Source organism: Psammomys obesus, unplaced genomic scaffold (assembly GCF_907164565.1).
Source record: "Psammomys obesus unplaced genomic scaffold, mPsaObe1.curated_primary_1811, whole genome shotgun sequence".
NCBI classification, from domain to species: domain Eukaryota; kingdom Metazoa; phylum Chordata; class Mammalia; order Rodentia; family Muridae; genus Psammomys; species Psammomys obesus.
In genome coordinates, this window is record NW_026587216.1 from 42,361,909 (window position 1) to 42,497,171 (window position 135,263).

At 37.5% G+C, this 135,263-nt stretch overlaps 1 protein-coding gene across 3 annotated transcripts; it reads left to right on the plus strand.

Moving 5' to 3' along the window:
• Positions 1 to 57,101: 57,101 nt before the first annotated feature.
• Positions 57,102 to 119,583, plus strand: Triqk (triple QxxK/R motif containing). 3 transcript variants are annotated; one of them, XM_055603475.1, is made up of 5 exons: positions 57,120 to 57,179; positions 68,905 to 69,057; positions 95,303 to 95,384; positions 113,611 to 113,696; positions 119,198 to 119,583. In XM_055603475.1, exons 3-5 carry the CDS (start codon positions 95,324 to 95,326, stop codon positions 119,309 to 119,311), a joined length of 261 nt encoding a protein of 86 aa, XP_055459450.1. In that variant the 5' UTR covers positions 57,120 to 57,179; positions 68,905 to 69,057; positions 95,303 to 95,323; the 3' UTR covers positions 119,312 to 119,583. The 3 variants fall into 3 exon arrangements, with proteins under 3 accessions (XP_055459451.1, XP_055459450.1, XP_055459449.1); XM_055603474.1 differs by having other exon boundaries at positions 95,306 to 95,384; XM_055603476.1 differs by lacking the exon at positions 68,905 to 69,057 and having other exon boundaries at positions 57,102 to 57,179.
• The last annotated feature ends 15,680 nt before the right edge of the window (positions 119,584 to 135,263 follow it).

Genomic DNA, 135,263 nt, shown 5'->3' on the forward strand with positions numbered 1-135,263 from the left:
ACACAATCACATCCAGAATTAAAAACTAAGATAATTTTAAGGGGAAAAAAAAATCAAGCCTCCAATATCCTTAACCATCAGGGAAATGCAAATGGACACCCTTAAGAAAACAAGCAACAGTTACAGGGAAAGATGAGCACATCCGATTTACTTTTGGAAATGTGAAGTTGGGCAGCTCCTGCCAAAAATCTCCAAAAGCTCGAAGTGGAAATAACAAGTGCCCCAGCTATCATACTCCACTGCACATACATGGAGGGTTTTTAGCCAGAATATCAGAGAGACACTTGCATATCCCAGCAGCTGGTCAACGGAAGCAGCTAACGCTCCCGATTGCTGAGTGCCCGTGAGAAGGATATCCAATCACACAAAGCCATGCTCCCAAAAGACTCCTTACTTTCCTCGTTATCTGCGTGAAGTGAGATGCTGCTATATACTTCAATTAAATAACAAATCATTAGCAGATCAAATGTAGACAACAAATATATAATATATGATACATGATGTATGATGCATGATACATAATTATATATAATATACAATATATAATACACAATCCAGTTGTTTTCAAATATAATGGAAAAGGATCATTCTCCCCTCTGGTTCTATTTGCTTGTTTGAAAAAGTATAGCGATCTCATGATACACTTATCATTACACAAAATAGTAAAAATATTAGTAAATTAGTAACCATAAATAATGTTACTTTTTAAAATTAGTAAGCAAATATTCACAAAATTAACAGCAATTATCAACAGATACAGATAATTATCAACAGATAATTCCCAGTGGCTGTAACACTGGGAAGCAATACTGTCTGTCTTATAAGAACATTTTCTTCAGAATATGAATTTGAGAATTACTGATTTCCAACTTTGAAGGAAGAAGAATATATGATAAAACACTGTTTTGACTTTCATGTTTTAAAGGTTTATATTTGTCTTATGTGTATGGCTATCCGCCCGTGGATCTGTGTAGAGTGTGTGTAGTATCTATTGAGACTAGAAGAGGACAGCTTGTCTCATGGATCTGGAGTTCCAGGTGCTGTGGGCCCCCGTATGTGTGCTGGAAACAAGCCGAGTCCTCTGTAAGAACAGCAACTGCCCCAGTCCAGATGTAGCCCATAGACTCAGTCTCCAAGAGGGGTCCCCTAGCAAGGAAAGCAGGGGCTTTCTCTGGTAGGAACTCAGTGACAGGCTCTTTGATCACCTCCCCCTGGTGTGTGTGTGGAGGGGGGGAGGAGGCATGCAGCCTTGCCAGGAGACAAAGGAAGACAATGTAACCAGTCCTGATGAGATCTGATAGGCTAGGGTCAAATAGAAGGGGAGGAGGACCTCCCCTATCAGTGGACTAGGGGGAGAAGAGGGAGGGAGGCTGGGAGGCTGGGATTGGGAGAAGAGGGAGGGGGCCACAGACAGGATACAAATGGAATAAATTGTAATAAATAATAATAATAACAATAATAATAGTAATAAAAAGAACAGCAACTGCACTTAATCACCAGCCATCTCTCTTCCAATAAAGGTAGAGCACCTAATAACACAGGCTAAAAGTTGAGTCGAGTCATTTATTATGCCATCATTTATATACCTCAAATCTGCCACTCACAATAGATTTTCCTTTTAAAACATTGTATGACTATCATCACATGCCGCTTTCAGGGAGGCTTAAGTAAGCGGTAATACTGGCTGACTGTGTCTCTGATATGAACATTACTGTTTATATTGCCGAGAGTATTACAAAGAATACCTTGCACAAATTAACCTCTGTTTATCCTAACATTTCATTCAGTTCAACATTCACGGAGTCAAACTGTGTTAAACCGAGGTTCACTTGGTGAATTACTCTTTCAAGATTGGAGAGGGATTTTCTTTCCTTCTCAAAACAACAGAAAATCTTTGGCATATACCAAAATTGTGATCTCTCCATTATTATTCATGCTTCAACATATTTTTTTATATTCACTTCTATATTCCATTGTCAGCGTAAGCAACAAACTTGTTCTCAGGCACAGAGTATAACAAAGAAACTCCTGAGAGGATAATCCATGGTCATTCATGGATGATTATAGGTGGAAATGTGCTCTTGGCTGTTGGGATAGGGAGATCAGCCTGGCTCAGAAGTGCACAGTTCTGTTATTTCTTGGCTTGACTGGAAAGCTCTAAATTCAGATTTCCCACTAGGAATGCTGTCTCAGCCTGAGCGGGGGTCACGTAAAACCTTTCTAGGATGAGAGCAGGCTCCATATGTCTAAGTGTGATGCTCAACATCTTGCCTGGAGATGCTCGCGTCATTTCCTACGTTAGCCTTTTCCACGTTGATTACAGTTTACCATTAACTCATCCACAGCAGTTTTTCAATATTCCCTCTGAGATTATGCCCCCGCTTTGTTTCCAGATGTTCTCGCGTTCCTTCAGGGTTTTCTGTTAGTTGTCATTCCTATCAACTTTCATTTGAAGAATGTATTGGGGATAACCAGAATGGCCCCAGTGTCATCCAGGAAAGGGTAGAGGACAGCTTTCAAAGTACAAAAGTAAGTTTCTTGGTTCTATGCTATTTAGATGTATTTTTCTTCATCTTTAAAATTTTATTTTAATGTGTAATGGCATTATAAATACATGTGCATGTCTTATAAGTACATATTAATATGTCGTGAATGTATAAAAATTACTCAGTTTCATTGGCATGTATAAAGAAAGTATTTTAACATGGTTGACTATATTGCCTGTGTTTTCTTTAAACCTCATCTCATGATTTTTTGCAATCTTCTCAAACCTCACTTTTAGTTTACTATACACTGGAAATCATTATTGTTATTAAATATTTTATGCAGTGATGTCAGGCATTTTGATGCTTTTTCATTTTCAAGATGGGTGATAAGCATTAATCAGCAAAGTTGGTTGAAATTGAACAGAATTTCAAAAGTCTATATTATATGTTTAATATCCACTTATAAGTGATACCATGTGTGTTTTTCTGCTTCTGAGATACCTCATTCAAGATGATCTTTTATAGTTCCCACTATTTGCCCCAAATTTTCATGATTTCCTTGTTTTTGATTGCTAAGTAGGCTTCTGTTGTGTAAGTGTATCCCAATTTCTGTATCCATTCCTCCATTGAGGGACATCTGGGTTGTCTCCAGATTCTGGCTATTACAAGTAAAGCTGTTACTATAACATGGTTGAGCAAATGTCCTTGTTGTATACTTGAGCATCATTTGGATATATGCCTAGGAGTGGTATACCTGGATCTTGAGGTAACAGTATTCCTAATTATCTGAGAAAGTGCCAGATTGATTTCCAAAGTGGTTGTACACGGTTATATTCCCACCAGCAATGGAGGAGGGTTCCCCTTTCTTCACATTCTCTCCAGCAAGTGTTGACATGTGAGTTTTTTGATCTTAGCCATTCTGATGGGTGTAAGGTGAAATCTCAGGGTCATTTTGGATAAACATACTAAAATTTGCATACCTAAAGAAGCTAAACAAGAAGGAGGACCCTGGGTAAGATGATCAATCCTCATTCGGTAAGGCATATGAGATGGACACTGGAAGAGGGAGAAAACAAGAAAAAGGACAGGAACCTACTACAGAGGGCCTCTGAAAGACTCTACCTAGCAGAGTATTAAAACAGATGCTGAGACTCATAGCCAAATTTTGGGCAGAGTGCAGGGAATCTTATGAAAGTGGGGAGAGATGAAAGACCTGGAGGGGACAGGAACTCCACAAGGACAGCAACAGAACCAAAAAATCTGGGCACAGGGGTCTTTTCTGAGACTGATACTCGAACCGAGGACCATGCATGGAGATAACCTAGAACCCCCGCACAGATGTAGCCATGGCAGCTCAGTGTCCAAGTGGGTTCCCTAGTAATGGGTACAGGGACTGTCTCTGACTGTCTCTGAACTCAGTGGCTGTCTTTTTGATCACTTCCCCCTGAGGGAGGAAGCAGCCTTACCAGGCCACAGAAGAAGACAATGGAGCCAGTTCTGATAAGAACTGATAGGCTAGGGTCAGAGGGAAAGGGAGGAAGACCTCCCCTATTAGTGGACTTGGGGAGGGGTGTGGGAGGAGATGAGAGAGGGAAGGAAGAGGTAGGGGCCTACAGTTAGGATACAAAGTGAATAAACTGTAACTTATAAAAAAAAATAAATGAATTTTAAAAAGAAAAAAAACTATTATAAAAGTAAAATATAAAAATAAATAATTTATAAAAAAATAAAACAAACAAAAAAAATAGTTTCAAAAGTCTGAAAATGATCAGAAATTTATAAACCCAGGAGTCAAGGCTTATTTAGCATCATTGTTACCACTGGTAACTTTGGTGTTATTTTTCTGTAGCACCCAATAACTTAAATCTAGCAATTTCCTAGATTTTTTTTTCTGAAACTCATCCTAAACATAAAGAACCTATCATGCACCACTACCTCTTTTCATTCTAAACATGAAGAATCATTCAAATCCAATCATATATCCAGAATGCATTTTTCTTAAGCTCTGAAAATCTATGTACCATGGGCAGAATGACTTAAAATTTGTGTTCTTCTAAAACTAACACAAATCTCCAGTACCTTTGAAAGTATGTACAGGTTTTCTAAGTATATTAGCAACTCATCATGAGCTGGCTATGACTGACTATAAATGAAATGAAAGAATAAAATGCAACCTTAAAAGAGATATGATCCAAATTCTGCTTTTTCAATGTAGGAAAGGTTAAGGAAAACATTAAAGAACTGCTGATGGTTAAAGAATGATCTCTGTATTACAGAATTGTGGGCCTATAACTTAAAACCTAGCCCTAGTTTCTCATCCACCACACGTTTGTTTAAACAGGCTGAAATCAGTATCACTTAGATAATACATCATTCAGAATTTAGTGTTTCATTCTCTGTGTCACTTAGTTATATGGTTTTCATCTCTCTTGCATGTCTACAGGTTATAAGGCATCTATTAATCTCCTATGGTAGACAAAGCTCCATAATAAAATTGTTCTGAATAGAACACAAAACACATCATAATCATGACTATTCCAAAACAGACCTAGAATTCTTAGCATATTTTTTTTGCTGCAAACAAATAGTCCTTATTACATGTAAGCTTGAAAACATTTGAGAATGCAACTCTCCCACAATTGCTGTCATTAATCTCTTTACCCGAATATGAGGTAGAATGAAGAAAAAACCCAGGTGTGTGGAGGTGTTTGTGTTTTGGCCAAATGTTGCTTGTGGAAATCCTATATCATATCTTCTATGGTTTATTCTCCAATACCAGGACAGAAATTATAATAAGCAATATTAATAATCTTGCTGTTTGTGAATACAATTGTCCTTAATGGATTCTTATCATTTTTTAAATAAAGTTATTGGAAATTCAACTTATAGTAAATGCAGTTTCATCATATTTATGATTTTACAAATTATAAAGGTATGCCCCTGAGTTTATATTTTGCAACCTTTAAATGAGTCCTTATATCAAATTTATTGCTATCTGAATGTTTCAGCAATTTGATTTTCAGTATATAAACCAGAACCTTTTTTTATGCATAGAATCCTGTAGCTAAACATCCAAATGCATTGCCCACCCATGCATGATGATTAATTTTTTATTGAACAAAGCCTTAAAATATAAAGCATTAGTTGATTATGTGTAACCAAATGATGTTAGATGTCCATGGGCAATTATCATAAAATATTAATGCAATTTTATCTCACGAAAAAGATAAAAATATACAGCCACATACTTTTTGATTCAGTTCCTTCATTTTTTGCACATTAAAAATGTATACCAGAGCGTCCAACTCAATTGCTTCAAATATGAAGTTACTTTATTTTTAGAAACTCTAAGTTTGCTCGAGAGCATTTGAGATAGTAGGAGTCACACAAAGTTCCTATGGTTAAGCTTCCTGTAAGCTAAGGCCAACTCACACTCCTTTCTTTAATAATACATTTAGAACCCTTATTAGAAAATGTGCTACAGTGTAGCACTCAGAGATAAACTATGTAGCAATAGTCCCTTGAAAAGAAGAGAGAAAGAAGTTGCTTAATAAAGTCTAAATCATTCCTTAGGTTAGCTAATAGAAGCACCCGTGGTTATAAAATTAATCAGTCCCTGCTATTACAGCAAATTGGTGGAGATTGTATTGACACATCTTCATCTACATGTCTCCTCAGAGGTGTCCATGCCATTTAGCTATGAAACCCCGGAGGCTTCCTCTGCACAGAATCTTATAACACTTCAATTAAGGGACACCAAGCTGCCAGGCAGACAGCAGCACATTTATTTCTTGATGACTCCTTAAGTTGTGCCACAGGCCTATCATTAAGAGAATATTTTTCACAGCAGGTTGCAAAGATCCTCGTGCCATTAAAAGGAATTGAAAAAGCATCAATTTGTTGTTTCCACCTAACACAGATATTTTTCATTGCTGGAACTGCCATTAAAAACAATCTGTTTTATTGCATTCTGAAAAGATCACATGAAGTACACACAATGATTTATTTTAAGGATGACATTAGGATTAAAACCACTGTGAAAATGTAGTCTTTGAAATAAATATTTAGGAAAACAAAGTTTAAAATATGCTTCTCTTTTTTTAACACCAAATTATTAGTAGACAACTATTGATACCTGGAATGAGTTTGAAAATGCTGTGAAAGAATGGCTTTTTGAAAAGGACGAGGGACATGTCTCTCAAAGCATGTCTCAGAAGAATGAGTGCCATGAAACTGCAAATGGAAATTCTTTGAAAATTATTAAAGTAGAACTGAGCATTCTGGGACCCAATGGATCAAGTGCTTCTTTGGGACAACAGTGCGGGGATCTTTTGGAGGGAGGAGTTCAATGCCATTAATACACTGTAAAATTGTGACTTAAGAACCAATTTTCAGGCAGTACTGTGGCAGAAAGCACTCAGCTCTAGTCATGTGGTTATACTAAGGCAGCTAGTGACAGTGGTACCTATCCAACACTGTGGGAGAATTTCCAATTTCTTTTCTTCATTTTTTTTTTTTTTGAGACAGGGTTTCCTGTGTAGCCTTGGCTTTCCTGGAATCTGTAGACCAGCCTGGCCTCAAACACACAGTGATCCACCTACCTCTGCCTCACTGAGTGCTGGGATTAAAGGTGTGTGCCACCTTGCCCAGCTCCAATTTCTTTTGAAGGTTTTCTCACTACCATAGTTAGTCACTATTGGACAAAACAAACGAACAAGCAAAAAAAGAATTATGGTGATTTCTTTCTCTCATCGTTTATGAAACTTTAGAAGCCTTTACAAAGTCTTTAAGAAAAAAAAAAAAAGAATAGTCATTTTCCTGTGTATGGAAGCATACACTGAGTCCTATAGCCACACTTTGGGCAGAGTGCTGGAGGTCTTATGGAAGAAGGGGGAGATAGAAAGACCTGGAGGGAACAGAAGCTCCACAAGGAGAGCAACAGAGAAAAAAGAATTCTGAGCCCAGGGGGCTGCAGAGACTGGTGAATCAACCAAGGACCATGCATGGAGATGACTTAGACACCCTGCACAGATGTAGCCCATGGCAGTCTCCATGTGGGTTACATAGTAAAGGGAGCAGGGCTTGTCTCTGGCATGAACTCCATTGCCTGCTCTTTTCTCACTTCTCCCTGGTGAGGTGGCCTTATTAGGCCACTAAGAAAGAAGATCCAGACAGTCCTGATGAGACCTGATAGGCTAGGGTCGGATAGTAGGGAAAGAAGACCTCCCCATATCACTGGACTAGGAGAGGGGCATAGGCAAGGAATAGGGAGGAAGGTGGGCCCAGGAGGAGATGAGGGAGAGGACTACAGCTGGGATACAAAATGAATAAATTGTTAATAATAATAATAACAAATATTTCAAAATTCTGGTCAGGGTGAGACAGAATTGTCAGGTTATTTCCTAAACATAGTAGAAACTATTTCATAAAAATGCATTCTATTCTGTCTTTGTGTTTTAAAATGTTGACAGTCCTCAGGTTGTATCAAATAGATTCCCCTATTGGTCTGAGATTTGCCAGATCCTGGAGGTGATAGGAGGGAGAACATGGAGAGCAGAGTTCTGTGAATCCCATGGTGTCCTGCTGATGCACTTCAAGCTGAGTCATTCCTCCTTGGGTCGGTGGGCCAGCGGCTGGCAGTGCTCTGCTGAGCTCCCATGTGAAGGCTGTCTTTAGCAGGAGCTATTCCTTATGACCCAGTTCACTCTCTTCTAGAAACAGCCACATTCAGAGACTGGTCCATGCGAAAGGCTTGACACTAGCCCTATTCCATTACTGCAGGAGGAGAACTCTGAAAGCCCATCTCAGTTCTGGCTAAGCCCCCTCATATGATGAATGCCACACAGGCCATTTCATCAGACTTCTCTCACAGAACTATAATGTTGACCTATTAAACACAGGTCACACCATACCACACCACAATAAACTTCCTACCTGTAAATCTCCACGTCAAGTCCAGTCCCAAAGAACAGGTTGAAGATTTGATTTGTTATTCCTGAAAGCTTATACATAGGAGTAAAATAGAGAATTATGCTGCTGTGTAAGTACTTGTATAAAAGAGATAGGTAAATCCATGAAAAATCCTTTGTAGAAAGTATGTTCACATCATAAATAGAATCCTCCTTGGCTTCCTGAATGTGTCTGTACTACGGTTGGGTGAGAGCCTGGGATTTGAAATGAAACATCTTGAAGGCTGGGAGGAGTATGCAAGGAGATTGGCTTTTGCATAGAACTTTTCACCATAGTTCCAATTGATGTCACAGGCAGACTCAGAAGATATGACTCAGGGCAGGGAAGCATTGCAACAGGGAGTGGCTTAAATAAGGGTCTGGAATTATTGGACTTGAGACAGTGATGGATTTAACCAGGGACTCTGATTTCAAGTGTACTGTGCAGCTAAACATGTAATAAAACATATTTGTGGCATGGTTCTATTCTTTGCATAGAGGTTTTCCATCCTCCCCGCTCTCTACCTTATTGTCTTATTAACTCTTTTAGGAATACTGGGACTTTATCAACTTGGCAATTTAAACCCTCTGATCCTCAATTTTTTTCTCATGGGTAAGGAGAGGATAAGAATTTATTTTACAGGATCATTTTCTATCATTTCCATTAATTCGTTCACCCATTAAACAAATATCTTTTGATCCTTCTCTGTCTGTGGACCTTCTACGTTGGTCACTACAGTACTAAAATTTAATGGAGAGTAAAAAAAAAAATTGAAAAGCTGAAGCTAATAAAGATGAATTGTAAACCTTTTATATAATAGATCGGTGAAGGACAGCCATTAAATGAATAATGGTGCAAATAAATGCGAAACAAAATGTTTGCCCAGTGTCAGAGAGGAGAAAGACTGTGTCTGCTCTGCACAGAGATGTGTGAGAGGACTAGTGTGTCTCTAAGTCCTGCAAGGACTGCTAATCTGAGGAGGAAATAGCAGTGGGCCAAATAAGGGTTTGGAGTGGTGAGAAGACCGTCATGCAATAAAAAACACACCTGAGGCCAAGGCAGGAGAATTGCAAGTCAAGGCCAATTTGGACAACTTAGTAAGGTCTTGTTTCAAAATACAAAAAGGGAGTGTGGGAGGCTGGAAGATAGCTTGGTGATACAGCCATTATCTATCCCTGGTTCAATCTCTAAGTCCCTACCACTGTGAGAAAAGAAAGATGGACAGGAGGAGGAAGGAGGAGAAGGAAAGGCATAATGTATTCTTAATGAAAGAAAGAATGGGTATAAATAATGATGATGAAGTGAAGTCAGTGAAAGGAAAAAAGGGTCTAGAACATATTGGTGCACTTGGACATTGAACATCATTATAGATAAGAAACAAAAGAAATCCTCCAACAGATTTTAAGCTGAAAAGGTAAGGGATCTGATATCCAGTCACTCATATTTGATTGGATGAAACTGAATTTCTGGAACAGTAAACGGGGTCATAATTTTGTGGAAATTCATTGACATAAAAATAGCTCATAGGCTATTCATTATGAATATAATATATATGAATAATATGAATAATAATATAATAATAGTAATAATATGAATAATATTATTCATGAGCTTATTCATTATCTGCATAGAGCTGGTAAAATTTGCCTCTGGTTCCCTTGGCTTCTTATCTCTTGTGTAGCTTCCTTCTCTTTTTAGTCTTCCTATTTCCATCAATCATAATAAGTGTTAGAATGTCTTAAGGAAAACATTAAGGGACAAAAGTCACAGCATTTGTAAGCAAGAAACCATGAAACACAGCCTTTTATGCTCCTATGAAAATTTGTGCTGTCTGGAAAGACAAAAGGAAGTTTCCAAGCTGTTCTGCTGTAATTGCTGGGACAACAGAAAGGAATCTTTATATTCATGGTGTTGTTGAAGGAAAAGGAGGTGAGGTTAGGAGTCACTTGACAAATGAAATTATACCTAAGGAGAGGTCAAGGGTTTTGAGTAAACCAGAAGAGGTGAATTAGAGGTAGGAATGACAACGACTTATGAAAGGAATTTTTGAATACCAGGGCATCAGGCTAGGAAGTGAACATATCCAGTTTTTTTTGTTTTTGTTTTTGTTTTTATTTTATTTTTCTTTTTAGTTACATTTTGTTAACTCTGTGTCCCAGCTGTATCCCGCTCCCTCATTCCCTCCCCAACCCCACACTCCCTCCCTGGTCTCCTCCCTGCCCCTTTCCAAGTCCACTGATAGGGGAGGACCTCCTCCCCTTTCATCTGACCCTGTTTTATCAGGTATCTTCAGGGCTGGCTGCAAAGTCCTCCTCTGTGGCCTAACAGACTGCTCCTCCCCTGGGGGGGGGGGGTCAAACAGCCTGCCCTTGAGATCCTGTTAGAAATAGTCCGTGTTCCCCTTACTTTGGAAAACTACTTGGTTACTGAGCTACCACAGGCCACATCCGAGCAGAAGTTCTAGGTTATATCCATAGATGGTCCTTGGTTGAGTGTCAGTCTCAGAAAAGACCCTGTGCCCAGATATATTTGGTCCTTGTAGAGCTCCTATCCTTTCCATATCATACTAACTTCCCTTCTTTCATATGATTCCCTGCACTCTGCCGAGGGTTTGGTTATGAGTCTTAGTGTCTGCTTTGAAACACTGCTAGGTAGAGTCTTTCAGATGCCTTTTGTGGTAGACTCCTGTCATAAGTTCAATGCACATCCCATTTGTCTTTCTAAATGAGGATTAATCACCTTCGCCTGTGTCCACTTTCTTGATTATCTTCTTTAGGTGTGTAGATTTCATTATGTTTATCATATCTTGTAGGTCTATATACGCGAGTATATACCAAGTTTGTCTTTCTCCTTCTGGGATACTTCACTCAGAATGATCTTTTCTAGATCCCACCACTTGCCTGCAAATTTCATGATTTCCTCCTTTTTGATTGCTGAGTAGTATTCCATTGTGTAAAAATACCACAATTTCTGTATCCATTCCTCCGTTGATGGACATCTGGGTTGTTTCCAAGTTCTGGCTATTACAAATAAAGCTTCTACGAACATGGTTGAACAAATGTCCTTGTTGTGTACTTGAGCAAATTTTGGGTATATACCTAGGAGTGGTATAGCTGGGTCTTGAGGTAGCACTACTCCTAGTTGTCTGAAAAAGCGCCAGATTGACTTCCAGAGTGGTTGAACCAGTTTACATTCCCACCAGCAATGGAGGAGGGTTCCCTTTTCTTCACAACCTCTCCAGCATGTGCTATCACTTGAGTTTTTCATCTTGGCCATTCTGATGGATGTAAGGTGACAAAGAAGCCAAATCCATTCAATGGAAAAAAGACAGCATCTTCAACAAATGGTGCTGGACCAACTGGATGTCTACATGCAGAAAAATGAAAATAGATCCATATTTATCACCCTGCACAAAACTAAAGTCCAAGTGGATCAAGGACCTCAACATAAAACCAGATACGCTAAATCAGTTGGAAAAAAAAGTGGGAAACAGCCTAGAACTCATTGGCACAGGAGACAACTTCCTGAACAGAACACCAACAGCACAGGCTCTAAGAGCAACAATCAATAAATGGGACCTCATGAAACTGAAAAGCTTCTGTAAAGCAAAAGACACTGTCATCAAAACAAATAGACAGCCTACAGATTGGGAAAGAATCTTCACCAACCCTTTATCTGACAGAGGGCTAATATCCAGTATATATAAAGAACTAAAGAAACAGAAAAGCAACAAACCAAGTAATCCACTTAAAAAATGGGGAACAGAGCTAAACAGAGAATTCTCGAAAGAGGAACATCGAATGGCAGAGAAACACTTAAAGAAATGCTCAACCTCATTAGCCATTAGGGAAATGCAAATCATATCCAGTTTTGAAGAGGTATAATAGAGTCCTTTCTTGATCGAAACAGAAAAACACAGAAAAATAAACATTATAACTGTGATAATACTAGTGCACTAAATACCTACATATGTATGTATGTACAGCAAACTTCAATTAGCATAGGGTTATTACAACAAACCAAAAATATTGTAGAAATATTTTTGAAATGTTTCTAAGTAAAATATTAATAAAGTTATATTTGAGAAGGAAGAAAACAGAATTAAGAAAATTCTTGGATATAGTGTATAGAAGCATCACAATCCAGATTTTTCATGAAAGCAGCAAAGAACATTCTCACTCTGGGTTATTATATCTGTGTTTATTAAAATTTATCTCACTACCTTCTGTTTCTTTCAGCTTCACTGAGTTATATTAATTAGCAAATGTGTTAAGTGTGTATTCTGGTCACTTTGATGTATGTTCCTCAAGCCATCACCATACTCTGAGAAACACACAATCCTCTTTTAAGTATGTCCCTGGTGCTCCTTTTGCAGTTGGCTTCTCTCCACATTCCCATCCACAGGGAAACACTGAATGGCTTTCTTTGGCTATGCATTAGTTTCAATTTTCTAGAACTTTCCTATGAATAGAATAATAGCACGAAATCCTTGCTTCTTTTACTCAAAGTAATTGTAATTACAGTATGAATCATAACTTCTTTTCACGTATTGTTACATAGTTTTATGTTTTGTTGAACAGTATTATATGATATGGGTACATCAGAAATTGTTCCATTCACCTGTTAATAGACACTGGGGTCATTTCCACAGTATATCTATTACCAACAAGGCTTCTATGAGTACCGAAGTGCAGGCTGAATATGAATATATGCTTTAATTTCTCTGGTAAACACTTAGGCAGGAAATGACCAGATGGTAAAGCAAGTTTGTATTTATCATTAAATGAATTTCCAAAAATGTTTCCCCAAATGATTTTGCCATGGTACATTTCACCAGTTGTTTTAGATAGACATTCCTTGTTGTTTCATACAGAGCAGCCTTGTCAAAGTTAAAACCTACCTGCAATTAGACTTTCCTTGTTACATGGAAGGAAACCAAATTTTGGGGATTTCAACTAAAGTTCTGTGTCTGAGAAACAAGTAGAAGAGCTCGAGCCCACATGTGCGTCTTGTAGAACGCAAGGACCTTTCTGAACATCCAGGGAATGCTCTCAAGAGTGCATGATTGTGCCAGGTTTCTCTCTGAATATAAATGAGTCGTGTCCATAGATTTACTGGCTCTTGCTTGAGTTGGATAAATGAATAGAATGGGAAATTATTTTAGTTCAGGAGATGGCTCATTGGCTGTACAAGGTCAAGGCAAAGCTTTCTATGGCTGACGGGAATTCAAACTGTGATCTGTCATTGATTGGTGAAGAGATATACAAGGCCCAGGGATGAACTAACAATCTCCTTAATTTAAGTGAGTAGCTCTAATTCAGATGAAGTGCTACTTAAATTTGTAACCATATCCCTGATTTCATCAGTTTAATGGTCGGTTTTTTTTTTTTTTTCTTTCGTTGTTGATTTTGTTTCAAGGAACAGATAAAGATTCAAGGACGGGCAGGGGAAAACAGCTGGAGAAGAAAGAGGATAAGGCACCTGGAAGACGATAATGGATGAAAGTGCTCTCTCTTTGTTTCCATTTTTAATAAGACAGACACATTATGTAAAATTTAAGATGTGAGAACTGGACATAGATGTAGGGAAAGCAGCCTCCAAGAGGCACTTGTGGTTTTTGATGCTGCTGCTGGCAACGTCTCCTCTAACTACTGACCAGCTCTTATAATGATCATTCCCAAATGCTTGCAGTAGCCTAAGAGAGGGCAGAGACAATGCTGAAATTATTGCACCTGCCTTAGCATTTCAGTACTAAAGCTAAAGCAAACCAAATACCGTTTGCTCATCATGGAAGAGCTGAAAGGCAATGAAGACACGGTTGCGGTGTTTGCAGTCACCACCACGAGGCTACAAGACTAAGCCAATTTTTCTTTCTTATTTCTCATTCTTTTCCTTGCCAGCAACTGCCATAACTCCCGAACAAGTTCACAAATGAAAATATGACCAACAGTTAAGAAAAATAATAGTGTAAGACCAGGCCATACAGTATTTGATAAACAGCTGTAATAAATTATTTCCCATCACTTATTCTAAAGTCAAATTTGATTGTGCATTTTATATTTTTACTTGGCAATGTTCTTACCAATGTTCTCTTCCTCTTCCCCTCTGACATCCCCCATTGCCAATGTGGTAGCAAATTGTTATATCAAAGCTTACAGAAGTAGGACACTGCATTTAAAAGGAGCCGCTAGAGATGGGCAAACTCCAGTGAGTACTTTCAAATAAAGTCACACTATCCTCTCTTTACAGAAGCAGAGCACCACTATGTAGAGTGAAGATTGCAACCAATGCCCAAAAAGAGTCATGTTGGGGCAACTATCTTTTTGAGAAAAACATTGAAGTCATTTGAAATGACAACACGCAACATAATAAATAATCGAATAGTTCACGACTAACGTTCTTGCCGTCTTTCTTTATTTTAGCTGCTGTAAGGGTATTATATTAGTCCTAACACTACACAGCACAGTAACCAGTGATGCAGTAGTAATAATTTTTATTAAATATTCATTACTTATAAATAAACCAAGTAGAAGATATGCAGCCTGTCTATTATTTTAAAATGTGAATGGCTAAATACATATTTTGAGGCTTTAAAAGTTTTATTTCTTTTGAAGGTTTTTTTTTTTTTTTGGTTTGGTTCATTCTTGATGGGCACATAAGTGAACTATTTATACCATTTATACAGGGTTATAATTCAGTACACGCCTAAAAAGTGTTATGGTCAAGATAGGAGAATTAGCAATTCTCTCATCTTAATCATTTATCATATCTTTGTGTTGGGGAGCTTCCAAAGATTTAATGTTTCCTTCAGAGTTGTTTCCAAGTCAATACAAACTACAATAATATTTCAATTTTCCAATCATATATATGAAAAAGTTTGAAAAATTCTTTCAAAGTTAATATGAAAAAAGTCAATGTAAATATAAATATATTCAACTAAAGGAGAATAAAGTAGAGGGATTTCCACTCTATAAACTATATATGATAGGACACATAGATTTAAATATGCCATTTTCCCCAAATCCATCTTTAATGTGGTGAGGATCACGTAGAATTGAAAGAAATCTATAGATGCATGTGCAAATAACGTTGTAAATATAATAAAAAGCTCACACACTAAGATCAATGTATTTTTCCTGTTTTATTCAACTATATTTACACTTCCTTTTGAAACGCCACCATTCACTATTACTGTAACTCACCCACTTAGTGTACAAAGGTCCATATATTTCATAAATGCAAAGATAGTTTTTGGCACAGGGGTCTTTTGTGAGACTGATACTCCAAACAAGGACCATTCATGGATGTAACCTAGAACCCATGCTCAGATGTAGCCCATGGCAGCTCAGTGTCCAAGTGGGTTCCCTAGTAATGGGAACAGGGGCTGTCTCCAACATGAACTCAGTGGCTGGCTCTTTGATCACCTCCCCCTGAGAGGGGAGCAGCCTTACCAGGCCACAGAGGAAGACAATGCAGCCATTCCTGATGAGACCTTACAGACTAGGATCAGAAGGAAGGGGAGGAGGAGGAGGACCTCCCCTGTCAGTGGACTTGGGGAGGGGCATGGGAGGAGTTGAGGGAGGGGTTGGGATTTGGAGGGGATGGGGAAGGGGCTATAGAGGGGATATAAAGTGAATAAACTGTAATTTATAAAAATATAAATAAATTTTCAAAAAGTGAGAAAAAATTCAAATAAGGTTCATATACTTTAATTGGTAGAAAATCCATTTTTTTCTACCAACCATATTTATTTATTGAAGAAACTAAGTTGCATCTCCAATAGCATTTCTCACAGCTTGCAATATGCTAATTGCATGTTGTATCATTTCTCATCTCTCTCTCTGCCTTTTGGTTTTCTTATAAACTGCTAATTTAAATGAATGCTGCTAGGACTAAAGCAAACTTTCTTTATTTCTCAAGCAAGGCTGTTTTCCAGACTCTTCCACTTAGAAGCATGTAATGTCCCATTACATCTCTCTTTGATCCACTATTAGCCATGAGTAGAACAGTCTATAGTCACACACAGATTAGATGGCACAATAGTGATAGTTCTAATAGTGTAATAGTACTTCACCATTAGTGGAATACTACTTCATCTTCTGTTTAATCATCCATAGTACAGTTTGTCTAGAAGAGGCATCACGAATGCTTCATTACCTTAGCTAACATAAATATGATAAGTAGAAAGCTCATCCTCCTGGATATGAAGACTTATTTTGAAAATTAGTAACTAACAGTTTAATATTGATGTAAACACATGTGGACAAAGCGATGAAATGAAAGAAGGGTCCTCAAAGTAAATGCCTATTAAGCTTAAATTCTAATAGCATATGGTGAAGAGGGTAATTATTAACAATAAAGAGACATCTTCTGTTCCATGATATTTCCATGCTTACTACATTTGGCGTATCCTCTTTAAGATTTGGATTTTTAATTTCAATATTACATTTACAAAATCAGTGTTTTTATATCATTTCCATACTTTTCATTCATTTCATTCCATATTACATCTGTGTAAAAGTCCAACATGCTAAGTGCATTTCCAAGCACTGATGAGAAAACAGATATCAGAGAGGACAAGTTCTGTGTCTATGGAGAGCATCTTCTAGTGAATACAGCATATGAAGCTATCCATACATAGGGACACCCCAGAGATGTCCATGCTACCAGACTATGAAACTAAATGGGTGCTGATGATTATTGGAACAAATTTTAAAAAGTGGAATTTTGCCTTATGGCAAAAAAAAAGAAAGAAAGAAAAAAAGATCTGGCCTTAATTTCCACAACTGTCTGAAGTTCCAGTCTTAGGGAGTCCAATGCTATCTTCTGTCCTCTGTGGACACCAGGCACATATGTGGCACACAGATACACTTGGCAAAACACAAATACATGTAAAAATAAAATAAAATAAAATGTAGAAGCTACTTGCTAAGACTGATTTGAACAAACCAATGTGTGATGCCTAAAATATTTCTCCTTAATGAAAACGTGGTCCTCAAACTTAATATGTTACTTGCTTTAAAAACAAGATCCTTTGTGATTGACACTGTTCTCTAAATATTCAGTTTTTTTTAACTGAGTGCCCATGGCATGCCAAACATTGTTATAGGCCATGAAAATATTAAATTTTCATGGCACTCATAAGAGCAATAGAAAGTATACAATTACATAAAGAGTAATGTGCCTGGTTTTTCTGAGATTATATCTTTGAAAGGATCTGTTGTAGAGTGGTGGAGAGGTGCTATTTTAGGAAGACTGTCAAAGGAAGACCTCTGGGCATGAACAAAGCTTGAGTAGAGATGTGAGGGAAGGGAAGACTCAATGCATATCAAAAGAGAATTCTCTGTATTTGTTATTAATATATTCAACATAGGTCAACACTTTGTCAGTTTAAACACTAAAATAAAGGGCAACATGCAAGTACTGAAAAAAAAAACACAGAAGTTTTAAAAATTCACCTTCTGCCAAGAGCATTTTTTCTCTACAGAAGAAAAATAAAAGCTAGATATAGGCTTTACTAATTCTGCACAGTCTTCACCACTTCTGCTTTGCCAACTCTTTAAGCCTTGAGTCAGAGCAAAGTTGAGATTCCTTACAGATATACTCAATTTTCAGTCCTATAGTATCCTTTTCTTTTTCAAGAGTACATTTTGCTTAGTGTTGGAGTTACCCTTAAAAACAAACAAACAAACAAACAAACAAACAAACAAAAACAACTAGAGTCTTTATTCGTATGCAGAACATTGTAACTCTTTTTATGAACATCTTTCCCATGAAATCTCTTTCTTTTCTATACAAAATCATAATATTAGGTCTAGATGAGTATTAGCAGAAAGCATGTGGATTCTATTTTAAAAACCTTTTAAAGAGCTAGAGTAAATGTATTTGAACATTTATGAGAGCACTTAAGTTATAATGAGTGATTTATGAACTGGCTTCTATACTTTTCCAGGCATCCCAAACTCTGTCTCTAACCACTCTGCCTGCCTGTGTTCTAGCATCATAACTGCTACACAAGCTCCCTGCATGCTCCCTGCAATCCTACCTACATACACGTTATTTTGAGTCACTCCGTGTTTCTGAGCTTATAAAGGGCACTAGTTGCACTAAAACTCAGCGTCTCCTATCCAACCGTGTATTTTTTGGTAGGTCATGTGGGCACATCAGACAGAGGGCTAATATCCAAAATATACAAAGAACCTAAAATAATTAAACATCAAAATTTCAAGTCATCCAATTTAAAAATGGGGTACAGAGCTAAACAGAGAATTCGCAAAAGAGGATTATCAAATGGCTGAGAGGCACTTAGAGAAATGTTCAATGTCTTAGGCATCAGAGAAATGAAAATCAAAAAGACTCTAAGATTCCATCTTACACCAGATCAAAAACTCAGTGACAACACATGCTGGAAAGGATGTGGAGAAAGGGGAACACTCCTTCATTGCTGGTAGGAGTGAAACTTGTACAACCTCTCTGGAATTCAATTTGGTGCTTTCTCAGAAACCTGGGAATAGGGCTTCCTCAAGATCCAGCTATACCACTTCTAGGAATACGTCCAAAATATGCTCAAGTATACAACAAGGACATTTGCTCAACTACATTCATAGTGGCTTTATCCATAATAGCCAGAAACTGGAAACAACCTAGCTGTCTCTTAGCCGAAGAATGGATACAGAAATTGTGGTACATTTACACAATAGAATATTAATCATCTATTAAAAACAAAGAAATCATGAAATCTGCGGACATATGGATGGAACTGGAAAATATCATCCTGAGTGAGGTAACTCAGACCCAGAAATACGCACATGGTATGTATGCACTTATAAGTGGATATTAGACCTATCATGCTATAGATAATCATTCTACAATCCACAGACCCAAAGAAGCTAAGTAAAAAGGAGGGCCCAAGGGAGGGTGCCAGAATGCCATTCAGAAGGGGAAATAGAATAGAGTGTATGAAAAGAAGAAACTGGGAAGCCGATGGAAGAGGGAGGGAAACAAGTGTGGGGATCATATTTGGGGAGAACTGGGGTGGGAGGTGAGGGGGCTGGGAACAAGGAGGGAAACTGAGTGGGGACATCTTTTTGTCAAGCTGGAGGCCTTCTTTAAGGTAGGATCCTGTGAGGATATGGGCGTGATTGTAGCTGAGACTCCTAATGGGGGGTGGGGGGTGAAGAGGTGGGGGACTGGGGTGGGCAACATGAAAACTGAAGTGACCACCTTCTAGCCAGGCAAAACTAAGTGGAAGGTAGGGAACAACAACCTACAACCAAAACCTTTGGTCAAAAAATTACCCTGCCAACAAGAAGTGCAGGGATAAAGAGGGAACAGAGATTGAGGGATTGTCCAACCAATCATTGGCCTAACCTGAGACCCCATGGTAGATAGCCAGCCCTTGACACTATTAATGATGCTCTGCTATGCTTGCAGACTGGAGCCTAACATTACTGTCCTCTGGGAGGCTTCAGCCAGCAGCTGAATGAGACAGATGCTGCGACTTAAAGCCAAGCATGGGGCAGAGCTCGGGGAATCCTGTGGAAGTGTTAAGGAGAAGATGGAAGGATCAGGAGGGGACAGGAACACCACAAAAAGACCAGCAGAGACAACTAACCTAGTCCAATGGGGTCTTCCAGAGACTGAGACGAACGTACATGGTCTGGACCTGGGTCCCCCGCACATATGTGGCTTACGGGCAGCGTGGTCTTCATATGGCGTGCCTGGCAAGTGGAGGCTTGGGTACCCAGGGGAGAGGGGGTTTCTAACGTGGGCTCTGTTGCCTGCCTTTGGATCACTTCTCCCTGGCAGCACTGTCTTCCTGGCCTCAGGGGATGAAGATATGCTCAGTCCTGATGTGACTTGATGTGCTGGGGAGGGTTGATATGGGGGTAGGGAGGCTTTCCTTTTCTGGGGGAACGGGAGAAGGGAAAGGGAAAAGGAAAGGAGGGGAAGGGAAGGAAACTGGATGAAGAGGAGGAGCACACCCATGGGATGTAAAGTAACTAAAATGAAATAAAAAAAAAGACAACCAAGTTCTGATTTATAAAAATATGTCAAATATGCTAAAGAAAAGGTATAGAATGAATATTTAAGACATTTTGATTGCAACCTGTACAAAAATCATGAGGAATCAATGGGCTATTTGCCATTTTCCATCTGGATATTTATTCACTTTTTAGTTTATTAAGCCATTCCCTACCCAATAAGGACTTGTTAAGCATCTGATGTTATGATGAGCGCTTATCAAAGACATTTTCAAAACATAAACATCGGTAGATAATGTAGATCCCTAAGCTGCTGTGGTATATATAATTTCATGAGTACACTGTTAATAGTGCAGGCTCTTGGCTTCAGAAATGGGTGAGAACGTGCTAAAACTTATTCTAAATTGAGCAAGGGAGAGCATCAGCAAAAGCATCCTGAAATCATTTTCCTTTGGCTTTCTGTACTTCTAGTGTTGCTAAATTAGGTCTCTAATCCCAGAATAGTAATTCTCCATGAGCATCACATAGATGATCATGCCTTTTCTTTAATTCTGTCATTAATTATAGCAAAACAATTGGAGTCATCACCTCCTCTGACCATTCCCAGAAATGCTCACCTCCTCCCCTCTATTAGCCAGTGGTTTTTCCAGGAATAAGCAATGACATAATCTCTACTGCATAACAATAGTGTCAAACAAAGCGTTGGGCCATTCCTGGAACTACAGAATTCAGAGATTTGTTCAGAACATGAACGGGGCAAAGATTCCGCTTTACATGTGCTTGAAAAGCCTCAAATTATCTTTCAAAGCAGAGACATAGTCTCTGTAGAGGATGCTCTGACTTCCACAGAGAAGAAGTAGTCAACTAGTTTATAAGATGCTGTTGATTTCTGCTGCAATTTCCTTCAAAGGAGTAGATGAGCATCAATAAAAGCTCATTCATGCTGAACTTTTGGTAATCGACTCACAAGCAACTTTAATGTAATTTGTTTTTACATAAGGCAGGGTCATAAAACGCATCATTTTTCTTAGCCAGTTCATACTTGGAAGATTTATCATTAAGAGCTTTTATTCAAGGCCAGACACTTAAAAATAAAAATCTGAGCATTTCTTTCTCACTCTAGCAGAATCTTCCTGGTAAAGAACTGAAGTGCTTCAAACACCCTAGTAAATTGCATTTTCTCATTTGGAACATTGTAATAGATTTCTCTACAGAGTGATTTATCATACAACAATTAGGAACCCACGGGAATTAGATGACCATTTTAAATTTTATCAGCTTGTTTCAATAAACTGTTAATGTGACCCTAATGTTTGGGAAGCACTTTGATATAATCAGATTTTGGTTGTTCAATCTACTGACATTAATGGCTACCTCATTAATCATGGCATTCTCCCTGAGACCTTGGAAGCTGAGCTAAATTCAGTGGACCAATTCTTAAAATAATAAAAACAGGCAATTTTTGGCAGGGAAATATTCTGACTTTAACTACAAAATGTATTTTGTTATTCAGTAGGCACTAGCAGAGGTAACTTAAACCTCGATAAAACTCACACAACAACGGTTAAGCGCTTAGAAACAATTCCCAAATTAGTCAGTTAAGCCCATATCTGCTTCAATAATTATCCAATTGTGATTTTTATTATTTTAAAGTATAGATCTATGTGACAAGATTTAAAATCAGCCAGATGATGAATACATAATAAATGTCTGTCTCCCAAGCAATGGTAGGATCTGATAGTTTGTGCAAATCCTGCAGAGACAAAATGTGCCCTCTTGAAGGAAGCAGAGTTACTGTGATTTACAAGTTTATGTAAAATCATGTGTAAATGTAGAGGTTGGTTTTTTTTCTTCTGGTTTGTTTTTTCATTTTGATGACAGATATCCTCCAAATCTTTTAAATGTCAACAGAACTGAGAGAAACAGTAAATACTGTTTTTTACAGAAATTTCACTGAATTACTGGCAAGGGATGACTGTGAAATATATGTCATGGTGGTTTATAAAGTTATGGTTTTATTTTATTAATGTTGCTTGTTAAATTTAATAGAATAGGTACCTAATGGAAGCAGTTTATTAAGCCTAGTGTGGTTAGCTGGAAAAAAAAAATCAAAAGTCCGCAAATCAACCTGAGATGTTCTTTGCTTTAAAAAGATTATTTCCAGTAGCAAGGATATCTCATCATTCAACGTGTGGCTTGTTTGGGGGATATATATTATTTTCAAAGATTAAACTATAGTAAGGATAGTCATAACATGGAGTGTAAAATACACAAACATAGGAACAAGACTTTCTTCCCCAAAAGAATATTTTAAAAATGTAACATGCCTTAATCACCAGTCAGATGTTTGGTTTACTCTTTATTTATAATATATTATCTGAGTACACATTCTAAGCAGAGAATGTTAATAGAACTCTGAGTCCGTTGCGAATATTCCAGGGCAAAGAACTTCTGTTGACATGGAATTCATTGCATATAATGGTACAGATTCATCCATCCATTCATTAATACTTGTTGATTTAGTTTCTGCTTATGAATGTTATATAGTCTAGAATTTGTATTATAAGAAGAACTTGATAAGCTAATTTAATTAATAAACCTTATGGTTGGAAATAAATTATATGTGTTTCACTTCATGTTTGGTACTCTAGGACTGTTTTTAAAATTAAATGTGTTCATAGGCTAACAAATCCTACAGAATATGAAAATATAGGCAATTATAGTCTTCAATTGAAGACTCTGTTGTTTTAAGATAAATTATTTGTAGAGAAATATGTTTAGATGGAAACAGAATGAAGTTTAGTTGTTTTACAAACTGATGAAGAAGCCGCATTCATTGTGTGTCAGGTTACAGCTGTTCACTACTCTCCAAAATGCTCCTCTTCCTATTTGAAAAATACGGTGATCACGGGAAAACACTGGGTAGGCCTCCGCGGGGAGGAGCACAGTGGACTGACAGGTCCAGCGTTGTCCCTGACAATATATAGCCGCTGCTTGTCCAGGGCCACACTTTCCCCAGGTGGCTTCTAGTGCAGGTATAGTCAGGAATTACGGGAGTCTGGACTCCTCTGGAGGACAACTGGGCTGCACACGGAATCCTCCAGAACTCCCTTAGGTTAAAGCTACAGGATAACACAATACTCTCTGCCCGAGGACCTTCCTCCCTCTTCTCCTCCCCAAGTTTCCTTCCAGCAAATTTCAGCTGTAGACTTTACATCTTAGAGGACCACAACACACAAAACTTTGTTCACTGATCCTCACAAACTCATATGTGTGTGTGTGTCTGTGCTATACATACATATATTATGCATATACATTTACCAATATATATGTAGCACTATATATTATATTAGTAAATATAACTTACTAATGTGTATATATATACATATATACTAACATACATATATATGTATGTATATATATATACATATATATATATATATTAGTAAATAGGCCCCTATTTAAAAGATAATTCAATGTTCTCCAAATGATGTAATTCTAATTGTGAATTCCTCTGCAAATAGGTAGAGTAAGCACCTTCAATTTCTTCCTTGTTTGGGTTCTGCAAGCATGAGCTATTTTCAGTGGATGCAACTTACAACTATGATCAACCAGGGCTGACATTTATTACAATGCTTTAATTATGTTGTTTGGCTTCAGGTTAGATTGGTGACATGCAGGTATGCTGTACAACTATGTGCAATACTCAGCTGATAGCCTGGGATTCTACCTTAGAGTATAGAATGTAAACAGTACAGATGAAGGCTTGTCATCACAGACCTTTACCTTCTATTCTGCTAATTGCTATTAGATCACTCTCTCTGATTATTCCTTTTGTTTAATTAGTCCAGTGATTTTCAAATCTTTTCTTTGATCATGCATTCTCCCATGCATAACATAATATCTACAAACAAAAAATAATATTTAACGATATAGATATTCAACCGTTCAACCTCTCTTTCCTACTGTGGCTCCCAGAATTCAAACTTAAAGTTCGAAAGCTGCCATTCAGATTGCTGCGTTCTTTTGGATCTTTTAGACTTATTTCCCCACATGCTGTAAGAAGGCTTTTATGGACCTTAGTCCATATGGTGTCTTTTTTCAACTATGACAGAACCTTCTATGAATGACAGTAGAAATTACATATCTGAAGCTGCCACCAAAGTTCTTCAGGGAGACAATTGTCTTTGTTTAGCCAAATCCTTCGGTAAGTCTTTTATGGAGCAGCATCTGCGGCTCTCAAGTCATGGGATTCGACATCACTTCTGAAAGTGACAAGTAAACTGCTCTGCCAAAGAAGCGCATGAAAACCAGAGAGTTTGACAAGTATGAAGGAGAAAGATTGGGAGAAGGGAGAGACAGACAAGAGTCAAGGAACAGAGAGGGGTAGAAGCCTGAATTATTTTTTAGAAGCCAAAATCCATGATATTTACCAGCATAATTTCAGCCACTTGGTTGAAAATCACACAGGGCTCCCGTTTCAGAGCATCGTGTGTATGCTACAGATATATACATGAACACATTCTTGTCAACTTTGTAGTCCCCTAGTATCAGATATGTTCTTACTTTACCAATGAAGCAAGCAATATTATGGAACCCATTTCAATAGTTATACCTTAAAACACTTATTAATTGACATGGTTCCAGTTAATAGATGCTAGAATGTCTGTAGGTGAAGGGAGGAGTCATTCCAGCTTCAGGAATTATATTATCTGCTTTGTGCTTGTGCAAAAATTTGAATATATATGCACATATATGTTTCAGAAGGAAATAAGTTCTAAAAAGCCCAACTCTCTGAACAAGGCCACTGCTGAAGAAGACAGGAATGCTGGCTTTTCTGCTTCTCTGTGGCTTATAATAGACTCAGTGTGGGCGGGTAACCTACGAGAACTGTACACCTTACAGTGGGTTATGGATCACTCCGGGCACCTCTCATAGCTACTCACAGCACTTCGAACAGTGTTTTGAATTTCAAATGTCTTCTTCTGTGTTTGATGTGCCTAATTATGTCAGCACCAGCTGGAAGAAGATATTGACAAGACAGTACAACACGGCTATGTTGCCCATAATTCAAATTCAGTGGCAGGCTTCCACCTCCATCTACCCCTTCCACCTCCATCAGCATCGAGTCGAGCAAACATAGTTCTCCATATTAAATGCACACACACAAAAGAAGGGCACGCAGGCAAGCCTTGCTATGTTTTCCATGCCTCAGCATCAAAAGTCTCTAGTATCAAAAGTATCATGCAAAGTTAAGGTCTGTAATAGCCACAGGAAGTGCATGGTATGGGAGATTTCAAATGATGTTTTAATCACCTATTAGCTTTGACTTCTGATGACAAATTTTGATTGCTTTCTTCCTCCTTCCTGTAATGAAACTTATTTGTCCTATCTGCTGTTGTCATTTTTGGAGCATAAAGGCCTTCCAAGTCCAACAGTGGCTTAAAAAAATTGGATTTATTTTGGAAGCATTCAGTTGTTATCTTAGAAAATCAGTTTTAGTCCTTTAAACCATGGTTGTATATACCTTGTGTATGTTTTTCCAGTGTGGCTTAACATGTATTTGTAGGCTGTCCATTAGTCTCCTGATCGTGGGAATGCAAGACACAGGAGACACAAATTGATTCCTATAGAACACAAGCTCCTGAAGGACACTGACAAGCACATCAATAGGTTGAGAGCTATGACAACAAAAAGAGAGACAGCAATTTATGTAATGCAATGGAATCACCTGGGAGAGCAATCTATTCTTATACTTGGTGTTCAGTTTTTTCTTTTAATTTTTTATTTGAAAATAAAATTTTATGAACACACACACAGAGACACACACGTAACATCATATCTATATGTCAAACCAAAGCATCACTACATAGTCCACAAATTTTATAGATCTATATTTATCTACAGTATATATCTATATAGTATATAAATTATATAATTAGAGTAACTAATAAAAAATTAAAGGGAATGAGCGAACTCTCCAGCTGAAACTGCTGGAAACAATTTGTCCGTGATCTATATTTAAGAGCTGAGGCAGCCTCTTTTGGGTATATGCCTAGCAGTGGTATAGCTTGATCTTGAGGAAGCAATATTCCTAGTTGTCTGAGAAAGTGCCAGATTGATTTCCAGAGTGGTTGTACAAGTTTACATTTCCACCAGCAGTGGAGGAGGATTCCTCTTTCTCCACAACCTCTCCAGCATGTGTTGTCACTTGAGTTTCTGATCTTTGCCATTCTGATGATATAAGGTGAAATCTTAGGGTTGTTTTGATTTGCATTTTCCCTATGACTAAGGATGTTGAACATTTCTTTAAGTGTTTCTCTGCCATTTGATATTCCTCTATTGAGAATTCTCTGTTTAGCTCTGTACTCCATTTTTTAATTGGATTACTTGATTTGTTGCTATTTAACTTCTTGAGTTCTTTATATATACTGGAAATTAGTCCTCTGTCAGATATAGTGTGGGTGAAGATCCTTTCCAATCTGTAGGCAGTCGTTTTGTTCTGTGTCCTTGGCTTTACAGAAGCTTTTCAGATTCATGAGGTCCCATTTATACCACTCGAGGTCCCATTTATACCACTCCTAGGCACATACCCAAAAGAGGCTCAAGTACACAATAAGGATATTTGCTCAACCATGTTTGTAGCAGCTTTAATTGTAATAGCCAGAAGCTGAAAACAGCCCAGATGCCCCTCAGTGGAAGAATAGATACAGAAATTGTGGTACATCTACACAATGGAATGTTACTCAGCAATAAAAAACAAGAAAATCATGAAATTTGCAGGTAAATGGTGGGATCTGGAAAAGATCATCCTGAGTGAGCTTTCACAGAAGCAGAAAGACGCACACAGTATATACTCATTCATATAGACATATAATATAGGATAAACCTACTAAAATCTGTACACCTAAGGAAACTAATTAGGAGGGAGGACTCTTGCTAAAATGCTCAATCCCTATCCAGAAAGGCAAAGAGGATGGATATCAGAAGAAGGAGAAAAGAGAGAACAAGTCAGGAGCCTGACACAGAGGACCTCTGAAAGGTTCTCCCCTGCAGACTATCAAAGCAGATGCTGAGACTTATGGCCAACCTTTGGGCAGAGTGTAGGGAACCTTATGAAAGAAGTGGGAAACAGTAAGATCTGGAGAGGACAGGAACTCCACAAGGAGAACAACAGAACCAAAAAATCTGAGCACAGGGGTCTTTCCTGAGACTGATACTCCAACCAAGGACAATACATGGAGATAACCTAGAACCCCTGCACAGATGTAGCCCATGGCAGTTTAGTGTCCAAGTGGGTTCCATTGCAATAGGAACAGGGACTGTCTCTGACATGAACTGATTGGCCTGCTCTTTAATTACCTCCCCCTGAGGGGGAAGCAGCATTACCAGGCCACAGAAGAAGACAATGCAGCCATTCCTGATGAGACCTAATTGACTAGGATCAGAAGGAAGGAACAGAAGACCTCCCCTATCAGTGGACTTGGGGAGGGGCATGCATGCAGAAGGGGTGGAAGGGAGGGATTGGGGTGGGAGGAGAGAGGGAACCACAGGGGGGATACAAAGTGAATAATGTGTAATAAAGAATTAAAAAAAAAATTAAAAAAGAGCTGAGGCGATAAGTTTCTTATCTATAAATCTATGTCAAACCTCATTGAGTTCTTTTTAAGAAATTATAGCCTTAGATTTCCATATGTAAAAAAAAACAAAACAAAATTTGCGTATGCTTTTAAGATAGGTCTATTATAAGGAGAACAGTATGAATCAGAATAAAATGACCAATGGTTTACATCCCCATGCAAATCCTTAAAATACAGACTGTTTCTAAAAATATGCTCAGTTTTGTTCAAAGATTATATGCAGGAAACAACAAAAAAGAGGTCTCATGTAGAATATGAAGAATTTCCTAGTACTATTGCACTAGTATTGTTTTTCATCACTGAACCTACAGTAATACAATACTTACATGTGGTCCATATAATAAGCCTCAAACGTAAACAGCTCTGTTATTTTTTGATTAAAGATTCATCAAAGTCATTGGAGAAATGAACTATTTCCAACAAGAATAGGGATGAGTGAGCTGCCGAGCCCTGCGGTTACTGAAATGCAGACCTCGCCTGTTCACGCACTGCCTGGTGACGTCACTGCTTCTCAGCTGCCATTGGACCGTCTCTTCTGAGACGCCATGTCTGCCTGGCTGGCTTTCTTTATATGTTTCCCTTCTGTTCCCAGGCAGGACTGACAGGGCAGACCTTGATTAGTTCATGATTTCATTGTTGCCAGAGGCAAGACTTTCCTATCATGCTTCCCCGGAAGCCCCCAGTTCCCCTCAAGTGAAGTGCCCCCCACCTTTGATTAAATTCCAGGCATAAAAATAGCAGGGTCTGTATAGAACGTCACTATCCATGGCGGAAACGCAGCTGTTTGGTATCCTTTTTGCAGGAGACTTATTGGATGACTAATGTTTGCTTCTACTACTTGTCCAGTGTATGACAAGATACTTGTCATTTTTTGAACCGGTACTCTTTGTTCAGGAAAAAAGGTAGATTGTCCGCAAAATGCTTTTATTTTTCTAAGCAGCAGGTGAGCAAATTTGAAATTGAAAGCAAATACATTATCTTCTGTACCAACTCAAGTAAAAAATACTAAATACTCACCAATATATCATATTATTTATGAACTAAAAACAGGGCTTAAGGCAGTAGGGATTTTCATCATGAGGCATTGTCAATGTGTCATGAAACAATGATTGTCTCAGAGGAACAAGTAACTGCTTCTTTGACTTAATGAAATGAAGTTAAACGGTATGTGCTCAAATCAATTGGTTAGTTTTCCTTTTGTTAATTGTTACCAATGGGTTTGACCTTAACATACTCACCGCTTTGACTGGACAAGGCGTAAATATAGAACATCATGGCTTATTATTAATAATTTAAAATAAAATAACCCATTTGCTTACACTTGCCTAATTACCATGTGTGAGATAGTCTCCTAAGTTGGCTAATGTATTTTTATTTACTTAGTGAGGCTGTGGGACACAAAGTTAGGGCCTCCAAGCATGCTAGGAAACTGTTCTACCAGTGAGCCACACCATCACCATCGCATTAACTTACCCAGTGTCCTAAACAGGTAAGTAGCGCCTCTTAATTGGTTTCTTTCATAAATGAAGAAACTATGCTCTAGGAAGGTTAAAATACTCAGATCTCCATATATTTATCAAGTGTTGAGGCCACGATGTTGAATTCAGAGCCTCTCTGCATCACAAGGTCATGCTGTATCTAAGAAAGCAATGCTTACAGCGACAGGTCACTGTGACTTTGAGGGGCCTTTTACTTATCTGTGTAATCTTACTAAGGAGTAAATTTTTCTTTTTAGCTCTTCACTATCTCAATGATAGTGTTCAGCGATAGTTCAGCAAGTAGGAAAGAAGCTAATTAAAAGCGAAAACACTTAGAGAAGTTAATCCTGCGGACTGATTTAGAGAAAGATTGGGTTGTTCTGTCAGTGTGATTCTTAACTTTGCTATTTCTGAGTAGCCACTGTCTTTGTTTTTAGAAACGTCTTCTCTTATGCAAAGCAACATACTATCCCATCTGGTCTTAGTACTGTTGAACTCTGTGTTCCACAGATTACTAAAAACAGTTGACATTGTGTTATGTTTTTTTTTTTAAATAATACACACTGTAGAATAATCAATTCTATCTTTGTAACTTCACATATTTACTTCTTGTAGGGAGGAGCTTAAATTCCTCACAGTTTTGAAATTTATTATTATTATCATTATGCAGTTTATGCATGTATGTGTCCCACCCATTTTCAGAGGTGCTAGAAGGTCTGACCTCCAGTTTTATTTTTGCATGGTAAGTGCTTTGTCCACTGAGCTAGCTCTACAGTTCTGAGATAGATACTATTGACTCTGTTATGCTCTGTGGTAGATTTCAAAACCTTAGTCCTGCCCAGATAAACGATGGTGCTTTCTGGACATTCCTTCATTTCTTACTCCTCCATCCCACTGCCAGTACCCTGGTAGACAGATGATAGATAGATAGATAGATAGATAGATAGATAGATAGATAGATAGATAGATGATAGCATGCTTTATCATTTTGTATCTGTCTTCTTTTAGCAAAAGGTCCTTCAAAGCCATCCATGTTGGTAGAAGTGATAGTTTCTTGTTAAAATGCTGAATAGTATTACAGTGTGTATGTAAACCGCACTTGCTGTACTCATAAGAAGTAAGATCTTGATGTAATGATATATGTTTGAGTACACACTGTGCGTCAGCCGCTCTTCTTGGCACTGGGAAATCTACTCGTGAGCAAGACACACCCAGTCTTTGTTCTTGGCAAGGCTGCATTCTTTGGAAAGTCTTTTCAACCTTTTAGAGGAGAAATAATGACTCCCCACCCCTGCCGTTTCCTCCTGATGGAAGTGAGTTCCATTAGCACAGCAAGGCAGTGCATCTAGCTGCTTCCCCTTCTTTTGAGAGGAAATAGTTCTTATTGGGTGGTTTGAGGAGAAGCAGCTCTGATATTCAGTCCCCGCTTCCTCCTAGTGTTCAGAATGCTATGCTCTGGGAATGCAGGCATTGCTCCCCGACAACACAGTACTGAGTGAGTGGAAAGCAGCACTGCGCCCTGCACAGCTGGCCTAGGTGAGCCCAGAGCTGTGGGGACCTTTCAATAGACAGAAGCCTGTTTTGCTGCACTCCTGCCATACCCTTCAGCTGAGATCTGGTTGGACTCCTGGCCAGACTTTGATATCCTGCCCTGTAGGTTTAACTTGTTTGCTTGTTAGGCTGAAGTCTGGAGTCCCCATTGCATCTTGTCATACACCTCAAATCCTGTTTCTGTTCCGTTCTCACAAGAGAAAGTTTCCTGGTCTGTGGACTTTTCACATTTTTGATTAGCCATAAAACAGCATTCTATAATGTATTATTTAAATTTTATACAAATGTACCACATTTTATTTTTCTACAGCCTATCTTCCACTGAATTTTTTATTAAATCGTGTCCACACTAGTTTGTAAAAAGCAAGTTTGTCTTATTATTATTATTATTTACAATTTATTCATTTTGTCTCCCAGTGGTAGGCCCTTCCCTCAACCCCTCCTGGCCCTACTCTCCCTCCCTCTTCCTCCCCTATCCTTCTCCTCTAGTCCACTGATAGGGGAAGTCCTCCTCCACTGTCTGACCCTAGCCTATGAGGTTCCATCAGGACTGCCTGGATCCTCTTTCTCTGTGGGGTGACTAGGTTGCCCCACCAGAGAGAAGGGATCAAGGAACAGGCAACCAAGTTCATGTCAGAGGCGGTTTCTTCTCCTCTTACTAGGGAACCCACATGGAGACTGAGCTGCCTACATCTGAGCTGGGGGTCTAGGTCCTCTCTATGTACTCTATGTATGCTCTTTGGTGCAAGTTTATCTTTAATTATTGTATATTAGCCATAGAAATACATGGTAAAGCCTTTACCATTCCCCTTGCGGTTAAAGTTTTGCCAATCTTAATCTTTTTTTGCTTGGCCTCTTACTCTCCTGGTATCCCCATGCCCAGTTCTGGGCTTTTACACCATTTACTTCCTCCAAACACACTCCCTCTAGTAACCTTATCTATGCTCTACCCATACTTCCTGCGTCCATAGCCAGGCCGCTTCCAGTATTTAAGCTTCAGCCTAGACATTCTTTCTTTGTGCCTTCTTCTCCGGTGGTCATTATGGTGTGCCTTTCTCACTTGGTTAAGAAGATTCACAGTCCCAAAATAAGACCAAAAGGTGAAAGCACCTGACCTGAGTCCTATACAGAAGCAAAGTGCCTGAAGCATCTAACTGGTAAAGCCTTTGCACTGGGTTTTAACATAATTAAAATTCAAAGCAGACATTTGGTTGGTAGATCAGTTCTGTGTATCTAATATTCCCTTTCCTGTATGTTACTGTGAATAATGTCTGATTAGAATAGTAAGTGGATACTATTTCCTTTCATTTATCTTATTCCTTGTAAAAGCAATACCAGAGGGCATGTATCTCTATTTTGAATTAGCATTCTTTTTAAATTCAGAAGCATTGTTTTGCAAAATGTACTTTGTTTATTGTAATAACTACTCCAGCTTAAAATATTTATAAGGAACTTTTCTGCTATATTTCATAATTTCACAGTAGAGTCTGTACTGTGTCTCTTGCCTAGTAAATCTTTGCTCACAAGTAGTTAAGATCATCAGTTATCTGTGAGGATTTTCAAAATTAGCAGAAGAATGTATAAACAGAAGCACACATCACACATGCTAAGCTCAATCCCGAAAAATACAAGTGTCTATTATAGCCCCAATTATTTTTGCTTTATGTATTATTTTACATTGAGAAAAAGGTGAGGGAATGTTGTTCCTAATACACAAGGTGTTTTTTGGGTAACAGTCACTAGGGTTACTGGGACTAAGATGCAAAAATGTCTCCTGCTTTGTGAACTGTCCAGGCCACATAATGTTTCCAGTAGGGACACTCTGAAACCTTCATAAAACATTCATATCACTTGGATAGGAAAAGAAAACGTGAAGAAAAACCTTCTTTAATAAAACATTTGCCCCTATTACACTCTACTGCTTTAGAATTTTATTTATTCAAGCATCACATGCAGTAAATTTGAATGAAATGTCCATTTTATACAGAATAAATGCATTCCAGTATTCTCATTTTGTAAAGAAAGACCTTCCCACACAATGAAGGTGAGCGCTTTAGTGGAAGCTTGCCTGAACCTCCTCTATTCTGAATGCATTTGTATGCTCTTCCTAGTTTAGACTTAAGTTACCTTTTAAAGTTAATATGTTAAAGAAGCAGAAGAGTATGTTTATTGTAGCTTTCTAAATGAGGGGCTTTTACTATTAAAAATATGGAATAAAGAAAATGATGACTTCTTAAAATAGATTCTTGCTGCAATGCCATAAACAAAACCAACCTGATAATATTTACTTTGATTATACTAACACAGAACTTGATTAGAATTGAAAGACACATTGGAATTATAAAGGAGTTTTAATATGTTAAGAATGTTTTGAAAGTCTCTAAATTAAATATAATGTTTTAAGTCATAAAAGGATAAACATACGTATGTGCATAGGTGTGCCTATTCTCACAAATTCCAACAAAATATTATTTCTGACCAGTTTTTATAAAAGAATGCTGACATTCTGATAGTCTTAAAAGGTATAGCAGTATGCATTTAATGCTTACATATCTTGAGTAAAATATGCCACACTTTAAAAGGAAACGTTAAAATGTTGAACATCTATGTTCTCTACAAGTAAATAACACATTATATGGCTACATTATGACCAGATTATATCTATTAGTTACTGCTGTGCCCCATGTAAATCTCTAGATTCCCCTGGGAAATGAGAAAATCATTTCAGACCTCAATAACTAACAATCAGTTATTGCTCTGGGCAATAATAAAGCTGAATGCAATTACCTAAAGTGAAGTTAGCAGTGTAACAAATGAAATACAGAGGGGTTTTTCTCTCTCTCTCTCTTAAAATAAATGTAGCATCTCCACATCCCGTGTTACTGTGTATTGTAATAGAGTCTTTCTAACAGCTCATTGTCTGAATAGCCTATTTGAGGTTTGAAATATATGTGATTACAATTTATAAAGTTACTTTTAATAGTATCATTGACTTGGTTAGTATTAAGAATCATCAACAATAACAAACAGTAACTACAGTAAATAAAATGTTATAATAATACTCACAACGTATAATACCATGCATTTACTTAATGAAGTTGTGTTTTTAAAAATATTAATCTCTTAATGAATATGATAATATTTTTGCTAGTGTTTATTCATATAGCAGAAATGCCAGCACACATACACACAAAATCACTCTTCTAAATTAGTTAGGCTAGGCTTACATATGGTCCTTATTTTTTATTGTTAAAGTATTTGCTGAAATGAATAGTGAAGAGAAGGAAGTAGTGGAAGAAGGGATAACTTACAAGCTTTACTCTTCGAGTTCTTTTTTCTGTGACATTATTTACTTACTCAAAACTCATTTTTAATTCATTATTTGCATATATTTTCTATTTGTCACAACAGAATACAATTATCCTGAAATGGATTTTCCAGTAGAAAGTTTCCAGTCGAAAGTCCTGCTGTTTCCCATTTCTTAACCACTTTTTCAACTTATAAATGTAGGCGTGTGTCGGCATTACTGCTCCCTCAAGAGGGGCCTTTCTGGCAGTTTGGCTGTTAGGGTCCACTTGATGGTGAAAATGTCCTTTCCTTAGCTCTGTAGTCAAATAGCTCTGCCAAAGGTTTTTTTTTTGTTTTGTTTTGTTTTGTTTTGTTTTGTTTTTTCATGTTCCTTACTCATTTCTGTTTATAATAAATCCTTGGACGTTTGAAGCTAACATCTGCTTTCTGAAGTCATCCTCTTCTTTCCTCTGCAGAGGCGCATCCTGACTTATTACTGTCCAGTTGTTTATAGAGTTAGGCTGCTAGCAATTATTACTGTTTAAGAGAATGGATTGTTTCATAGGGGAAAGCGCGTAGGAAAACTGAACGAATAATATCACTGAAGGTTATGTAGAATCGGCATCTACAAACATCGAGAGCATCTGCTTCCTGCAGATTTATATTCTGTGGTGGGTTTTTTTTAAATTATTATATGAGTGGCTGGAGGGTTGTTGCTTCTTCATGGACCACACTGTTGGGAAATAAAATTCATGTGCCAGAGTAAGATCGTTATTCGCTTTTATTGCTTGCTTGTATTTTAATTTATTCATCTCATTCTAATCGGTCTTCTTTTCTACCTTCCTTCCTGCCCTTCTTTCAGTTGGTGGTTATTGACAGCATACTATGTCCTGGCCCGTGAATCATAACTTCTCCTTGCTAGAATGAGCAAAGGAGACACATGAGCTAACGACGATGATTTCATTTGTTGTTGCTTTGTTCATGGTGCTGGCATTAAACTCGGGACCTTATGCATACTGCCATTGTTCTACTACTGACTACAATCCCAGACCAGATTTTTTTTTTTACATTGCATGAGAGAGTCAAACCAAAACCAAATATTTAGAAGCCATTCCTCATTAAAGTTTCACTGGACGTTTTTCAATTTATTAGCATTTTTTTGAGGATGGACTATTATGGAGATTCTATATTATTCTTCCTTTCTTTTACCTCCACTGAAAGATCAAACTCATTTACTAATTAAGCCTGAGAACTCTATGTGGGAGAACTCTGCAAAGGTTTAGCAAAGCTAGTTTGGTTGCTCACTCTTGTGTAAGACATCACACTTCTTACATTCTCACTTCTCACTACCCACTGTATACACACACACACACACACACACACACACACAGAGAGAGAGAGAGAGAGAGAGAGAGAGAAAGAGAGAGAGAGCACATTGTGTGGCTTTCAGATTCAACATGCATCTGAATCGTTCAGAGTGTCTACAAAGGCACTGAATACTGAGTTCACATGTGCGTAAGCTTATGGGAAGCGTGTGACAAGTGCATCTTAAACATGTTCTCAAATGTGCCGCCTCGGGATTGAAGACCTGCACGGTAAGAACGGCAGCACTCAGGAGTGTGTTCTGTCCTTTCCTTCAGGGGGTGGGGCTGATAAATCAAGTCTACTAGCATCGGCCATTAACATCAGGCTCAAGGTGAAGCTAATTCATCTGTGTTGCGTGGTGACACATCGCTGCTGCCTCTGTTCCTGTCCTCCTCTCAGTCTCCCAATGTTAGCAAGATCTGTAATCTATCTGAAGGTTGGATTACAGTTGAATATTTGAATGATAAGACAGAGTGAAGAGCCAAGCACCATTTTTGTCATTTGTCTAGTTCAATTTTTTTTTTTTCTTTTTTGGCCGTCACAGTGTAACCTGCTATGGCACAGGATATTCATAACTATATAGAGATCTCACCATGTTAAAACCACTGTATCTTTCTATGATGGCACCTAACTTTGTTCTCTCCAGTTGATATACTAATGAGACCAGTACACATACAAAATTTTGGACACCTGAGCTTTAACACAGATAAGTTCTACGCATTTTGTTGTGTTTAAGGTATTGTCTAGTACAAGGAAAAGACAGAAAGATAATTATATTTAATATGAAAAGCCCATTAAATAAGGCTTCACATTCAAGACTTACAAATGGATAAGTGATTCCTTCAATTTATTTCATTTTATCTTTATATATATTTATTATTTTTATAATTTATTCCCTTTGTATCCTGACTGTAGCCTCTTCCCTCATCTTCTCCTGGTCTCACACTTCCCCCTATTTCCTGCCTATCCTCCTCCCCTGGTGCACTAAAAAGGCTGAGTCCTCTTCCCCTACTATCTGAGTAGGCAAACCTAATGCATGTCAGAGACAGCCCCTGCTCTCCTTATTAGGGGCCCACTTGGAGACTGAGCTGTCTATGGGCTCTAGGTTCTCTCCATGCACGGTCCTTGGTTGATGGATCAGTCTCTGCAGGCCCTCTTGAGAGCAGATTTTTTGGCTTTGTTGGTCTCCTTGTGGAGCTTCTGTCCTATCCTCCCTGCCCCGCTACTTCCATAAGACGCACTGCACACTGCACAAAGTTTGTCCTTGAGTCTCTGCATCTGCCTCAATCACCTGCTAGGTGGAGTCTTTCACAGGGCATCAGTGGTAGGCTCCTGTCCTGTTCCCTTTCTTCAACTGCTTCTGGTGTCTATCCTATCTGTCCTTCTGAATAAGATTTAAGCATCCTCCACAGGGTCCTCCTTGTTAGGTCTGTAGATCTTAGTAGGTTTATCCTATATTATATGGCAAATACCCAATTATAAGTGAGTCAAAACTATGCAGGTCGTTTTGGTTCTGGGTTAATTCACTCTCAATCTTTTCTAATTCCATTCATTTACCTGCAAATTTCATGACTTCCTTGGATTTAATAGCTAAGTAGTATTCCATTGTGTAAATGAACCACAATTTCTATATCCATTCTTCATGTTGAAGGACATCTGGGTTGTTTCCAGATTCTTGCTATTACAAATAAAGCTGCTATGAACATAGTTGGGCAAAGATACTTCTATTATGGGGCATTTTTCAGATATATGTCCAGGAGTAGTATAGTTGGGTCTTGAAGTAAACTAATCCAAGTTTTCTGAGAAAGCATCAGATCGATTTCCAAAGTAGTTGTACAAATTGGCATTCCCACCAACAATGGAGGTGTGTCCTCCTTTCTCCACATCCCTCCAGCATGTGCTGTCATTTGAGTTTTTGATCTTAGCCATTCTGATGGGTGGAAAATGGAATCTCAGAGTAGTTTTAATTTACATTTCTCTAATGACTAAGGAAGTTGAGCATTTCTTTAAGTGTTTCTCCACTCTTTGATATTTCTCTGTTGAGAATTCTCTGTTTAGCTCTATACCCCATTTTTAAATTGGATTATTATTATTATGTTGGTATTTAATTTCTTGAGTTCTTTGTATATTCTGGACATTAGCCCTCTCTCAGATAAAGAGTTGGTGAAGATCTTTTCCATGTCTTTAGGCTGTCATTTTGTCTTGTTGACAGTGTCCTTTGTATTACAGAAGCCTTTCAGTTTCATGAGGTCCCATTTATTAATTGTTGATCTTAAAACCTGAGCTGTTGTTATGTTCAGAAGCTTTCTCTTGTGCCAATGAGATCAAGGCTTTCCCCCAATTTTTCTTTTAACAGATTTAGTGTGTATGGTTTTATGTTGAGGTCTTCGATCCACTTAAACTTTAATATAGTGTAGGGTGATAAATAGTGATCTATTTGTATTTTTCTACATGTGGATATCCAGTTAGACTAGCACAATTTGTTGAAGATACTATCTTTTTTTCCATTGTATGGTTTTGGCTCATTTGTCAAAAGTCAATTGTCCCTAGATGTATGGATTTATTTCTTGGTCTTTGGTTCAATTCCATGGATCCACTGTCTGTTTCTATGCCAGTACCATGCAGTTTTTATTGCTATTGGCCTATAGTATACTTTGAGATCAGGGATGGAGATAACTTCAGAATATCTTTTATTCTACAGAATTGTCTAAGCTATTATGGGTTTTTTATTTTTCATATAAAGTTGAGAATTATTCTTTCAACATCTATAAAAAATTGTGTTGGTATTTTGATGGAAATTGCATTGAATCTGTAGATTGCTTTTGGTAGGATGGACATTTTTGTTATGTTAATCCTACTGATTCATGAGTATGGGAAATATTTCCATAATCTGATATCTTTGTCAATTTCTTTTTCAGAGACTTGAAGTTTTTTTTTCATACAAGTCTTTCACTTGCTTTGTTAGAGTTACCCCAAGACACTTTATATTTTTGTATTGTTTTGTTTTGTGGCTATTTAAAGGGTGTTGTTCTCCTAATCTTTTTTCTCAGCCCATTTGTCTTTTGTGTACAACAGGGCTACTGATTTTTATTTATTTAGTTAATTTTGTATCCAGCCACTTTGCTGAAGGTGTTTATCAGCTGTAGGAGTTCCCTGATAGATATTTTGGGGTCACTCCTGTATATGATCATATCATCTGTGAATAGTGATACTTTGACTTCTTTTTTGATCTGAATCCCCATGATCTCCTTTAGTTGTCTTATTGTTCTAGTTAGGACTTCAAGTACTATGTTGAAGAGATACAGAGAGAGTGGGCAGCCTTGCCTTGTTTCAGATTTCAGTGGAAATGATTTTAATTTCTCTGTTTTATTTAATGCTGGCTATAGGCTTGCTGTATATTGCCTTTACTATGTTTAGGTGTGTGCCTTTTATCTCTGATCCTCTCCTAGACTTTCAACATGAATGTGTCCGATTTTGTCAAATGCTTTTTCAGCATCTGAAAAGTTGATCATGTTTTTTTTTTTTTTCTTTCAATTTGTTTATATGGTGGATTATATTGATGACTTTCCACATATTGAACCACCCCTGTATGCCTGGGATGAAGCCTGCTTTGGTCATGCTGGATGATATATTTGATGTATTTTTGGATTTGGTTTGTGAATATTTTATTGAGTATTTTTGTGTCAATGTTCATAAAAGAAATTGGCCTGAAATTCTTTCTTTGTTGGGTCTTTGTGTGGTTTAGGTATCAAAGTAACTGTAGTCTCATATAATGAGCTTGGTAATGTTTCTTGTGTCACTATTTTGTGGAATAATTTGAAGAGAATTGGAATTAGCTCTTCTTTGAAGGTCTGGTAGAAGTCTGCTGAAACCATCTGGTCTGGGCTTTTTTTTTTTTCCTTATGATTTCTTCTATTTCCTTGGGGGATATAGGACTACTTAATCTATTCACCTGACCTTGATTTAATTTTGGTAATTAGAATCTATCAAGAAATTTGTCCATTTCATTTAGATTTTAAAATTTTGTGACATATAGGTTTTTGAAGTAAGCCCTAGTGATTCTTTAGATTTCTTCAGTGTCTATCATTATGTCCCCCTTTTCAGTTCTGGTTTTGTTGATTTGGATAGTGTCTCTCTATCTTTTAGTTAGTTTGATTTGAGGTTTTTCTATCTTGTAGATTTTCTCAAAGAACTAGCTCTTTGAAACTTTGATATTCTGCCTTTGTTTTTAATTTATTGATTTCAGCCCTGAGTTTATTTCCAGCTGTCTACTCCTGTTGGGTGTGTCTGCTTCTTCCCCCCACCCCCACAGCTTTTATGTGTGCCTTTAAGTTGCCTGTATGAGATGTCTCAAATTTCTTTATGAAGGCACGAAAGCACTTAGCGCTATGAACTTTCCTCTTAGCCCTGCTTTCATTGTGTCCCTTTAGTTTGGGTATGTGGTGCAGTCATTTTCACTGAATTCTAGGAAGCCTTTAGCTTCTTTCTTTATATCTTCCCTGATGCAGTTGGCTTTGAGTAGAGAGTTGTTCAGTTTCTACGTGTGTATAGGCTTTTTGCTATTTCTGTTATTGTTGAGGTCCAGCTTTAGACCATGGTGGTCTGGTAGGATACAAGGGATAATTGCAATCTTCTTGTATCTGTTGAGGCTTGCTTTAAGACTGATTATAAGGTCAGTTTGGGAGAAGGTTCGGAGAATGCTGAGAAGAAGGTATATTCTTTTGTGTTTATCTGAAAAGTTCTGTAAACATCTATCAGGTCCATTGATTCATGACCTCTATAAGCTTCATTATTTCACTAGTTAGCTCCTGTCTCAATGATCTGCCAATTGGTGAGAATGGAGTGTTGACGTCTCCCACTATTAATGTGTTGGGATTGATGTGTCATTTAAGCTTTAATAATGTTTCTTTTATGAATGCAGTTGCCCCTTTATTTGGGGCATATGTGTTCAGGATAGTGATGTCCTCATGGTGTATTTTTCCTTTGATAAGAATGAAGTGTCCTTCCCCATGTCTTTTGATAAACTTTGGTTGAAATCTATTTTATTAGATACTAGGATGGCTGCTCCAGCTTGCTTCTGTGGTCTGTTTGTTTGGAAAACCCTTTTACAGCTCTTTACTCTGAGGTAATACCTATCTTTGCTGCTGAGGTGTGTTTCTTGAATGCAGCAGAATGTTGGATCCTGTTTCCACAATCATTCTGTTAGTGTGTGTCTTTTTATTGGAGAGTTGAGTCCATAGATATTAGTGATCAATAAAATTCATTCAAATTATAGACCTAAATTCCTCCTTATTACCTTACTACTAATTTCTGTGTCATCAGCTTTTGTTATTACTCTTTTTCTTTTCCTGCCTTCACTGTCCAGTACTAGATATTCTTCATGGCCTCTCTAACTACTTTGCCCATTTTATGAATAGTCCCATCTTTTTCCCATTCTTGATCATCCACCGTTGTCGCTGCCCTATCAGTACTTGCATTCATGTTGGCTTTGATAGAAAAAGGCAAGTGAATAAGGGCAGAACTTTGATTTTAGGCAAGGTTTGAATCCCATCCCCGCTCATTAGTTGCATTGCTTGAATCACAATTTCCAGCTCCTTTATCCTTCAGTTCCTTCATCTGTAAAACAAGGCCTCTTCTCACTCTACTGCCATGTGATGACAGTTGTGTTGTGAGATGATTGTGAACTGATATGCAGTGTTTTGGCACGCAATGCTTATCCGGTTATGTCTTCTTCCTTTCCAACATACTTTAATGTTTTAAATGTATGTGTGTCTGTGTATATGTGTGCACTTCTGTGTGTGGGAACTCTCATTCCATGTCATGTGTGAGGAAGGTCAGAGAACAGCTTGTGAGAGTCAGTTCTCTCTTTTCACTATGTGGATTCTGGAGATCAAACACAGGTCCTCAGAAATTAGGGACTAAATTAAGGTCATCTGTGTTTACTGGAAGCACCTTTACTTACAAAACCATCACCAGCCTGATGTCACTATAAGCTATATCCTCAAAAGTCGTGTATTTCTAGGGCATCACTTTCTCGCTCTTTACACCATGCCTTCATCATCAAGTGGGATCTGAAATGCTGATGGTATTTTCTTTAAAATGAATAACTCTCGTTACATCACATCCAGAGAGAAATCAACAAATGCTTGCTCATCTGCTAGTTTGCACTCAGCCACCCCTTGCATAATAATTCAGTTCAGGACACCTGGCCATGGTGGCCTGCATCTGTTAACAGTCAAGACCCTTCCTCAGCATGCCTGCATACCCACCTGGTCTAGAAAATTCCTCCTTGAGTTTCTCTTCCAGGGTGATTGCACTTTGTGTCAGGTTGACAGGCAATAACCAACTCTAGTTGAACAAAGTACACATTTGACAAGAGGCAAACCATGCCTGGTGCTGGAAACCTAACTAACTACCTGAGGCTAATGAAGTCATGCAGCTGGGAGGAAAACTTGTAACTGCCACCTTATTAAACCAGCATAATGCCTACCTTTATCTTTTTTCTCCTTTTATTAAAAATAGATTTTCTTCTCATGTAATATAACCTAGTTATGGTTTCTTCTCCCTGTATTCCTCCCACCTTCCCTCCTATCTGGGTCCACTCTCTTTCTTTCTTCCATTAGAAAGCAATGAGACTTCTAAGGGATAATAATGAAATAAAATAAACAAAAATTAACACATTGGAGTAGATCCAAACAAACAAACAAAAAGAAAAGAAAAGGCATAAAAACCAGATAAGGACAGGTACCTACTCATTATCAATTCAGGAATCCCATAAAAAAGCTGAACTAGGAGCCTATACACACACACACACACACACACACACACACACACACACATGTGTACTAAAGGACCTATAGAGTATAAAGATAGATAAAATAATATATATTTTAAATAAAATGAAAAATTTAAACTGACATTTTTAAAAAGGTTCTGACTTGACAATATGAGATAGGAAAATCCAAAGTCAAGTTGGATTTCTGCTGGCCAGCTATTGCTGGGCATGCAGCCTACCCTTAAAAGTGGTTTGTTTCCTCACTCAGATTTCATTACAAAAATCTACATTTTCATTTGCAAGTGGTTATCAATTAGAGAGTGCTGGAGTTAGGGATGAGGCATGTCAATTTCTGTGGTTTCATAGGAATCCCTCACAATATAGCTTCAATTTACTTCTCTTTCACTTTTTTGTTTTTGTTTGTTTGTTTGTTTGTTTGTTTGTTTTGAGACAGGGATTCTCTGTGTAGCCTCGGCTGTCCTAAAACTCCATAGAGCAGATCTCTTTCACTTTCTATTGTAATATACCTAATGATTAGTGGAGACAAAATGAGGATAAAACGTGTCGTTATTAAAAGGCTAAGTATCTAATATTTGATTATATAATATAATCATTAATTATTCATTAATTTATCCTACATTCATTTACTGAGGGAATCCTGAGGACCAGCCACTGTACTAGGAGATTTTTATAGGGTTAAAATACATATCAATTAAAGTGACTACTAAAGAAAATCTTAGCACAGGATCTTAGAGTTGGAACCAAGTAGACATTTATGACTTCTTGTATTTGCTTCTCATATTGCTCATTCTAAAGAAATAACTTTTTCTTTTTGTTTTTTGAGACAGGGTTTTTCTGTGTGGCCTTTGCTATCCTGGGCTCACTTTGTAAACCAGGCTGGCCTCAAACTCACAGAGATCAGCCTGTCTCTGCCTCCCCGAGTGCTGGGATTACAGGCATGTACTACCACACCTGGTTGAGAAATAACTTTGAAGATATGACATGGATATTTATAGTCTACACAGCACATAGCCATTCACTGAAGAAAATTGTAAAAAGGAAATAAATTGTAATACAGATTTACACTCGAGTAGAAGACAAGCAAGGCAATCATAGTGAGCAATAAACCTTTGCATAAAAATCCCTTGGGAAAAGCTGGAAGAAGGAATTTTTAAACCATTCTTCACAAGGAAATGTTGAATGTCTCAGGAGCTACCAATCACCAGCAGGAGTTAAAGATACAGTGCCTACATGTAGCAAACTATTATATGGTATGACATTGATATATACAGTTATGTTTTTATATGGTGTTTTTGAAAAATAGCATGTTTACATTTATCATGATGGCTCATTAGTAACGTGCACAGTAAACCTGGGTTTTTGGAAGAGGTGCTAGGACAGCCAACAGTCCTGAGAGAAGCTGTAAACTATGTTTGCAGCCTGAGAAGTTGGGAAGGGAGGGTAACGGAACCAAGCACATCCTCAGAAATTCACATTCATGGGCTCGACACAGGAAAACAGAGAGTATAGCACTGCACAAGAGAGTCAGATATTGTATTTGTTTTGATGAAATACTATAAAATGCATTTTGAACACCAAGAAAGAAAGGATAAAGAATACTAAGTTAACATAACTAAAGGGGGGAAATAAATAATTCAACGAAGATTAGAAAAAGAAACAACAAAGTAAAAAAATGTAAACTTAAAATGGAAAGAACAAATAAATCCATTGTTTCTCTACCTAGGGATGGACTGAACTTTTACTAAAGCGGTATTTGTCCTCATCAGATATTCTTCTGATTTTCTGTTAGAGGAAGCAAAGAATAGCAGACATCTGAGGTCACGGGGTCTTTTCTCTTGCCAAGCTGGAGGTATAGGAAATGATTAGTGTTGTCATTTTGGGCTTTGTTAATGCTCCCATCACCTTCAGTTTGTCAGAGCATCATTTCTTCCATAAATGGGATGGATTTCTGTTGCTTAGTGAGGGATCTAAGCTATCAGCATTTCTTCTATCTACTCTGTGGCCTAGCAAGGCTGCTCCTTGTGAGTGATGAGAAGTTTTAATGGCCACTCTTCAATGACAAAGGGCTTTGCTTCTGCCTTTGTCTCTGAGCAGCTGATCTCCTTGAGGGGAGGTGATGAGAGTGCCTCCTTCTCCAAAAACAACTTTCTCTCCTTCTCTGCTCCAATAACATCCTGGTTCATCCCCAGGGGAGGATGGCTTGTGCTTTGTGGAAGTGATGGAAGGCTTTGAGACATCACTCTAATAGTTGAGGCTTGTGGAACAAAGGCAACAGTGAACACAAAGTCCTTTTGTATATAAGGCTGCTTATGGCTTCAGGAGAGATTATAAACTATCAAAATAAATCACATTTTAATTTAAGAGAATTCATAAAAATGTTAGCACTTTGTTTAACTTTACTCTCACATTTATGAAAATCACCACACCACTTGTGCTCTGCTCTGCCAATCACGATTTAGTATGTTCATGTTCCTCCCCTTCTATTTGACACTAGCCTGTAAGGTCTCATCAGGATTGGTCGCATTGTCTTCCTCTGTGGCCTGGCAAGGCTGCACTCCCTGCCAGGGAAGGGGCAGTGATCAGAGAGCTTGCCACTGAGTTCATGCCAGAGAAAGTCCCTGCTCCTCTAACTAGGGACCCCAGTTGGGGACTAACTCCATGGGCTACATCTGAGCTGGGGTTTTAGGTCCTCTCCACACATTGTCCTTGGTTGGGTAACATTCTCTTCAGGGCCCCCAGGGCTCAGTTTTTTTTTTTAATTATTTTACTTTTATTAATTACAGTTTATTCACTTTGTATCCCAGATGTAGTCCCCTATCCCATCCCCTCCCAATCCCACCCTCCCTCTTTCTTCTTCTCCTATGCCCCTCCCCAAGTCCTCCTCCCCCTCCATCTGACCCTAGTCTATCAGATCTCATCAGGACTGGCTTCTTTGTCTTCCTCTGTGGAATGGTAAGGCTGCTCCCCTCTCAGGTGGAGGTGATCAAAGAGCCAGCCCATGAGTTCATGTCAGAGATGGTCCCTGTTCCCATTATTGGGGAACCCTCATGGACACTGAGCTGCCATGGGCTACTTCTGTGCAGGGGTTCTAAGATAAATGGTGGGATCTAGAAAAGATCATTTTGAGTGAGGTATCCCAGAAGCAGAAAGACACACATACTCACTTATAAGTGGATATTAGTCATATAATATAGGATAATCATACCAGAATCTGTATACCTAAGGAAGCTAATCAAGAAGGAGGACCCTGGGTAAGAGGATCAATCCTCACTCAATCCTCACTCAGAAAAGCAAATGAGATGTTCAGGGCTCAGTTTTATGGCTTTGTGGTATCCTTTTGGAGCTCTTGTCCTCCTCCAGGTCTATCTCCCCTTCTTTCCTAAGATTACCTGCACTCTGCCCAAAGTGTGGCTCTGAGTCTCAGCCCCTGCTTCAATACCTCAAGCCGCAGAGTCTTTCAGAGGCCCCCTGTGGTAGGCTCCTGCCTGTTCCCTGTCTTCTGTTTTCTTCTTAGAAAATTGGGACTAGTGCTACAAGATCCAGCTATTTCACTCCTAGACATATATCCAAAATATATGTCAATATATACAACAAGGTCTTTTGTTCAACCGTGTTCATAGCATCTCTATTTCTAATAGCCAGAATCTGGAAACAACCTAGATGTCCCTCAGTGGAAGAATAGATACAGACCTTGTGGTACATTTACACAATGGAGTACTACTCAGCTATTAAAAACAGGGAAATCATGAAATTTGCAGGCAAATGGTGGGAACTAGAAAAGATCATCCTGAGTAAGGTAACTCAGAAATGGAAAGACACACATGGTATATACTCACTCATAAGTGGATATTAGCCATATAATATAGGATAAACCCATTAAAATTTATATTTCTAAAGAAGCTAAACAACAAGGAAGACTCTAGGGAAAATGTCAATCCTCATTCAGAAGGACAACCATAATAAACAACTTGTCATTTCTCAAACTTGACTGTGCATGGCCTTGGCTTTGTGATGGGGCTTAGGGAAAGTCAAGACATTGGATATTCTTAATCTTTTCTCCTTTATATAGGGGGGAACCGTTTTCATAAGTTTAGTGAAAGCAAAATTGGCTTGTTTAAGAAAAGGAGGAAGCCCATCAAACTCGACTTTGAGGCCTGAACTTATCATTTAACGTTTGCTAATGTGACTAATCAGACAAAATTAACAAATCTAATTATTTAATTTAATTAACAAATTAACCAGAGAAAACTAACAAAATTCGGAATGTCATTGATAAGACTATTGGCTGGACTTTGGTTTCTTTGTGAAATGGATCCAAGGATGATGTTGAGAAATTTATGAAATAATTTCCAAAAATATGACTTATAAACTAGTAGGAAATTTTACAATTCAAGTACCTTCAATCATGTTAGTTAAAGATGGAGGTCTTCAAGCTCCGTAAAGCTGGATATAGACAGAGAAGACATGAACAAACTATGATGACAGAGTTTTTAAGTCCCTGGGCTGCCTTTTAGTATTGGAATGAGAGGACTTAGGTTTTAGAATGTGTTTCTGTTAAGGACCTCTATCATAGCTGTGGTGCACAGCTGAAAAAACTGACTCAGAGAAATGTGTCTGCCCCTCAGATCTTGAGACTGAGGAGAATTTCCTCCCATGGCTCAATAAGACAGTCTTCATCTTAGGCACCAAAGAAACAGGTTATTTCCTGGGGATGAAGAGGATCAAAGGAAGGGAAAGGAAAAAAGGGTCCCTTTATGAGAGCTGGGATGTGCTAGCAACACCCAATAGAGTGTTTTGCTCTGTGTTCTGTGGCATTTTAGAACTAAATATATTGCTACACGGCCAACAATAAGAGTTTAAGAACTTCAGGAGAATTTCACAGTTCACTGCAGCAAGGCCATGAAGGAAGAGGATACTGATGAAGCTGCAAACAATGACAAAACTAAGTCGGGCCTGTGGTACTAGTGTATGAGGTGATGCTGTTCTGTCTCAGTTCCCCCCATGAGACTCACCAGACTCAGGAGTGGTTACATTAGGGGAGATGATGGAAATAAAACTATTCTTTCTGATAAAGCATGCTCTCAGGAATAATGAAATAGTATCCTGGCATCCCAGCATCCCTCAGTGGGCTCACTCTTACCATCTTCCTTCTGGTAACATCTTCATAGTTCTTTCATGGCTTCTCTGTCTAGATTTAGCTTTAAGGAGCTTGAAGACTTGCATCCTTAACTAACATGATTGAAGGTATTTAAATTGTAAAATTTCCTCTGTTTTCTTTAAAATTAATATATGAACAATAGAGTGCAATTCTATGAAAAATGGCAAAGAAACAATTCCTGCACATATAAATATATAATGAAAATTGTGAAATATTTGTAAAACTTTCTATTTATTCTTAACATTCTTGGTAAATATAGAAGAAAACTTGAACAATTTTAAAGATATAATATGCTATAGAATATATAAGTCCAGAGTAATATAATAATGAAAAAATACTTTTACACTAACTATAATTCCTCATTATTCATTATAATTAGTAGTTAAATATTTATGAAATTAAAACTATAATTACAATATAACAGGCAAAATACCACATTGCACCAATACCCTAAAAACAAAACAAAACAACCCAAAAAACAAAACAAAACAAAAAACTGAAAGTTCTGCTAAGAGGAAATATTATAGACTTAAAACCTTTTTATATTGATAATATAAAAAAGTAACACTAATCTGAATTTAAATAAAAATTAAATAACATAGGGAATTTAATACTATAGGATGTAATAATTAATTCTAAATTTACATGTATTCTTGGGAGAGAAAAAGTAGCTACATTCCCTCATGAAAGTAAAAATACTTGTGATTTGAATATGGGCATGAAAGTAATCACAGATATGAAAATTTGTAATTAAAAAGTTATCTCTTGATATGAAACCGAAAATTAACAGAAGTAGATGGCATTCTAAGAAAATATATGGTATTAGATCACTCCAAGAAGTAGAAAACATTAATAGATCATAAGAGAATTTTGAAATCATAATATCAAACACTGAGAGACCAGTGTCAAATAGATTGAGATGTGGTGTGTGATTTACCTGTGATTCTATTACAATGTGGGTAATGGCTTTTACCTGAGTTACTTTGATGATTTTCTATATCAACACCTAAACTCACAGAACTGTGTACTATGTTAAGTTATTGTATCAATCCTTGGTAATGTTGCTATTGAGAAGGTCTAATCCTAATGCTATCTAAAGAACTGGCAAAGAAAGAATAAAACACTATTAATAAACAATTATATTCAAGGTAAAAACTGGATTACATGCACTGACTTTACTTACAAAAAGAAACTAATGAAATATAAGTTAGGTTGATTTCAAAGAGACATCGGTCATTTTAAAGGCTGAGACTCAAAATTTTGAACTTAGCAACAAAACAAAAACTCATTCAATTACCTTTATTTTTTCAGCTCACTTACAACAATGGCCATGATTTTCCACATTTTATTTTTATTATTCACATTTAAAATACAAACCATCCTGTGTATTTTCTTTCCTTCTTTCTTTCCTTTCTTCCTTCTTTTTTTAATTTTCATTTATTTATTTATTTTTATTTTTTTACTATTAGTTACATTTTATTAACTCTGTATCCCAGCTGTATCCCACTCCCTCATTCCCTCCCCAAATCTCCCTTCCTCATCTCCTCCCTGCCCCTCTCCAAGTCCACTGGTTGGGGAGGACCTCCTCCCCTTTCATCTGATCCTGTTTTATCAGGTATCTTCAGGACTGGCTGCAAACTCCTCCTTTGTGGTCTAGCAGGGCTGCTCCTCCCTTGGGGGGTGGGAAGGTCAAAGAGCCTGCCATTGAGTTCCTGTCAGAAATAGTCCCTGTTCCCCTTACTATGGGAAAACAATTGGTTACTGAGCTACCACGGGCTTCATCTGAGCAGAGGTTCTAGCAGCTTTATTTGTAATAGCCAGAACCTGGATGCAACCCAGATGTCCCTCAATGGAGGAATGGATACAGAAATTGTGGGGTTTTTTTTTTACCTTCCTTCCTTCTTTGTGTTTCTTCTTGCCATCATATTTTTCCAAATGTAAATTTTATGAAGACAGAGAGTTTTCTGTTTTGTTCTTTGCAATGTAACTCTAGGCTTTGTCTAGATTCTGAAAAAAGATCTACCTGAGCAGAATACTTTGATAAGTTAAGTAATTTATCCCATGTTACTTTTGAAGTAATAGTAAATGCAATTTGAGGAAATAGGGTTGGAAGAGACAAAGTTACCTCATTATTATTACATGTATCAAGGAAGTCTAGAGTTTTAACTCAACATAAACAAAACTACTCAAATTAATGAATATTTGCTAAAGAGTTGAACTCTGTCTCCCAGGATTTTGAGTCCAAAGGGATACAATGTTTCTACAGCTCTGGCGGCAACTGGAGTTGAAGTGCTGTTAATAGATCTATAAATTTGTTCATGGGCCCTTGCTCCCAAGATTCTCGGAGCTCCTCTCTGTCCTATTTTGCTTTCTCTAGCTGTGATAAAACACTGACCAAAAGCACCATGTGAGGAAGAAAACATTTATTTGACTTACAGCTTACAGACTTTCAATGGACAGCAGCTAAGGCACTAATTTAAGACAATAGTCTGAAAGGAGGGACCAAAGCAGATACAATCGAGAGCCTTTTACTGGCTTGTTGTTCAGAGATTGCTGGGATTACTTTCTTATATGACCCAGCCTCACCTGCCTAGAGGTAGCACGACCCACAACAGTCTGGGCTCTCCAACATCAAAGATTTATCAAGAAAATTCCCTAAACCTACTCATAGGCCGCCCAAAAGGAGGTAATCCTTCAGTTGAGTTTCCCTCTTACCAAGTGTCTATATTTTTGTCCAGTTGACAAAAAGTAACCAGGTAACCCTCTTTTATGTTTTTCTAATTCTGAGAATTCACCAATTAAAAAAAAATATATGTGTATGTATATATGTATGTACACACACATTTTGCTTTGAAACAAAATTGATTTTTTTTTGTCACGTGTTATCAACAGATCCTACTTGGTACAAGGAACATATATAAAAATATATATTTTACATATAAACTTAAACACCAATGGTACAAACTCATCTGGGCAAGTCTTATCATACAAAACAGTGCAGAAACAAACACAAAACATAGGGAATGAAAAAAGAGCATCGTTGCAAAAAATAGCATCCATATTAATACATAACTGACTGAATTCTAAGAGCAACAGATGTTCTGGTTAATTTACTCTTTTTATAAATTGACAAACCAGAGAGGAAGCTCCCTACATTTAAGAAAAATCTTTATGAACTGCCTTACTTCAATTTATTGTGTCAGAGGACAGTGAGCACACTGCACTGTTTCATTGATGATTCCAGGCTTCTATCTCCATCTTACCTCATTCTGACCAGAGAATAGCAGCTGTAGTTAGGACAATTAGCACAATTAAGGAGAAACCTCCTGCTTTGAACTAGACAAGTCTCCATCCATGACAGCCTCTAGCTCATTAAAATGCAAATCCATAGAAACAGGCTGGTGGATCAATGGAAATGAATAGAAGATCCAGAAATAAACCCACACACCTATGGACACCTGATTTTTGACAAAGAAGCCAAAACCATTTGTTGGAAAAAAGATAGCATCTTCAACAAATGGTGCTGGTCCAACTGGATCTCTACATGCAGAAAAAATGAAAATAGATCCATACTTATCACCCTGCACAAAACTAAAGTCCAAGTGGATCAAAGACCTCAACATAAAACCAGATACACTAAGTCTGTTAGAAGAAAAAAGTGGGGAAGAGCCTTGAACTCATTGGCACAGGAGACAACTTTCTGAACAGAACACCAACAGCACAGGCTCTAAAAGCAACAATCAATAAATGGGACCTCATGAAACTGAAAAATCTTCCGTAAAGCAAAGGACACTGTCATCAGAACAAAATGACAGCCTACAGACTGGGAAAGGATCTTCACCAATCCTATATCTGACAGAGGGCTGATAACCAGAATATATAGAGAACTCAAGAAGTTAAACAGCAACAAATCAAGTAATCCAATTAAAAAATGGGGTGCAGAGCTAAACAGAAAATTCTGAATAGAGGAACATTGAATGGCAGAGAAACACTTAAAGAAATGCTCAACATCCTTAGTCATCAGGGAAATGCAAATAAAAGGACCCTGATATTTCACCTTACACCCATCAGAATGGCTAAGATCAAAAACTCAATTGAAAATAAATGCTGGAGAGGGGGTGGAGAAAGGGGAATCCTCTTCCATTGCTGGTGGGAATATAAACTTGTAGAACCACTTTGGAAATCAATCAGGCACTTTCTCAGACAATTAGGAATAGTGCTACCTCAAGATCCAGCTATACTACTCCTAGACATAAACCCCAAAGATGCTCAAGTATACAACAAGGATATTTGCTCAACCATGTTGTAGCAGCTTTATTCTGTAATAGCCAGAATCTGGATACAACCCAGATGTCCCTCAATAGAGGAATAGATACAGAAATTGTGGTATATTTATACAATGGAATACTACACAGTAATTAAAAACATAGAAATAATGAAATTTTCAGGGAAATGGTGGGAACTAGAAAAGATCATCTAGAGTGAGTTATCACAGAAGCAGAAAGACACACATGGTATATACTCACTTATAAGTGGATATTAGACATATAATATAGGATAAAAATACTAAAACCTGTATACCTAAGGAAGCTAATCAAGGAGGACCCTGGGTAAGATGCTCGATCCTCATTCAGAAAGGCAAATGGGATAGAAATGAGAAGAAGGTGAAAACAAGGCACAAGACAGGAGCCTACCCTAGAGGGTCTCTGAAAGACTCTACCCAGCATGAGTAGATGCTGAGATTCATAGAGACACTTTGGGCAGAGTGCAGGGAATCTTATGAAAGATTAGGGAGACAGAAAGACCCAGGGACTGGAGCTCCACAAGGAGAGCAACAGAACCGAAAATTCTGGGCACGGGGGTCTTTTCTGAGACTGATACTCCAACCCAGGACCATGCATGGAGATAACCTAGAACCCCTGCACAGATGTAGCCCATGGCAGCTCACTGTCCAAGTGGGCTTCCTAGTAAGGGGAACAGGGGCTCTCTTTGACATGAACTCAGTGGCTGACTCTTTGTTCACCTCCCCCCTGAGGTGTGTGGGGGTGGGGTGGGGCATTACCAGGCCACAGAGGAAGACAATGCAGCCACTCCTGATGAGACCTGATAGGCTAGGGTCAGATGGAAAGGGAGGAGGACCTCCCCTATCAGTGGACTGGGGAAGGGACATGTGAGGAGAAGAGGGAGGGAGTGCAGAATTGGGAGGGGATGAGGGAGGAGCCTATAGCTAGGATACAAAGTGATTAAATTGTAATGAATAAAAAAATTACAAATTCATATCTGCAAAGAGACTGACCAGAGAATAGAACTTTGGGGTTCTTTGCACAAAACCTACCTCAGCAGGTAGTGGTTTTCTAAGCTCATCCATGTATGAGCAAGGCACAGAGGCTACGGTAAAAGGTGAGAGGTGTTGACGGACATCTCCAGCTGGCTGAAGAATTGGACACCATCCTGCACATTGCAAGAATACAGGTTACCTGAAGACAGAAAGTCACCAAGGCCTGGGAACACATGGCCTTTGAGGCCTTTGTTTGGGGGTTAGGGGATTACAGTTTAAAGTGATGTGCTTTGGGTCAACCTCACAAAGTAATGTTTAATCTTGATTGTCCACTTGATGGAGTTTATCATCACCTGGAGGACACACCTCTGGGCATATCTCTGGCATTATTTCCAAAGCAGTCTAACTGAGGAGGGAACATTTATCTTGGATGTCGCTACACCATCCCTGTGTGTCGCCCCTGAAGTACACAGAAGGGGAAACACGAGGAGCATTGGTGTGCATCTCTCCCTGTTTTCTAACTGCCTGTGAAACATATAGCTAGCTGTGTCATGACCCCGCCGCTGCAGCTCCCCCCCAAGATGCACAACTTCTCTTTTTTTTTTTTTTTTTTTTTTTTTTTTTTTTTTTTTTTTTTTTTAATCTTTTATTTATTTTTTATTAATTACACTTTATTCATTTTGTATCCCCCCATAAGCCCCTCCCTCCTCCCCTGCCAATCCCACCCTCCCTCCCCTTTCTGCATGCATGCCACTCCCCAAGTCCACTGATAGGGGAGGTCCTCCTCTCCTTCTTTCTGATCTTAGTCTATCAGTTCTCATCAAAAGTGGCTGCATTGTCCTCTACTGTGGCCTGGTAAGGCTGCTCCCCCCCCAGGGGGAAGTGATCAAAGAGCAGGCCAATCAGATTATATCAGAGGCAGTCCCTCTTCCCATTACTATGTAACCCACTTGGACATTGAACTGCCATGGGCTACACCTGTGCAGGGGTTCCAGGTCATCTCCACAAATAGTCCTTGGTTGGAGTAGGAGTCTCTGGGAAGTTCCCTGTGTTCAAATTATCTTGTTCTGTTGCTCTGCTTGTGGAGTTCCCGTTCCCTCTAGCTCTTACTATTTCCCACTTCTTACATAAAATTCCATTCACAACTTCTCTTTTATTTGCTGTTCTGTGCTGTGAAGAGGCACCTTGACCACGGCCATGTAGAGAAGAATGCATTTGATGTGGGGGCTTACTTTGGTTCAGAGGATTAGTCCATGACCATCATGGCAGTGAGCATAGCAGCAGGCAAGCAGGCACAGTTCTGAAACAGCAGCTGAAAGGTTTCATCTGATTCACAGCATGAGACACACAGAGAGAGGCTGGAGAGGGTATGGGGTTTGAAACCTCAAAGCCCACCCCCACCTCTCCTCCAGACCTTAACTCCTAATCCTTTACAAAACAGTTCTACCAATATGGGACCAAACATTCAAATACATGAACCTGTGCGAGCCATTCTCATTCAAACCATCACAATGTCCCTTCAAACAGTGAATCACTGAAATAAGCATTTGATAGGATATGAAGCTCTCAGTTACTTCTCCAGCGCCATGCCTTCCCGAATGCTGCTGTGTTCCCAGCCATGACGATAATGGGTCAAACCTCTGACCCTGTAAGTTGCTTGTCTCTAAAATATATGTATAATTTGGCACTTAGTCAGTTATATTACATCTCATACATATAAATTCTTCCAAAATACCTTGTGTCTGTGCAGGAATTGCAACTGTTGGAGGAGAAAAATCAAATGCTTCTACTCAAAATGTAGGAAGTATTAAGTTAGTTGGAGACAACTATGTTAGCATAGTTACTTTTAAAGACTGTTGTGAAGCTACTTTGTGGTAGAGTTATCTGCTGTACAGTGGCCAATACCAGCTCCAACAGGAGTAAGTGCTGATCCTGTAAGGAGCTGAACCAAGCCTATCTCATGAGCGTATTCACAGTAGGGAATTCAGTGGCAGAGCCGCATTATTTCCCGCTCTTTGCATATGGAGCACAATGTTTTCTGCTGGATGTGTGACTAAATAAAAAGGTGCAGAGCTCCAGCAATCAGAATGAATGCCTCAAACATCTGCAGCGATCCATATGTGGCACATACAGCTGTGTTTATTCCAAAGATAACACATTTACATGCTTACAGTACATTCACTTAAATGTATATTTTATGCACGTGAAAAATTCAAACAAAGGCATTCTCTCTATTTGAATATGCATTTGAAAAATGGCTCAAAGAAGTTCTACGCATTTATTTAAAGCTAACAGTATTTATTTACAACAATGTGCTTATTATTACACAATCATAACTCTTTCAGACTCAAATATTTTTAAAAGATTAAAGAAGCTTAAATGGGAGCATAAGTCACACACATCAAAAAAGTTTTGGATAGAGTTATTCATAGTTGCAAGCTCTCAGAAGATTTTGGAAGTTCAGCAAGTTAAAAAAATCATTTGCAATTGGAATGTTTCCTTTTTCCAATAATTTTGTCACAACATGGTGGTCATTTTATTTGAACAAGTGTATATTTTGAGGGATTTATTTTTCTTTCTACTATTCTATCTGACAAGATACTCATTTCCTGTTTTTTTTTTTTATTTAATAAAGGATAGCTTAAAAGGGCTTCATTGTCGTCCCCCCCCCAACACACATCACACACACACACAAGCCTGGTTAAGAACATTAATATAATCTTATTCAGTTGTCTTTGTTTAAGTGTAAAGATACTGGATACCAGAAAATGATTTAGAAGTACAGAAAATAAAATTATATTTTCGGTTTCATTTCTCAGGATAATATCGTAGAAGATTTCAAAGAAACCTATTTAGATGTGTCTCCAACCTTTTTGTATGGTATTTTGCCTCTTACAAGTGACGTGATAGGCTAGCTAGAGGAGGGTAGCACACCAGGAAAATTACACTTGGAAGTATTTTCTTTATTATTTTTAATATTTTTCTTTTTTATTGAAATACAATACGTCCCAGCCACAGTTTCCTCTCCCTCCACTTCTCCTAGGCACACCATCCCTCTTAGATCTTTTTCTTTTTCAGGAAAAAGCAGTCCTCCAAAAGACAACAGCCATAGTAGACAGAAGAAGACACAGTAAGACAAAGCGAAATACCTCATATTGTGGCTTGGCAAGGCACAGAGTGTCAAGAGCAGGTAAAAGAGTGAGAGACACATGCACTCCCACTGTTAGGCGTCTCCCAAGAATACCAAGGTAACAGCTATAACACGATCACAGACGACCTGGTTCAGGCCCATGCACACCCTGTGATTTCCATTTAGTCTTCGTAAGCCCATGAGAGCCATTGCTGATTCGGTTGGTTTGGCGGGCCACGTTTTCCTGATGTCTTCCATCCCCTCTGACTCTTACAGTCAGAATCTAAAATTTAGTCTACATCACTATAAAAAGAATCACTGTCTGACCCTTAGATTTGCTCAGTGAGTAAAATAAACTTAACTGCTTCTACTCTATGCGTCGTACACCGTGGATATTACTATTTCTCAGGAGGTTTTGTCAGGATTGTAAAAAGCATAATTTAGAAAGCAGTCAGTTCTCAAATACATTCCAAATGGTATTTGTTCTTGTTTTACAGGTTCAAAAAGTAAGTTCCTGAACCATCTGCAATCACAGTCATGTTTCAGGAATTACTTTTCCTAAATTGACTCTCATATTAAAAGATAAAAGTAAAAACAACAACAAAAAAAGAGCCCCCCCTCCCCCCCCCCCCATTCATTTTCTTTTATTTTGTCCCCCCACACCCCTTGCTCCTTGAATGTTCTCAGGACATTGGAAATTCACCTGACTGGATGTGGCTCTGTTTGCGCGTAAAAGCTGGGAGTCGGTCACTCATTAAAATAACTTTTGGTTATTGTTTTACGTTTGTGGAAGCTGCCAGGCTCCTGTCTGTTAACTTCAGCACCCTCAGGAGTACTCAGAGCTCCAGGGTACATAAAGGATGGGCCTAAGGGCGCGCGCAGACTGAAGCCTCTCCGGGGAGGGCTAGCCAATCAGAGTGCAGACTGGGCGCTGGCCCCGCCCCTCCCGTCGGCTCAATCCCGAGTTAGGGGCGTGCGGCTCCTCGTCCCGCCCCTGCCTCTGAGTGACAGCAGCGTGGACAGCTGCCCACCCGGCCGGACCCGCAGTTGGGCCGCCCTCTCTGGGCTATGCTGAGGTGTGTTTCCGACGAGGGCGGGGGGTTTGGGGTCGCCGCGCTCTGGACGCGGGCCCGGGGCTGGAAGCGCGCTTTGCCAGGGTCCCCCAGCCCCGTGGAGAGACTGGAGCTCCGGCCCTGGGGACGGCCCCAGGCGCTGGGCCTGGGCATCGAGAGGCCCCTCCGGGGGAGCTGGGCTCGGAGTCCAGCAGGCCTCGTTTTCTCACCACTCTGCTTCTGGGGCCCAGAGAGAAGGACTGGGCTGGGGTGGGGTGGGCGTGGCCTCCTCGGTTGCCCAGCAACGCGGGGCGCACCCTGCCAGCGTGTCCTGTTATCCTGAAACTCTCAGTCCCGCCCACTCCCCAGGACTTACCCTAGGCTGGCGATTAGCCTTCACTGCTGTCCTTTAACTTGCTTAGCTGCTGTAACTCCAGTTTCCACTAATCCTGCTCAGGCCTCCCTCTCCTGTGTTTTAACGCCCATATACTCTTTCCTGTTTTCCTTTTAATAGGAAGTCTCTGAAAGCCAAAATATTTGTAGAGAATAGGTCCTTTATTGGTTAGTGGTGCATTTTCCTGATGCTTGTTGAATCCCTGAACCCAAAGATATTGCTTTATATGTGTAAGACTAGGAAAAGGGGCTTTGCGACATACTGCCTTCCACTGGATCTTAAAGAACTTCTCTGGAAGCTGCAACACATTACAGGAAAGGCTTTCAGATATGATTCTCCTAGTAGGCTATCGCCATTGTGCGGTCTACTTAAATACGACATAACTCAAACAACAGGTCAATGCAGGTGACAAAAAATTGGTATAATCAAGACACTACTGATTAATCAGGGCCCCAGAACAGACTCTGGAGCTGAATGGGACATTGTACAGCATAGTTAAGGGATGAAACCATAAAATGAGGGGGAGCAGGGTGGTCTGTCGTGTTTATTGTCCGATCATATTTTGCCATAAGGGACTGAGCAAGGGGCTTTCCATCTGTCAGGATAGGAGTAGGTTCCTGGGTCTGGGAACATGAACTTAGTTGACTCTGTCAGCAAGATGGAGAGGTTGTCCTTGAGATGTCTGGACTCAGACAACTATTTCCTTACAAGTTGTCCCTAAGATGGCTGGACTGAGACAACTGTTTCCTTACAAACAGAAGCTGTGCAACTCTTGGGAAGTCCCCGGCTCTCCTAGGGCCTGGGACCTTGAACTTACTTTCTCCCTATGATTAAATGGAGTCTGGAAAAGAAATGGTGATGCTTAGAATAAGTTTCTGTTGCTTCTTTCCAACACTGAAGCATGTTAAATCTCTCTAAACACCTACTGTAGAGTCCATGTTTAATGATAACACAGGTAACTACTGCAAGTCGCGTCTTCCCTCAGAGCTTCTGGGCCCACGTGATTCAGCAGAACAAACATTCTGTGGGAAAACAAAGAAGGCTTTTCCTTCTCTGTGCCAGGCTTCCCGCATAACTCCTCAGGAGGCATGCTTCCCTTGTTCTGCTGTTAACAATGCCTGCCAGGAAGGAAGCTGGCAAGGTTAGTTTTCCTCAGTGAGGATCCTCAACCGCTTCTCACTTGTAAAGTTTCCAATCTAGTATCTACCCTAGCAGGATTGATTTTAAAGTAAAAATTATTGTGATCTTCACAAATGCAAAGTGTTATTGATTACAATTTACATTTGTTTAGCTTAGAGTACTTTAAATGCACTTGAATTATTTTCTTATTTCTTTGGTTTGTTGAGCAATGAGAATTAAGCCCATTTTTCTCTCCTCCATTGGTTCAGTGTTGGTACTGCTTAGGTAGAACAGGAAGTACTCTTCCATGACAGTTTTTGTGCCCTCAACAGTTCCCCACCCCTTAAGACTGCACAGAGAAGGGAGTGTGGCCATGTGGGGGCTCTTGGAAAGGCTGGGAAATGTTTGTATTAAATCTAATAATTTCAACCTTTTTGATGTCACCATTTTGAGAAGCCAAGGAAAGCTATTGAGTGATCAGTCCTCTAGATTGGGCAAAATTTAAAGCGTAAGTGGAGGCTATACTGAAACCACCTATTTTTCTTTAAGGACAGATAATTACTTTCTCCCATGTCTTACTAAGGAAGGCTTGGAGCAGAGATATTTTTTTAAAGACTTTCTTTCAAAGAGTCTCTTATCCCATTTAACTATCCAAATAGGTACATCACAAGCCATTTCATTTTTATTAGAAATCAAACCAAAACATGGAATGCTGAGTAACTTGTTGCTTTTTTTTTTTTTTTATGTAAGCTGTGGTTCATTGCAGATCTCACTGATTATGTCTATGAAAGCATAGTCAGATACTTAAGCAAGTGAAGAAAATTAATGTTATAGGACAATGTTAAATTGTATTTTGAGATAAATGTTAGATGTGTAAAATTTCTCTTGCATCAGTGTTCATTTTGGACAAAGAGAGGCTGTTTATGCTTAATTCATACAACTGTAAAGTCATTACCTGATTCTCTTTTTAGAGTTCATGTGAAAGATTTTTTTATGTTTTAATTTAATTTAATAGGCTAAAGAATAGCATGATTGTCTTCACTGGTAACTGTTTTCCTGATTTGATTTTCAAATAGAAGACTTTAGAGTTTGCTATTTTCCTTGCTCAAATAACCCTCAAAAAGTGGGTACCAGTTTTAGACATGCTACGATTGAATAGAGAAAGCATTAGAGTAGGAAGTATTCTATTTCTTTCATCATAAATGTTGAGTGTACAAAATGACCTGGTATTTCTTAAAACTATTCATATGAACTCTCCCCTCCTTTACTGAACTCTCAATTTTTAGGAGAGAAACTGATGGACTAGATATATCATCCCAATGAGTTAAACCTTTTAAGACTCAATAATATACTTTTGTGTCTTGTTTTGAGTTTGTAAACAGTGCTCAAACATTGGTTTTGCTTTTAACAGACTTTTAGTTAGTGCTTTTGATCAGATACCAAAAATGACTACTAGTTCCTCCTAGCTACTCTAACCCTCTATTCTCTTCCCCAGAGGCCAGACTTTAATCACCTTGTGGGAAATTTTGCATCATCCATGTTAGCTCCATCATTGGAGAGATGTAGACTGGTGAATCCAGTCACTGATTAGATATTCCCTTGTATTAGTTACTTTCCTGGTTGCTGACAAAATACCCAACTACAGCAACTTAAGGATGGATCGGTTTATTCTGGATTGATGTACTAAAAGTAGTCCAAGATGGTGGGAAGGCATGGAGGCAGGAGAATGGAGCTGTTAGGAATATTTGATCAACAGTCAGGAAGAAGTGAACTATAAATGCTTGTGCTCAGCTGACTTTCTTTTTAATGCAACCCAAGATCCCGCCCAAGCAATGGCACCACCCACTTTTCCACTGGGTGTTTCTGCCTCAAAGGATTGTCTCCTAGATGACTGTAGGTCCAGTCAAGTTGACAATTGATACTACCTATCATATTTTCTTATTTAGAGTGACTAGGATTGTAGGCCAAGACTGTACCTAGCACTCTGGTTTCTTTTTTTTTCTTTTTCTTTTCTTTTTTAATTTATTTTTAAATGAATTACAATTTATTCACTTTGTATCGCAGCTATAGTCCCCTCCTCGCCTCCCAATCTCACTCTTCTTCCCTCCTCCTCCCTTGTCCCTCCCCCAGTCCACTGATAGGGGAGGTTTTACTCCCCTTCCATCTGATCCTAGCATATTAGGTCTCATCAGGACTGGCTGCATTATCTTCCTCTGTGGCCTGGTAAGGCTGTTCTTTCCTCAAGGGGAGGTGAGCAAAGAGTCAGCCACTGAGTTCATGTCAGGGACAGTCCCTGTTCCCATTACTAGGGAACCCACTTGGAGACTGAACTGCCCTGGGCTACATCTGTGCAGGGGTCTTAGGTTATCTCCATGCATGGTCCTTGGTTGAAGTATCAGTCTCAAAAAAGACCCCTGTGTCCAGATTTTTAGGTTCTGTTGCTCTCCTTGTGGAGCTCCTGTCCCCTCCAGGTCTTTTATCTCCCCCTTCTTTCATAAGATTCCCTGCACTCTGCCCAAATTTTCTCTATGAGTCTCAGCATCTGCTTCGATACCACTGAGTTCTAGTTCTTGGTCATTGGAAGTGTGTAATAGCATTTTTATCATCATGATGACGTTAAAGCAGCTTCTGTTGACTTTTGAGACCCAGTGTTTGGGTCTCTAGGGAATCTGTCCACTTGAGGGAAAATGCATGTCCTTACTGTGCCTCTTAGAGCCCTATCAGAAAGCACTCTTCTCTGAATATTTCTACCAGACTTTTTGCATATATCCATGTTTTAATATCAATAGTTTGGCTTTATGAATGTTTTAAGCATACTTTTTAGAATATAGTATTTTTGTTTTTTCTCAGGACAGCCAAAATGAAGCTAATAGAAAATAGTGATACATACTTACTCATTTCACTTTCTCAAGAAATTTCTTAATGAAACAAATAAGAATCATTTATTCCTAGAATTAATTCATACCTCTTAAATATACTTAATCTTTTTATGGTGGAAATTCTAGATGTCTTTGAAATAATAGAGTAGTTAGTATATGCATTTTAGTGAAAAAGCCATGTTTTACCTCATAAATTTGAATAATAAAGAGGTAAACATTCTGTACTCAGTGATATAACAAGCCATTATGCTGAGTCACAAGGGAGGAGAATTTCGAAAACTGAAGGTTCTTGTCAACACCATGTCATTTAAGTCATGGAGACTGAAGCAAGAATAAAGTATCTGGCTTCTTTTAAAATTTCACATGGTTACATAGTTGCAGAAATAGCAGTCCAGTTAAACTGTAAAACTTAAAATTTCAACTATGATGAAACAAAGATGACTCAGTCCAGAGAACACTTTGTTTTACATATATATGCCTTTGTATGATTTAGAATAATAAATTATATGGCTACCCATGACCAGATCCTAATTAAAGTTATAGTTTATACCCTGATTCCAGTGGGCAGTACGCTGGACAGGAAGCTTTATTCGACTCTGGCGGCAGACATATTGCTCACTTGGGTTAAAACACTCCTAGTCAGCAGGTTCATTCTGTGTAGGAAAGGCTGGGTATTTGCGGTTTTCTTTTCTTTTTCAATGACACACTGGAGCACTGGAATGCATTTTTTTGTAGTAACTCAGTGTAGAACTCAGTGTAGACTCCCTGGGCTGGAACAGGTTAGTTACTTTCCGATTCTGTCCCTTCTCTGCTTCTAGGATTTCCATTTTCTACTTTCTTTCTTTTCCTCAAGTCTGTTTCCTCAAAACATGTGGGAAACACTGGACTGTGCAGAAATGCCCGATACAGGTTTTTATGCACTAACGTGTTCTGGAAAATATAGCATTTGACAGTGAAATGAAGTGGCAGAAAACGTCCCACCAAACAAGGAAATTAACAAACAACCCAGATGCATGCCTTAAGTCAAAGAAGACCAACTCAAGAATATTTTGATGCTGGTGCATTCATAATACATGGCCTCTATGTTTAGAACACCATCCAAAAGAGAGCGACAGTGATAAAATGATAGCAGAGAGATAGTAGCAAAGATAGAAAGATGTCAAGAAAAATATGGAAAACATATTGTCTTTACTTTTGTTCTAACCAACACTAGTTGAGGGGCTAAGAAACAAAGCAGTTTTTTTCTCTTAGACTCCTGTAGTTTGGTTTTGGCACGTGTCTCATTGAATGGAATTGACAGTGTTATCAGGACTGTATTCTTTTGTAACCTCCAGTAGACAGTCTTGTGTTCTTTGCCTTCCCCAGGTCTTATGGCCACCCACATTTCTAGATTTATGGCCCTCTTCTTTCTGAATGGTCCTTTGTAGCCCATCTCCTAATGATAGTGAGGATCCCTTAGTAACTCATCCCAGGTTCTGGGATTAGAAGCTGCACATATTTGGGCCAGGGTATATAATATCATCTCTGGCATAGGTAAGTGAGAAGTTCACAATGTCTTATTCCTATTCAAATATATATTTGTACTATTGGATTAATTTGTTTCTTTTACATATGCTGTCAAATTTAAATTAGATTTAATCATAGTATTTGGAGAAATATCTCCATCAGCTTCAGTAGCATACACATAGACTTTTTATGTTCATGGCACTCATCTTATAACTACTACCTTTTCAGGCTGATTTTCCTCCTAAAGCAAATAAAGTAGCTAGGCTCTCTGATATATATAGTAGCATATTCTGTTGCTCAAACCCCAGAAATACAAAACACATAGGAATATATTTTAAATTTCTAAACCATTGTTCCACTGGTCTTATAGAATTAGACAATGCATTGAACAGACATGAAAACAGGAACTTCCCCTTCCTGAAGATACATTCTGTAATTTTCACATGAAATAGTTCTTTTTTTATGTTTATAATTTGAAATTATTGTTTCTTAGAGTGGTCATATGTTACATAAAAAGATGCCTGTTGCATTTCTGGGCCTTTTTTAGCTTGTAAAATGCGGTCTTCTCTTGGCCTGAATTATTAATCTTAACATACAAGACTAAATGTTCCTTTTCCATCCAGGAGGTCCAGATTTGCTCCCAATGTCTGTCAATGTTGTTATTGCCTCAGCATTTATTTTTTTGATCTTCAGTGAACTGTGCCAACACCAGAAAAATATACTTTTATTTACATTTAATAATCATGATCTATAGAGATAGATCAACATTTATATAGAGATCTTAGACTTTGTTTTTGAAAGGCAAAATTAAGTTACTATCCATATATTGTAAATATTTGATCACTAAACCGAGTGACTATAAAGGTAAAGTGTTTCAATAAGTGAATTGCATATCAACCATATAATCAAAGACGTATCTGGGAAACGTAGGTGAATTACACAGATCAATTGTAAAATTAAATGAGGTTTTAAGAGCTGCTGTCACTCTGAGGTTGATAAGTCTAGGAAAAAGCTTGTGTTGAGGTACAGGGAACAGAGCTGTGGAGCTGTGGAGCTGTTGACTCTATAAAAGCAGGGGTAGCATTTGGTTAGAACATAGCAAGGAGTTCAGTGGCTAGGAGAGACTATTCCTAACATTCCTGAGGCTGGGGCCACAGGGACCCAGTGGCCAAGTGAAGAAGGCTGATATACACTATGTAAAATAATTTGCACCATGTAGCAGGGGACCTACTGGAGGTTTTAAAAGAGTCCAACAGTTGATCAGATCAGCCTGTTAAGATATTAGTTCTCAAACCTTGCAAACACAGCATTCCCTGAAGTTCTTTATTTGTTATCACATAACGAAATTTTGTCCTCTTTGTTGTTTTTAACACCCTCCTTTAAGGACTGTAAACAGTTTCTTAACTGCCTTAGGAACACAGGTAGTATATGATTTTGTTGTGTATAAACATATGTGCTAAAAAAGTCAAAATCATTCAAAGTTTAGAAGATTAAGTTACCTATAAGGCACAAAATATAATGTTTTCTGGTCTTCCTAGGCATATCAATTTAGACAAAACAATCTATAATCATATATGTTTGCTTTCTATGATACCTTTAAATATGGTCTATAAAAAATTCATGAAAGCTTAAGTTGATAATTTAGTTAGCGGCTACTTGAACATATTTAGATTTATAGTTTAGATGTGGATAATGCAATCTCAAAATTTAATGCATAGACAATTTTTTTGTTGTGAAAGCAAACATTTCAGTGCCTGCAGAAAATATGACTATCTGTGCTCCACTTTTAACATTGGTTTAGTTGATAATGAAATAATTTTCTGGATAATAATATTTATATATACTTTGGTATTCATATCTCATCCTACAAATATTCTTTTTCCTCATTTTTTTTTCAAATGGAATGTCAGCCCATAGCTCAGAACACATAGATTTCTGTAAAGAGTAAACTCCGTGGGTGGATTTTAATGCAGATTTCTGTCCTGTTCCTTCTCAAGGTAGCATGCTCAAGTAGGTCACTCACTGCATCCCAGGGGAACCATTTCTTCAGTTACAGCTAATCGTGCTTTATTCCCAAGGGATGTGAAAACAAGTTCCGACCGTACAGCTGATTACACAATCTCGGTGCTTGCCATGCTAACTGCCATTTTAAGAATGCCAACGGCTCAATATTATCAGTAATTGCATCATCATTTATAAGGGGCCAGTATCCATTATTCACACTGTAAAAAATTCAGTATTCTGTTCAATTACTGTTTCTGGAGTTTTTGCATGAACTGTGATTGAGGTGACAGCCAGGGCTGAACTGCCCTTGGAGTGCTTGTGCCCTCAGTGGCCATGGAATCTCTTCACTGTTCATCCTCGATTCACTTCAGGAGTCTCACACTTATGAGAGATGGACATGATACCTTTACATAAGCTAACAGATGCCGGGGAGCACTTGCCCCTCCAATTTTAGAAAAGAACTTTAGAATGGATTGTGTGACGCTTTTATTTAACCTGTATGTTGAGCTATACTGTTCACAAGCATAAGATTTAGCATTTTAAAAATGATCTGGAATGTTTGTAGAACTGTACAACCATCAACACTGTCTAATTTTGAAATATTTTTTATTTCAGCAAGGAATCTTTTCTTCATTAGAAATCACACTTTATCGCTTGTACCTCTACAGCCCCCCTCAATCTTTTTACGGTCACCATTGATTTCTCCCTTTCTGAATATTTCATGTAAAGAGAACAACACATTCAGTGAGCTCTTCTGCCTGCCCTTTTTCACTTAGCTTTTTTCTTTTTTTTTTTTTTTTTTTCTAGGATCATCCATGTTTTAATGTGCATCAACATTTGATTTGCCTTTTTGGATAATATCCCGCTATGTGGCTGTGCCTTGACTTTTCAGTCTGTTCATTGTGGATAGGTTCCTCTTTGAAGCTGTTTGAATGATTCCATTCTAAAGACACACATGCAAGATTTATATAGCGATACTTTCAGTTCTTTTGAATGTACATCTAAGAGCAGAAGGATTACTCATATGTGATTCTGTGTTTGTGTTTTTCAACGCAGTTGCTGACTGCTCTCCAAAGCAGTACACTCTTTGACTTTCCTTCCCAATGTCTGAGGGTTCTAATCTCTCCACCATCTCCCTCCACTGTCAATGTTTTTCTTTTGGTGTAGCCAACCGTGCGCAGGTGAAAGTGATGTGTCTCTGTTCTCATTTTCTATAATAAATAATGTATGAGCTTATTAGAAATTTGAAAAGTCTTTGGAGAACTATTATTTCAAAAGCTTTGATTACTGGCAAATTGGAAATATTTTTTAATTGCTAAAAAGTAAAAGTCCTTCATATAACCTAAGTACAAAACTTTTATCTAATAACTGATTGTAAATGTTACTCCCACTGTGTGGGTCATCTTTGTAGTTTTTGTTCTTTGAAACTTACAATACTCTGCTTCTCTAAGGAGCTTATGTATGTAGAGGAATTTCAATTCAGCAACTTAGCTGCTTTGGCAAGAGATCACATCTAAAGACCTCCGAGGCCTATGTGATGCAGATAGAATGCAGACACATCCTGGATTACAGTAGGAGCTGGCTGGAATACAGAAATACCCTTAGTATGCACCTTTAATCCCAAGGAATGAAGGTAGAGTCAGTTTATAGAAGGAAGCAGGCTTGTTTGAAAGTTAATGGCCTAATTGAGAGACAAAGTGACTAATCAGAGAAAGATTTGGCAGAATGAGGCAGAGATAGGGTACACACAACTCTCACAGGAACAAGATAGGGAAGTGAGTTCAGTGCAGTTCACTGAATGCAGTTGAATTCAGTTGTGTAGTCAGTGTAGTTCAGTTTGTGGAGTTCAGAGTTAGTTTTTCTAAGTAGAGCAACACAGTCAGAAGTTGAGAGAAGCCAATTTGAATCAGTCAGCTTGGAGAGGAGTTTGAGCCAGAACAGCTGAGTTGGACCAGAAATAACTAGAAAGGGTAGGTTTATTCAGCAGTAAGTCTCAGAGGCTGAAAACACCCTAAGCCTAGGTTAGTAGATGAAGGCTTGAAGCTGAAGCCTTCAGGGTCTGGCCTTACACCAGACTAGATTGTATTTAGGTTAGAAGCTTCCAGGCCTAGGCCTGGGAATACCTAGAACAGAGAAAGGAATACTCTGGGCTCAACCTAAGTCATGAATTCATACAGATTGGGTACATCTGTAATCTCATCCCCTCCTCTGAAGAAATAAAAGCAACATTTACATATATAGCTCAAAATTATGAAGCTTAACTCAGACATTTTTTGCAAATATATTATAATGCTAGCCCTTGCATTTAGGACTGTGATTTATTTTTGTCATCTTTAGTCTGTAGTATGAGATAAGCATCAAACTTTATACTGTAAGAGCAGTATTTGCTTAAAAGCCATTATTTCATGTTAGGACTCTTGATTTGAATTTTTATCTGTACTTTCAAATGACCGTGAGGCTGGAGAGATGGTTCAGCAGTTAACAGTGTTTCTGCTTTTGCACAATAGCAAAGATCAGTTCTTAGCACGCAGACTGGGTGGCTTACCGTAAGCTGCACTGCTTCAGGGGATCTGGAGCCCCCTTTTGGCTTTCATAGACACCCTCGCTCACATAAATTCATGTGTGTGCATGAATTCATAAGTTTTTAGTTGTTAGAAAGCAGTTTGGAGTCATGTAAGTTTGATTCTCATCTGTACAGAGTAATTTCAGTGTTAACTAGAGGAAAGCTCGGGGTTTGATACATAATATGTGTATAATATATATGACTCGTAATGTTCGGTAAATGCATGTGTACACACTGAACAAAAATGAATAAATTATATATACATGGTTATTTTCTATTATGACTGTTAAGTGCTTTGGAAGTAACGTGCACTTTAAAATGTGTGATTAAGTATCGTTGCTTTGTGAGTTGATGATATACAAGCTGAAATAACTAAAAGATATCTGAAACTTGTTTTTGTACACTCATGTATGATTCTCAAACAGTGGTTCTCAGTGTGTGGACCTTTGGTGACTGCTTATCAGATATTCTGCATATCAGATATTTGCATTGTGATCCATGAAAGTAGCAAGATCACAGTTATGAAGTAGCAACAAAATAATTTTATGGTTGGGGGTCACCACAGCATGAGGAACTGTTTCAAACCGTCGCAGCTTTAGGAGGGTTGAGAACCACTGCTCTAGAACATACTCGAGCCCCCCCCCCCCCCCACTCAGATGACCTTTGCACATTTATTTGGTTAAGGAAATTTCTGTAGTGGTTTCCTATAAGGGACCTTCTCCTAGCCATTATTATGGGATTGTGCCTAATGAAGATGCATTATTTTCCAAATGAACTTTGGCAGTTAAATCTGTTTTGGGTTGAATAGGTAACTGTTAGAAAACCAGGAATCAAAGAATAAAACAAAAAGAAATTATATGAAACTCTAAATTGTGCTTGTTTTTTGTTTGCTTGTTTCATTTTAATTTTTAAAATATTTTTTGCTTGTGTTTGTATGTTCTGATTTATGGTTGTATGTACTGTGCCTGTATCTGGAGGTCCAGGGCTGACATCAGGAGTCCTCCTCAATTATCTCTACATAATATATTGAGCTTACTGACTTGGCTAGTCCAGTTAGCCAGCTTGCTTCAGGGACGCTCTGTCTGCTTCCCAAACACTAAGAATTTTGGTGGCCCCTTCATTTTAATACATTCTGGACCTTGAACTCTAGTCCTTAGATTTGCACAGCAAGCTCTTAAACAACTGATCTTTCTCCAGCCCCTTCAGTGTGTCTTGTTCTTAGACAATTAGGTAACTGGAAATCATTCATTTAATTTGTCCATATATTCTCATTTTAAATTACAGTAAGAAAAATTGACCAAGAGTGTAATTTTTGGAGACTGGAATTGAATTTGCCAGAGATGCAGCACAGCTTCTGAGACCTTGCTTCAGGAAGCAGCTCTCTTTTTGGCCGCTTTCCAGAGCTTAGACTTGGCAGCCTCAAGGACACGGTGTAAGGTGTGTTTTCTTGATTGAACACTTGGAAAAGGGGGTTTTGATTTGTGGTTTGTTTCCTTTTACTTTGTTTTTCTTGGTTTGAATTGTTTGCTTCTGGCAATAAACTTGGGTTCTGAACATGGCTTTTTGTTACAGAGGGCACTATTATAATGAGAAAATGTTCTGCATGTTTTTATTTTGTGTAATTTAGACATGTCAAAGTAAACCAAGCAAGATTCCTAGGCTGTGGGTTTTGATCTGACTTGTTTGTTAAATGTACTGTACCGTTGTGTACTGACCTGTCGCCACACTTGACGTGCAGTCTCCTGACACTCAGAGCATTATTATGCTTTACTACATTATAATGTTTTGATAATTACTTATTGGTTTTAGTCAATATTGCGATGTGTTAATTAGTGAGCATAAACTTGGCTATACAGCATTACATTTACTGTTTCTTAATTTATTGGCACACGGCTTCAAAGGAGTTCCAGGAAGGAAATACGGCTAGAGGATCAGCCTCTTGCTCTGTTGACCTCATTTGTCCTTTCTCTGTCATGATCCACAAGCCTTGAAGGGTTCTCTAGACATTCAAGCTGAAAGAGGAGGCTGTGAAGTCAGCCAGGATTTCTATACAAAACCTGCCCCTCCGTCTCTGCTCTTCTACCCATTCATTTGTTCCAGGCTTAGAACTCACTCATTTGTACATTCCAGGCTTTCCCCTTATCAGCAAACTTATGCTTTGTTGTTCTACTCTGTCTAATTCCTTTTGCACTATTAAAATATCACTACCTATATGTATTAAGAGCTCACTTTTCAGTTAGAAGGTCTGCTGTCAACACTATGTATTGCTCTCTATCCTGTAGTATTCATCAATATCTAATAAGCCACATATTTTATACTTATTTATTATGATTACCACTAGCAAGTATACAATATACAATTATGGTTTTATTGTGAAATGTGCCACACAGCCTTGTGTATTTGAGCACTCAGTGCTTTGAGGAGAGAATCTAGAAGCTTTGGGAGTGGAAGGTAGTGGAGGAAGTGACTCTGTGCTTCAGACTGTGCTGGTCCACGGGGATGTAAGTACACAGCCCTGTGCTCCTGCTGTGGGACTGCGATCTGACCTTCTGCTATGCATCAGGCCTACAGTGAACTGTGGAGTTAATGGGGAGCCGAGATAAATTCTTCCTACTCTTCTTTGTTTCTTTCGTGGTTATTTGATTGCAGCAAAAGGAGTAAATAACGCAGTATTGTGATGGCTCTGTTTTCATTCAGTCTTCACTAGCTAGAATAATCTTTGGGTATTAATAAGCGAGGGCTGGGTAAATTCATGATTGTTTATAAAGTACCTAAAAAGAAATAAATGCTGCTTGGCCATGATGCTACTAAATGTTGTACACAGTTCTTGCCTTGAGGAATAGAGTTTAATAAAGAAAACATAATTAAAACAGCTATTTCAGTGCAATGCTGTGTTATGAAAACGTGCAACAAAATGTTGTAATGATCTAAATCAGAGGATGGAAATGCTTCATGATTAACAGTTAAAATGGCGTTGGCTATGGTGTATTTACTTATTCATGTAAGCAAGCCCATATCTCAATATCTTGAAACCATAAAAGTTTATCTTTTTTACATAAGTGGTATGCCCAAAATGCATTAAGTGAAAAACTTAAGTGCCCCAGACACAAAAGGCTTCACCTGAACACACTCCTATGACCTCAGCAGCTCCTCTGGCTTTCACTTTAGAGTTTCATTGGTCAAAACAAATAGCTTACTTCCAGATTCAAGAGTGATGAGAACCAGCATTGCCTTCTACTAGGTGGAAGGATGCAGAAGAGTTGGGTCTTGTTCACACCTGCCATACCTTTCTGCCAGTGTGTGGTATGTGTGTGTTGGCAGTTACAAAGGTAGAAATATTGGTAAGAACAGAAAAGCCAGACTACAGTAGAGTAAGAACTGTACTTAAGGAAAAAGGAAAACTGAACTATAAGCCCCATGGAGGTTTTCAACTAAATTTAAGTTTCAGGAGCTTATTCCAGAAGTGCTGTGGAGATGGATTTGAGGGAGAACTGGAGGTAGGGAGGTCAGTGAGGATATGAATTTAATGAGCAGATGAGGTTTCAGGTTTGGCCATCAGCACTGAAGATAGAAAGGAGGAGGACAGCAGGTAGAAAGGCTGAGACTGGGGAGCATCTGAGCACAGAAGAGGCCTTGGCAGAGAGCAGGGTCCTCCGTGCTGTGAGATCAAGACAGAGGCACCATTGCAGACAGACTCTCTCCGAGGATGTGTGTGTGTCTGTCTGTTAATGTGTTGGGGAAGAGAGGAGTTATGGCAAGCTTGCAGAGTGAGTGATTGTTACTTGGTGTCCTATGTTTATTTGTTTGACCTGGGAAACAAGCCTATGTGTCCAGACTAAAATGAAGTGGCTGGAGGATTTGAGAGGGATGGGAATGGGGATAACCGTGGAGCCAAATGGGCGGCATCGGATGAGAGGTACCGAATTGCAGTGCGGCGTTAGGCGTTCACTAAACTTGGTCACACAGTTTACTGCAAAAATTATTGAGAAGCTCAGTGATATTTGCACCGTTACAAATTCAGAAACTATTGAAAAACATATCCCTTAAAGTAATTCTGTGTTTTTATGAGAATGACTTGTGATACACAATCTAGCTATGTACTAAAATATTGAAGAATGTGATGAAAATTTTAATAGAAAAAAAATTTTGAAACTTAAGTAATTATCTAGTACTTTCTAGAAGCATCTTGTGAGAATATTTTATTATAAAGCTGCTTTGTGATCAGTTTTAGGGTACCAGCAAGGTAGAAAGAAGGATGCAGTGATTTCCCATGTCAATCCTGTCCTAAAACACAGGTGGCCTCACCTGTGATCCACATGCCCCAGCACAGAGGTGTGTGGGCTAGTCTAAGCAGGGCACAGCCGTGTGCCCTCACTCCAAGCTAACAGGCCTCACTCTTGGCACCGTTAACTCTGTGGGTTTGAACCTATGCATAAGGACATGTGTCCCCCAGAATAGACTCACTGCTCTGGGAGTTTCCTGCATCCTCTTCATCTCTCCTAGGGCTTACAAATCCTGGACATAATTTTTAAAATTATCTCCATAATTTGTCTTTCCCCTGAATCATTTATAGTTAGAGTAATAGAAAGTGTGGAACACTTTTAAAAAATCTGTATTGGATTTTGTGTTTCTACTTTGAGTACTATCCATTCTGTTCATTAGCTCAATTATTGGCAGACAGATTGTTTTGGGTTTTTAGTTTTTGCAGTTCTTCATGTATTCTTTATTTAACCCCTCACTGAAATATAGCTGGAAGAGATTTCCATTCATTCTATATGCTGTCTATTCACTCTGCTGATGGTTTCTTTGCTGTATAGTTTTTAAATTTCACGTAAGCCTTAGGGTTATTTTCTGTTTAATTGGAGTCTGTCTAAAGAAAGTCCATCCTACCTTTATATCTTGAAATGTTTTCCTCCAGCAGTTTCAGGGCTTAAGGTCCTATATTGAGGTCTTTGATCCACTGAGAGTTGATTTTTTGTGCAGGATTAAAGCTAAGTATCTAATGTCTTCTGCATCTGGATGTGCCCAGCTTTCTTAGCTTTATTTATAGACAAAGCTGTATTTTGTCCTCATGTATATTTTTTACATGTTTGACAAGAATTAATTGCTTACCTATCAGGAAAATGCAAAGTAAAATTGCTTTGGGAATCCATTTTACTCCTTTCAGAATGGCTACCGTCACTACAGCACCGCCTGCTAGTAAGGATGTGGAGGGTGGGTGGAACTGGGAGGAGATGAGGGGGGCCTACAACCAGGATACAAAGTGAATAAATCGTAATAAATAATAATAAATAAAATTTAAAATACCAAATAAAATGAAAAAATTTGGGAGGTAACTTTTGGGGGGTTATTTATGTAATTTTTTCATGGAATAAAAATTACTTTCTTGAAATCCTTTGTGTGTGTGTGTGCGCACGCGCTACAATAGGCAAGTATAAAAACTATGGCTGAGAATAATCCACAGGGTTTTTACTGCATTCATTTTTAAATGATTTATATGAAAGGAATGTCCTGGTGTATGATTTTCATGGTTTTCCCTGTTTAGAAAGAGGCAGATGGTATGAAAACCGGACTCCCTTATTTAAAAGAAATGTTGGTATTTATAACCAAGCTTATCTCCAGCAAGATTTTTTTTTTTTTTTTTTTTTTTTTTTGCAGCTGTTCCAGGTTGGAAAAAATATTATATTAAAGTCCTGGCTTGCTGTTCTTTCCACATTTAGGGGGGAAATTTTCAAAATGTGAAAAAGTGCTGTTTAATTTTAAACATGAATGTGATGTAAACTGTGAGATTTCTGTCTAAATGTGAATTTTCTGTTTGTGTGCTGTGATATTACTCTTTTTGTTTTACTGGTCTACTTCCTCGATACATCACACTTGAGAAATAATTTACTCATCATTTTGTACATATCATCAAAGCCTTCTAGGAAATGCAGTAGACATTTTTAGGAGATAGATTATATCATTAAACAAAACATCTTTTTCACTGAGAAGTTAACTTTGCTTCTCGTTATAATTATTTAAGTTAAACATATTTCTTTTTATCTTTTGCTATTTGCTTTTATTTTTAATTATAAGTTCTACTGTTTTGTCTTTGGACAAACTTTATATTTCTTTGTTTATAATTTGGTTGAGAATTAATTGCACTTTACACTCAAAGCAGTACATGGAGCTGTCCCAATGGGCACATGTTGTCATTAAAGACTGAATTTCCATGCCCACATAAGCATATTATTTGAGAATATAGGTACATATGTGCATACCAATACATACATAATAGCATATAAAGAGTGGCTTTGTAATTTATATAATGTGAATAAATATGTTGACTATTGATGATGTGGCAATATGCTTTTCAAATGCAAGTAGAGCCTACCATTTTGTTTTGTTTTTTGACACAGAGTTTCTCTGTGTAGCCTTGGCTATCCTGGACTCACTTTGTAGACCAGGTGGGCCTTGAACTCACAGAGAATCGGCCTGCCTCTGCCTCCCTGAGTGCTGGGATCACAGGCATGTGCCACTGCACCCAAGTTAGACCTCACTATTTATGTAGGGATTATTTTCCAGAATATGCAAAAGTATACAAATTTTGATGATGACTCTAATTCATTTTTCCTTTTTAATTCTCAAACCAGAGATTTTACTTAAAATTATCCATTCTTTCTCTGGCATCAGTCAGTTTTAGTGTTCATTTGGAAATCATGCAAATCAGATAACTAAAGGACCTTCTATGTACCCGCATTATATTGCTTAAATCTTCAAAACTGACAGTTACTAGGAACTACAGCTTTATTATCTTCAGAGTCGTTTCTTGCCGTTTGATGAATAAAGACTGTAAACATCAATCTTCAGGTCAGAAAGTAAAGAACCATTCCTTATCTTTTTAGTCAGAGCACTTGAGCATTTTTAGTTTATCAGTTCAGGCCATTCTATGTCTTATATTATCCATTCTTTATTCTAAAATACGATCATGGTTTCAAGTAGAAAGAGAAGAACACAAGTCCCCAGGAGTGAGCTATCTTTTGTGGAATGCCTTTACTCTAGTATGATACTGCATTACACAGATAGTATTCTCGACTTGTATAAGTATTTATTTTGTGAGATTAGAAAAACTTCAATGAAATTTTCAAAATGGTGAAAACATAACCATTTTAACATGGTGAAAACATGTTAGTTGAAGCATCTAATATTCTATTACTGTTTACTGACCATGTAGTGAAGCATATAATTCTGTAAAGAGGTACATGGCTTTGTAAATAAAAATGTTCCAAATCTTTTATTTCTGGTTTTGCTGTTGCTGAAGCATGTGTATTGACTAGTATGTGTATGAGTATACAAAGACCACGTGCTATGTAGTTGTTTGTGTTCGTTTTCTTATTCATATAGGGAATCCAAAGTATATAGTTTTCGATTTCCTTTTTTTTAAAAAAATAAAAATAAAAAAGCATGGAAGAGTGTTCCAATCAGTGTCCAGAACATAAGGCACTTTTAAAAAGTTTTTCTGATTTTTTTCTTTTATTGAAAATAGAGTTTTTCCTCATACATAATATCCTGATTGTACTTTCCTTTCCCTCCACTCCTACTTCCTCCTCACTTTGACTCCTCTCCAGATCTGATCTTTTTCTGTCTCTGATTATAAAAGAACAAACATCTAAGAGCTAACAATCAAACACTACAAAATAAAATATAATAAGGTGAAACAAAAACTGTCATGTTGAAGTTGGCCATGGCAATTCAACAGGAGGAAAAGTGTCCTAAGCTCAAGCATAGGAGTCAGAGACCCACTTGTTCTTACAGTCAGGAGTCCCATAAAAATCCCAAGTTAATAGCTGCAATATATGCAGAGACGTAGACTCATGTAGGCCTGTGCTTGCTGCTTTAGTGTCCGTGAGTTCATATGAGCCTTGATTCTGACAGCCTTGTCCTCCATCCCCTCTAAGCCTTACAGTCTTTCCACCTCTTCTTCTGTGGGATTCCCGAGTTCTGAGTGGAAGAATTTGGTGGAAAACTTCAAATTAGTCTTTTTCTCCAGAAATGTCTAGCTGTGGGGTCTCTGCATCTATTCCCACTGGCTGCCAAAGGAGCCTTTCTGCTGATGGCTGAACAAGGCACTGATCTATGAGTTTAGCAGAAAAATCATTAGGAATCATTTCATTGAGGGTTTATTTTATTTTAATTTTTTTAAATCAGTTGTGTTTGGCTTTATCCCAGGTCTCTGTGCTGTCTAGTCTCTTTATCTATCTAGTTCTTGGTTCCCCAGACAGTGTCAAATGTGGGTCCCTTCTCACAGAGTGGGCCTAAGTCAAGTCAGACATTGGTTGGGTACTCCCACAAGTCCTGTGCCATCACGGTCCTCTCGTATTTTGGAGACAGATTGTAGGCCTATAGTTTTGTGGCTCGCTTGGTATCCACGTTTTTCTTTTGGTGGCCTGCAGAGTTCCAGCATCGAAAAGACTAAAATGTAGGGGTAAGAGCTTTATGTAGGTACTATTGTAACTGCTGCATATTCAATGAGCTGGGTGGGTGTTGTCCTTGAGAATGGAGCGCCTGTGGTCAGTTTGTGAGAGCAACTCTTTGTCTTACCAACAGCCTGGTTTGTTTGGGATTTCTATGGGACCCCCTTGGCCAGTAACTCAGTTGGCTGCATCCCAGTCCCACCACTGGTACCCTTGCCCGGCTCTAAGAGATGGCCAGTTGAGACTCCTAATACCCCATTACAGAGAGTCCTCATTAGGATCTTTATTGTATATTCCAGGAAGTTTTCACTTCACTAAGTTTCCGCACCACCCCTCAAATGTCCCACAATTCCATGTGTCGTCCCGCACTCTCCCCCCAAATGCCCCCACACCCACCCCTCCTGTCCCCACTCACATCTGTCAACCTGTAAAACTATTCTACTTCCCCTTTCAGGGAGCTCCTGCATCTCCCTGACCGTCTTCTCCACTCAGCTTCTCTGGGTCTATGGAAGGTAGCTTGGCTGTCGTTTACTCAAGGGCTCATATCATATCCACGTATAAGGGAATATATACCACATTTCTCTTTCTGGGTCTGGATTACTCCACTCAGAAGAAGTTTTTCTAGTTCCATCCATTCGCTTCCAAAGTTCATGATGTCAATTTTTACAGTTAAGTAATACTGCATTCTGTAAAACACATTTTTTTTTAATTAAATGACAAGGCTGAACAGATACAATATCTCATGATATTAAGTATCAGTATAAATAAAATATATTTATAAACTATATAAATATAATTGGATTTGTGAGGAGAGAGCCTGTATTACATTAGAACATTTAATTTATGTTTATTATGTAATATTATAATGTAATTTTATCCTATTAAAAGTATTTTATAAATATCATTTTTGTACTTGTAAATACATAAATTACTCTTTCTTTTTGTAATTGTATTATTCAATTCAGAAAACATTTTGAATTCCTGTGCTTGTGGCTTCTCATTTTTGAACATTAGTGATTGTTATTCTGTTAGTTTACTGAGGCAAATAGCAAACTACTGATAATCTCTTTAGCAAATATCCCATAGAGCCTATCGCAGATGTTAGACATTTGCCTTCCTGGTGGATTGGCTCATCACTGGCCTGGCTAGCGATGTGGAATTTTGCATATTTACTTGGAATTTTAAACTTCTCTAACAGACTCTTAGACCAAAATTTAATATGTCGATGGGACTGGATCTGTCCCACTAGGATAATCTCCGTCTTTTAAAATAATCTGATATGGGAACTTTATTGTAGCTTGATATCCCTTGTGCTATTTGCACATAGCATAACCACAGAATTTCCTCTAGATATGGGATTTACCCATGTGCAAAGTAAGGATGAGAAGGCAATTAAACTACAAATGATACAGTCAACTCATAGCAGTGACTTTTTAAGAAAAGAATTAACTTAAGGTTTTAATTTTTTTCAATTTTTATTTATTTTTCTTCACAATTTATCCATTATATATCCCAATTGAAGCCCCCTCCCTGAACTCCCCCAGTCCCACCTTCCCTCCCTCTTCCCCTCATTCCCTTCCCTTAGTCCACTGAAAGGAGGAGTTCTCCACTATTGCCATCTGCCCATAGCTTGTTAAGTCTCACCAGGACTGCCTGGATCCTCTTACACCATGGCCTGGCAAGGCCGCATCACCACAGGCAAGTGATCAGAGAGCAGGCAACTGAGTTCGTGACAGAGGCAGCCCCTGCTCCCCTCCCTCAGAGATCCGCATGGTCCTCTGTTGGTGCATCAGTCTCTGCAGGAGCCCCTCGGCTCAGATGTTTTAGTTTTTTGGTCTCCTTGTGAGGCTCCTGTCCCCTCCATGTCCCTCTAATCCCACCCCTCTCTTCCCCCATAAGACTCCCTGCACTCTGCCCAAAGTTAGGCCCTGAGTCTCAGTATCTACTTTGACCCCCTGTTGAGTGGAGCTTTTCAGAGGACCCTCTATAGTAGGCTCCCATCCTGTTTCCTCTCTTCCACTGCTCCTGGTGTCTATCCTGTTTGCCATTCTGAATGAAATTTAAGCATCCTCCTCAACGGAGGAATGGAAACAGAAGTTGTGGTACATCTACACAATGGAATACTTTTCAGCAATTAAAAACAAGGTAATATATATTTATATATGGCATCTATTAAGTATTTAGTGCTGTTCATATATACATATGTTTAGGGATAACCATTTGGGACTGGATAATCTATCAGGGTGCTGATCCCTAGATTCTTTCTCAACGACCATTCATTACCTATAGCTCTTCTATTATGGGTGTGGTCTTGTTTAGTCAGACTTTCATCGACATTTCATGGTTCTAGCTTTCTTGTCATATCTAGATGATGCCAGCTTGTATCAGACTGTAGGTGCTCTGACTTTTACAGTCTTTCTGTCCCCTGTTCTGTGATATTATGTGAGCCTTAGATGTTGGGGTAATGCTACAGATGTATAAATTGGAGTCAGGCATCCTATTGTCAGCTGTTCTCCGCACCTTGACCAGTTGTCGATTTCTCTAGTTGTCTCTGTTTGCTTCAGAAGGAAACTTTTCTGATGACAGGTGAGAACTATGCTTATGTGTGGGTCTAAGGATACACATTTAAAATGCAATTAGGGATTATACTAGTTTAGGCAAGTGGTAGTCGTTTGCTTATCTCTGGACTCCAGGACCTCTCCAGCTATGTTGGAGAGTAAAGTTGGCTGACTTTACAGTACCAGACATGAATTCTCTCTGATTTAACTACCTTCAAGTTCAAATAGATGCCTGTTGGTTGCCTTCAAAATAACCAAATCACTATTTCAGCACTAGAAACATTTTTCTGGGATGGTCATTGCCGTGCTTCGTAGACTTTGTAGCGCTAAGATTAGTGAGTGTCTCACCCTAGGCAGCTTGTGTAGCGTGTTTGGATACTGTTGGGCATAGTTTCCAGGTCAGCTCCAGGACAGTTCTTCCAAGGTCTGTGTCTGAAGTGTGGTGCTTCAGCAATAAAGTCTTACTTTAATTCTGGGGCCAGCTGACCAAGGACAACAACAGCAGCAGACATTGTTTTGAGAGTCTCTAGGACAACCCTGAACAAATACCAGATTTTTTTTTAATTTTTAGTTTTATTTTTTCACATTTTTTGTTATAGATCCTGATTGAAGCCTCGTCCCTCAACTACCCCAGTCTCATCCTCCCTCCCCCTTCCCCTATCCCCTTCCCTAGTCCACTGAAAGGGGGAGTTCTCCTCTTTTGTCATCTGACCATAGTTTATCAAGTCTCACCAGGACTGCCTGGATCCTCTTCCTCTGTGGCCAGTGAGTTCCCTAACAATGGGAAGAGGGACTCTCTATACCCCCCTTCTTTCATAAGATTCCCTGCACTCTGCCCAAAGTTTGGTTATGAGCCACAGCATCTGCTTTGATACCCTGCTGGATAGAGTCTTCTAGAGGCCCTCTATGGTAGGCTCCTGTCCTCTTTCCTGTTTTCTCCCTCTTCCGATTTCTGTCCTCTTTGCTTTTCTGAGTGAGGATTGATCATCTTACCCAGGGAACTCCTTCTTGCTTAGCTTCTTTAGGTGTACAGATTTTAAAATGTTTATCCTATATTTTACATCTAATATCCACTTCTAAGTGAGTATATGTCATGTATGTCTTTTTGCTTCTGGGATACCTCACTCAGAATGATCTTTTCTAGATCTTATCATGTGTCTGCAAATTTCATGATTTCCTTGTTTTTAATTGCTGAGTAGTATTCCATTGTGTAAGTGTACCCCAATTTCTGTATCCGTTCCTCTTTTGAGGGACATCTGGGTTGTTTCCAGACTCTGGCTATTATGAATAAAGCTGCTATGAACATGGTTGAGCAAATGTCCTTGTTGTATAGTTGAACACATTTTGGACATATGCCTAGGAGTGGTATAGCTGGATCTTGAGGTAGTTCTATTCCTAATTGTCTGAGAAAGCACTAGATTGATTTCCAAAGTGGTTTTACAAGTTTACATTCCTACCAGCAGTGGAGGAGGGTTCTCCTTTCTCCACATCCTCTTCAGCATGTGTTGTCACTTGAGTTTTTGATCTTAGCCATTCTGATGGGTGTAAGGTAAAATCTCAGTGTCGTTTTGATTTGCATTTTCCCTGATGACTAAGGAATTTGAGCATTTCTTTAAGTGTTTCTCTGCCATTTGATAATCCTCTATTGAGAATTCTGTTTAACTCTGTATCCCATTTTTAATTGGATTACTTGATTTGTTGCTTTTTTATTTTTTATTAATTACACTTTATTCATTTTGTATCCCCCCATAAGCCCCTCCCTCCTCCCCTCTCGATCCCACCCTCCCTCCTCTTTCTGCATGCATGCCCCTCCCCAAGTCCACTGATAGGGGAGGTTCTCCTCTCCTTTCTGATCTTAGTCTATCAAATCTTAGTTGTCAAAACTTCTGCACATAGAAAACAAAACAGGAAGACTAACTGGTCTTACGGGTAAGTTCTATTAAACATTCATGTGAAGATAATCACTATAAAAATCTGTTAGTCATGAAATGATACATGGTTTTGAAGCACACAGTCAAGAACAAAACTTCAAACATATTTCTTGGGGCTCACATAAGTTTGCTGTAATATCAAGATGACCACATTACAAGAATAAATACAATCTAGTTGCCAGTGTTTTCAAAGATTTTTTTTGTCTGTGTTGATCATCTCGTAAAATCTTGTTTTCTAACCTTTTTACTGCTTTTTAAATTCCTGTTTTATTTCCTGTAATTTGAGATTTCATACTTCTAGCATGTTCATTATAGTTCATTTTAAGTGTTTGAGTTGCCTAATATTTTTCTTATAATTTTAGCTACATTCTTTTTAAAATGCCATTTCACGACATAAAATATATATAGTAGCATGTCTGCAGCATTATAGTGTATATGGTATAGTTTTATAAATTGAACATTCATATACAATCCTCATTGTTTTAGCCATAGTTTTTAGCCATATTTTAGGTTAGCATCTGTTGCTCTCAGGATGGCTGAAATTTGGACTCATTTTACTTTTGGATAAGATGTTTCAAATCTATATTTACCATATTTTCATTTCCTAGAACTGTATTATTTCCTTTGATAAGACTGAATGCTTCAAAAAGGTTCAGGATCACTAACAATCAATTCTTTGACATCTCCTTAAATTAAAGGGTTCTGTACCTTTGAAGAAATAGAAAGGTTCAACAAGAGACGGAGGCTAGAAACAGATGGCAAAGTAGATTTTCAAATGTTCTTGCTCGTATATTTTTAAAAATCTAATAAGTCATTTTCTCTATGATATACTTTAGCAATAATTTAATTAGACTTTTAGTATTCTTGTTCTTATTTATACTGTAATTATTATTGATACCCCAGTGCTTTTCCTTATTAACCTTTTCCATATTTTTTCCAGTGTTCTAAATTCAGTACTCATTATGGCATTTTTCTAGTATAATTTGGTAGCTTTTAAATGTGTAATTTGCGTCATGATTTGTAAATATAAAATTTAATATTACAATTTGTTTGAAAACTACTACTCTGAGAAATTCTTACATTAGTGAAGCGGTAATAATGATACCGCATGGGACTTTCATATAATGAACACTTTTAATTTAACTTTTGTCCAATCGAATATATGCTAGTTATATACTTTTGACATCTACTCACTAACAACGCCATTTTAAATGAGAAATGCTGAATTACTGAGTTACCAGGAGCTAGGTAACCACAAAGAAATCCTTATGGTTCACGTGAGCTATTTGGTTCCACCTCAGCATTTAGATAATATTTACCTCATATCTTTCTTTTGTTTTAGAAGATATATATTAAAATATCCTGTATTAGTATTATTAGACTTTTCCTAATATGCAAAATATGTTTCTAGGCATGAAGATAATTATTTTCATTCTAGTACATAGGTGCATGCATGCTAGGTTTTAAAATTGTATAAAAGAAGTTAGGAATTTTTTATACAAACGAGTATTTATTATTATTATTATTATTATTATTATTATTATTATTATTATTTCACTTTAGAGCAGTCTCTGACATGAACTTGGTTGCCTGCTCTTTTATCACCTTTCCCTGGAGGGTGGCCTTACTAGAAATTTTTTATATTAAATTTATCTTTGTTTTTTTTATAATTTATTCACTTTATTTCTCGATTGTAGCCCCCCCATCTCCTTCATGTCCCACCATCCCTCACTCTTCTCCCTTGTTACCACAGAAAGAGGGAGCTCTCCTCCCTTACCATCTGATTCTAGTCTTGCATCCTCTTCTTCTGTGGCTTGGCAAGGCTACCCTAACAGGGGGAGGTGATCAAAGAGCAAGCAACAGAGTGCATGTCAGAGACAGCCCCTGTACCTCATACTAGGGATTCTATATGGAGAATGAGCTGCCTATGGGCTGCATCTGAGCAGGGATTCTAGTTCCTCTCCAAGTATGGTCCTTGGTTGGTACATCAGCCTCTGTAGGCTCCTCTGGGCCCAGAATTTTTTGGTGTTGTTGGTCTCCTTGTATAGCTCCTGTCCCCTCTGGGTTCTTCTAGTCCCCCACTTTTCCATAAGACTCCTCAGACTTTGCCCAAAGTTTGGCTGTGAGTCTCAGCATCTGCTTTGATTGCTGTGTGGAATCTTTCAGAGAACGTCTATAGTAGGCTCCTGTGGTGTTCTCTCTCTTCAACTGCTTCAGGTGTCTATTCTATTTGCACTTCTGTATGAGAATTAAGCATCCTTTCTAGGGTCCTCCTTGCTATTTAGCTTCTTTTGGTTATGGATTTTAGTATGTTTATCCTGTATTATATGGCTAGCATCCATTTATAAGTGAGTTTATACCATGTGTGCCTTTCTGGGTCTATGTTACCTCACTCAGGATGATCTTTTCTAGTTCCCACCATTTGCCCCCAAATTTTATAATTTCCTTGTTTTTAATAGCTAAGTAGTATTCCATTGTGTAAATGTACCACAGTTTGTTTCTTTATCCATTCTTTGGTTGAGGACATCTAAGTTGGTTCCATATTCTGGCAATTAGGAGTAAAGCTTCTTTCGCTCTGTTCTCACTGCTGAGCTGTTGTTCAGATACCAGGTGGGCTCAGCACCACCATCTTGGATCCTCGAATTTAGGAGTATTTCATGAAGAAAATTTGGCTAATCTAGTTTTTTATTAAAAAGAAATGGCTAAACTAAGGTCTTATACCTTTCTAATCTATATGTTTATATATTTTTCTGTATTTGTCAAGGAACAAACAATGTCTTCTAAATGCTATTTATGAACATGACTCTAAGTTTCTGTTTAAGATGATTATATCCCTGAAATATATATATATGCATTCAGAGAGTTAGGAGAGAGATATATCTGCATTTTCTATATCCTCAGTGTGACTCTGCCTGATTTCTTCTAGAATAGTTTACTAACATTTGGACTCCTGGTTATAAGTAAATGATTCAGGTTGAAATGACTAGCAATGAACATAAGTTACTTCTGTCACTAAAAATAAATCTGAGAAGCTCAGTGTACAAAGACACATCTGTATTTTTTTTCTAGGCAAGAGTATGGAAGTCATGTTTTAAATATCTTAGATTTGATAGAATATATTCATAATTTCACAATAAATATCTTGAATCTTAGAAATTTGATATATGTAATTATTTTCTAATTCATACATATGTACATACTAGATAATTATTAAACTCATAATTTTATTGAAAATAAATGTTTTTATACAATATATTTTGATTATAATTCCTCCAACTCCTCTCAGTTTCTCACCACAAACCCAAATCCATATCATTTCTTGCTCTCTTTCATTACAAAATAATTAAATTAAAACAATAAGATAAAATAAAAACAAACAAACAAACCTGAATAGGACAGAACAAACAAACAGAAAAAAAAAAAGCTTAAGGAAAATTACAAATAACATATGTAGATATAGAGACATGCACATTGGCACTCATAGAAATTCCCTAAAACATAAAATTAAAATCATAATATATAAACAAAATCCCGGTAGGGTACAAAAAGAAAAGAAAAAAATCTGAGACAAAGCATTATGATTCAAAACCAAATAAAACAACAGCAAGCCTTCCAGAATTGCCATTGAGTCTGTTTTGTGTTGAACTTCTTAGCTGCTAGGCATGGAGCCTGGCCTTAAGGCTTGTTTGTATTCAAAGTAAGACTCTGTTAGAGAAAACCAGTTTTTTATTTACTAGGGATAATCAATTTGGAAATAGCTTCTGGGTTTGGGATGTGGATTTGTGTCCAGTTCCACTCTCAGCACTGAGACCCCATCAGGCCCAGACCTGTGCAGGCCCTGTGCATGATGCCACTGTCTCTGTGAATTCATGTGTACATTGGTCCATCTGTGTTCATAAGGCCTTGTTTCCCTGGTGTCCTCCAACCAATCTGGCTCCTACAACCTTTCTATCTCCTGTTCTGCAGGGTTACCTGAGCCTTGAGGGGCGGGATTTGATGAAGACATCCCACTTAGGACTGAGTGTTCCAAATTTTCTCATTCTCTGCACATCATCTAGATGTGTAATTGTATTTATTCCTATGTACTCTAGGAGGAAGCTTGTCTGATGATAGCTGATCTATGAGTATAGCAGAATGTCATTAGAAGTCATTTTGTTCCCACATTCCTTTAGATTAACAGTAGGACTTGGTTTTCTTCTAAGTCTCTTGCCTACACAGTCTCAAGTTGCTGGCCACCTGAACAATGTTGGGAATTAGTTCCATCTCTGTGAGATAGAACTTAAATAAGATATTGGTAGGTTAGTCCCACAGCCTTTGTGCCATTATTGCTCTACCACATCTTGTAGATAAGTGATCATTGTAGATCAAAGGATTTGTAGCTGGGTTGGTGTTTACCTTGCTCCTTTAGTAGCATGCAGAGTACTTTCTAGTACATGAATACTAGTCAGTAGGGATGAAGGCTCTAGGTAGGCACAAGCTTGAATTTTCCATGTTCAATGATTTGTGTAGGTTTTGTCTTTAGCAATAAGCCCTTACCAGTTTGTGGAGAGCAACCAATATCATTTGCAATACTTTGGGTTGTATGTGGATTCCTTTGGGGCCTGTTTGGCCAACAACTCAATTAAATGTAACCCATTCCTAGAACTTGAAGTGTCATTTGGTAACAAGAGATGTTAAGATGTCTGTCTCCCCTATTATTTGGCAATTCCATTCAGATCACCAGTCTGCTTACTCAAGGACTATGGAAAAAGAGAAAATGCCATCTAAGATGGCCACATCTATGACTTATTGATTTCCTTTCTCTGTTGTGGGTTATTAATATTTACTATTGATTTATCTTTTAGTTAAGCAACAGTTATTCCAAAACCAGTTGTGTATCCAAATCACCACACAGAGACTAGGACTTATTTAATTAACTTATAGCACAATGCTGGACAATAGCTACTCCATCCTAAACTTCCAAGTCCACATAGTTTCCTCCCATTCTGCTTTCACTCATTATACTTGCTTTTGTCATATCTTAGGTCCAGTTCATCCCTCCTCGTGGTTCCAAGTCCCCTCCTGCTGATCCCTCCCTCCTCCTCCCATTCTCTTCCTTTCTCTCCTCTAGACCAGGTTGTCCCACCCTATTCTCTCCATTGCACAACACTGGCTGGTTGTTTGATTGACAACATAGAAAACAAATGGTGGCATGTTTACACAAACTTGAGACAGATGATGCTTAGAATAAGCATCACAATGCAATGTCCAGATTAAAACCAGATAGTGGGGTAGAAAAATCAGCATTTGAATGAATAAGGGTAAATTGTATATATTCCACAAGATTATTATACCAATATTTTCTAAGATAGCCACATCTATGACTTATTGATTTCCTTTCTCCTTTGGAACTGTACTTGGTACAAGCTGAATAAAGTGAGGACCTTATTATCTATATAATAATCCAGACAAGCTTGGGTTTCTTACACATCTTTCATATGGGGAACTCAAGGCTTGGAGTTGTGGATGTAGCTCTAGCTTCAATTACTCTTTGTCTTGCTATGGAAAACAATTTTTACTATGTTGCTTAGTGGTCTGGGTTGACATTACCTTGCTTGGTTTTAGTTACTTTTCTATTGATGTGAAAAGACATTACGAGCAAGGGAACTTATGTAAGAAAGCATTTAATTTGGGGGTTCATACTTCCAGAGGATAAGAGTCAATGACCATTATCGCAGGAGCATGTCAACAAGCAGGCAGTAAAGGCTCTGGAGTAATAGCTGACTGAGAGCATACATCCTGATCCTGATCCACAAGCATGAGGCAGAGAGAGATAATTGGGAAGGGTATGGGCTTTTTGCAACCTCAGAGCCTCTGCCCAGTAACACACCTCCTCCAATAAGGCCATGCTTCCTAATCACGCTCAAGCGGTTCCAGCAACTGGGGGCCAGGTATTCAAATAAATGAACCTGAGAGGGCCACTCACATTCAAACCACATTATACAGCCTTACTCTTCATTCTACTTGCCTCTTTAAGCATTTATATGCAGTAGTCGTCTACCTCATTGATTTTATAAGAGAATTGTATATGTTTGTTTATTTTACATTTTTTGTGATTTTGACTGGGATGGCTGGCTAGTATCTCCTGGGATCCTCCTGTTTCTGCCTCCCATTCTTAGGATTACAGGCTTGTGTGGCTATGCTGGTTTTTTATGTTTGGCTAGAGATTGGAACCCAGGACCTCTTGCTTTTTCTTTTTCTTTTCTTTTTTTATTTTTTTATTATTAGTTACATTTTATTAACTCTGTATCCCAGCTGTATCCCGTTGCTTCATTCCCTCCCAATCCCTTCCTCCCTCCCTCCCTCATCTCTTCCCTGCCCCTTTCCAAGTCCACTGATTGGAGAGGGCCTCCTCCCTTTTCATCTGATCCTGTTTTATCAGGTGTCTTCAGGACTGGCTGCAAAGTCCTTCTCTGTGGCCTAGCAGGACTGCTCCTCCCTTGGGGGGTGGGGAGGTCAAAGAGCCAGCCATTGAGTTCCTGTCAGAAACAGTCCCTGTTCCCCTTACTATGGGAAACCAATAGGTTACTGAGCTACCACGGGTTTCATCCTCTTGCTTTTTCAAGCACTGTTACTCACTGAACACTCTCCCCAGGCCAATTAATGACTTTCATTTGATGACCACAAATTCATATTGGTAACCTAGACAATTTGCATCTTCTTTGGAAATATAGCACTAGAAGTTAATTGAAGTTCATTTCTTGCTTTCTCTAGTAAAACTTTACTGACTTGCAATAGTTGCTTTCATGTTTGGGAAAATAGTCAACTAGAGATGCTTTGCCTTATACAGCATTTCAGATTAGTAGTACCTACTCCTCTTATGTTTGTGCAAAGTTTAGAATTATAAAAATTATTACATGGGTCCCAGCTAATGTCACATCAACCTCCTCAATGAAGAATGTTATTAACAGCACACACAAAGGCAGCTTTCTGTCTATTCTGGGCAGTATAAATTTAATGTGTTGTTTTCAAGTACGTCATGTGTCCAGATGCCACAACAGTCTGTGCATGAAAGGCATCAAAAGAAAAGTAAGCAAAATACTTGTGGATCTCTTTTGGTGGGTGCTGAGGGATGTTTTTTGATACAATTATATTTGAAACAACCAGTTTCGTTAGATTTGAGGAAAACCAACTGTATTGTTTTCCTGTAGTGTTTATAAACATTTTCTCAGGTGGGTATGTGACACTCTGCCCTGTCACCACCTTGGTATCCTCCTGTGTTACTTATTTCTGTTAGAGCTGTTTCTATGTATCCAGCACAGTATTTTGCAAAGTATGGTCCATGACCACTTACGTTTGGAAATTCTGCCAAGTAGTAGGTATTTGTTGAATACACGTAGCCCGCCCTCCAGCCCTGCTGGGTATTCTTTAAGGAGTGGGTGAGGCCTTGGACTCTGTATTTTAATGAACTATGCTTACAGTTGGGGAAACATTGCTAATATAAGTTTTTCTGCTTCATGGACCCATTAAAACTGTTTACCAATTCTAAACTGTCAATTCACAAGTATCACTTTATGTCTATGAGCTGTTTGCATGGTGGATTGCATCTGGAATTACCTTGGTTGTATTCTACCTCTCCAGTTTATTAATTATATTCTAACTTTCCAGTCTATGTAATAGTAATAAAATACATTGAATTTGGTTTTCTTACTGCACAAAACCTGTTGACGAGTTCCTATTGCATTCAGAAAGCCTATCAAAATTAAAAGCCTCAACAGCACAAGCAGGCTGTCATTCACCAAGAAAGCGAAAGGATGTCACAATAATCTGTCAAGCCTCATACTTTCATCCAATAGCTTTGAAATGATCACATGTAGAATAATTCCCATGAGCTTGCTAAAGAAGGAGCAAAATGGTAGTCAGCAGATTTGATGTTTACGGCAATTATTCGGGAAGTTTTAAAGTAAAACATCATCAAATCTCTGTGACTCTTAGTTGCTGAGATTCTCCAGCTGGGCTGAAGAAGGACCTGGCAACTTGCCTCTGCATAGCTAGCCTTTGCTAAGATTGGATTTTCCCATTTTACCCAGGTCCCAGATAAGTAATGAAAGGCACCAGAAGTCTGTGTAGTCTTAAGATAAAGCTGGTTCAGCATGGGACACAATCCTCTTTTCTTTGCTCACTTTCCAATATGAAACATTTGGTCATATGTCCTTCTGTGAGCACTCATGTCCCATAAACACTTCCAATATTTCATTGGCTCCCTATGTATTTTCATTTTCTTGAAATCTTTCCATCCGTAAGCATGTCATTTTTTTCCATTTAAGCAGATTCTCACAATAGACACCATTTTCACAGTCTTCTGCTTGTTTGTTTGTTTGTTTAGTATTTGGTTTTTGACATTATATTTGTTGACTAGCTAGGCCTCAAGGATGACCTTGGATTTCTGATACTTCTACCTCTACCGCTTGAGTTCTGTAATTAAAGGCCATTATCCACTAAGCTCACCTATGAATTAATACATGGGTAATCATCTTATTTCTATATTTCTACTCCTATGTCACCAACGTTTAAATATAAATTAAAACAAGCAAGAAAAGTCAAAGAAAACCTTCAGTTCATTTGTTTATTATACTTGACTGCAATGACTTCAAACATTTTCTTTATTATCTATGGACATCTCCATCCTTCCATAGTCTTCTCAGTTCAAAGTCTCTGTGTCCAAGCTTGCATGTAGCTATATCAGGTCCTGTCACTATTTGCATTCACAATGAAACTTTATCCTGTTTCTTAATTCCTGCATTTATTTGTAATAATTTTGTCTACCACTTTGGCTATCTTGAACCAAAGTTGGCTCTATCTCAATAATCAGTCACCGTTGATTTTTCATTAAAGATTCCCAGTTCTTCCTTAATAAAAAGGACATTTTGTTCAAATGTTTGATTACTTTTAACTCCAGAGTTTGGTCATTTCATCTCAACAGATCTTTAGAGTCTATAGGTTAGGCTGCTCATACATTCTGATTAACTCTTCACTCTGTCAGCTCTTCTTTCCATTGTGGCTTTAAGCCCTGGAGTGTGACACTTAGCTCCTCTTTATAAGGACCTCTGCTCTCCTTGATCTCTTTCTGTTGTGCCCCTCCTGGAAGCTCTGAACTCTACTGTATCACACTGTCTTTCTCTGTGCCAGCATTAAGCAGTTGGGAAAGCCAGAAGAAATGTACTATCTGTCATAATGTATCCCTGTGGCTCATGGTCACTGGATCCATGTCTCTTTAGGTACTGCTCCCAAAGATTTTCTTCTCAAAACTCTACTGTTCCCCAAAGCATCAATTACAGTCTCTGAGTCTCCAATCTTCTGACTTCTCATCTTCCTTTTCATGGGTAGAATATAACATTGCCTCACATTTTACCACCACAACAAAAATGGAGCTGCCAAATCCTCTGTGGTATTTGCTGTCAGACCTCACTGCATGTGTTGAGTATGTGATAACTTTTTAACTAATATAGTGAAAGGGGTAGCCTATGATGATTTACACCAAGTGTGTATCTTTCACTTCTTTAATTTTTGACTATTATGGTTTATACTGTTTCTAATCTCTTTAAGAATCATTGCTTCCACAGGTCATAAATAGAATCTACTTTTGCCTAGTACATGTTTTGGTTTGGCCGTTTCATTGAGGTCTGTAATTGTCTTCAATTGAGTGTGATGTGAGAAGTCACATAACTTTTGCTCTCTGTTTTGTCTTGTTTCCCATAAGAAAGCACATTAGTTCTAATACTTTTCATAGGTGCTGTATTTATTTTAGTTTTATACTTCGGTTGAAGAGTTTCACAACTAAGATATTTTTTCCAGAACATGAATTCTTGGGTTTATAGAAATAACTATTCTGGAGTTACTTCTATTTTTTAAGTTAATTCACGAAAATGTGAATATGCTTGTTACGATCACAGAACTCAAAGCAAACATGAGCCGGACTTGCTCTTGTGTGGCTGTAGTCTTAGCATGTGTAGTAGAAATATAAGGATCAAAAGTTCAAGGACAGCTTTGAACTGGTGAGTTTTCACACCCACCTGGGGTTTATGAATCACTGTTCCTCTCTTGTTTTGTTTGTTTAAATAAAATGGAGTTTGATAGCACAGTGGAACACAAACAAATGACAGGAAAAAAAAAGAGCATCTGTCATCATTTAGAAGACTCAGTTATATTAACTTAGTCAGTATTTGAATACTTTGGAAACAGTGACTGTGTCAAAATCAGAAAGAAATATCACCCATGATCATTATTACCTCCTATATGATGCTCTATTTTTTTGGCTGTTTTTGAAATTTTACTTGAGATATGTCAAGTGTCAGGTTTGGCCAGGTAGTGGTTCACTGCCTCACTCCCTGCTCTATTTTTGTTCTGTACATCTTGTAGGTGGGGTAAATTTTGGGTGAAAGTTTAATTATAACTTGATATCTAATAAAGAATTTTCATAAGTTAGTGTCTTTCTGATAGGAATAAATGCTAAGGTGAATATATATATATTCCATAGTCAGAGGTAAAATCTTTTAGTAATTTATATTTTGATATGAATTTGAATTTCAAAATCTGCGTTTAATTCTTCTCCTGGAAGTAGAGACATATATGACAGGTTTCCTACTTTTAAACTCCCCCCCCCCCCGGACTTTATTAAAAGGTTTGAACACTGTGGACATGACTAAATTTCTTCAGACCTTACCTAAATAGCGCCATCTATGATCTAGGTTTTCAGAGACAATGTATATAGTTTAAGAAAACCAACGTGGTTTAAATGAGACTGAGCATGTGAGTACTTTGTCTTTAAAGATGAATTTTGTGGGGTGGAGGTAAAAGGTAGATAGGTGAATGCACATGGAGACCAGAAGCATCTTCTGTCCCTGCAGCTGGTGGTACAGACAGCTGTGACTGTGCCACAGGAATGCTGCACAAAACTGCCAGAGACTGTGGCAGTTGAACTACTGATCTGTGTCTGCAGTCCCTGTAAATGACACAAGATATGTCAGAACATGCTTATGGCAGGAATTGCTGTTTAATTCAGGTTAAGAAGCATATCTAAACAGTAATGGTGTCTTCAGTCTTCAAAGATCTGGAGTATAAAGTTTTAAATAACTAAGATTTTAATTATGAATTATTTTAATATGTAGTCTAAGTTTTGAATAACATTGGTGTTTTTTTTTTTGTTCCTTAAATATGTTCTCAAGTTCCAAGAATGATAAAAAATTCTCTGATGAAAGAATCTGAAATCAGTCCTACAGCAAAATTCATAAATAATAAATAGAGATTTATTAATCCATATTTTAGTTGAGTTGGGTATCAGAGCAAGTTACCTCCTCAGGGAATGTAGTGATCTTTATAAAAGAAGGTGATGAGACATAGTCTCCAAGGAATTAGATTATGAATACAATCTTGGTATTGTACACGCTAATATAAATATGTTATTCCCTTTCCACATCTATCACCACACATTTTGAGTTGTGGCTGATCTCATATGCAAATAACCGTCTTATTTGAAATCGTGGCTGTATGTGCTAATGTCTCCCTGGATTTCTTGAGTGTTTGCTATCATGTCATCAAAGCAATAAAAATGAATGATGATTACTGCAAGGCTTTGAAGAACAAAAAGAAAGTCAGAGCATTTTAGAAGTTTTAGATGTCTGAAACACTGGCAGTCAGTGGCACACAGATGAACAGGTGTATCTTTAGATCATTTTAAATAAAATCAGTGCATTTATGAGTAAAGTACTTTCCACAATTTTCTGCTTGTTTCGAGAACAAAATGTAGTTATGATTATAGTTCAGGTTAGGTTTTATTTTGTTTTTTTGTTGATAATTCAGTTAAAGAATAGAATATTATTTTTCCAAACACAAGAATAAAGTTGAATTTTTGAGATTGTGATCCAGTATTATTATCAATCACTAAAATAATTGAAAGGAGTAATTATACGCTACTTTTCTGTCTTTTGTATAGATCTTCAAAATTACTAAAGTTTTATATACAATAATATCTATCAATCTATTTATATAATATATATAATATAATATAGAGGGAGACTATACATATAGTCTGTTTACAGCCTACAGATTCTTATGACTATTTAGATTTGTTAATATTTTTGTTATAGTATTATGAAAATGAATAAAGTTCCATTTCCTTTAGTCAAAAGGTACTGGCTCTTATCACTCCAAGTAATGAATCAATACAATACTAGTCTCTTAAGTGTTACTTTTGTTAAAAGACTAGAATACAAGGGTAGTGTAATGACCAGGAAGAGAAGGGTAGTGTCATGAACAGCCATTTTGCACACAGACTTAGCAATTTTCTTTGTTTTGTGTGTTTATCTTAAGCACATTCCATGAAGGAAAAAAAGCTATATTGAAGAAAGTATATTATCTTGTGTTTTATTCATGCAAACTAACTTCTCTCCTGAAATGGATATGTCTTCAAGCTCGACACAATTAAGATTAAAATAATGACTCCACTTTACTATTAATAAATGCAAACACTATGCAAAATAAAACTGCTATATGAATACATTATATCTATTGACATTATTTATGGCTTGTCTTGACAGAACTATTTTTAATGTTTTGATTTATAACAAGTAAGACTGTATAGGCTTAGATGATATCTTAGTTTCATTTAGAAAACTTTAAGTATGTGTCTTCTTAGATGTAATAGCACCATGGTTTATTAGACTTAATTTATTTGACTTTCTGTTATCAGTAGATATTTTACATTTCTAGGTATTGTTATACAATCAGTCTGAAGATTATTATCATAAGAAAAGCTTTTAGATGGGCTTACAATTTCCTTACAGGTGGGTGGAAGTTCTTCCTCTGGTGATGCCTTTTTGCTGTGTTGGATGACATCATTGTTGGCTATTTCTGTGGGCATATATAAAGAATGTAGTTTTAACTACAGACTTCAGATGTACTTGGTATATGAAAACCCTAATAAAGCTCATTAGGAAAATTCTATCAGTTCATTTGGAGCCTGAAAGAGTGTCGCCTTTATTAATCCAGTCAAACCTGAGAGACTAGAACAGAGTGTCCTGGCTCAAATTCTTATCTGAGCTCTTGAGGACTCTAGACTGTGAAACTCAGAGCCCATCCCTGCCTTTCCTAGCATAACCCATGGGAAGTCTTTGTTTCTGAGCGAATCATGTTCATTTAGAGAAACTTCTGTGTGCTCCTCTCTGTGATGCCCTCCTCTGTGTGTCCCTTCCTTCAGGGTGAAGGCAACAGCACACTGCACACCTGCCCCCCATGGCAGGCAAGACGTGGAGCTCCCCCAGAGCATGAGGGCCCACGAGTGTTTTCATTCACTGAATCCTGTGCTAAAAGTTTCTGCCTCCTTAGTTTTTGCTAATCTTCTTACCACTTACAGGGAGTTGCGCCTGTAATTTTGCTTTTTATAAGTTAGCCTTTCCAGCCTCTTTAACCCCAGTGACTTTATGTATTTCCATTTCTCAGTTTTTAATTAAAATATAATTATATAACTTCTCTCCTTCCTTTCCTGTCTCCCCTAGACAAAGAACTACTGGCAGCTAATGACTGCTGAGGGAGGGAGAATTAGCTGCTCCCAGGGACAGGGCCCCTAACTGGTATCCAGGGTGCACTCAAGTCACACTAGGCAAGCAAGGTGGATTGTCTTTATATACACATATATATGTAACAATAGGAATCAGAGAAAAAGCGGCCTTCATAGTTTTAATCCTAAACTGACTTCTTGCTTGACCATGCCACGTTCACCTAGAACTATGCTAAAATGAGCAAGGAGCAACTTCCAAGCACTAACGCTTGCATCGCATTAGTGAATGTTGGTAATGTGTAATATTACAATGTAGTAAATATGGCCCACAAATATCTAGCAGCTCATGAAATAATTTAAATATTTTCTTAGGGATGACAAATTACTAAAAATACTCCTTCAACTCCTTGGATGACTCCTTGGACAGTTTCTAGAAATGGGTCCTTCTCATTTTGTCTGAGACTCATTTGTATTCCAGTGCTTTAGGTGAGGGAGAAATAATCCCTGGTCATGCCTGAGAGTTCTTCATACTTACATTTGAAAATGATACATTCAAACTCCTATAATAAAAACTTAATTACTATTTTAATTAAAGTTCGGCAATATAGTCTAACTGTGAAAATAAGTAAAAGTGATAGTAGATTTGGTGAGAAAAGGATAGTTTCTGATGCAATAAATTTAATAAAAATAGAATTTGAAAGTTGATTTGAGGATTAACTAAGGCAGCACAGACTGCAAAGGTGAGAATAATAACACGCAGTAATACTTTCTGCTGCCGCGTTACAGGGACAGAGCAGAGCCTAAACCCATCCACCTTGGATACATTTGTGAGGCATTTTAAAACAAAATTCACACTCACTTTAATCACAGCTGACATACTTTAATCTTTTCATTTTAAGGTAACACAGGGTGTAACTGCAAAGAAAATTGCCATTTACAGACACTATCCTCTAATATCCTTGTTTAATTGGTCTTAGTTCTTGATGAAATTAATGTGATCTACAATCAATGAATAATGGTTTTATCACCAGTGATCATATAGCTGAAGATTTATTTGAGGAGTGTTGCTTTCTTTGTAAATATCTAGTTGAATTTAAGTCAGCAGCATATCAACCCACTTCTTTAAAAATCATTTTAAGGACCTCTTTGAGAGTTTTCAGATATATGTTTTAAATGTTTCATTGTAATTGTTTTCTTTCTTTTTAGCAGGCGTTTTGAAGATCAAAGATGGGTAGAAAAGACTCTTCCACTACGAAACTTCCTGTTGATCAGTACAGAAAACAAATTGGTAAGGAATGAGCTTCTAAAAATGGAAATAAAGAAAAGGACTGTTATGTATTTTGATTGGGAATACATTTTCTGTAATATATATATACACAACTTTCAGAAAAATATGAATAAATAAATAAGTGCCTTAAAGGATTTCAGAAGCAAAAGCATATCTAACCATACTTGCTGGCAAAGAACATACTTCATATATTTGCTTTTACTAGTGCTTTTGTGATTTTATCTATTGTATAAAAATGAAATATTATTATTTTTAGGAATAGTTGCTGTTTTACAACATTTTATGTACTATCATGTAATAAGTTATTTTTTTAATCTAAAATTTTAATTTTATTGCCTCATGATGGCAGTGATTTATATTTTCAGAATACTTTATTAAAATATGCTGAATAAAATACAAATTCCATTTCACATCTCGAACTAAACTTAGAAAGAAGAAAAGAAATTTTCCAGGAGTCCTTGTTAAGTGGAGACTTAACAGGGGACAGGATTTGGGGATTAAGATCCCATGCATATCCTCAGATACTAGAATAGAGCCCCTTGGAAAGATGGCCATCTAGAGAGAGAATAGCACCAACAGAACAGGAAGCAGCCTGCTCCAAATGCAGGCAGGCTTCCTGTCTAAATGGACATGAATTGTTTGCCTATAGAATACTCATGCACTATGTAAAACAGAAGGAAAACCCTGAGATTTTTTTAGAAATTGTAGCCTGGGGACATATTTTTTTTTTAGCCAACTATTTTTTTTATTCTTTATTAATTACACTTTATTCACTTTGTATCCCTCCTGTGGTTCCCTCTCTCCTCCCATCCCAATCCCTCCCTTCCTCCACCCTCTGCATGCATGCTCCTCCCCAAGTCTACTGATAGGGGAGGTCTTCTTTTCCTTCCTTCTGATCCTAGTCAATTAGGTCTCATCAGGAGTGGCTGCATTGTCTTCTTCAGTGGCCTGGTAATGATGCTTCCCCCTCAGGGGGAGGTAATTAAAGAGAAGGCCAATCAATTCATGTCAGATCTGGAGAGGACAGGAACTCCACAAGGAGAGCAACAGAACCAAAAAATCTGAGCAGAGGGGTCTTTCCTGAGATTGATACTCCAACTAAGGACTATGCATGGAGATAACCTAAGACCCCTGCACAGAGCTAGCCCACGGAATAGGGACACATTTTTTTAAAAAGAGTAATAAAGTAGACATCAGAAGCTAAACAACAACTTCCCCTTCTCAACATACCACTGTCTTCCACTTTTCTCTACCTTTACCCATGATTTCTTAAACAAAAAATAATTAATTAATAAAATCTTATTTGTAATTGAAGAATAAAAAATTTCAATTGAATTCAGATAAATAAGTAAAATAACTGTTACAAGATAATATACATTTATTTTATAATATTCCCAAAGTATGCAATCTAAAAATTAAAAATACAAAAAAATAATAAGCTAAAAAAAAAACAAAAATAAGAATTCATAGGCCAGCCAACATCAAACTAAATAGAGAGAAACGTAAATTTATCCCACTGAAATCAGGGACAAGGCAAGGCTGCCAACTCTCTCCATGTCTTTTCTACATAGTACTTGAAGTCCTAGCTAGAGCAATTAAAAAAACTAAAGGATTGGGGAGGACCTCCTCCCCTTTCATCTGACCCTGTTTTATCAGGTATCTCCAGGTCCTCCCCAATCAGTGGACTTGGAAAGGGGCAGGGAGGAGATAAGATAAGGGAAGGAGGGAGGAGCGGGATACACCTGGGATACAGAATTAATAAAAAAATTAAATTAAATTAAAAAAAAACTAACGGAGATTAAGGGAGTACACATTTGGAAGGAAGAAGTCAAAGTATCACTATTCGCAGATGATGTGATAGTATACGTGAGTGACCCCAAAAATTCTACCAGAAAACTCCTTCAGCTGATAAATTTTGTATTCAGCAAAGTGGCTGGATACAAAATGAATTCAAAACAACAGTAACAACAACAACCCAGTAGTCCTCCTGTATACAAAAGACAAAAGGACTGAGAAAGAAATTAGAGAAATAATACTCTTTACAATAGCCACTAATAACATAAGTGTGACTCTAACCAAGCACATGAAAGACCTGTATGAAAAAAACTTCAAGCCTCTCCAAGGTTTTCCATATATCCCCCCTTGCTCTATTTAAAATTCCTGGCATCTTTTTCCCCATTATTGTTATATATGTATTACTTCTTAATTTGGTTGACTCAAGTTATCAGATCAGGCTGTAGACAGACCAAGTTAACTTCTTTGACAGAAAGCAAATTGATAGCCTCTATCTTATTTCAGGTAGATTATTTGTTGGTGAACTTCATGGTTTGGGCCTCCACTTTTCACATTTCCCTCCCATTCTGGTCTTCTGAGCCATCCCCCAAGAATTGTCAGTTAAGCTCTACTACCATAGTGGCTTAACAGATCTGCTCACTGCAGATCCAAAGTCTTTCACTTCCTTTCCACAAAGTGGTTCCAAAGGACCCCAAAACAAATGATGAGGTGCCTCATAGGCATAACCCCTCTCCTGGTACCAATTTTCTGTTAGCTCCTCTCATCATCATAGTGACAAAGTACCTGACAAAAGCAGCTTAAGGAACGAAGGATTTATTTCGAGTCACCATTAAAAGGGCATAGTCCCCCACATAGGGAAGGCATTTTGGTAGGCTGTGGAGTAGCTGGTCACATTACACCCATAGTCAGGAAACAGAGAGAAATGAATATTGTTTAATTCAGCCACAGACGCCAGCCAGTGGCACTTGGCCACACAGTTCATTGTAGGTATCTTCTCTTCAGTTAAACCTTGTGGAAACATCTTCACAGACACACCCAGATGAATGTTTTCATAGTAATTTCAAATTTAGATAAATTGACAATTTAAATTAACCACAACAGCTGGAATTAATACAGTTTGGCCAATGTAAATGGTATTTTGAATGTAGTATCAAATTTAGCCTTCTACTCATTTGCAGATTATTTTAGAAACTCTGATAAATATGAGGTAATTTTCATTTTGTGACATCTTTTGTTCAGCTTTGGAATATAAGTTAAACTGGCTTAACATGAAACGTTCTGTCTACTATATTCTTTTCTAAGTGTCTGGTAGAATTCATCTCTACAGGCATCTGGTACTGGGATGCTTATAGTCAGAAAATTTCTGATTACTGATTCAGTATCTTTATTTGTTATTTGTCTCTTTAGGTTTTCTATTTATATTTGATTCCTTCTTGGTACTACAAGTTAAAAATGTTTCTAGGAATATATCCATGTTTATATAAATATTACCATTTCTTCTAGTTATTCAGTTTGTTGGCATATAATTATCCATAATAGCCTGTTATGTTCATGTTTGAATTTATTTTCTTGAATTTCTCCTCCCTCTTCTCTTCATTTTGGTTTTTGTTTACTCTCCTTAGTTTGAAAAATCCCTGCTTACTTTTGTTGATCTTTTTCCTATTGCAATTTAGTTTATATTTTATGAGCTTAATATCTAGTATTTATTATTTCATTCTCTCTATTAATATTGCACTTAATTTATTGTTTTTATAGTTCCTGAGCTATTTTGTGTTGCTTAGTTGTGATGATACTTTTGATGCAGGTAGTTTTTTTTTTTTTAGTTTTTATTTATTTATTTAATTTCCAGTAGTTATTACTTTAAACTTCATTCCATACTATGTCATCCATTTTCTGCTGCTTTATCAAAACTAAAATAAACCCAGTAGTGTTTAGAAAATAAAGGTTCAGGAGGCTATGAGCTGGCTGACATGTTGCGTGTGCCTCCTTTTCTGTTTCTTTATATACTATCAGATATTACATGGAAACAGAAAAACCCTAAGTCTCCCCACCCTATGTTTCTTTCCTTACAGTCACCAGATCCACATGAATGTCCCATCCTGATGATCCCATATATCCCTAATTACCTCCAAATAAATATAAGCAACATTCGGGTTGTGAATTATATTTCAGCATGAATTTTGAAAAGGATATTCAAACTGTGGCACCTACTTGTGCTGCATGCAATTAATTTGTCCATTTTCATGTCATAAAATATTTTTTCAGCAGTGATTGGTGGAGAGTTAGTTATTTGCTTTCACATCATATATGTAAATTTTTCCATTTGATTTATGTTATTGATGTGTAATTTCCATTGAATAAAGAAGATATTTTGAGTGACTAGTTTTCTTTCTTAAGTTTGTAAAAATTTGTTTTGTGTTCTAGTATGTTATACATCCTGGACAATGTTAGCATGCCCTCAAAAAATGTGTAATCTGTCACCACAGGATTGAATACTCTACGTTAATCTATGGGTGTAGTATATAAATCTGCTATTGCCATCTTGGTGATCTGTCTATAAAAGAAGCTTCACACTATCAGTATATTATTTTCTTTCATAATCTATTTTTCTATCCTCTGTTTATCAAACTATCTAGCTGTTTAGCTACTTATCATCTACCAAACTATTTTTATCTATATATCTAGCTCACAATACATATATATGCCTATATGTGTATATGTTTATGTATTTTATGTATATACTTTAAATTTAATACATACAAAATGTGCTTCATAAACCATGGGTTCCGAAGTAGATGGAATCATCTAAACTCAGAATAAAAAAGGCTCTGACCTTAACATGACTGCTGTTTGTTTGTCCTCATTCTTTTTCTAAACAATAAAGTTTATGTAGGCGTTGTACTGTATTAGAGACTGTAAGAAACGTAGAGATATTTTGAGGTTTACAGGGTAGGTCTGTACTAACAGCATGTGTAGACACCATCTGAGTCTTCCTGGTTGTGAGCAGCTACCAGTTCTTTCTGGAACCATCCCCTGATCATAGTTTTTATAAAGTTTATTTTTGTCCAGTTTGAACCTGGTCATTCCTGTGCTTGCTCTCTGGCTGGCTCTAGTGCTCTCTCTCTCCAGCTACTGCTGTGTCGGTCTCTGTTTCTGTCTGTCTGTCTGTCTCCCCCTCCTTCCTTCTCTCTGTCCCTACTTTTCCTTCTTCAATATCTTTTGTTTCTGGAATGACACAGTCAATGTATCATTAAATCTAAAATGACTCTCATCTTGAAGGAATTTAATTGTGTCTTTTAAAATTCCGCTCAGCTATTTGTTTCTTTATTGGAGCATTTAATCCATTTACATTTAAAATAATTGTCAATAGAACAGGAATTACTTTTGCCATTTTGTCGTTTTCTATTTTTTTTGTTTTTCCTTCCTTGCTGCTGCTTTGCAATTTGATGATTTTTAATGCTATAAAGTCGTTATCTTTTCTGTATCTACTATTGATGTTTGTTTCTCATTGCCCAGAAGGTTACATGAAACATAATAGTGTTGCTAACGCTGGTAACAACTTAAATTGCACACAAAAGCTGTGAAGAGCGTTTGCTATGCTATCAGGTTTTGATAGACACTTTCTTCTGTGTAGTCAGTCTTGCTAACATCGTCTCTGGCATTAAAAGAATAACTACTACCTCATATGTAGATATAACACTACTTACGCTAATTATGATTTTTCAGATCTATTTTGTATGTTATATATATAGTGAAATGTGACTGTTCAAAAAAAAAGTAAGATGTCCTAAAATGGTGATGTTTCCTATCTTCATAATTTTGTTCCTTAACATTCGAAAGCTAATGTTTATTTTATTATTTCTTTCTTTTATAATGAGTTAGAAAAGTATTTGAAAGGGTTTTTGGTTTGTTTGTATTCTGAGCCATTTTTAAGCAGTATTATTTTAAAGTAGTATTGTTAATTCCCTTTCTAGCTTTTATTTAATTCTAAAGTACAGTTTTCATTATTACCTGAAACTTTAAGATTTTGATTTTTTGTATATGTATTCCTCAAAAGCTTTATTTTTGGACAAACAAATTTAAATTATAACATTAAGGTAAATGAAAGTTCTTTATTTCTCAAGCTTCATTTTATATTTATTTAAATTTAATTTTCTTTACTAGTTTGCATGCTTTTCTACATCTCTGAAATATTTGGACTGCATTCTTTGATTCATAAGTATTTAAAAACTAAAATTTCTTTCTTTCTTTTCTCATTTTTTTAAAATTTATTGTTTTTATTTATTACACTTTATTCACTTTGTATCTCAGGTGTAGCCCACTCCCTCATCCCCTCCCAATCACATCCTCCCTCTTTTCATCCCACACCCCTCCCCTAGTCCACTAATATGAGAGGTCTTCCTCCCCTTGCCTCTCACCCTAGACTATCAGGTCTCATCAGGACTGGCTTCATTTTCTTCCTCTGTGGCCTGGTAAGGCTGCCACCCCTCAGGAGGTGGTGATCAAAGAGCCAGTCACTGAGTTCATGTCAGAGACAGTCCCTGTTCCCCTTACTAGGGTACCCACTTGGATACTGAGCTGCCATGGGCTACATGTGAGCAGGGGTTCTAGATTATCTCCCCCTTGGTTAGAGAATCAGTCTCAAAAGACACATCAAGGTCAAGAATTTTTGGTTCTGTTGCTCTAGGGCAGCTCCTGTCCACTCCAGGTCTTTCTATCTCCCTCTTCTCTCATAAGATTCTCTGCACTCTGCCCAAAGTTTGGTTCTGAACCTCAGCATCAGCTTTGATACCCTGCTGCATAGAGTCTTTCTTTTGGGGGAGTTTTCTTCATTGCCTGCTTTTTCTGTCATATTGAATTAACTAAAATATAATGATTATCAACTTTTTATTATATTGAGTATTCTATTTCTCAATTGTAGTAATTATTTGTTGTAATGGAAGTTTTGGATTTCATAAAAGCTCGGTTATATAAATGTGCCACATTCTTTGTATGCATTCCTCCATGAGGGACAGCTAGGTTGTTTTTAGATTCTGGCTATTACAAATAAAGCTGCTATGAGCATATTTGAGCAAATGTCCTCATTGAATAGTGTGGTATCTTTTGGGTATATGCCTAGGAGTGGTATACCTGGATCTTGAGGTAGTGATAATCCCAACTTTCTGAGAAAGCTTGATTTCCAAAGTGGTTGTACATGTTTGCACACCTACCAGCAATGGAGGAGGATTCACCTTTATCCACATCCTCTCCAGTGTTGTGACTTGAACTTTTTATCTTAGCCATTCTGATGGATGTAAGATGGAATCTCAGAATCGTTTGGATTTGCATTTTCCTGATGACTAAAGGTGTTGAACATTTCTTTTTTTTAATATTTTTTTACTTTAATTTTTATTAATTACACTTTATTCACTTTGCATCCCCCCGTAGCCCCTTCCCTCCTCCCCTCCCAATCATACCCGCCCTCCCATTTCTCCACACATGCCCCTCTCCAAGTCCACTGATAGGTGAGGACTTCCTCTCCTTTCTTCTGATCCTAGTCTATCAGGTCTCATCAGGAGTGGCTGTATTGTCATCTTCTGTGGCCTGGTAAGGCTGCTCCTCCCTTAGGGGGAAGTGATCAAAGAGCAGGCCAATCAGTTCATGTCAGAGACAGTCCCTGCTCTCATTATTAGGGAATCTGCTTGAACACTGAGCTGTCATGGGTTACATCTATGCAGGGGTCTTAGGTTATTTGCATGCATGGTCCTTGGTTGGAGTATCAGTCTCTGGAATGACCCCTGGAAACCTCAGGAAGAGGTTTCCCACTTCTTTCATAAGATTCCCTGCACTCTGCCCAAAGGTTGGCCATAAGTCTCAGCATCTGCATTGATATCCTGCAGGGTAGAGTCTGTCAGAGGCCCTCTGTGGCAGCCTCCTGTCCTGTTCCCTGTTTTCTCCTTCTTCTGATGTCCATCCTCTTTGTCTTTCTGAATGGGGATTGAGCATCTTAGCCAGAGTCCTCCTTCTTGATTAGTTTCTTTAGGTGTACAGATTTTATTATGTTTATCCTATATTATGTGTCTAATATCCACTTATGAGTGAGTATATACTGTGTATGTATTTCTGCCCCTGGGATACCTCACTCAGGATGATCTTTTCCGTTTCCCACCATTTACCTGCAAATTTTATGATGTCCTTGTTTTTTATTGTTGAGTAATATTCCATTGTGTAGATGTACCTTTACTTCTGTATCCATTCCTCAGCTGAGGGGCATCTGGGTTGCTTCCAGCTTGCCAGGCCACATCACTAGGGGTGAGTACTCAAAGAGCAATCACCTGAGTTCATGATAGAGGCAGCCCTTGCTCCCCTTACTCAAAGATGATCCACGTGGAGACTGAGCTGCCAATCAGTGAGCAGGGGGTCGAGGTCCTCTCCATGCATGGTCCTTTGTTTGTGCATCAGTCTCTGCAGGAGCCCCTGGGATAAGATCCTTTAGTTTTGTTGGTCTCCTTGTGAGGTTCCAGTACTCTCCATCTATTCCCACCCCTCTCTTTTTCCATATGACTCCCTGTGCTCTGCCCAAAGTTTGGCCCTGAGTCTCAGTTTCTGCTTTGATCCTCTGTTTGGTGGTGTGTTTCAGAGGACCCTCTATAGTAGACTTTCATCCTGTTTCCTCTCTTCCACTGCTTTTGGTGTCTATCCTATTTGCCATTCTGAATGAGATTTAAGCATCTTCCCTAGGGTCCTCCTTAGTGCTTACCTCCTTTAGGTCTGTAGATGGCAATCCTATATTATACAACCAATATTTGCATATAAGTGATTGTATATCATGTGTTTCTTTCTGTTTCTAGGTTACTTCACTCAGGATTATCTCTTCTAGCTCTATCCATTTGCCTGCATATTTCACAATTTCCTTGTTTTTAATTTGCTGTAGTATTTCATTGTGTAGATGTACAACTATTTCTGTATCCATTCCTCCATTGAGGGACATCTAGGTTGTTTCCAGATTCTGGCTGTTACAAATAAAGCTTCTATGGACATACTTGAGCAAATGTCCTTATTTTAAGTGTTTCTTTGCCATTTGATATTCCTGTGTTGAGAATTCTCTGCTTAGCTCTGTATCCTGTTTTTAAAATGAATTATTTTATTTGTTTGTGTTTAATTTCTTGATTCATTATATATATTAGGCAGTAGCCCTCTGTCAGATCTAGGGTTAGTGAAGATCTTTTCCCAGTCTATAAGCTGTCATTTTGTTCTATTGACAGTGTCCTTTGCTCACAGAAGATTTTCAGTTTCATGAGGTCCCATTTATTGAATGTTGATCTTAGAGCCTGTGCTGTTGGTGTTCTGTTCAGGAAGTTGTCTCCTGTGCCAATGAGTTCAAGGCTCTTCCCCACTTTTTCTTCTAGATTTAATGTGTCTAATTTTATGTTGATGTTTTTGATCGATGTGGACTTTAATTTTGTTTAGGGTGATAAATATGAACCTATTTGCATTTTTCATCATGTAGACATCCAGTTGGAGCAGCACCACTTGTTGAAGATGCTATCTTTTTTCCATTTAATGGTTTTGGTTCCTTTGCCAAAAATTAAGTGTCCATAGGTGTGTGTGTGTGTTTATTTCTGGCTCTTTAATTCAATTCCATTTTATCCACCAATCTGTTTCTATGCCAGTAACATGCAGGGTTTTTGTTTTGTTTTGTTTTGTTTTTGTTTGTTTGTTTGTTTGTTTGTTTTTTATTACTGTTGCTCTATAAGACAGCTTGAGATGATAGATTGAGATACCTACAGAATATCTATTATTGTACAGGATTATTCTAGCTATTCTATTTTTTGTTTCATATGAAATTGAGAATTGTTCTTTCAAGGTATGTAAAAAATTGTGTTGGTATTTTGATGGGAGTCGCATTTAATTATAGATTGCTTTTGGTAGGATGGCCATTTTTACTTTGTCAATCCTACCAATCCATGAGCATGGTGGACCTTTCCATCTTCTGATATCTTTTTCAGTTTCTTTCTTCAGAGACTTGAAGTTTTTTCATAGAAGTTTTTCACTTCCTTGGCTAGAATCACACCAAGATACTTTATGTTTTTGTAGCTATTGTGAAGGGTGTGGTTTTCCTAACTTTTTTCTCAGCTCACTTTTCTTTTGTATACAAGAGGACTACTAATCTTTTAGGGGGGTTAATATTGTATTCAGCTACTTTGCTGAAGGTGTTTATCAGCTGTATGAGTTTCCTGTTAGAATTTTTTTGGGTAGTAAGGAGTTCTACTTACTTGTAGATGTTGAAGAGATGTGGAGGGAGTGGACAGCCTTGCCTTGTCCCTGATTTCAGTGAAATTGATTTAAGTTTCTCTCTGTTTAGTTTGATGTTGGCTATAGGCTTGCTGTATATTGCTTTACTCTGTCTACATACATGCTTTGTATCCTTTATGTCTCCAAGTCTTTAAACGTGAATGGGTATTGGATTTTGTCAAATGTTTTTTCAGCATCTAAGAAGGTGATCATGTGGTGTTTTCTTTTTTTTCTTACAATTTGCTTATATGGTGGATTACGTTGATGGATTTCCATATATTGAACCACCTCTGGATACCTGGGCTGAAGCTTACTTGGTCATGGTGGATGATAGTTTTGAAGTGTTCTTGGATTCGGTTTATGAATATTTTATTGAGTATTTTTCCATCAATGTTCATAAGGAAAAATGTTCTGAAGATTTCTTTTTTGTTGGGTCTTTTTGTGGTGTAAGTATCAAGGTGACTGTGGCCTCATAAAATGAGTTTGGTGATGTTTTTCTGAGAATTGGTATTAGCTCTTCTTTGAAAGTCTGGTAGAATTCTCCACTGAAACCATCTGGCCCTGAGCTTTTCTGGATGGGAGACTTTTAATGAATGCTTCTATTTCCTGTGGGGACATACGAGTATTAAATGTGTTTACCTGATCTTGATTCAACTTTGGTAAGTGGAATCTATCAAGAAAATTGTTCATTTTATTTAGCTTTTCAAATTTTGTGATGTATAGACTTTTGAAGTAAGACCTAATGATTCTTTGGATTTCCTTAGTGTCTGCGGTTATGTCTCCCTTTACATTTCTGATTTTGTTGATTTGGATTGTGTCTCTCTGCCTTTTATTTAGTTTAGCTAAGGGTTTGTCTATCTTGTTGATTTTCTCAAAGATCTAGCTCTTGGTTTCATTGGTGTTTTGAATTGTTTTTTTTTTCCCCCTCATTTATTGATTTCAGTCCTGAGTTTGATTATTTCTAGCTGTCTACCCCTCTTGGGTGTGTCTGCTTCGTTTTGTTCTTTAGGGCTTTCAGGTGTGTTGTTAAGTTGATTATATAAGATGTCTTCAATTTCTTTGTGAAAGCACTTAGTGCTATGATATTTCCTCCTACCACTGCTTTCAATATATCCTGTTATATGCACCTATGTATATGTATATGTGTATATATTTTTAAGTATAACCTGCTCAGTCTGTGTAATGTTACTTGTTTGTATCTTCTCAGAGATGAGCATTGGCTTTGGACAACCAATTGGTGTTTTCTTTTCCTGGAGAAGATTATTTTTCTTTTTCTCAGCACTTCTCAGTTGCCTGCAGTTCTTTGTGAAGGGTTGAGGTCTCCTGGACTTTTCTCTTTCACTTTTGAAAATATCTTGATCTTGTCTTAAATATTTTTAACCTTTGAAACTTGCTAAATGATATAGTTTTGTAACTCTTGTGAAATTTTTGTTTTTGGCCATGCTTAGCCATCTTTTTGTTTTGTTTTGTTTTCTCTTAGTGCTTGCTCATTTATATGGTGTTAGATAATGATACGGTCTTTGAGGTCTATGATTAATATCAATATGTCCCGTCTACCACTGAAAATTATTAGAATCATGTCTATAATGTTATTACACTGAAAACTGGCTTGAGATATCCATGTTTAGGGATTAGTTTACCAGGTTGCTTGGAATAATATAGATGTCTATATAATTTTGAAAAAAAATTGTTTTTCAAATTTTACTATTATAAGAATATTACTTTTATCTTTTAGGAAACATGTGATATCATTTTATTTGACTGACAACAGCTAAAGCTGTATATGCTCACAGATCAATGTTTCTAATTGTTTCTTTTTATGTAGTAATTTCGCCAACTTTGTTCTTTTATTTTTTTACTTTATTTTTCTTTATTAATTACACTTTACTCACTTTGTATCCCCCCCCCCCCGTGGTTCCCTCCCTCCTCCAGTCCCAATCCCTCCCTTCCTCCACCCTCTGCATGCATGCCCCCCCCTCCGCAAGTCCACTGATAGGGGAGGACTTCTTTTCCTTCCTTCTGATCCTAGTCAATTAGGTCTCATCAGGAGTGGCTGCCTTGTCCTCTTCTGTGGCCTGGTAATGCTGCTTCCCCCTCAGGGGGAGGTAATTAAAGAGCAGGCCAATTAGTTCATGTCAGAGACAGTCCCTGTTCCTATCACAATGGAACCCACTTGGATACTGAACTGCCATGGGCTACATCTGTGCAGGGGTCTTAGGTTATCTCCATGCATAGTCCTTGGTTGGAATAGCAGTCTCAGGAAAGCCCCTGTGCTCAGATTTTTTGGTTCTGTTGCTCTCCTTATGGAGTTCCTGTCCTCTCCAGATCATACTGTTTCCCACTTCTTTCCTAAGATTCCCTGCACTCTGCCCAAAGGTTGCCCTAAGTCTCAGTATCTACATTGATAGTCTGCAGGGCAGAACTTTTCAGAGGTCCTCTGTGTCAGGCTTCTGACTTGTTCCCTCTTTTAAACAGCAAAAAATCAAGTAATCTAATTAAAAAATGGGGTACAGAGCTAAACAGAGAATTCTCTGCAGAGGAATATCGAATGGCAGAGAAACACTTAAAGAAATGCTCAACCTCATTAACCATCAGGGAAATGCAAATCAAAACAACCCTAAGATTTCACCTTACACCCAACAGAATGGCTAAGATCAAAAACTCAAGAGACAAGACATGCTGGAGAGGTTGTGGAGAAAGGGGAACCCTCCTCCACTGCTGGTGGGAATGTAAACTTGTACAACCACTCTGGAAAGCAATCTGGCACTTTCTCAGACAACTAGGAATAGCGCTTCCTCAAGATCCAGCTATACCACTCCTAGGCATATATCCAAAAGATTCTCAAGTACACAATAAGGACATTTGCTCAACCATGTTTGTAGCAGCCTTATTTGTAATAGCCAGAAACTGGAAACAGCCCAGATGCCCCTCAGTGGAGGAATGGATGCACAAATATCTACACAATGGAATAATACTCAGCAATAAGAAACAAGAAAATCATGAAATTTGCAGGTAAATGGTGGGATCTGGAAACGATCATCCTGAGTGAGCTATCCCAGCAGCAGAGGGATGCACACGGTATATACTCACTCATATAGACATATAATATAGGATAAACCTACTAAAATCGGTACACCTAAAGAAACTAATCAAGAGGGAGGACTCTTGCTAAAATGCTCAATTCCTACCCAGAAAGGCAAAGAGGCTGACATCAGAAGAAGGAGAAAAGAGCCAACTTTGTTTTTTAAGTATATATTTTCTAATGAATATTTGTAATTTTGTTTACCTTTAAGATATTAAAATGCAAATTGTTTACTGACATAGCCAATAGAATTTCCTATAGATACCCTGAGAAAGACTATTGAGTTTTGGTTTTGTAGTGAAATAAATCTCTTCAGTTACATGGAATATGTAATACAATAAAAATTATTATATGGCAGGTCATATGTCAGTTTGGAAATTCTGTAACAGATTTTTTTACTCTTATATTTACTTCTGGTAGTATGAAAAAAGATAACAAAATATCTTTGACTTTTGAATAAGGGAGGGATTTGAATCAATTGAAAATTAGTCTAAAATGTTGAAGGTTTGGCATGCTGCAAATAACTCATCTACCAATAATTCATCTGAGTAATTAAATTTAGATTGCAAATTTTTCTTTTCAAATATTTTGACTGTTATCTCTCTTCTTTTGTATTGTATCTTAATTGGTGTGGTCTGTATAAATGGACAATAAATTATATATCTTTGTTATAAAGATCAGACAGTGAATAGAACTTGGTATTCATCCCAGACAGAATTATGATTGAATGTATTTGAAAGATTAAAGCACCGAATTTACTTTTTTTCTAATTAAAGGCAATTAAAGATTTGCAGACACAAATAAAAGACAATAAATGGAGGAATAAGTGTAGGAGCAAGTCCATTTGCAGGTGAAAGGATGTGCCTGTGAAGCAGAACCAGCTGTATTTTCATCGCAAGAATAACAGTTTAGGAAGCTTTTCTGCATGTGCTTGTTTGATAGCATAATGTAGTCCTAAGCAGCTTATGCAGTATTCAGAAAAGACAGAGCATTAATGTGTAAAGCAGTGAAAGCAGAGGGAGAGCTGTGCTGCCACATGATGATAGTGAATAGGGCCACGTGAAGTCGAGAGAAAACCAGTAGCTGTGAAAAGATGACCACTTACAAAACAGTAACCAGATATTCACATGATAATGAGCCCGCGCTCCAGCCCCAACACAAATACAGCCTTTTCCTGGCCAAGGGTAAAGAAATGAATAGGGCAGATGCAAAGACAGTTTTTGCTTGTTTTGACTGAACTAGTGAAAATTCCTGCCTAAAGCCATGTAATATTAAAAGCATATACTACTTGAAATATGAAGTAATTGTTTACACATAGAGTTTATATTGATTTAGAACATATATAAATTACTGTATCCTTTTTTAGAAAAAAGTGATATGAGGAATTATCATAGATAACTAGTATAGCATTAAAATGAATAATTTTTACTAAAAATATTTTATGTCTGTTTTCAGTACGTGTGTTGTATTTATTTAGATATTTGTTTCTTTTATGGGAATGTTTTTGTTTTTAAACCTATTTTAATGTTACTAAGTATATGAAATGAATTTTCAATAATAATTTATTTTTTTTATAATTTCATACTATTTGTTTTGATATTTACCCTAAATTCTCTCAGATCCTCACTTTCTACCTAACCAAATTCCAGTCTTCTTCTGTATCCATTATTTCTTCTTCTCTGTACATTGACCAGTAGAGAATATTTATGTTAATTTCCATCTACTGCAAATAGAAGCCTCTCTGATGAGGCTTGATGTATGGATCAACTGATGTATGGGTATAACAATAAGCCATTGAGAATTGTTTTAATTTTATGTCCATTTAGCAGAATAATAGTATTGGCTTTGCCCCGCATACTTATCACTTATTTAACCAGGTTCTTGGCTCCATTAGCAGTGGCAGATATGGTTTCTATTTACTGTAGCTGGTATTAGCTCCTTTCAGAAAGTTACTGGTGACTCCCATAGTATTTATGCCACTGTTGCATCACGGGCAGGTTTTTAAACATAAATAACAAAATTATGTCATTTGTGTAAAAAAGAATGGAGCTGAAGATTATTTTTTTAAACAAAATAAGTATGAATTAGACAAAGATCATGTTTTCTCCTACGTACAGAATCTAGATTAATCGAAGTACACACATAACATACATGTACACACACACACATATATGTACAGTCACATGTTTGTTTGTTTTTAAAGAGTATCATAGGAGCACACAAGATAGCTCAGCGAGAAAGACTGCCTAACAATCTATCATAAGAAAGATTGCCCAACAAGCCTAGCAACTTCAGTTTGATTCCCAGGGATCAACATAGAATAAGAAAACTGAGTCCAGAAAACTATCCTTTGACTACCACCCATGGGCTGTCACAATCAATAAAGAAAGGAAAGCTTTTTAAAGATTATCAGGATTATATTGGAGGAATGAAGTATAAAACACTTGATAAGAAATAGGATTGAGAAGAAAATTATTATAGAATTATTATTGAATATATAGAAATAATGCAGACAGTATGCTAAAATGCTTGTCTTATGTTGAAAAAATTGACAAAGGATCTTTGGAAGGAAGAATTTATTTTTCCTCATGGTTTCAAATGTTGTAGTCTATAGTCTTCTTATTCAAAGCCTATGACAACAGGAGCATGCAGTAGAGGCTCACTCATCTGCTAGCTGACAGAAATCAGACAAAAGACAAGCTCTAGGGACCAAGTCTAACTTTGGAAAGCTTGCCTCCAGTGACCTGCCTTCTCCGGGTATATGCAACTTCTTCGTATTCATCACCTCCCACAATAACACAATCAGCTGAGACCTGAGCCTTCAGTATGATTACTATTCACACTAGAACAGAGCAGATGACTGAAGTGCCAGATAGGCTTTTTCCACAAATATGATAAATATGTTTGTTATATATTTATTTATGCATTATATATGTATATATATATATATATATATATATATATATATATATATATATATATATATATTAGGAAAACTGGTGCTAAAACAGTATTATCATTTTATTGTTTCCTATATACAATTTAAGCAACTGTCTGGGACATACTCTGGACATTTATTTATTGTTACAGGTGCTTGGAGATTGACTCCAGGGCCTTGTGCATGCTGAACACATATGTGCATGTTAAATCACTCTGCCGCATTATCCACCCCTATTGCATTAGTGACAGATTCAAAATCTAATGCAAATTTAAAACTTTACATATAAAAGTCTAGATTATCAGATAGACATTGGAAGAGCATGAAAACATGGAACAAGACAGGAGCCTACCCACAGAGGTCCTCTGAAAGATTCTACCCATTAAGGTATCAAAGCAGATGCTGAGACCTATAGCCAAACTATGGTCAGAGTACAGGGAATCTTATGAAAGAAGGGGGAGATAGAAATACCTGGAGGGGACAGGTTCTCTTACTCCACAAGGTGAGTAAGAGAACCAAAAAATCTGGGCCCAGGGGTGTTTTCTGAGACTGATGTTCCAACCAAAGACCATGCATGGAGATAACTTAGAACCCCTGCACAGACGTTGCCCATGGCAGCTCAGTGTCCAAGTGGGTTCCCTAGTAAAGGTAAGAGTGTCCGGTCTGTGAAATGAACTCTGTGGCTGGCTCTTTGATCACCTTCCTCTGAGTGGGGAGCAGCCTTTCCAGGCCACAGAGGAAGACAATGCCAATAGTCCTGATGAGACCTGATAGGCTAGGGTCAGATGGAAGCATCATTAAACTTCATCAACAAATATTCCTTATTAAATTTCTACTGTAAGATGACAGTTACTTGCTGCAGCAGTGTGAAACCACACAGTGTTGCTTTAAGAGCCAACACACAGCTCTGTAGCCAGAGAAACGCTTGTACTTGGGTAATGAACTCCACTGTGGCACTTCTCCGTCATTACTGCCCATTTACCTCACTTCCCTGCCACTTCTACTTCTAAAAATCTATATGGAAGTTTAAAGGTACTTTTGAATCATTAGCAGACACATTAAGAAGCAGATTTATTTCACATTAAATTTTTATGATATACTTTAGTTTAGATCAAATGCTTTCAGATTTATTTCAGTGTGAGGAAGATGTGGAAATTGAAAGTGAGACATTGTATCATTTAGATAAGGGAAATGTGTGGATAAGCTCTGGAAACTGACTTCGGAGAGGACAGGGATGAGGCGAGAATAAGAAGGTAGAGTGAAGATGTGACATACTCTGTATTGTTACGTTACCTTTTGCTCAGAATAATGGGTTATAGTTTTGTAGTTAGGACCACTCCCACTTCTTTCCTTTAAGAGTATTTTTTAAAACATGTATTTCTTTTCTTGACAACCCTTTTGTTGTGAAATCTACTTTTTTTTTTTTTTTTTTGAGACTGAGCAATGCTTCTTATGTAGCTTGTCAGTGGGGTCACCAGATGGTATCCCAAAAACCAAAAATTTTATGACACTAACTCAATGTTGCTTGTTTCTTGGCTGTGAAATGTGGTAAAGAAGATTGAGTGTCATATCTAAATGTCAGTATTCTCTGCATTACTTAGTCATGTCTGTTCTGTCCTCTGGTGAAAGGAATGAAAGTTATTTTGTTTTAATGAATTTAGGGAACTGAAAGTCAATTGTTTATAGATTCCTCTTTTAGTCTCAGAGAAAAACGAAGAAATATTTATTAATTTAATGTAGCCACAGTATGTTAAATTTGTCAGAAGATATTTTTTAATTGCTAAATCAAAGTTAGCTTTACAAAATATGATAGTATAATTGCATATATTAATTTATTAGTGGCTCTATTTCAAAAGATACACTTACTATGAATATCTTATTCTCTAAAAAAAAGAAGGTATTATTTTGTTTTGACATTCTTTGCACATGAAATTAAGATTTCTGTCAGAATCTTCTTCCAAAAAGAGTTAAAAAGACATATTGATTTGAAGTGATGTTTATGCTAATCTCAACTGGGAATGGCCACGTAGTTCTGTCTATGTTTTACTTTATGTGTACATTTTTGACATTTCATAGATGACTGTGAATTTTGAATTATATATAAATATAACTCATTTTCTGAAACTGTTTCTTTCTAGGTAAACAGGATTATAAAAAAACCAAACCTATTTTAAGAGCAACCAAATTAAAGGCAGAAGCAAAGAAAACAGCAATAGGCATAAAGGTATACTTCAATTTGATAAATTATAATTTGCTGTGTGTATGCCAGTTCATTTTACACAACTGAATCATATTAGTATTGAATTCTGAACATCTTAATCTGGATAGATATCAATAAAAGAACAAAAGTGAAGGTTTTTGTAAATTATTTATTGGAAAACATGCTTACTATCTTGAAAATTTGAGGACTCTTAAAAAGAATATATAATTAAAGTATGTAGTATATATAGGACATAGAAAATGTTATTCCTAAGGTTATTGCTCTAGCTGTTATAACTATTACTCAAACATTTCAGTCATTTATGTGGGATTAGTTAGATTCTTGGACTTTCAGTAAATTTCACTACCTAGTTGTTTACATTATTATTGTAAAATTACTGTCTTTTTATTGTCTCTAGTACTCTGTGTAATGAAATGCTAATGACATTTTCAAACTTGTCCTTTTGGCTAACCACTGTTTATCTGCTTATATGAGATAAGTGCAACTGAGAACGATGTCAACAGATTATTCGTTCACTGTGCTAGCACACTAATAAAAAACAAAATGATTTCATCACTGTTCTCATTAAATGTTTACCAAGAATTGAGAATGAAGTAAACGAGCTAGAAAAATCCTTTTGGAACATATAGTACCAAATGTGTAAAGTAAAAATGACCAATACAAATATTTTGTTTAAATATTAAATTGTTAAAAGAAGATTTGGGTTTTCATCTGGCAGATAAAAAAATCAATTTTTCTAAGTTATAGCTTATAACAAATGCCAAGGTATTACCAGCAAGCTGTAACAGCTGTTCAACTGCCAGATGATATATTTGGTTATCTTCCAGAACTTGCTATTATGATCATGAAACACTGCCTTCCTTTTGCTTCTGATTGCTGATAAGCTCTACTGTGTGATGTGCTGTTTTCACAACACAGTCTTCTCAGTTGGTGTTGTGTGGTAGGGTTAATGTAAAAAAAATTTTTTTTTTATAAAAGAGGTATTTGTTTTTCCTTTTTTCAAATACACATGAAATTGCATTTGTGTGTAAACGACCTTCTATTGTACGAGCTTTTAAAATGCCATGCTTAACATTTATTTTCTGTTTTGTCTCATGGTGATTGACTCTTAGAGTAGGAACAATTTCAACATTGTCCCCCAAGGAAACAGTTAGTATTTGGTTTTATGTTTCATAACATACTAGATTTTTTTAAGGAAATATCAGTGTAACAAAATATATTGCTACCATAGTTTAATGATTAGTTGTATATTAAGATTTGTGAAATAATGCAGCCATTTATATATTTATACACTACATTTTTATGCACACCCCTTATTTAATTTGCTGTTACACTTTTGTTTTGGTTTGCTTAGAGGAAATACCTGTGCTCGGATTATGTTAAAGTCTAATGCACAATGCTGTTAGCTAATATCTGCTTTAAAAACTATGATGAATTACTTTTTCTTAGCTTTGTTTGTCCATACATAAACTATGTACTGAAAAGTATCTAGTATAGATCTACTTTAATAACCTAACCTATCATTCTGAGTGGTAAGCCTGGAGACTCAGACTTTAACCATTATTTTCTTCGCATATAAATGTGTGTGCAGAGGCCATTACTGTATGAAACTTTAAAAATCAGAGCCATGAAGTTGTCGTGTGTTTCGGACCTAGAATGCTAATTAGCCTGTCCTGTCAGACTTTGACTGCCTTGTCATTTTGGCATAGGATTTTAAATAACAGAGTTTCTTTCAGCAATTGTCTTTTAATGCTTTTTAATTTCCCTAGTGAGTGATTTTATCCATATTGATAATGTCAGAGAAGCAACTGAGGACTAATGAACACCAAGTATGCTCGACTCTTCTCTAGTTGATACAGGGTGACCATAATGTCATATTATGTCACTACTGCTTAGAGTGAGTCATAGTTAGATTCTTCAAATAACATAAATTAATAGAAAATGGGAACAGGCACACAGATGAGAAAAAACAACAGTGACATCAAAATGGAGCTTGCATCGAAAGGCCTGAGCTCAATTCCCTTTTGGCTCTCACTGTTAGCATGAGGGATCTGAGTAAATCTACGGATCTCTATTTGTATTTGGAAATTGTGTCTTTCACCTCAGAGGTGTCAGCAGAAAAGGAACATGAAGGATATAGCATTGAACTTAACACATCAAGTGCACCTGTGACTATTAAGTAGGTAGGGAAAACCCAAAATTAGCTGTGTCCAGTCTGTGTAAATAGGATTTTCTGTGAATATTTGTCAGGGCTATCCTTACTTCAACTGTCCTTGTATCTTGTAGCCATTATGGTACAAAGTGCTCTTGAATTTGCTGTGGCGTTAGTATTCTGGATATTTGTGAAATTCTTGAAGCCATAACAAACGTTTAATATGCTAACTATCAAAGCATATAGGTATAACTTGATGCAGTATGTTTTAGAGATCACTGTAGCTATTACAAGCACAGTGAGCTTTGAGATGGGAAGCATTGGAAAGTAGGGCATTTACCCTGCAAGCCTTCTGGTGTCTTGCTGTAAATGTACAACTAAGTGATAGAAAATGTTTTGGAGGAATTATGGTTTCAGCTTAATATGTGAATATATCATCTTAAGTAGAATGAATTTCTAATTTAGAAGCCACTCTTATTTCTTATGTTTTCTAAGTATGAATCAGAATTATAATTTAAGACATAAAAAGGTTGTGAGTGGCACTGACAGGTATTTCCTCATCTAGCTTTTATATTTGTTGCTTTTCAAATAGAATATTAATTTTCCATAATTAAAATTTGTTATTAATTTTCTTTTATAAACATAAAGATTTATACACTATATTCTGATTATGGTTTCCCTCCCTCAATTACTCTGAGATCCTCCCCCTTTCCTCTCTCACCTAAATCTACATCCTTTCACTAGAAACCAAACGGGCATCTAAAGAATAATAATAAAATAAAATAATGCAAAACCAAACAAACTGGAACAGGACAAAACAAACAAGCAGAAGGAAAAGAGCCAAGAATAAAGCACAAGAAACACATATAGACAGACACACATTTGTATATTTTCACCATTCTTATAGAATGCCAGTGCCTGTGTTTCCCAACTTGTAAAAGGAAACAAATCTTCATTTGCTCATTTTAAAGGTTTATTAGAAAAACATAGTCATCACAAAGGAATAAGGAGAGAACATTTAGCTTCTTTGCATAAATAAAATATTCAGTTTCACACAGATCCAGCCAGCACCCCTTTGGGATGAGCAGCTTGAAACATTGTTTGTTCTTTTTGGTTTAAATCTGAACAGTGGCCAAATCTTGGAAAGGAAGTCATGCCTACAGGTGTCTAAGGTTCCGGTCACAGCCTTCCACATCCTGCAAGGCATGAAACTCACTCTCCATAGTGTTTGCCTCAACCGAAGTGCCTTTTGAAGAAAACTGTTTATGACGTCACCCACAATGCTTTTTAAGTCATCTGCTCTGCATGTTATATACTGACTAGACAACACTGAAGTATCGGATGCTCTATGCATAAGCTAAAATACACTACCGCTTTTCAATTTTGTATCATACCCCTTACCTGGTATTGTTTCAGGGAAAAGCAATTCATTTACATTTGTATGAATATATTTAACATTTCATATGAATGTATGATATTTGATCCTAGCAAATATTTGTTCTTGGTACTTTCTCCTTTAAACATTCTTCTTAATATCTCTGAATACTGTGAACTCATTTAGTAAAGGAACGGTCACTGTCTTCAGGACAGTGAATGGGAAAGAAGCGCTTGAGGTTGATTGCCAGTAAGATGAGAAGTGGGGCCTTGACTGGAGAGTAAATACTTCACTCTTTCGCTGAGCTGACATAAGTGATGGCTACTGTTGATGGCTGTGCTGCGCATTCTACACAGCAGCTGAGCTGGTGGTTGTCTCACTTGTTTATTATACCCTCTTAAAATTAGTAGCCATTTAACCAGATGGGCCAGGGAGCACAGCTGTGGATATGAGAAAATAAATGAAACCTGTCTGATGCTGCCATGCCCTTTTGAGATGCCGAAGTGTCTTAGCTATAACAAAGAAAATTTCACTTTCACTTTACATTGCACTGGTATATATTTTATTTTTATGTATTATTATCATTAATTACAATTTATTCAGTTTTTATCCTGGCTGTGTGACATATTTTAAAAATAAAGTCCTACAGAAAATTTGTTGACACAGGTTTCTACCCTTACTTTCTATTAATGTTGATTTTCATAGTTTGGATATTTAAATGAATGTAACCAAGGAACTGAAAATCTATACATAATGTCTGTTTGTGTTTTCAACATTCACCTGAAAATTCATTATACAGCAAATTCATTTTAATGTTTTTTTTTAAGTTTATTAGGTCGCACATATTGAATTATTCATTTTACATTCATACAAACTGTAAAGTAAATTCGTATAAATGTAAATGAATTGCTACCCATGAAACAATGCCAGGTAAGGGCTGTGATACAAAAGTGAAAATCACTATGGTATTTGATAGCCATTTGGATCATGAACTGGACTCAGTTTTTTTTTCTGTGCAGTAAAATAACACGTTAATATTGAGAAAGTTACTTAACAGAACACACACTGATATTTTTGAAGGAAAATGTAGTTTTATTGTATATTAAATTTAATATTATTTAATACAAATGATTAATATAATCTTCATCAAAATGCCAAAGGTAGTATAGTAAGTTAAAGAGTTTAGCGTTCTAAAAAGTAGAATGTGTAATCAGGTACGCTGACACAAACCTGCAATCCCAGAACCCCACTGGAGTCTAAAGTGGGGAGAGCAGGATCCAGAGGCCTAGCCATTTAACAAGTTAGAGGCCAACTTGTCTCAGATAGTAATAATACTACTAGTAGAGGAGTTCGGATGGGAGAAAACAGAAAACAGAAACAAAGCTTAATAACAATTAGTAAAATAGAAGAAAAAGCCATGAATTTGAAGAAGAGCAGGGAGGGGTATTTGGAAGGATGGAAGTAGGAAAGTGAAGAGAGACATCTTAAAATTCTAATGTAATCTCAAAAAAATTAGTGTGAGTTGTTATGTTTGTATAGAATCTGTTTTTTGGAATCAGTTACCATGGACATTTCTTATCATAGAAAACAGAATGATAATTTTTAAAATATATTCTGGTAAATTCCAAAACTGTTAAATAATATAATTCTTTAAAAAACAGTTACATGTACACAAAGAGACCAAATAGAATATATAAACACAAATTACATTGACTGCACATAAAATTTTGATAACAAAATAAAAATATATATTAAAGCAATACATTTAAATTTACATTTTAATTTTAACACCAGAAAAATCTTAATAGAAATTTCTCACAACTTGTGTATTTGCTGTTGTGCTACATATTGTTTATTAAAAATATATTACTCATTAATAATTATTGCGTTGACATTATTTGTCCTACATAGTGTTTTTGTATCTGGTGAAGCAAGCCTGTCTTCATAAGCTCAAACCTCCCGTTTTCTCTTTTTCAGGAGGTTGCCCTGGTGCTTGCAGCTCTCCTGGCCCTCCTCCTCGCCTTCTATGCTTTCTTTTATCTACGACTATCCACGAACATTGACTCTTATCTGGACCCAAATGAAGATTAGCTGAGCAGTAATCAACAAAGGAAGAGAAAGAATTCTGATGAGAACATCTTTAGGGACAAAACTTTGCCAATTTCCAAAACTAGAACATGTTGAATATTTTCTTCTTGGTACAGTCAGTTTGCAGCAATATCTTTGTGTCTAGTGGCATAGGGTATCAGAAAAAGACCTTCCCCAAAAATCTAGACTCATGTATGCTGCTTGATACTGGATAAATCTTCCTGCTCTGGCACATACCCCATTCGTGGCACAGTTACTAACACATTTTTCACAAGTCTTCCCAATTGACATGGATAACTCCATCGGTTACAAATCACTAAACCTATTTTATCCTAAGTATATTATGAGAAGAACTATATATCGTCATTTGCAGAAGAATACTCAAAATCAGAACTAGAACCGAGAAAGAACAGAAAAGTCATGGGAAATTTTCATTTTCCCGAGAGGTGTGCTTCTGTTCCAGACATATTGCATGTCATTAGGGAGACTGCACATACACCGCAGTAGTCTTTTCCTTCCCTGCCAACTGTCACTGCTCATGTGCTGCTTCACAGACAGCACCTGGATGGCAGAAGCTCAAAGAGTCACATATGTCCCTAAAGTAGAGTTCCTTCTCTCTTGGGCTGCCCAAACTGGTGTAAGTAGAAAGTTCAGTTGATCTTGGCTTTAATTAACTTATTACTCCATTAATAGAAAGTTGGAATCCTATATTAATTATGTTGTTCTGCTTGCCTGCAGTACCAACTTGCCCCTCTTGTTAGGGAGCTGGGTAACAATCTGCTTCTTCTTTTTTTTTTTTTTTTTTTTTTTTTTTACTAAATATTTTATTTATATAGTGTGGGACTGATTTTTTTTCTTATTCTTTTTTTTTTTATTAATTACACTTTATTCATTTTGTATCCCCCCATAAGCCCCTCCCTCCTCCCCTCCCGATCCCACCCTCCCTCCCCTTTCTGCATGCATGCCACTCCCCAAGTCCACTGATAGGGGAGGTTCTCCTCTTCTTTCTGATCTTAGTCTATCAGTTCTCATCAAAAGTGGCTGCATTGTCCTCTACTGTGGCATGGTAAGGCTGCTCCCCCCTCAGGGGTAAGTGATCAACAAGCAGGCCAATCAGATTATGTCAGAGGCAGTCCCTCTTCCCATTACTATGTAACCCACTTGGACACTGAACTGCCATGGGCTACACCTGTGCAGGGGTTCCAGGTCATCTCCACGAATAGTCCTTGGTTGGGGTATGGGTCTCTGGGAAGTTCCCTGTGCTCAAATTATCTTGTTCTGTTGCTCTCCTTGTGGAGTTCCCGTCCCCTCCAGCTCTTACTATTTTCCACTTCTTACATAGAATTCCATTCACTCTGCCCATCAGTTGGCCATCAGGCTCAGCATCTGCTTTGACGGTCTATACTGCAGAAGCTTTCAGAGGCCCTCTGTGGCAGGTTTCAAGGTTGTTTCCTGTTTTCTTCTGGCTTTCAGAGGCCCTTTGTAGCAGGTTCCGAGGAACAATCTACTTCTTAATTGTGAAGTGTTTTTACCCTGCAGAATTAGCAGGAGTGTTCGTACACAGAATGATTTTATTGGGTTGTCTCTTGAATCTGAGCATTACAAAGGCTTTTTAAAATTACAGTTTGTTTCTTTAATTAATTACTACTCTGTAGAGAAAAATAAAAATAGAAAATATGTCACCTGTTACTTTTATATGTACCTTTCTGTAATTTTTTTCTATGTCTTTATGTTGTAGTGTAATGACTATTCAATATTTTATTGGCAATTGGAATTTTAACAAAATAGTAGAGTACATGAACACATAAAGCTTAAAAGTTTTATATATATATATATATATATATATATATATATATATATATATATATTTCCAAAGAATAGCTCCTATGTAATATAAAGATGCATAGAAAATTGCTATTTCAAGATATGTACGGAGTTTTAGGGTGTACATTCACTTCATGAAAAATAAATACAATTCTTAGGTCATTTCCACAGTAGCCAAGAGAGAGACGCTCTAATAAAGACTCTAGGAGTAGATCTCGTATAGCTTATAGCATGGTTTCTATAAGAACAGATATTTTTTGGTACTTCTGCAAAAAAAATTTCAGGATGTCAGTGTAGCATTTGTTCTGTAGAATTTTTTTAAGTAGCATAATTTATATCATCAGTGTGAAACAGCCAAAGGTTCCAATAGCCTCACAGATTATTTATGCCAAACATCTAAGGGCAAAATTTAGCCAGTGTTGTTGCTGGATTCTTCCTTTTGAACTCACAGTCTCAAGAGACAGAGCAAGAGTTCTCGTATACTCACCACAGAGGACCCATCCAAGTGGCATTTTTAGGAAAGGTTGCAGCATTTTATGCCATGTGGTATGTCTGTTCGCGAAGTGGGAGGCAAGGGAATATCCAAGCTGGCATTTTGGATTTGATGGGCCTTTTACTTTCATGAGTGACATGCCACATGTCAAGAAATACTGCTTTCTTCCAGTCTCATCACATTTACGTGAGCAATTCTCATTTACTTATTTCCCTCCCATATGGTGTTAAAAAACAGTCACATCCAATAAAGCTTATTTCTGGTTTCAGTGGTAGCTGAAGTGAGAGGATATGTAATAACTGTTTACCAGATACCTATCCAGGTTAGACGGTAGCACCGTTCTCAGTATTCAAAATACGTGTGTGCCTTCTGGAAATGTTTGACAAGTGGCTGAAAGAAAGACTTCACCATCCTGTTCTCCTCATGAGAAGCACTTTGGGGAGAAAATGTTGTTTCTATAATTAAAAAGTATTAGTTGAACTGTACCATAATAATAAGCAAGTTTCACTAGCTGGCTTTATCCATGTCCTCGGTCCATTTGGGTAGCTGGCTGATTTGTGACATTCCCAGAGGGGGGAAAAAAAGAACAACAAAACATCCAGGCTAAATGCTTTGATTTCAGTAAATAGCAGTAAAGTGAGACAATGATATTTTTAGATAATACTGTTTTCATAAATACAAATCTCAAGAACACAGATTACCTGGAAACAGCCATCCTCCTGAACACAAACACCAGGCTGAAAGTCTCCTTTGAATGTCTTAAGACAGAAAGAGGGTGGTAACTCCATGTTGTTTCAGGAGACCACATTTTTGTTAGCGGGTAGCTTTTGTTTTAAGTTTGGGATTAGAATCAGGTATATTTAGACATAGCTATTTCCACATGGCACTCTGTTCACAGTGATGGAGACAAAAATTAGACTTTTAAATGACTTTTAAATAACACTGGAACCTCTTAACATGCAAGGTAGTATAAATTTCCAGGTAAGGGCAGAGAGCTGTGTTTGTGTATGAATAAGGTACAAAGGTTATGATCGCACATGCAAGCTTAGATAAAATCATTTAAATTTATTTGAGGAGAAATAATGTAAAAATATAACATCATCTAATATTTCTTTCTAAACAAACAAAAACCCATTTTGGTGCAAATTCAGCTGGTCATTTTGCAGTGTAAAATATATGGTTTCTCTTTCGATTTCTTCATAAAAACTGATGGCATACTCTAACACCAACTAATGATTATGACATCCTGAGAATTTGGATCTTCTTATTTGTGCCATTCCAGTGTGTGGTCATCTGCCCATGAATTTAAATGCATGGAAGAATGTGGTTTAATGTATGTTAGTTGCCTCAGAGTGATTTTTCATATATAAATGCTAAAAATTGTTTGAATTTAATAAATAAATCTAAACACAATATTAATCAACACAGAATTTAGCATTTATGGTTGCCTGGTACATTGGAAGAATATATATGTATAAACTACACATATATGTCCTTAATTTCTTATAGATCTGGTAAATCAATGCATCTTTATTTAAAAAAATTAGTATTTCACTTCAATTAACCATACATATTTACTTCAAAAGAAAATGAAATTAAATTTTATTATGTTTACATGAATACTAAAGCACCAAATTTTCTAGACTCTAAAAGTATATAGTCAGTAATAATTCATTGGAGTTAATTGTGCATTAGATAAGCTTCAGAAATAAACGCTTAGAAATTAAACATGTTTCTATTTTAATGTACTACATCTGTAACAAACTTCCGAGCCAGAGACTACCAATGCTCCTCCTTTCTCTAGCAATGGTGAGACTTCTTGACACTTATCTGAGCTTTCCCTGGGTGGGGAGGAGCCTCCTCCCTCTCACCTAGCAGCAACCCCTTTTCTTTATTAGCACTGTCCCAGTACAGCTTGGATAGAAAGGCTAGTTAGGTGGTGTTGTACTGACATGGTATGAAGGATCGCCAGAACCTCCAGTAAAAACAAACCTGTGGCACATGAATCCAGTAATTACAGACACATTGTCACCATTTTCATCAGGCGTAATTGCATAGGGAAGGGCAAAGGATAGTTGCAGAGACGTCGGAAAACATGAACCACTGTGGACCAGCCATAGTGGATCTGAGAACCATTCAAAACAATCGAACTGCAGCCCCCTTCTGCATAGTAATGCCTTGTTACACAATTTTTGTATCCTTAGCAACTGATACGGGATGCTTTTTCAAGGAAAAAATAAGTTACTTTACATGCCAGAAGATTTTTGATGACAGTACCCCCTCCGATTTTTTCGTTTTTTAAAACAACAACCAAATTGGTGGGGAGGCAGCCAAATTTTGAGGTACCAGTGTTTCTCGAACAGATGTCGCACCATTATTTTTCAGCTCGTTTGGATGAATAAACATGTGAAGCTGTGAAGTATTACATTTTAGATTTTTTCATTAAAAAAAGAGACAATCTGTTTACTGTCCTAATTGAGACAACAATCCTCATGGTTGCCAGTTTTGGCAGTCATAACAATGAACTATAAATATTTGGACCAATCAAGTAAATGGTGAGTATAAAGGCTATAGCATGTAAAGTTCTGTTTTCATGGGCACCCATCTTTGTATGACTTTTTTTTTTAACTTCATCGAATAAAATTGTTTTTGTGGAGCTAAAGTTTCATGGTAAAACTAAAAGAGGTGGATTCTGAAATCTAGTTTCTTCCTAGGTGGTAACCCTTTCAATGGAAGCTGCCCATCTCTGCTAACAGCACGCATCTGCACTTGCTTTGCCAGAGGAGAGCAGGTTCACTGTGGTCTCTCCTGTGGGATGTGCCTGATGCTAACACAAGACTCAAAAGTGCTGTTTGTTTTTAACTTTTCTCATATTTATAAAATTACATCTTACCCCGGGTCTTCTTTCTTGGTTATCTTTAGGTGTACAGATTTCAGTATGTTTATCCTATCTTATAGGTCTATATGAGTGAGTATATACCATGTGTGTCTTTCTGCTCCTGGGATACCTTACTCAGGATGATCTTTTCCAGATCCCACCCTTTAACCGCAAATTTCATGATTTCCCTGTTTTTAATTGCTGAGTAGTATTCCATTGTATAAAAGTACCAAAATTTCTGTATCCATTCCTCCGTTGATGGACATCTGGATTGTTTCCAGGTTCTGGCTATTACGAATAAAACTGCTACAAACATGGTTGAGCAAATGTCCTTGTTGTGTACTTGAGCATCTTTTGGGTATATGCCTAGCAGTGCTATAGCTGGATTTTGAGGAAGCACTATTGCCTAATTGTCTGAGAAAGCGCCAGATTGATTTCCAAAGTGGTTGTACAAGTTTACATTCCCACCAGCAATGGAGGAGGGTTCCCCTTTCTCCACAATCTCTCCAGCATGTGTTGTCACTTGAGTTTTTGATCTTAGTCATTCTGATGGGTGTAAGGTGAAATCTCATGGTTATTTTGATCTGCATCTCTCTGATGGCTAAGGACATTGAGCATCTCTTTAAGTGTTTCTCTGCCAAGAGGACCCGATGATCAATCCTCACTTAGAAGGACAAATGGAATGGACATTGGATGTAGGAGAAAACAAGTAAAGAACAGGAGCTTACCACAGAGGGCCTCTGAGAGACTCTACCTAGCAGTGTATCAAAGCAGATACTGAGACTCATAACCAAACCTTCAGCAGAGTGCAGGGAATCATATGAAAGAAGGGGTAGTTAGTATGACCTGGAGAGGCCAGGAGCTCCACAAGGACCAAATATATCTGGGCACAGGGGTCTATTCTGAGACTGTATCTCCAACCAAGGACCGTGTATGGATATAACCTAGAATCCTTGCTCAGATATAGCCTATGGTACCTCAGTGTCTGTTAAGGGGAACAGTGTCTGTTAAGGGGACCTGAGCTCAATGGCTGGCTCTTTGACCCCGCCCTGCCCCGAGGGAGGAGCACCCTTGCTAGGCCACAGAGGAGGACTTTGTAGCCAGCCCTAAACATGCCTGATAAGCTAGGGTCAGAGGGAAGGGGAGGAGGACCTCCCCTATTAGTGAACTTGGAATGGGGCAGGGAGGAGATGAGGGAAGGAGGGTGGGATTGGGAGGGAATGAGGGAATGGGCTGCAGCTGGGATACAAAGTTAATAAAGTGTGGCTAATATTTAAAAAAATAAAAATTTAATTAAAAAAGTACAAACATTTTAAGTCTGAAGCTGCAGCAATTGGCTTTATGGCTAAGTAAGGCTTTAGTGAAAGAAAAATGCATGTGTAATTTTTTGCTGTAAAGGCTAAAGGAGGCCATAATTCTCCCTCCTCCCATGTTTTACCAGAAACCCCAAGGTTGGAGAGTCAGTGGCCTGGACAGCTAGCTGTGTTGGTGTTCCCCGTCATTTGTGACCCGAGGAAGGTTCTTCAGGGAATTTTGTTTGAGTTCTCTGTTCTCCTCCTCTGACTGCCCACCCTCAACCCTGTTTCCTTCATTCTTAGTTTGAGCAGTCTCTAACATCCTTTGAGTTGGGTTGTGTTTGTTCTGTTTGACCTTTGATTCTACTCTGAAGCGGTGGGCTGCTGTCACATGTCCCCTGAGAACACACTTTATGTGAACCTCTTCTGCTCTTACTTTAGGTCATCATTCATTCCCTCTTACTTGCTTTCACACAAGTTTGGCTTTATTTAAAAACGCACTATATACATTGCTCAAATGAAGTAACTATAGTGATGTAAAGTATGACAATTTTAAAACATTTTAAGGTCAACTAGATTCCATTACCTTTTATATGTAAATAAACTATGATTTTCCTATAAGAATGCTGCGTTTTTATTTATTGGTTGGGTGAGTATTTAATTGATTGCATATTACCAAGGCACCATTACTACAGATAATTATTATTTCTTAGGATCATCTAATGTCAAGTCAATACTCAGATGGTCCTAATTGTCTCCAAGGTGTCTACACATAACGTACTTTGAATCAAGTCCATAATACCTTTGGTTACTTTTTTAATTTATTTTCATAGCATGTAGTTTCTCTCCTCTTCTTTACTCCATTAATGTACAGGTTCTATTGATAGCCAATATCCCTGAATTAGGGTTTGTCGTTGTTATTCTTTTTACTCTTGTGTTTTTGACAATTTTATGAAATGTGATGGTTAGATACTATATCCAAGCCAAAAGTATTCATAATACCTGATGAGAAATATATTTCATTATCTCACTTGGGTTCATGTGCTGCCACAGTGACTTTGAATTAGTATTTTGTCTGTATCTCTTAGTGTGCATTCCAATTGTTTGTTAGAACCCTCATCTCATTAGACACTGTAAAATGTAGTTTCTGTCATTTGCTCTACATTTTCTTAACTGGAATTATTATTATTATTTATCAGAGATAGTGCATATATATGTATGCGTATATATATATATATATATAGAGAGAGAGAGAGAGAGAGAGAGAGAGAGAGAGAGAGAATAGAATAGAACAGAATATCTTGATACACATAGGCAGTTTGTAATGAACAAATTTATTTAAAAGCAGGTTTATCTTCTTAATTGTGCCTATGTGTTGGTGACTTTTGTAGTCTTTTAGTGGTTTTTGAAATATATCATTACAACCAATACTCTGCTATTGAAAATCAGAACTAATTCTTTTTTTAATTTATTAATTTTTTAAATAATTACAGTTTATTCACTTTGTATCTCAACTGCAGCCTCTCTTGTCCCCTCCCAATCTCACTCTCCATCCCACTTCTCCACCCATGCCCCTCCCCCAGACATGAACTCAGTGGCCTGCTCTTTGATCACCTCCCCCTGAGGTGAGCAGCCTTACCAGGCCACAGAGGAACACAATGCAGCCACTCCTGATGAGACCTGACAGAACTAATTCTTTTATCTGTGTTTTGGTGTCTTTTATATAACTTCCTTCTCTCCTCCCTACTTTCTGTCTTTCCCAATCTCTAAGGAACACTCTTTCATTATCTTATATAAAATTACTTTTATTCAATTATGATTAATATTTAATCATTTAAACTGTAGTTCATTTAGGAAAGAAGGGGTAAATAGATGAATCTTCCCCATTATCAAATATCACAGGTATGAATTAGCACTCTTAAAAGGTAACCACTGCAGATTCACTAGTGCTGTTGTTGACATTTTCTTATTTTTAGTTATAGATTTTATGTTTGATGTATTTTGCTTATTGCAATCACCTCTTTAATTACCGAAATGAAAATTTTATCATGATTGACATTAGAAGTATTTTCATTAAAATAATGAATTTTGTTCCTCTAAATTGCTTGACATTTTCTGAAAATAAGAGCCAGAGTTCATGTATATAAGCATATACATGAAATTTTATGTACATGTGTATGTATGTAAGTTAATGTGTATGTCCATATGTACATATGTGAATGTATGTGTGTGTGTGTATGCTGTGCATTGGTTTATTTGAGATGAACTCACGTAGCCCAGGCAGGCCTACAACTCACTATGTCTCCAAGAACAACCTTGGCTTTCTGATTCAATTGCCTTCACCTCTACAAGGATTGCAGTGTGCAGGGATTACAGGCATGCAGCACCATGTTAAGATATTTGAATATACCAAAACTTTGAATGAAATTCATATAATATACCCCGTTAGAACATAAATGATAATTAATAGCTTCTTTGATCTACATGTATATGAAAGGAATTCTCAGGTTAATAAATATAATCTCAACTGTATCTTTCCTAATGTCAATTTAAACTATGGTGCATGTAGAAAAATTAGTAAATATGATGAATAAGCTTAAAAAAATAAAAACTCTAAACAAGAACACAAGGGAGCTTTAATACAAAACAAACCTCCAGTCATTCTGGAAGAAATAATTCAGTTGTACTAACATTAATACCCCTGAGTACAGAAAAATTTAATATCTAAACTATTAATATATAAAATAACATTATAAAATATAGCATGTAGTCATAGAAAAAAATAGACCAGCAGGAAAAAAGATGCTTTATGTACTAAGAGATCTAAGCATAGATATTTAATGAACAATATATAATAATGATGAAGGGATATGTCATTAAGTGTAGTTTTAAAACTGAGTGTCCTTTAGGAATTAAACCGGGCCTGTATACTATAAATTATTATTAAATTATTTCTGATTAAAGATATAGTCTATGAAAAATGAAATCATATAACTTATGAGGTAAAAATGCAGACATCTTTGGGATCGTTTAGTAGGAAAATTATTTCTACACTTGATCTTAACCAAAAGGCCGAGAAGCAATGGAAAATTATTTCTAGATATTGATTTATGGGGTAAAAATCATAAAGTAAATACTCTTATATAACCACACATTCAATACTGTCCAACATTGCAGTCTTGAACCTAATTAAGCATCTGAAGAAACACTGTCTTTCACACACTGTTTGCGAATGATAATTGGGCATATTTTCTGGAAGGCTCTTTTACAGTGTTCCTTAAAGCTTTAAATGCTGTATATACCTTCTATGTTCATTGCGTGATAATGACATCGGTAGTGTGCAAAAAATGACCTAAGTCTATTAGCCACAGCACTGTGCATAATATCCAAAGTTCAAAGAGCAATGGAGGTGCCTAGGACAGGGTCACAAATAAGCCATGTTAACCCATAAAACAGGCATGGCAGAGTCCCTAAAGTGACTCAATGATCAGAGAATAGAAAGTTGTTTATGAAATTACATACAATGCAATTCTATTTTGTTTAAATATGTCTCTGGTATATATGTGTGTTTAAATGCACAGGAAGGATATTTAGCAAGAAGTAGGGGCTGTTGATCTCTGTGTACAATTACCATGGATTTACTTGATCTTGGAGCCTAAGCAGCTGGTGTTCTGTTCAGGAAATGTTCTCCTGTGCCAATGAGTTTGAGGCTGTTCCCCAATTTTTCTTCCAATAGATTTAGTGTGTCTGCTTTTATGTTGAGGTCTTTGATCCACATGGACTTTAATTTTGTGCTGGGTGATAGATACGGGTCTACTTGCATTTTTTTACATGTGGACATCCAGTTAGACCAGCACCATTTGTTGAAGATGCTGTCTTTTTTTCCATTGTGTGGTTTAGGCTTTTTTTTTTTTTTTTTTTTTTTTTTTTTTGTCAAAAATCAAGTATCCTTAGGTGTGTGGGTTTATTTCTGAATCCTCAATTCAATTCCATTGATCCATCAGTCTGTTTTTATGCAAAACAAGTAATCCATTAAAAAAAATGGGGTACATAGTATTGGGAACAGGGACTGTCTCTGACCTGAACTCAGTGGCTGGCTCATTGATCACCTCCTCCTGATGGGGGAACATCCTTGCCAGAACACAGAGAAAGGCAATGCAACCAGTCCTGATGAGACCTGATAGGCTGCAGAGAGAGAGAAGGGGAGGAAGACCTTCCCTATCAGTAGATTTGGGGAGGGGCATGGGAGGAGATGAGAGGGAGGGTGGGATTGGGAGGATATGAGGGAGGAGGATACAGCTGGGATACAAAGTGAATGAACAATAATTAATAAAAAAAATAAATAAATTTTAAAAATAAAATAAAAAATGGGTACAGAGCTAAAAGAGAATTCTCTGTACAGGAATATTGAATGGCAGGGAAACACTTAAAAAATGATTAACCTCCTTAGTCATCCAGGAAATGCAAATTAAAACAACTTTGAGATTCCACCTTAAACCCATTAGAATGGCTAAGATCAAAAACTCAAGTATCAAAACATGCTGGAGAAGTTGTGGAGAAAATGGAAAACTTCATTGCAGGTGGGAATGTAAACTTGTATAACCACGTTGGAAATCAGTCTGGCGCTTTCTCAGAAAATTTGGAATAGCGCTACCTCAAGACCCACCTACACTACTCCTGGGCATATATCTGAAAGATGCTCAACCTTACAACAAGGACATTTGCTCAATTATGTTCATAGCAGCTTTATTCTTAATAGCCAGAATCTGGAAACAACCTAGAAGTCCCTCAACCAAGAAATGGATAAAGAAAGTGTGGTACATTTATACAATGGAATACTACTCAGCAATTAAAAACAAGGAAATCATGAAATTTGCAGGCAAATAGATGGAACTAGAAAAGATCATCCTGAATGAGGCAACCCAGAAGCAGAAAGACACACATGGTATACACTCACTTCTAAGTGGATATTAGCCATATAATATAGGATAAACGTACTGAAATCTATAGTCCTAAAGAAGCTAAACCACAAAGAAGACCTTAGGGAAGATGCTTAATCCTCACTCAGAAGGGCAAACAGGATAAATATCAGAAGTAGCAGAAGACAGGAACAGGACAGGAGCCTTCTACACATGGCTTCTGAAAGACTGTACCCTGCAGGGTATTGAAGCATATGCTGAGACTCATAGACAAACTTTGGGCAGAGTGCAGGGAATCTTATGAAAGAAGGGGGAGATAGAAAGACCTGGAAGGGACAAGAGTTCCACAAGGAGACCAGTGGAGGCAAAAAATCTGGGCCCAGGGGAACCTGCAGAGACTGATGAATCAACCAAAGACCATACATGGAGAGGACCTAAGCCCCCAGCTCAGATATAACCCAGTTATATCTGAGTTCAGTCTCCATGTGGGTTCCCTAGTAAGTGGAGCTTGGACAGTTCACTTGCATGAATTTGGTTGCCTGCTCTTTGTTCAGTCCCTCTGGTGAGGTGAACTTACTTGGCCACAGAGAAAGAGGATCCAGACAGTCCTGATGAGACCTAATAGGACCTCTCCTATCAGAGGGCTAGGGAAGGACATGGGGAAGGAAGAGGAAAGGAGGGTAGGACTGGAAGGAGATGAGGAAGGGAGCCACAGCAGGGAAACAAAGTGTCTTCCAGAATTGATTTTTTTTTAAATTTTATTTTTCTTATTAGTTACATTTTAACTCTGTGTTCCAGCTGTATCCCGCTCCCTCATTCCCTCCTCAACCCCACACTCCCTCCCTGGTCTCCTCCCTGCCCCTTTCCAAGTCCACTGATAGGGGAGGACCTCCTCCCCTTTCATCTGACCCTGTTTTATCAGGTATCTTCAGGGCCGGCTGCAAAGTCCTCCTCTGTGGCCTAAAGACTGCTCCTCTCCTGGGGGAGGGGGGGGTCAAAGAGCCTGCCCTTGAGATCCTGTTAGAAATAGTCCGTGTTCCCCTTACTTTGGGAAACTACCTGGTTACTGAGCTACCACGGGCCACATCCGAGCAGAAGTTCTAGGTTATATCCATAGATGGTCCTTGGTTGAGTGTCAGTCTCAGAAAAGACCCTGTGCCCGGATATATTTGGTCCTTGTAGAGCTCCTATCCTTTCCATATCATACTAACTCTCCTCCTTTCATATGATTCCCTGTACTCTGCCGAGGGTTTGGTTAATGAGTCTTAGTGTTTGCTTTGAAACACTGCTAGGTAGAGTCTTTCAGATGCTTTCTGCGATAGACTCCTGTCATACGTTCAATGCACATCCCATTTTTTTTAACTTGGTACAATTTTAGGTGCCTCACCGGAATGGTTTAAACACTCTCCTCATAGTCTCAGCAATGTCTGCCTAGATCACCTGACTTATTCTGTGCAGCCCTTCCTTGCCAGGCTTTGCTTTCTCTCACTAGCACCCTAGAGGCAGCCTTGCGTATATCGTCCCAGAGTTATTCCTGGGCTGTTCTCTGCTTTCCCAGTATGCTGTGAGTGCTTGTGAAACATCCTGAACGGTGTAAGATCAGGACTGCAGTTGGCTCATCCGACATTCTGGGTCCACTCCCGAGCCATCACCATGCAATCACTTGGAGAGTCGCAGGTTACCGCACAGCCTTTACTGCAGAAGCAACTGTGTGTCGCGTAGAATTTTCAGTGACCATCCCATGGACCATCCCATGTTAGAAACGGTTGTTCTCCTCTGGTGAGATCCAATCATTTTTCATGTCATTCTGTGAAATCAACAAGAGAGAAGTTGTCTGTTTTAATACAACCCCAAACTAGCCCATGGAATGTGCTATTTTATTTATTTTGTCCATCTCATTTAAGCAGTTACATAGTTACATAAGTTTCTACCTAAAAATGTGAGTGCTTTTTTTTTTTTTTTTTTTGGTCAGAGATATTCTTAGATATCTTTTAGTATTTATAGTATCCTGGCCATTTTAAATGAATTTATTCATTGTCAATTTCACACATGTCTAATACATTCTGGTCACACTCATCTACCCTTCTTTATCCCCATCCCACACAACTGCTCAACTAACACCGTCGACAAGTCCCCATCCCATTTTCATGTAAAATTTAAAAATTATTTTTATTGCTATAAAGAAATACAAAGAATGTTTGCATATAAATCCTGCTGATGTAATAATACTAAACAATGTATTAATTCTGATATTCTAATAAGCATGGCAAAGACTAGAATTTTCTTTAATCATATGGCATTGTGCTAAAAAAAATGGTAACTTCGTCCATTTCCAACTTTAGCACTATTTAATTTTTTTTTTTTATCAGCTCACGTCAAGCTAGATTTTAACTAGGGTCTCTCAGGCCTGGCTGTGGATTAGCCTGCAGTTCTGTACACAAGGGAGGTCTTAGGAAGCCTCGCCAACTTAGAATGGCAAGTGCTATTTATTTGGGAGCTTCTTAGCCACTTATTCTGCTTCCGTTTGTTTGCTTCTTTCTTTTTTTGTGGAAGTTATTACCCCTGAAATAGTCATGTTTCACTTATGTTGGTGTGTTAAAAATTAACCAGTCACCACCATGAAACATGGATTGTTACCTAAACTGTTTCGAACAGATAATTAAATATTTATATTTTTGTGTTACAAAATATATTATGGTTTTACTTAGTTTTACTGTTGATTCTGTAAAGATTTGCAACTATACAATCCTGTTTATCAAAGGGCATTAAGAATGATATTGGGATAATGTGAAACTATAATAATGGTATTGGTCATCCTTTCATTTCTTTACTCTTCTCTCATACAATGTACCCTCACCACAGCCTGGATTTTGTGGCTGAACTGGTGGTGTCCTAGTCCCAGAATATGGCTGGTTCAGGTTCCACATCCTCCTTTATTAGGAGACCTCACTAGAGCCACACCCATAAGTTCCAGGAAGTTTCCACTGCACTAAGCGTCCACATAACTCTCTGAATACTTACCTCTTCCAGTCTTCTCTCCCTATGCTCTCTCCATTCCTCCCTCCTGTTCCCATACCAGCATGTCCTGCTCCATCCGCAAAATCCATTTCCCCTTCTCCGGGAGATCCATGCATTCCTGCCTACACCTCTCCTTTTCTATAACATTTCTGGGTCTGTGGATTGCAATGCTATAATCCTTTACTTAGCAGCTAATATTGATTTATAAATGAGTACACATCATGTTTGTCTTTCTAGATATATGTTGCCTCATTCAAGATGATTTTTTCTAGTTCTTCTCATTTGCATGCAAATTTCATGATGTCGCTTTTTTTTCTAACAGCTGAGTAATACTTCATTGTGTAGATCTATCACAATTTCCTTATACACTCTTTAGTTGAGGGACATCTAGGTTGTTTACAGGTTTTGGCTACTATGAATAAAGCTGCTATATAGTCAAAGAAGTGTCCTTGTGGTAGGATGGGGTGTCTTGTGGTTTTATGTTCAGGAGTGTTATAGCTGGATTTTGAAGTAGATAGATTCCCAATTTTATGAGAAACGGTCATATTGATTTCCATTGTGGCAGTACAAGTTTCTACCCCCACCAGCAATGGAAGGCTGTTCCTCTTACACCACATTCTTGCCAACATAGCCTGTTATTTGTATTAATGATCTTAATATTCTGCAGGTGTAAGATGGAGTCATACTTATTTCTAACATTATTGAGCCATTCTATTACATTATCATGATAAAGTCTTCTTAAATGTAGGCATAATTTATCCATCATCTATGTCTATCTATCTATATCTAGCTCTCTATCATCTGTCTATCATTTATCAATCATCTATCTACTATCATGTATCTTCTATGTATCTATTTATCATCATCTATTTCTCTCTCTCTCTTTCTCTCTCTCCTATCACAATTTGCACATCCTTTCTCCAAAATGTTCAGAAACCAGTCTTTTTAAATTACTCTTTACCAGAGGCGTCTTTCATATAGAACATGGCCTTGAGATTTACCATTGAATTAACATGATTTTTTTTCATGAAACATTTAAGTTAAAGCCACTAATACTTTGAAAAAGGCTAGTATTCAAAAATAATTAGCTTCATTCCTTCATGCTTTTCATCTTAGGCTTTCATGTCCATTCATGTCATATAATGTTTCTCCATTTATTGATTTAATAAGGGTTTTTGAATTCCAGACCTGGCTTTCCTCAATGACAGGCTGTGATCAGGACATGCAAACCAAATAAACCCTGACCTCCCCTAGTTGCTTTTGGATAGTATTTTATCAAAGCAAGACAAAGCAGACTAAGACAAAACTATAATTTTTATCTCACTTTTATTGTCTTGATTGTTTTCTTCAATGTTCTGCTATTGATTTTTCACTATAATATTTTCATTATATCTTGGGTCTATTTTAGCTCTCTTCTGAGATGGATTTAACCATCTCTATTTTCTTTGTGTTTGTGTGTATGTATAGAAAGATAGATGATAGATAGATAGATAGATAGATAGATAGATAGATAGATAGATAGATAGAT

Coding starts and splice junctions, on each gene's coding strand:
- Triqk (XM_055603476.1), top strand. CDS start 95,324: ATGGGTAGAAAAGACTCTTCCACTACGAAACTTCCTGTTGATCAGTAC. Junction 95,385..113,610: donor TCAGTACAGAAAACAAATTG/GTAAGGAATGAG, acceptor GTTTCTTTCTAG/GTAAACAGGATTATAAAAAA. Junction 113,697..119,197: donor AAACAGCAATAGGCATAAAG/GTATACTTCAAT, acceptor TCTCTTTTTCAG/GAGGTTGCCCTGGTGCTTGC.